Source organism: Parasteatoda tepidariorum, chromosome X2 (genome assembly GCF_043381705.1).
Source record: "Parasteatoda tepidariorum isolate YZ-2023 chromosome X2, CAS_Ptep_4.0, whole genome shotgun sequence".
Taxonomy (NCBI): Eukaryota; Metazoa; Arthropoda; class Arachnida; order Araneae; family Theridiidae; genus Parasteatoda; species Parasteatoda tepidariorum.
In genome coordinates this window covers 40887562-41031740 of record NC_092215.1, presented here as the reverse complement: position 1 = coordinate 41031740, position 144179 = coordinate 40887562, and the positions used below count along the sequence as shown (strand labels likewise).

The 144179-nt window shown below is 27.7% G+C and overlaps 3 protein-coding genes across 3 annotated transcripts in view; 2 read left to right on the top strand and 1 right to left on the bottom strand.

The window, feature by feature from the left end:
* Positions 1 to 41256: 41256 nt before the first annotated feature.
* On the bottom strand, positions 41257 to 136946 carry LOC107440704 (focal adhesion kinase 1). Its single transcript, XM_043047568.2, has 29 exons — positions 136792 to 136946; positions 129487 to 129693; positions 84913 to 85090; positions 82147 to 82319; positions 79635 to 79722; positions 73958 to 74034; positions 71351 to 71468; positions 68157 to 68297; positions 65516 to 65593; positions 64401 to 64514; positions 63232 to 63343; positions 62922 to 62943; positions 61501 to 61565; positions 59077 to 59127; positions 56768 to 56865; positions 55508 to 55592; positions 55325 to 55425; positions 54680 to 54795; positions 53956 to 54146; positions 53584 to 53788; positions 53080 to 53159; positions 52478 to 52509; positions 51275 to 51460; positions 49870 to 50004; positions 47648 to 47717; positions 46725 to 46786; positions 46491 to 46622; positions 45430 to 45510; positions 41257 to 42563 (listed from the first exon to the last, which is right to left on the bottom strand). The coding sequence occupies exons 2-29, from the start codon at positions 129642 to 129644 to the stop codon at positions 42105 to 42107; spliced, it is 3408 nt and encodes a 1135-aa protein (XP_042903502.1). The 5' UTR covers positions 129645 to 129693; positions 136792 to 136946; the 3' UTR covers positions 41257 to 42104.
* LOC107440631 (uncharacterized) lies at positions 130765 to 131508 on the top strand. The gene has a single exon (XM_016053604.2). It carries the CDS (start codon positions 130765 to 130767, stop codon positions 131506 to 131508), a length of 744 nt encoding a protein of 247 aa, XP_015909090.2.
* Positions 136947 to 143057: 6111 nt separating the features above from the next.
* The window catches only part of LOC107440694 (probable nuclear transport factor 2), a 10775-nt gene continuing 9653 nt past the window's right edge, over positions 143058 to 144179 (top strand). Inside the window, exon 1 of the mRNA XM_016053680.4 lies at positions 143058 to 143306. Within this exon, the coding sequence (XP_015909166.1) occupies positions 143199 to 143306 (108 nt within the window). The 5' untranslated portion in view covers positions 143058 to 143198. The remainder of the gene's footprint in view (positions 143307 to 144179) is intronic.

The window sequence follows — 144179 nt, the reverse complement described above, 5'->3', positions numbered from 1 at the left end:
GTCGGCTACTATTGTCTGCACTCTTTTTTATTTTTACTGGAAGGATCTATTACGAAGTATCCAAAGAATATTTAGAGTACCTGACAATAAAAAGAATTAGATATACATTTGAATGCCATTGTTAAAGATGGCTAGATAATAATAATTTACCTTCGAGGAATGGAATCAGACATATATTTAAAGACCACGCCTTATGTGATTCATAACAATCGACTCACTGCAAATTTAAAAGGGTGTTAATGTAATCACTATTTTTAAATCTAAGATGCTACATTGAATAATTTAAACTCAATTGAATTGAAACCAAATTGAAAGATGTAAAGTTATTTAAATTAAGTAGTAAAACTAAATTTATATAGCCTATACAGAAAATACGTTTGCTANTATAAAATTCCCCTTCAAGTATTGGGAGAAATTTGCCTTCGTGGAGGACTTTTTGATGGAACTAACCCGCATCTACGTTACATGGAAAGGAAAACCTCCCACGGTTTACCTGACGGCAAGGAGTTCAAGGGGACCATGATCCGTCTACCACTGAGAATATTTTACGTCAGTACTAGAGTCGGTGCGAGGCGAGTGCGGAATTCGTATTGACCAGCCATTGCTGAGAATCGAACACCAGATTAAATTAGAGTTAGCTTGTTTTTTTCGGTCAGAGAAGAAATATCGTTTTCACTATAAAACTCGGCAATGCTATTGCTTAAGCAAAGAATAGCTGATAAATCCAATACCGCCCTTTAATAATAAATGAAGCTAAGACCAAAAAACACACCAGATCAAGTCTAGAGCACAGATATAATGAAATTTTGACATTATGTTCACTCAAATAATTTAAATGTTAAAACACTGGAAGAAATAAAATAAATGATCAACAAATTCACTTTGAAATAAATTGCGTGATTTATTATCAACAAAAAAATGATAAAAAAGCCAATTTTTTTTTATTAAAATTACACGAAGAAAAATTCTGGTAAAATTGCCGTAATAATATTTCTTCGAAAAAAAAATTTATGGCTTAACATAAATTCTAGTTTTTCAAAATTATAGTTCCTATTATCACACATTTAGTAGATAGGTAGGTAGTTACTTTATTTACGTCGCACTAGAGCTGCACAATGGGCTATTGGTAACATCCCTGAGGATGATCCGAAGACATGCCATCGCAATTTTGATCCTCACCAGAGGGGGTGGCTCCCCTGCTTTAGTAGCCCGACTACTTGCGCATGAAGTCGAGCTCTTTACGTTAGAGCAGTTAAGGGAAGACCGATACCGCACACCCTTGGTCCCTACGCAGGCTGATCAAATTGGTCACCCTCCCGCTTACTGACCGCAGCAAGTGAAATGCGCACAAAAGTCGAACGAATCACTAGCGAGGAAGGTGGAATTGAAAATATCAAAACGTGTTTGATTTACGGAAAAAACCGAAAGGAGCTAAAATGCAAATATTAGCAACGTCTTAAAGTTTACCAGGCAACCAACTTGATTTTAATGTTTTTCAGTTCAACTCCTCACCTGTGATTCAATAGCTTATAAACCTTTTTTTTTCTTCGCTTAAATACTAGTTTGAGACGCTTAATATTTTATGGAATCTAAAAATATAAATCAAAGCACTGTACATAAAGAAAAAAAATTCTGGTAAAATTGCCGTACAATATAATAATGACATTTTTGTTTTTGTTTAAAAAAAATTTAATACAAAAAAAACATCTTTTTGATTAATAAAACTAAAAATGTACGGTATTTAAACCATTTATTTGGTAATTTCCCTAATCAATATGGTAACGGTTTACAGGAAATTCTGGTTTTCAATATTATAGTTCTTAATACCACACATTTGGAGTCAGAAACAGGGTAAATTTACCATATTTACCTATGATCATACATTTTTCTGAGAATGAAATTTAAAAATGTATCGTGAATATAACTGACAAATTTCGAATACAACGTTTGGCTAATAACCGTTTGTATTAGGTAAAAAATTAAAAAAGAGAATTTCAAGGTTTATCCACTGCTCAGATCATGTTTTAGTAACGCCCTTAGAAGCGAAATTGGCACAATTCCACTGTCCAGGAAAATCTGATTTCAATAGTTGAGTTAGGAGATTGTTTGTTCTGATTTATGAACTGAGGCAATATGATATCCACATTTCCAAATTGTTCGATACTGCGTTTTTGTTTTGTATCTTGTGGAAATTCCAGAGATATATTAAGCAACTACCTGGAAAGAATACTAAAGAAAAGTTTGATGTAAAAATTTCCCCTTTGAGAAAAAATTTGATTATTCACTGCTACTCCAACCTTTTTGAAAATAAAAGATTTATTACATAATAGAATTAAAAATATTTAATCATAAAATTTTTTACATCCTGTAAACTTCGTCAAATTCAAAATTTGAGTGAAATCTGCTGAGTAATTTCCGATATATAAAATGACTAATTTGAAATTTCATTTTTCGAGAACTTATTGTAATTCAATTTTCTTTATTTTTTTTAAAATAATATAAAAGATTAAAAAAAAGTTATTTAACATAATGCTAACTTTCAAAAAGCAAACGGAAAAATCTATATTCTATTAGAATGACTCAAATGGGATTGCATACTTACCAATAAACTGCAAAAAAATTTTAAAAAAACTGGAAATAACATCGAACTATTGAACTTATTTGAAAATCAAACACTTCACTTTTAAATTCACAAATACTTGAAATAAAGCTGTCATGTGCTCCTTATAGTTTAAAGAAAGACAAAATCTGTTTGAATTTAATAGCATTCGATATGGTTTAAAACTCATTAGATTTCTTAGAAAGATATAGCAAAAGAGAGAGCATATCACTCATAAAAAAGCGAAGAATTTATGTCAGACATCAAGAATCTTCCTAGCACGATTTTCACTTGGTTAAAATAGAGAGGCAGGGAAATTCTTCATTGTCAATTTTGCTCATAAAATTCACAAATTTTGCGACAATTATGTATAAAAAAAAGATGATAAACTCAATTAAATTAAAATGGCGATTAAAAGAAAATAATTTTAATTGCAAGATGACTATTCTGAGAAATTTAACTCTAATTTTCTTATACCAATTGTTCTCTTGTCGATGTCTTTTTTTTTATAAAACTGTAATTCAGTATCAGTTCAGCAACAGCAAAAAACAGTAGTTTACTAGCAAGAAAAAACTCAGAAAAATCGGTTTAGGGTTAAACCATAACATTGAAACCTTAACCCATGATACGGTTAAAAATTCGCTGCATCTCTGATAAGGGGTAAATTGAACCAAATGTCCGCTCTCAAGTTGAACCACAGTATCATGGAATTAAGTTTAAGAAGCAATATGGTTCAGCTTTGCGCCATATTAAAGTTTCAACAAATTTGAACTATATTATGGTTCAACCTTACACCATATCAAGGTTGCAACAAGTTTGAGCGATATTATGGTTCCTCCTTGCACAATATTAAAATTCCAACAAGTTTGAACTATATTATGGTTCCACCTTGCACCATATCAAGGTTTTAACATTTTGATCGATACTATGGTTATACCTTGCACCATATTAAGGTTACAACAAGTTTGAGAGATATTATGGTTCCTCCTTGGACAATATTAAAATTCCAACAAGTTTGAACTATATTATGGTTCCACCTTGCACCATATTAAGGTTTTAAAATTTTGATCGATACTATGGTTATACCTTGATCATATTAAGGTTGCATCAAGTTTTAACGATATCAACGCTCTCCAAAAATTCTGCAGAGCATTTTCATCGTAGTAATGAGAAATTCGCTTCGTTTACTTATAGGGTAAAATCAACAGAAGAGTCCTCCTATCACGTGGTTTTAGCAAGTTTCATCTTTGGTCTATCTGCGGAGAACAGATGCTCACTCTAACACTATTTCTACTCCAAGTCGGATATGACTCGTTCTTCATTACTGCAGCACGTACATTTCCCATTTATATCAGACTGCTAAAAACTCTTTTACTAAAAGCCTTCTTCGATGTGTAGATTTTTCGTGGGCTGTAACATTGATAAATGAGTATATATAATTTCAGATTTCAAACGGCTGTCAGGAAATGATTGAAACTCAGCGTGATGCCTATAACAATACTCGAAAGTACCTAATTGAATTCCCATATAGTAGCTTCTGCTTGTTTAGTTTGAATAATTTAGGGATTAATTTTTAGAAATAAGAAAAACTGAATTTTTATCTTTATCAAAAGCTTAACTTTATTAGCGCATCACTTGTTGATGAAACGTAGAGTTTAATGGGGGGATACTACAGGCTGATTATTTGAAAATTGGCTTGTTGGTCTACGTTTGTTATTTTGTATTGATCGCAATCGTAAATAGAGTACGATGTGCAGACAGTAATGACATTCAAATCACTCAATAATTGGTTAATTAATAATTAAATGATTTTCATTAGATCAAAAGCTTATTTTTTAATCATTTAGTCTATAGGGCCGAACTTTTAACTAACAGGAGTCGATGTCGAGAAAATTCTTTTCTTTTTCTCAAACTCCTTCAAAATGTTCTCCAACTCCAACTTTTTTTATATATATAACCGTATCAGCCGATCCAATTTTTTGGGTTTATGACTACTAATGTTCAACTCCGTAGCCTTGTAATTTTGAACCTAATCCAGAAGAAAAGGGAACTCCTGGATCAAGTATTGGGAGAAATTTGCCTTCGTGGAGGACTTTCTGATGGAACTAACCCGCATTTGCGTTACATGGAGAGGAAGACCACGAGGACCTCCTACGCTTAGCCAGACGGCAAGTGGACTCTAACCCATGATCCGTCTACCACTGAGGATATTTCACGTCAGCACTGTGGTCGGTGCAAGCTGGATGAGGAATTCGTGTCGACCAGCCATTGCCGGAATCGAACCCCGGTTCACCTCATTGGAAGGCGAACGCTCTATTGGACTTCGCAGCTCTTATTCAAAGTTCGTGGTTGGGCTGAGACACCAAAAGCTAATTTGAGCTCATCTTCACAAAGCGATATTACGCTGATAAAAAAAAGTATGGTCAAAACTACCAGAATATGGTGAAATTCGCCGTGTTTCTGCAATATCATCTAGAAAGGAGAAGACCTCAGCACTGGTTACCATAAACAAAAAATCTGATCCTTTAGTAGTCCAAACGTACTGACATCTTTCGTATTAACCACCACTGCGCAACTTAGTGGCTCGAACGCAGTGACAACTTTCTTAATTTCATCCACCGCACAGTTTGTGTTCGTTACGTCGGACTACTAAATTGATACTTGCTGAGGCTTTCTTTCTTCTAGGAGGTGTTAGTTTCTGGCTCTATGAGAACACCAAAAAGCTCAGTAATTTTTAACGAAGAGCTTTGTTAATGATTTCGGTAAAACTAAGCATAAAATAAGGTTTATTTTATAATTCGTAATAAAATTTGGTAAATGTGGTGAAATTGGGTAATTTTATGATCTTAAAGCATGGGATAAAAACCGTTTATTTGGTTAAACTTAAGTTTTCAATTTGTACTAAATATATGGTAATAAGAACTATTTTGAAAACCAAAATTTCCAATAAACCGTTGCCATATGAATGGAAAAATTACCAAATGTTTAATTTAAATACCGTATATTTGGCTTATTAACCGGAATTATGTTTCTTTTAAACTAAAAATATCAATACCATACCATGCGGTACTTTTACCAGAATTTTTAAAAGTAAAGTCGAATTTAAAAAATAAAGTGACCATTATTTTATAAAAGAAACCGTAATGAATAATTTTATAGTGATTTGTTTACAAAAAAGAGGAGGTTTCTTGTCTTTTTTTCATCGCAATTTATTCAACTTCCTGTCGTTTCGGTACAGTAGAATATTTGATTAGATAACTTAACCGTTGAATATTAACCACCCACACACAGATAGTTAGTCACAAAAGAAAATACATTATTTTTCATTTTTTTCTTTCCATCGGAAGATTAAGCTTTGTGTGTGTGCATTTCTTTTTTTATTTTTTAATATCTTATCTCGCCAAGGAAGCCTAACAAAGTAATGATACACAAGTTGGCGAATAAATATCAAAAAACGCAATCTTACATAAAAAGATTGATTACATTTCGTAGGCGATTCAAATAGTCTTAAGTGCTATTTTCTTTAGAATCCTAAAGACTAATGGAGCCGATGAAACAGAAAATATCATTTGTAATTTCAGCAGTAAATCAGTTTCTATTGTTCCTCTTTCATATTTCATTTAGTTGAATACTTTCAAAGAAGTGTGCATAATTAAATTAGCTATTAACATTTATGAACCTTAACTTTCAGTTGTTTCATTTTAATTAAATTGGATTCGATTTGAATGATAATCAAAATTTCTTTAAGCAAAATAATTTCAAATTTATATACTTGTACCTTGATTAATTTGAATTCGTGAATTAAATTATACGAAAAGCAAATTCAATGACTAAGTAATTAAAAATTTAATTGCATAAAGAAATATATTTGATGAAGAGCTGAAATAAAGACTATTTTGGCACACTTTAGGGAGGAGTTGAATTAGATTCGCTAATGATAAACATTTAAGAAGAGCAACACCCTGAGTGTCTTTTGATTTAATGATTAGATGGTTTTCACGAAATCAGTCACAATTTTTCTTTGTTTTAGAAGACCATCCTAAAATTTAATAGTTAATTAGAGCCAATTATTGATTAAATTTAGTATTTACGGGTCCATAAACGGGTCCGATGTATGGTGTGGCAGAAGTCGAATTCTTGGTCACAGATGGCGCCACTGAAAAACAAGAAACGCACACTCTGGCTTAAATTTGTTCGGTTTCACCAAGCAGGCTTGACAGTGTGGCAAGTTGCATTAGAAACAACAACAGTATTTATACACAATAGAGTTTCCACTTTAACAACTTTCAGCGGATTTGCACTAAGGAAAAAAAAGAATGGTCAAAACTACCTGAATATGATAAAATTTACCATGTTTCTGACTCTAAGGGAACACCAAAAGGCTCAGCAATTTTTCCAGAAGCGCTTTGGTAATGACTTTAATAAAATTTACAATAAAATATGGTCTTATAACAAATGATAAAATTTGGTAACTTTATCATTATATTTTAGATCATGGCACGAAAAACATTTATTCGGTTCAATTTACTTTTCGGTTTTGTATTTTATACTAAATATGTAGTAATTCAAACTATAATTTTAGAAAACGAAATTTTCGCAAACCATTCCCATATGAACGAAAAAATTACCAAATGAATTATTTAAGCACCGTATAATTTTGTCTTAATAAACGAAATTATGGAGGATTTTTTACCAGAAATGTCATTATTATAGAGTACAATAATTTTACCAGATTATTTTATCCCTTTAATAAATAATTAGTACTAATTAATTATAAAATTAAGTAATTGTAGACAAAAATGTCTTCTCGAGAAAAAAATTAACATTAATCGATGGATAAGTATCCATCAATTAGAACTTCAAAGTTTAAACTTTAATTAAAACTTCAATAATTCGTATAAGGCTGTGATAATTATTATAATTATAGGCTGCGATAATTTATTAGTGCTAGTTAATAATAAAATTTAAGAGTTTCATAGAAAAGTATTTTCTAGTGAACAAATGTAACTTTTTTCAACAATTTTGGAATCAAAAACTGGAACTACAAAGTTAGAAATAAATATATCGAATATAAACAGTAATATTTAGTAAGTGCTAAGAAGTTATTAAATTTAGTAACTATGCACAAAAGCACTTTCTTTCACACCTTTTTTGGCAACGTATTTGGATTCCGAAAATAGAACAGCAAATATTGAGACAAACACGTCAAATATAGATCGCGACAGTTGATTAGAGCTAATTTATGAAATTTTGTAATTCAATGCAAAAATATCTTCTCATCTAGAAATGCAACTGTTTTAAATACGGTAATTTTACCAGATTATTTTCCATCCACACACAGATAGTCAGATACAGATTGTATCAATATTTAAAATAAAAGAAGAAACCAACTAAATCTTTTAGAAGCGCAAATGCTATAAAGGTTGCCGAATGATGAAAAATTTCGAATATAACGATACAGTGTTTCGAGACCGATAATATATGCGGAAGACAAAAAATAATTGAATTAATAACCTCTAAAAACATATAAAAAAGTAAAATTAGAATTATAAACATTTCTTCTTCAATTATTTTGGGTGTCATCTTTCAGAAAGATTTGAAGAGATTACGCTTGCAACGATTCAATTTAAATTATATGATAAATAACAAAACTCAAAATTCTTTTTTAAGAAAAATATTTTTACGTTATAAAAAAGAAATATCCTAATTTTACTAATGAATCTTGATTTCTCCAAAGAAAAATTGAATTTAGAATTTGCTTTCGTTCTCAGCCACATAAAATCATATTAATACTGAAATTCTAAAGCAAAAATAAAACTAAAATCGGAAAAAATTATTAAATTACAACGAGGAAAAATTTCACATGAAAAACTGCTTCCATTAGGAATGATTTTAAACGGAAATTAACATTTAATGCCCAAATGTGATTCCAATCTAAGTTGAATGCTTAAAACTCACCCGAAAGATAAAAGTTTGTACACTCCAAAGTTGGAAAAAAAAACTGTTCGGGGAAAACAAAACAATTATATATTATAATACCAAACAAACGAGAGAAAAAAAAACTTTTCGATCTAAGTAAGGGATTTTCCTCCTTTAAGCTAATGCTCGTTTTATGGTGGTCTCATTCATTTGCAAACGCGGTAGTAGAGATAAAACAAAAAAGGGGTTGGTTTTTCTCATAAATATCAAAGGCGTCAAGAGGCCAAAAGTTAAATAAGGCAAATTTGATTAATGATGTTTATCCGCAAAAAAATCTTCCGTATTATCGCTAAATTTTCTGTAATTCGTATACGGATTCTAGAAATATATTGCAGTTTTTATGCAAGACGAAACAAACAGCAGAATATTTTAATACAAAATCCAAAACATGAATAAATATATTGATTTTGAGCATCATTAGTCGAGTTTACCAATTCAAGACCTTCACTTTAGAGATTAAGTAGCTTTGGTATACATTGAACTCTATGTTTACACGCATGAAAGTTTTCAAAAACGTGCATGTTAAGACATCATGCCTTTAGTTACCCCTCAATATGGGGTAACAAAAGTCAAAAGGGAGTACTCGATATCCGATTATGGAAAACAGTTAACATTTCTCTGATTCTCTCCTTATGAAAATATTTTATTTTATTTTATATAACCAGACGTTGAACGGCCAGCTCAATTTTGAGTTCACAACTATCAATGTTTAACTTCATAGCCTTTTTAATCTCGAAACCATCCCGGAAGACAAGGGAACTCCTGGATCAAGCATTGAGGCAAATTCATCGTGGAGAACATTGTGATGGAACTAACCCGAAGTTGCATTTCATGAAGAGAAAAACCACGAAAACCTCCCATGGCTAGCCCGACCACCCATGATCCGTTTACCAATGATGATATTTCACGCTTACACTGTGGTCGGTGTGAGCCGGAAGCAGAATTCTTATCATCCTGCCACTGCTGGGATTTGCACCTGATTTACCTCATTGGGAGGCGAACTTTGTAGCCCCTAAGCCACCACGGCTCTTATAAAAGTATTAACAATGCGCAAAAAACATCATCTACCTGTCCTGTAATATTCAAGAAATCGAAGATTAAACACCATTGTAATTTAATCATTTATGGAAAATGAAGGGAAAAAAATATTTAGAATAAATAGTTCGTAAATTTCAAAATGTCGAATTCCTAATATTCCAATTTGATGTTGTCGGTAAGTTGAGCTTATTTGTCCTGTAGATATTTATCTATAAATGAATTAGAGAACTATAAAAAAAATCCGCAATTAGCGAACGTTCCATTTAACATTATACTAAAAAATTGCAAATGTAATCTTGAAGTTAAAGGCTTAATAATTAAAAATAAAGGAAGTTCTTAATTAATGATGAAAAGCGGTCTAGACTCTTCAAATTTCGACCTTCTATTCCAACAAAGATCCAAGGCTTGTTCTAAATACCGCCTAACTTTTTCGTTAAGGTTGTTAAAACCTCATTAAAACATTAAAAGCATACTTATAATCTTAAGCCGCTGTTAATGATTTGCTAGTTTTTATCATTTGTTACTTTATATCTGATGTTATTTATACAAAATACCTATTTTACACGTTGTTAGAAATTTCTCGGGAAAAAAAAACGGTAACAATTTATTTAATTGTTATTTTACCATATTCAACCAATATAGTCAAATAAATATAATAAAAATGATATTCAAACTGATGGCAGCGAGAAAAATTGTTCATGTACTGTTTTCACCAGATATGGTAAAACAACCAGAATTTTACCCACGCTAACTAGGTCCCCTTTATGAAGTCACCTAGTTTATTGCTGCTGGGTACATACTATAGCGGAATGGGCTAATCTGTCAATCTCATGACTGGCTGAAGTCGGGGTTCGAATCCCAGTGTTAACCTCACAATGCTACAGGTCGCAGTTCATTTGACAAAACACAACTCAACCACAACCTAACTCCAATATCCATTCCTAATATATTCTAACTCCAATGTCCAATTAAATATTAACTTCCCGGCTTTGAATTGATACTAGTTGTATATGATTTAAAAACCGTATAATTTTGTATTCACGGTTTTTTTAACATACCAGTTGTAAACGGTTTTTAGACTGTGAAGGTAAAAAATTGTTCCTAATCGTAAACTTTACTGTTTATTTAATCTGAAGAGCAGGCAACTGCTGGGTTTTTTTTAACGTAATTTTAGAGTGGAAATTCTAACAGTGTAACAGTAAACTGTATTGCTTAGCTCTTAATTCAGACATCATAACATATCTCATTCTACTTGGATTAAACTTATCAGATAATTTAATTGAATTTAGCACGAACATTTAATTAATTTTACAGCATTTAGAATCCACATCGCAACAGTAATTTAAAACAACTGCCAGAAAATTTAGTTTATACAAAATTTGTCAGTGTATCATTCAAAATTAAGATAAGAGTTGTGACAAAAATACTGACTTGTTAAAAAAATTCTTGATAAACTATTTTGGCAAATTTATTAAATTGTCTGCACTAGTTTCCCTTTCCTCTAGGAAAATTAAAAAGAAAGAAGAAAAGGAATTTATAAGCTATTTTGTATATCCAAAAATGATAGGGTATACTTTGCGCTATGTAGATTAAAGGTAAAAAAAATAATTAAAAAAAAATAAAAAATAAAAAAAACATGAATAAAGCACAAATGAATGAAAGTACAGAAATGGACATAATACTGTGTTTCGATTCTATAAACAAGAACCATCCTTAGTATCTAAACATCAAAAACTTTTGGTGTTATTGTTTAGTGCTTAGTGTTAATTTTTGGTCTTCTGATTATCTGTGTTTTTGCTTATAGAACTGATGTTGTAGTATGTCCATTTCTGTACTTTCATTTGTGGTTTATTCAAGATGTTTTTTGATTTTGTTTATATTTATTATATATTTTAAAGCTATAAATTTTCAATCCTACAACACAATTCATTTTCACAGTTCATTCACACATTTTTAAAATATTTAAGATTTTTTTGAGTATCTTCAATATTTTTTCAACCATTTTATAGACAAAAAAAATTTTATTTGTCATTGGAGGCTAGTAAGCATGATTTTTATTTAAGAAAATAATTAAGTACTCATCATTTTGAGCATATATAATAATATTTTATCACTGTAATTAAACTTTCAAAGTTCATACTCATAGTTGAATAAACATCAAATTTTTCTTTGATTTCTTTTTTGCGCATTTTTTTTTATAAAACAAAACATTTTTGTTCACCCTAGCCCCATGACTTGAAGTCACAGTGAACAAGTCACAAAAATAATTATTTAATCTATTTTTACTTATAAAAAAGCAAGTAAATTCAAAATGGAACCATTTTTATTCTAAAAATACAGTATTAAATAAACAATCTTAACAATGATTATTTAGTTAATGTTATAACCTAATAAATATTTATTTATGGTTAGCAATTGAAATAGGCAAAATCACTGGTTCAAAAAAAAAAGTTGCAACATTAGAAATGTATTTTTAAATGAGTTTAGCAAAGAAAATATATTAATTTATTAATTAAGTTGAGTTGATTTTTTTATTTTCGTAAAAAGTTTACACAAATCAGTATTAAATGTCAACTAAGAGTCAAAATCGTTTTAAGTTAACGGAAGCTCACATTGTGTATCAGATATTAAAAAAAAATTACTGAAATTCCTTAGGTAATAAACATTTTGAGTTGAAAGCTTAGGTTATAAACATTTTGAGTTGAAAACTTAGGTTATGAACCTTTTGAGTTGAAAGCTTACGTTATAAACATTTTGAGTTGAAAGCTTAGGTTATAAACATTTTGGGAAAAAAAAAACTTGAAATGTAACAAAAGATTAGTTTTCCTTTATTTTCCACTTTTACCAGAACTAATCGAAGTTAATTAGAAATAAACTAAATGCTTTGTTAAATTAATCTCATTTAGTAAATAATTATCCTATAAAGTTTTAAACTAACCTCCATTATATTCACCGAAGCCCTAATATTGATATTTCAGCACTAGCAGCAGAACTAATCAAATTAGAATAGTGTCCATACTAACCTCTTGAAGACACTAGTCCATTTAAGTTCATTATTGATTCATTAAAAAAAGGCAAATCAAAAAAGACTATTTAATGATATAATAAGCATATCTAGTATTATTATATATCATTATATTTAATGATATAATATGAAAAATATGTCCACTTCCATGTCCCCAACACTAAGAAATTCCGGATCAAATTACAGTATGAAGTACCGGAACTTTGGGCGCTTCTTCCGTAAAATATATTTTACCTTAAAATTCATTTTTACAGTATAATATTATACCGTAAATAATTTTTACAGTATTTTAAGTATTGATTTAATTAGAGTGATTCAGTGGTTTTGCGATAGTTATTGCTCTAAAATTACGTTATATCAGATTTTTTTATTCCATAACATGTTCCGGTAAGAATAGATTTCGTTGTAAAAGGTACCGGCATCCTTAGTGCCGGTACTTTTTAACGTAATTTGATCCTGAACTTTTTACAATGTACCTAAGAGATTTGTATTTGTTACTTTAAAAAACTGAGGAAGGCGAAATACTCCTTAAATATGGTAATCTATATAGGAACAATCGGTGATAAAAATAAAACACATTAAATAAAAATAATTTCATTGTTAATTATATGAGGAAACAGTTAAGGGGCATATTTTACGGTTTAAACCCATAAGCACATTATTTCATAACCAGCATTTTAAAAGATCAATTTTAATTATCATATTAATGCATTATAAACAGGCTGAACCTTTCTGACCTGAAAGGTCAAGGCTGCTTCTTGAAATAAATATTTTGGGTTTTTCTGTTGAACAGGGAAAATGTAATTCCACGAAAATTATTATTTAAAATGGGTGTTTTTGAAATAAATATATTTACATGTTAAAATCGTGACACTATTATTAAGAATTTATAAATCAAAAATATTATATAGCATTTTTGTTATTTTAATACTTGAGATGTGGTAATTTCTATTGTTCAAATAATGCAAGAAGTAATTTATTTTTTTAACTGAAATTCCATTAGCAAAGAACCGGAAGAGAAACAAGAAGATGAAGATTATTTGGTAATATGTGGAATTTTATACGCATACAGCATAGTTAGTATTTGTGAAATTTTGTACACATATAGCATATTTAGTATTATGTGAAATTTTATATCCATATAGAATAATTTGTAATATATGGAATTTGTAATAAGTATGGAGGGAAAACGATGTTCATAGCTGCATATATAATAACACTTTGCGATCGAATGAATTGCGCCTATGTGTAAGCTTGCAACCGCACTATATAGTCGAACTCGTTTATAACGAGCCCGGATTTAACAAGAACTCGGATTTAACGAAGAAATCGGAAATATTAAATTGATGCGTACAATGTAAAGTTTATTGGTACATAGCGCACTTTCAACGAGACCACCCCGATTTTAGCAAGCAATATTTTTGGTTATTCATAAAATTTCTACTTGATTGCATCTATTCTGTTTGCTCATCCCTTCTAGGAAAAATTCCATTTTGATGTTTTTCGAGACAACGAATTCAAACGATGTTTTTTCGAGAAATGGGTTTTATCCAAAGAAAAATAAAGTAAAAAGAATGAAAAGACTATAAAACAGCTCCGCGCAAATTAAATTTTAAAAATTTACTGTACAAATAAGTATTATATTTATAATTTAATAAGTACGTATGAAATTTTGTGATTTTGTGAATTTTATGTGAAATTTTATGATATATGGTATTAAAACCATTCATTTGGTAATTTTACCGCTCATATGGCAACGGATTACCGATATTCCGGTTTTCAAAATTATAGTTCTTATTACCACATATTTATAAAAAAAATAAAAAACTGAAATTTAAAGTTTCTATATAAATGGTTTTTATACCATGCTCTAAGGTAATATAATAAAATTACCAAATTTTACCACATTTACCAAATAAATTTTATCATATATTATGAAACCATATTTCATAGTTAATTTTACCAAAGCACTTCGGTAAAAATTAACAAGCTTTTTGGTGTTCCATAGAGCCAGAAACACGGTAAAGTTAACCATATTCTGGTAATTTTACTCTTTTTCTCAGTGCAAGCTGCTTGAAAACTCGATCAACTGACAAGTTTAAAGGAATAGAAATCAAAATGAGTGCTATCTATTGAGCAACATTAAATGGTCTAAGGTACAACATATAGTAGCACCAGGAATTGGACCAATTTTTCTTACTTTATTAAAAAAAAATTTAGAAATATGAATTACATGGCAGAATTCGTTCACAAAAAATTATATTAATAGACAAACATAAAAGTATTTTCCACAAAATTTCTAAGTTTTTCAAATTTATGCTTGAAAAATTATAAGTTAAAACTGGTCCAAGGAACAGAACAACTTATTCATAGACTTCTTATGTTTAGGGCCTTGTAATTTTGGTGGAAATATTTTAAAAATTATGCAACAAGGATGCTGCATTTTTTTTTAATTATGTGAATGAGCTAGCTGAAAAACAAATAAAATTATAAACAGAAAAAAAAACATGATCTGTAAAAAAAAGAAAAAAAAAAAATTCTTCTTTGTTTTAATTAAAATTTTTACAGTAAAATTTTAACCAAGTGAACTCAGATAGTCCAGGCTAAGCTGCTAAGAAGATTATTAGAATTGAAAAAGAAAGTGGAGCTGTATGTGTAAAAAAATCGTTAGATAAGTTGATCTAGTAAATAAAGACATCTTGCGGGAAATAAAAGTCAAATTTTCAGGGATTATGCTTATGCGATTAGGCTATTGTAAATTAAGTAATTTTCCGCATCTTTGCATAATTTGTAAGGACCTAATTGCTAAATTTGTAAGGCCTATTTATATGGCCTTATGACATTTTAATTCGTATCTTTAACAAGAAACGTTCATAAAAACATACTTATGTAAAAAGAGTCAAATATACGGATTCGTGGTTTTGATGTATTGCCAACGATTTTCTTTTGCCTTCTTAATTTTATTCACATATTTTTGGGCTGTGAAATTATACATTCACGTTATTTAATATTTTTATTATTTACTAACAATAATTACCGCTAGTAATAGTAATTATTGCTTGCTTATAATTTTGTAGCTTTCAAATTTTAATAGCTTTTAAAAATATAAGTTTTGATGATGAATGCTTTATTAGCATACGGAAGTAATTTAGTAACATTGACCGCTCCTTTTTATTTAAATGAGAATTAAAGATATAATTACCGTGTTTAATTTGAATATTTAATTATCAGAACGTACAAACAATCATTTCCTTAACTGAGGAATGAAATTAAATCAAAGATTCGGAATTTGAAAAACAGAAATTTGTTCGACAATTGCAACCAAATTTGGTATTGATTTGATACTTAGAATTATCCATTTGTGGAACGCTACTAAATATGGTATCAAAGAAAAATTTATGTTTGGCATTTGATTTTAAAAAAAACTATTTTAAACTCTTGTTTTTCTTTTTTTACTGGAAATTTAGATGGATTAATTATAAATTTTAAGGATCTCTTCCGAAGAATTTGAAATACAAGAGAAGTAAATGTTACTTAAAAAATATTTTACAGTTTCTTATTAGGTAGTAACGTTTTGAAGTTATAATACAGTTTTTATTATTATTTATAAATATTTTATGATTATTGATTTGTATTCTTTAATTTAATTTGTTTAAGATTAGTAAGCTACGAAAAAAATCCAGAATTTGTGTACAAAGTCACTTATTTTCAATGAGCTGAAAAAATAAAGAATCCAGCAATCATATGTAAAAATCAAAACATTTAAAACATTTGAATTAAATGCTTTACCGTAGTTCCACTATTTGAATTCTATATTTATCAATGTCTCCTCGCCTTATATTTTATTTCTCGTACCGTCCATTTTTCTATTATTGTAATTATGTCAACCTAATGAGGAGATACTTGTTCTTTCCCATAAGCTCAAATTTAAGCTTTAATTTATGCTTTGTGTGCTGCATTTTATGAACTTATATTGAATATTAAATGTTTTTAGGGCTTATTTGTAAGCAGCGCCATCTATTAACGAACTTGAAAGTTAGTTGGTTGAAATTTGAAGAAAGAGTCTTAAGACTTAGAAAGAATTATTTAGTTTCCTGGGCAAAATGCAGCAAGGCGCGTATTTCTATCTCTTTTTGCGTAACTATAACCGTTTTTTTTTTTTTTTTTTTTTTTTTTTTTNTTTTTTTTTTTTTTTTTTTCAAATGCCTATATTTTGGGCCACTGGACAGAGATTAATCACGGAATTACATTGACAAAAAGCAACTTCAGTACTCTAATTTTATGACTGTGCGTGAATTTCATAGGGTTTATAATAAATATCCTTATCGAAGATGAAAAATTCTATATGAAAAAAAAATTAGTAACATTTAGAAGTGAAGTAAACTGCAATTCTTACGTTGTTTGCTTACCAGAGGGAGCAATTGCACCTTTTGGGGGCAAATATTAATTCCAAAGTAAATGAATTTACAAAGCAAAAACAATTCTATATATTATAAAAAGTTATATGTAAATGTGGAATAGAATTATAAAAATTCCGAATATAATAATAAAATTTGCTAAAGTATGTGTTTATTAAGTTAATTAAGGATTGAATTTTATATTTATTCATTTATCTCAATTTTATTACTTTCCTATCTACGTCTTATAACAACATAATCACTTTTATATGTAATTAAGAAAATAATTTGCGGTCTCACTTAAAAGATAATTTCAACTAAAATAATATTGAGTTGTTATGCATATATATGCAGGCATACTGGTGAAAAAAATAATAATAATAAAAATAAATTTTTAAAAAGCATAAATTTTTAGAAAAAAAAAGGTTGCAGATAATAAAATGTTTAGGAGATCGCCGCGAAATAAAACTTTGCATCTGATATTCAAAATAAAAAATATTTTTGACTTGTGATGGTGCTGCCATCTAGTAATCATAGTTCTAACAGAATTATTCATTTCTTTTTCAAAATACTTATGTTCATTGATTCAGTTACAACTAAATATTTTATTATGCATGCAATGCAATATGTATTAAATTTATGGTGTAGTGCGTACAGAGAGGAAAGAAAAAAATAATGCATAAAAATAAGGTCAATGTGAAAAAAGAAAAAAATTTAAAATTATTTTTCGACTTCGATCAAAATATCTAATTTCTTTAGCTATAAGTTTAATTAGGAAAATATTTATATGCTATTATCTTCAATAAGATGCAAAAAAATTTCTTAATATTTGGCATTTGTATATGAAATTGTCGTTATTCAGACTATAACTGAATTTATGTGACATCATTGTTACTCTTTCTATTTCATTTCTAATATTGACTTCTATTAAATACTGCATAGTTTTTATTTTCCTTGAAAAATGAGAAATTTTAAATATTAAGTCATTATTCTTACTTACTTGTTCTCTTTTATTATTGGAGAAAAAAAAATTTACATTTTTACCTTAAAAATGTCTTATATAGTTGCTTTTGAATTAATAATATATTTAAAAATTTAAATATTTTCTTCATTTAACAAGCAAAAATGAATGTGGTTAAAATTGATGCATCTTTTTATAAAGCAAAAAAGATTTATAGATTTATATAGTTGCTTTCGAATTAATAATATTTGAAAATTTAAATATTTGCTTCATTTAGGAAAATAAAAAACGAACTATCTTGTTAAAGGGGCAATCGGATTTATATAGTTGCTTTTAAATTAATGATATTTGAAAATTTAAATAGTATTTCCTTCAATTAATGAAATAAAAAATTATGAATCATCTTGTTAAGAGAGCAAAACGAGTTTATATAGTTGATTTTAAGCTATAAGAATAATTACTTAATATTTAATCTATAAGAATAATTATTTCATTGCTTTCGAATTGATAAGATTTTAAAATTTGAATATTTGCTTTTAGTAAAAAAAATAACAGACAAATAATCTTGTTTAGGGTGCAGAACGGATTTATATAGTCTATTTTAATCTATAAGAATAATTATTTAATATTTAATCTATAAGAATAATTATTTAATATTTAATCCATAAGAATAATTATCCAATATTTAATCTATAAGAATAATTATTTAATATTTAATCTATAAGAATAATTATTTAATATTTAATCTATAAGAATAATTACTTTATTGCTTTCGAAATAATAATATTTTAAAATTTAAGTTTCTGTTAAATTTAACAAAATAAAAATACAAATTATTTTGTTAAAAGTGCAAAAGGTAGTAGTTTTATATTAATATAAAATATAGTATATAAAATATAGTAGTTTTTGAATTAATAACTTTTCAAAATTTCAATATTTGCTTCATTTAGTAAAAAAAAAGTAACAAGCAATTTAAGGGTGCAAAAAGATTTATATAGTTATTTTTAATTAATAATATTTTAAAATTTAAAAATTTGCTTCATTTAACGAAATAAAAACCGAATTATTTTATTACGAGTGCTAAAGAAATATATAGTTGCTTTTGAATTAATAATATTTGAAGGTTAAAAATAATTGTTTCCTTTAACACTTTCATTGCGCACCTTTGCCCCACCCTCCGCACTTAGAGTTCCCTAGCAACACTAAAATTGAATCAAAACGCAAATCCTATAAGACTTGCTCATTTTTCTATAAGAAACAATAATTAATTGCAATAATTGTAACCAATTGAAATCAATAACCATATTTACTAATGTAACAATAGAGCAAATCGAATATTCCTTAATGACGAGTTATCTCGTCTGGCGTGATGAAAGAGTTAAAGAGTGGAAGCTAGTGCTCTAATTTCGATTCATTCATCGATCAGCATTCGATTCAGCATTCGATTCATTCATCAACTCTTTTGATATATAATAAGCTATTAAATCTCTACTACAGTGGATAATAAATATAAATTAATCAGCCGCCAAAGAAAACGAAACACTAATGATGAAAGAACTATGAAAATGGTACATTCTGTTAGCTAAACACTACGGAAAAAAGCTTTTGATTTTATCAAATCATTTCATTTAATTGGGTATTGATTTGATCTTCTGTTGATTGACGGAGTATCAAACAAATGAGATGAATTAATATAATAAAGTTTTTTGTTAATCCTTCAATATGTTTAGTTTTTAAAATATGATTGCAAAAAAGAGTATAAATGCATCTCAAAAGTATTTATGTGTATAAAAAAAGGAATTAAAGTAAATTGACGAAATAACTTTTCATTCACATGAAGGCTTGTTGGTAAATTATGAAAAAAATATTCGATGTTTGTAACCTAATACAAGCAAATTATTTTATAAATAATTTTAAAAAAATTTCTTTCTGTTATTGCTAAGAAAAAATAAGACTGAATTGAGCTTAAAATTCAAAAAGAAAAACAATGGCTACATCATAATTTATTTTAATGAACAAGTAAAATTAATTAATAAATAAAATAACTCCTGATAGCATACGTTTTTTTTTTTTTTTTTTTTTTTTAAAGTATCCTTAACCTTTTATATCTCAACATCTCTGATTTTAATAAAAATTACTCATACATTAGAATACATCATTCTAAGCATGTAAAAAATAATAAAAAAATTTACAACATAAAATAAAAAAAAATTATTGGAAAAAAATTGATTGTTGCATTTCTGCAACCTTATGCAAAATGACTGAAAAAGTGCTTGTTGCATTCCTGCAACATTGTGAAAAATGGTACTAAGATTGAAAGATTCAAAAATTTTAATTCATATGAAAATTTTTAAAACAGTTGTTACTTTTGTTGTAACGAAGTCCTACACCACATTTCTCACAAATATGTAGTTTGTGCAAATCCTTTGGATTTTGGATATTTGCATCTGATTCTTTTGTTAGCCCAATTAAGCCTGTGCCCAATTTCATCTTGGCGCACTGGTTTTGGCCGACAATCGCCGAAATCGTCCTTCAAAATTTGTTGGGGAAAAGACATAGGCTTTTTGTTTATGTTGCAGATATGCAACAAGGTGATATAAAGGGTTAAAACAAAGATATTAGGCTTTAATGCATTAACTGTGTCATGATATTGTCGTGAAATTAAACTCATTGAATTTGGCATTTTTATGCTCTTCCATCTTCATATGCTATTAAATGGATATTCTCATTAAAAGAATTTAATTATATCTTTTTTAGTTTCGAATTTATAGACTGCTGAGCAGGACGAACTTATGAATCAAAAGTTTTGTGATATATATTACGAAATTCTATGCAAATAATGTAGATTTTGATTAAATTCTTTGCAAATTATACATGCGGAGGAAATAAGTTTTAGAGAAAAAAGTATGTGTATCTCCAAAATATGAATTGCAATTTTACGACAATACTTCTGCATATTTGACATAATAAGTACCACACCTTTGTAAAATTATAAATTGGTCCTAACTTTCCGTATTACAATATTTTTAAAATATGAATTTCATAATTATATTTTTTGCTAGTCTTCTCATGAAGTTTAATTACACAAAAAAAAAATTTCGTGTTAAAGCTTACTAACTGGAACCAATATTAGCAGGACGTGTGTGGCTAGTTGGCATTCAACTAATAATTTTCACTACAGTTTAACATTACAGGCTAGTACTGCTGCTGTTACACCATCTGAAAGATTTTCACAATCAACTTTACTAAGCCGCAGTGGCTCAGAGGATAGAGCACTTGCCTCCCAGTGAGGTGCCCCGGGGTCGAAACCGGGCTGTTAGATACGAATTCCTCACCCGGTTCGCATCAACAACAGTGCTGACGTAAAATATCCTCAGTGATAGACTGATCATGAATTAGAGTCCCTTTGGCATCAGGCTAACCATGGGAGGTTTTCGTGGTTTTTCTCCAACGCAACGGTTTTTCTGTAACGCAAGTGCGGGTTAGTTCCATCAAAAAAGTTCTCCGCGAAGGCAAAATTTCTCATAATAGTTGATTTAGGAGTTCCCTTGTCTTCTGGTTTGAGTTTAAAATTACAAGACATCGGAGTTCAAAATTTGTAGTCGTAAACTCAAAGTCTGCTCAGCGACTGTTATAAAATAAAATAAAATAAACTCTATTTTCAGTGAAATGGCAAAAAGTTTTCTGACTCTCATAAATTTTTTTTTTTTTTGATTACTTGAAAGTTTTTATTCTATAAAACCTTAAAACACAAAGTGTGCTTGAACAACGTGTTTCGTTTACAATGCAAACATTTGTCTCAATCTTCGTCTACGTAGCCAGGAAAAAAGTTTAACCGGTTTTATCACGTGACGAGCTCTGTTTGTTTCTGTGTAATCGCCATCTTTTATGCACAGAGGTTTGGAAATTGATGTTGAGCAAGATTAAAGCAAATATAAACGTTTTGGCTAAAGGTCGAATAACAGCTATTGTTTTGACGTTTTTCATAACAGATGGCGCCACAAGACCTAACTAATCATGAAAGATTTCGAAACTCACTTTGTTGTGCTAAGTAGTTATTGTTTCATTTTCCCACATTGTATTTGTTTCTTTAATTCTTATGATTTTCTACTTAATTTTTATGATTTTTCTATTATTTCATTTTTATGATTTATTAAAAGTTCCAGCTACCTTTGCTACTGCACAAAAGGAAACTCGCCCGTTGTCTAATTTAATACTGCCAGTGTGAGATGGTGTGTTCCTGAGGAATAGAGCAAATGTGTAAAATGAAGCTTAGTTTTAAATTAGGCAAAGCGGTGATAATGAATTTCATAATTATTTACAAAAAAATTTCAATTCGCTTAAAAAGTTCTCCAATCAACAAAAACAAGTCAACATGGTAGATCTTTCTTCTTTTCTAATAAAATGTAATTCAAAGTTTGCCCGCTAGACGCCGGGGGCAGTTGCCCCTAGGCCCTGACCGTCAAGGAAGCCCCCAAATAAGGGAAACGTATTTTTTGTAAATTAGGATAAATTAAAATCTATTCTTTCTTATCTTTTTTTAAAGAAAAAAAGTTTAAAAGAAAGTGTGTAAATAGAATTGCTGAAAAGAAATTTTTGAATTTGTAGTCATAAATTTAGATCCCTCATCCCTTGAAATAGAACGAAAAGAGAAGAAATAATCAGAATTCGTTCTTCCCTCAGAAGAGCAATAACACTGATCAGAGAAAGGGTATGCCGATCTGCCTGTGAAGGAGGCAGGGAGCTGTCCTTGCATCAGAAAGGTCCTGGGTTCGAATTCCGGGCAAGGCATAGATATTTCTTTCTCTCTCTGTGTGTGTTCTATGTCCTTTCTCCCTTGTGTGTGAATGTGACCCGCCCTATAAACGGGTTGTGGTTGTGTGAATGGCGCGGCAGAAATCGAACTCCTGGCCATAGATGGCGCCACTGAAAAACAGGAACAATCGCACTCCACTGCCTAAACAGGCATACGACAAAAAAAAGAGAAAGGGTATAAGGGTTCAAAGACATTCAGTTTATTGTATATATATTGTTTCGGCCTATTGTACTTGACAGTTGTTTCATCAATAATCTATGAGTCTGACCACCAAAAATGAATACTATGTATTATTTACATTTGCAAATGTTGTGTACAAGATTCATGGTAAATCATTCAATGTCCCATTGCCCATTATTTATGCTATGCCATTTCTGGTTTCTCAAAAAAATAAATATTTCCATTTTGGGGGAAATTCTGGATTGGATTGAGTTTTAAATTCTTCTGGATTGGGCTCAAAATTACAAGGATACGGAGTGAACATTGGTAATCGTAAACTGAAAATTGTGTCGGCTATCAGCGACGGTTATAAGATAAAATTTTTTTAAAAAATGGTTACGTTTAAATTATTTTAGTTTTTTGATTTTAAGAATTTAAGATGTAATTTTTTACATTTTAAAATTGTAAAACTAGTTATGCGCAATGGCTTTATGGTTAAAGCACTGAGCTGTCGTTGTGAAGTACGGGTATCATTCGAGTTCGATGTACGGCTATTATTCTGAATTGTTTTCTCAAGTATCTATAACTCTATGTTTAAATTTACAAAATTGAAACAAAGCTAAATACTTTGAGAAAAAGAATATAAATAGCAATGAGCTCCAGGGTAATGCTTAAAGAATAATTTCCAATTAATGTTTTGCTTTCGATAAAATTAAAAATAAAGTGTTTTGAATTCTTTAATCTTATTAGGTTCTCAAATAATGATAGATAGATTTGAGTGATAACAATTAAATTTCATACAAAAATCAATTGTTTTTTAAATTCTCTAAAATAGCTAGATTCCGTTGAAACTATAAAGCTTGAATACCTTTTCAAACGATTTAAAAGAAAATCTCAAATACAACATTATTTGTTCGCGTTATGAGCTCCAAATATGTTTTGTTTTACAAAAAGCGCATGTAAAGCAATTGAGGTTACAAAATCTGCCGAAATTTATCAAAAGACATGCAATCCTTAGAGTTATAAAAAAAATCTTAATATCTTTCAACACTATTAAAAAATGTTCTAATGATGAAATGTCCGAAAAATAAACGTCGAGTACACACTTCGAAAAATTTTACCCTTGTAATAATTATTGCATGATATTTTTATAATAAAGAATATAATATGTGAAATTTAATAAAATATTTTTTAATTAATTATTATTTTTGTTGTTTTTAAAACAATGGCTAATTGATACTTAAACTAAAGGAGCCCATCCAAAATTGTGCGTCCCAGGGCCCAAGTGGCGAAGTTACGGCAGTGGAGGTACACTATCTTACCCCACTCTCCCTTAGCTCTTTTCCATTAAGTCTGTACTAAGAGTGGGCGTATCTGTCGCGAGGAGGCGTTATTAAAAATTTTCAGCAAAAGGACCAGTGGCGTTTTTAATTCATTGATACCTGACTTTTGTATTCACCAATGATGTTAAAAATGCAATTGTATATGAAATAAAAGGTTTCATATTAATGTATAAATTAAATGGCTATTATTTTTCATTAGCTGTAAGTTACAGAAATAAATTGTGATTCCCACATTAAATTTTTTATGTTATTATTATCGGAACCGTTTAGTGCACAAATCAATTAACTGCATAAAGCAAAAAAAAAAAAAAAAAAAAAAAAAAAAAAAAAAAAAAAAAAAAAAANAAAAAAAAAAAAAAGAACAAATGCCATGAAATAAAGTAAAGTGCGAAAAATAAAAAACTAAACATCCGGAATGACTTTTGATCTAAGATCATATTTTCTCATACTAGGACTCTAAATACTTAAGAGCCTAACCGTAACACTTGGGGCAAGATTTTTTTTTTATAAAACACCAGAATTGTCAAAATTATTTTAGTCTTTTCGAATTCTTTTATTAATTTATTTATTTATTTTTTTTGCCAACAGCACTTCAAACTTTTAAATTGCACATGAACCGCCCGAACCAGACATAATGAACTAAAAATACATAATACTTTTATCATTTTCTAAAATCACTCAATTTACAGCAATATCCTACTACATGTCAAGGAGGACCGTTTATACTTCATTCGATTTACACCCCCCCGACAGCCATCGAGCGAAAAGGAGAACCTTATCTGATTGGTAAGTTTTTTGCGTAAAAATATGCTGCACCAGTTAGGTTCGTAGTCTCCCCGACGATGATCAGAGTTGCGTGAATCGCATGGAGTGAGAATGGCCCTAAATATAACAAATTCTCTTGTACAAGAAATAAACGCAATGTGCTTGTAGTCGAATCCATTTTATTATGTATTATATATTAAAAGCATGTATTTTACTGGCACACATTCATACAGAGGTTTATGTGCTTACAGAGTCTTTGTCAAGTGGAAGAGCAGATAGAGCAATGCACAGAAAAACAACAGGAAGATACATCCAGATTTACGGCAGAATTCGAACAGTCATGAACAGAAGTCTTTGTCAGTGGTGTGGAGGTAGCATATTGATAGCACACAATATTGATAGCAATAAATGCTTTTCTCTTAGTCGAAGTGGCTCAGAGGATAGAGTGCTCACCTCCCATTGAGTTGAACCAGGTTCGAATCCCAGAAATTGCTGGTCGATGCGAATTCTGCGCCCGTCTCACGTCGACCACAGTGCTGACGCAAAATATCCTCAGGGGTAGCCGGATCATGAGTTAGAGTCCCCTAGTCGTCAAACTAACTCATCAGTAAAATTGAGCTTATGTTATTTTCAATTTGTGTTGACTCGCAATTCTAATGAACAATTCTTAAGTAAAAACACGAAAACAACAATGATAATAATAATAATTGAAATATTTTAAGAGGACCCTAGAAAGGTGGAAGCCCTGGACCCGAGCCTTATGATAAATCAGGTACTGAGTACCAATACTCAATACATCTTAAGTTTGAGTTCATTTAATTTTTATTTTTCACAACATATAATTTTTATTTTCTGATAAGTACTTGTGACAAGTACTTTTGAAAAAAATTTGAATCTCAACTGCATTTATCTTAGCGTCTTGAGATAAAAACATAATTTTTTTCCTGTATTTATTCCTGATAGGGGGTCTCCCTGGCTGAACGGTATCGCCGGCCAAACGCTGTGTGTAGCGGGCTCAAATCCCATTATTTCCCTGGATGCATTGTAGTGCTGTCTTTCTCTGAAATGTGCTATCTGTCCTTCTACTTGACAGAAGTTTATAAGCCTTAATTTAGCAAATATAGGTTGTATCAATAAACCATTTTTTCCTCATAAGGTAGGTACTTTATTTACGTCGCACTGGAGCAGCACAATGGGCTATTGGCGACAGTCAGGGAAACATCCCTGAGGATGATCCGAAGATATGCCAGCACAATTTTGATCCTCTGCAAAAGGGGTCTGGCATCTCATTTATGAGGCCACTTTGTAAATTTAGACACAGATCTGAAGGAGAAGGAAATTTTCTCCAGATCGGTCCCATGGTCGAGTCCGAGCGACCATAGAACTTTCGATACCACCAATTTTGCGAGCAAGTATATCGCATGTACTCGATGCGTGTTATAGAAGTCATAGATCGAACTTTGACCCCTTCGGACTGGAGTCCGATTCTCTAATTACTAGGCAACCACAGCCCATTTCTTGATAAGAAATTGTACAAAATCGCACAGATTTGACCACAAACACATTGAATTCATTGTTTCTATATTACCCAAGCGGATTTATTAACTTTAATATGTTGATGTTTGATTTTTCTACAAATTGGGTGTTTTCACAAGTTTATAGAGGTAATATGTATTTACTTAGTTTATTAAATCATATTTCAGCCAGTCGATGGCGATTTAAAATTTTTAATAGCCATCCGCAGAAAACCGTACTTTTTTAATATTAATGTGTTCCGGTCGTTGAAAACGCGCCTAGAGGCATAAACTTTGAAATTTAAAATTTGACTTTTTCTGGTTCCATTTTTCAGAAGTTTATATTATTATGTTTATGACCTGCCGTTTTGTCACTACACTGCTCATGCTCAACTACTGTATTTTCATTCATTCTATCTATTTAAATCTGCTTATATAATATAGTTTCGGCTGCATGGAAAGTAGCTGGTTGTTGTGCTAAGAAAAAAACTTTCAAATTTTTTAAGTTAGATTATTTTATGCCACCAATAAGTCTTGAGCATTTTGTTCATATTTATTTTGTATTCTAATTTTAGTATTAGCTCTGATTTTCATCAACTGCTCTTACACGCGTGATTATTATAGAATTCTTCATATATGGTTAAAGAATTGGTTATTCCTGGAACTATGGTTATTCCTGGAAAATGGTTGTGGTTATTTCTAGAACTGTATTTTTCCGTAACAACCTTTGTTATCAGCACCTGTCCAGGCAATTCTTACTCGTGTACTGCCGTGCAATTGAAAATACAACGTAAATGCTTCACGATTGGTTCTGAGAAAAGTGGCTTGACAACTAGTTTCTTTCGATTGCTAATGCTATGAAGGCTAAAATTGAATGTCAAAAAACTGATAAAACAAATTTTATTTTTGAAAAAAGAATTTTTGCAATATATGGCTTACCATACGAAGATACTAAAAATATAAAAATCTCAAATTTGAATTTTTTGTCGATTACGTTGATTTTTCAATTACACGGCAGTGTATTGGACTATAAAGTCCACTAAGAATAGTGTAAATTGAGATCGTTTTGTGAGTCGTGGTGTTTTCAGTTTCCGTTATCTTATGTTAGCAATATTTGAATTTCATAGCACAAGGAAATACCCGATTACATAATTTTTTTTCTTCCTTCATGAAATGTTCTTGAACAATGACAAATGTTATATTTTATTTACTAGAAGCTTAGATACTGACAAAAATATTTTTAAAAAAATTGGCAACGTGAGGTAAGGAAACGAGAATATAATTTAAGTAAAATAAACGAAATTGCACCGAATTTATGTTATTGGTTTCTTATGCTATTGGTCTAGGCCAGGGGTGGCGAACCTTTATACACCAACGTGCCATTTTCTCTAAAAAATTGTTTAATGAGGTCATAGACGTGCCATCAAATAATTTTGACTTCGTGATTATTGGGAAAATAATAATACTAAATACTATCGACTCTAAACTCTTTAATTACATTGAGAAAAAAAATATTTTGCAATGTCTCAGTTATACGCNACAGCTCTATTGTTTTTTAGCGACTGAAACCGGTTTACACTTGTTTACGTTCGTGTATCAATTGGTTAGCATTGTAATGCAATACGTTAAAAATAAATACAAATGGAAAGTATATAAAAAATCTTCTAAATAAAAACCCATTACATGTATGTTGAAATACACTATCTACCAATAAGTATTTGAACACCTATGGCATAGGTGGAGAACCTTTATACACCAACGTGCCATTTTCTCTAAAAAATTGCTTAATGAGGTCATAGACGAGCCATCAAATAATTTTGACTTCGTGATTATTGGGAATATAATAATACTAAATACTATCAACTCAAAACTCTTTATTTACTATGAAAAATAATACATTTTGCAATGTCTCAGTTATACACGTAGTAACATCAGTAAGTAAGTCGTAGTATCAACTTAAAGTAACATCAGTGTGACTTCTGTTGTTGCAGATTAGATGACCAATATCTTATATTAGGTTTTAAGATGTTAGTTTAAGCAGGATTGTTGATTTTTTTTGCTAGTTATTTATTGTTAGCTTATTTTTTACGGTTATTATTTGTTTTTTTAGTATTAATTTTTAATTTTTTTATTAATAATTGTTTATTATTTTGATTGTTTTTTGTGAATTTTAATTTAATTGTTACATATGCTTCATAGCGTAATAACAATTGTGTAATAACAATTCATAGTGTAACAACAATTGTGATCGGTGGAGTGCCCAAAATATTGTGTCGAGTGCCATAAATGGCACGCGTGCCATTGGTTCGCCATCCCTGGTCTAGGCAAATCTTCTTAAATAAAGTTTAATTATTCAACTTTTGTAAAAAAAAATTTAACAAAAGGGAAAAATAATATTTATGAAGTAATAAGGATACACTATCTGGCCAAAAGCGTCCTGAAGCACTCATTAATATGTTGATCCCACTTTTGCATCAATGACAGGCTATACACGTCTGGGAAGCCTTTCCACCAGTTTTTGATAGGTAAACATGGGAATTTACTTCCAGGCTACCATCACAGCTGAAGTGAGTGGTTGCAGTGAGGATGGTCGATTAGGCTGGCTACGTAATCTGCTCTCTAATTCGTCCCAAAGGTGTTCTATGGGATTTAGATCGAGGCTCTGAGAAGGCCAGTCCAGTTTTTGAACACACACATCGTCCAACAAGTCTGTGCAAGCCTCGATGTGTGAATGGTTATCCAGCTGTAAGATAGAATTGGGAGTGCAGCAGTATCTGGAATGTCCACATGCATCTCAGAGTTCATAATGCCATCCACAGGAACAATGGACCCAGGTCAAAGCATGAGAAACACCCCACACCATTATGACTCCACCAACGTAACATCCGGGTGTCCGGATACTATTGGACATGTAATGTACTAAGGCAGTACACATTGCTAAATATTTTTTACCCTAAATAGATGTCTATAATTACAAGTAGTTTTTATTAAAATTAAACACTATCTTGGGTTTCAAATAAATAAAAAAATCTTAAATCCTGGTTTTTATTTTAATGTCTTAATTTGTAAAAAAAATTAGCCATACAAAATTTATTTACATTGAAGTTGTTTTAATATGAAATAAATGTGAGTCTTTAATTGCGATGTGCACAAAAAAAAATCTCCCTGAATAATTTTTGAGCTACTGATCGGATCAGTTTGAATCCTTTAATTATTTTATTTAAAAATGATTGAAAAATATTTTAATTGTAAGTGTTATTTTACATGACGAAATACAAATTATTTTTTTGTAAAATCAGCTGAATAGCACTGAGAAATCAAATTTTAAACTTGCGACTTCTTTTAAAATTTGATTTCTCACGAACTATTCCACCGATATCGCACAAATACTGTATTTTGCCATGTACAATTGCGTTCGTTAATTTGATGTAAGAAATTGTATACTTTACAATTAAAAAAAAAATTCGACCATTATTAAATAAAATAATGAAAAATAATAAATATTTGCTTAAAATTATTTTTTTGCATGGAATTATCTTTGGATAAACGAATTTTATATTTGTGAACTAGAATTTTTCGATCCACTTAAAAAGTTCTCGATATATGGCGAAATACGCAAAAAGTAAAACTAACATTAGGGGTCCCAAACTTTGGATCGCTCTCCAGAACAAACTATGGAAACCTTATTTTCCCCTATTGCGCATACCCCATATATTTTGAGTCAGAAATACCAATCAGTTGAAAAATGGGTACGCTTATTCAGAGAAAGTACATTTTTGTGCTTAATTTGGTAACTTGAATTTAATAATTAGTTAGCATATTTGTGGAGAACCCCTTTTACGTTAAGATTGAGTCCTAGAACGTGAAGATTCGATCATTAGATCATAAGTTACTCAGGGTGGTCCATTTTAATTTGCGCACTGTACATAAAAAAAAGGGAAAACGCAAGAAGGAAGTCTAATCATATGATACGTAAAAAGTAAAATATTAAAATAAAAGTAGCTACCACTATATATTTAAAACGTTTTATTTTGACATTATATGTAAATACCAAAATGTCACTTTAGTATAAATCACAGCGAAATCTCATTTACCAAACGCGAACGACTTCTGAAAAGAGTGTTGTTCTGCGTGAAATTAAAATGCATAGAATTGAATTTTGAATGAACTGCCATCTACAAAAAAATATGATTGTACTGGTTATCGCACCTCATAATACTATATTAGCAGTTCACTAGCCCCTCCCACAGCGCATAAAGATGCGGGGTTTTTTTGTATAAATTCATACATATATATAATATAGTACGCTCCAAGAATGCTTTTGTTTTCTTCAAAATTTAACGTTTGTTAATGGGAGTAAAATTCTAGGGAAGAGAACCTTTAGTAACTCCTCTCATCTCAGAGGAACTCTATTCTTGAAGTCGTTGGTTTGGACAAGATTTCTCAATCTCAGACTAGAACACAGATTTTCTTGAAATTTTGCCTGCTTCTTTTAAATAGAATTGACTAGTGATTAAACAAAGGATTGTTTTTCTTTGTTCACAAATAATTTTACAAAGCTGGCATCTGGTCAAGATTTAAACGAAAATCGAACTTTCTTGCACATAAAAAAATAATAAGGTGCCTGCCAAAAGTTTAAATTTCATTTTCTCTCCTTTTTTTTTATTTGAACTAGTCACATCTAACAAAAAATATGTTTAGAATTTCACATAAAACTATCGTGAGCTGTACGGACCACAGCAGGAATAAAGAAGTGGTATAGAGAACTAAAAGTTAAAACTTACCAGAATTTCAGTTAATTTTACAGGCATTAAAAAGTTCACCGCGGTGTAACTAAGACAAAGAGGCATTTTACATGAACCATGTTTACTAAATTTCGAATTAATCTAAATATTATAAAGTTGATTAACAGTTAACCTTGCTGACTTAAAGATCAAAGCAGCCTTCAGCTGGCTCTCTCATTATGCTTTGATACAAAGATTGAGGCAAATGTTTGCATTGGAATCGAATCAGTTGAGTGGTTTCCCCATCATGTATTGCCTATTCGAATTTGGAATAATTCGAATAATCAATGTTACTTAGTGAATTAACTGCTCTGTTCCCATATTTTGTGGTATTTGTTTAATGCTTCCTTTCACCCTTTTTTAACTAATGCATACTTGGTTGTGTCTAGCATTGCTATCTAGACAAATGAGGTCTTAGGTACATTTAACACTAAATAAAATTGAACCAAATTTAAATTATTGGTTTAGAAAGTTTAAAAGTTTTGTGTATAAAAAGTATAATAAATGATAGACTTATATTTACATATAAGACTTTCACAAATTCTTAATCATCAGTCTTATCGACTTGGAATCCGTCTCACACTATTCAACTTCAAAAAATATAGAGAATACAATATCTCACCTGTCAAGATAGCAGCATTTAATTTTGTATCTTCCTTTCTATCAGAAAGTTTCCCATTAAATTTCGCTAGCAAGTCTTTTTAGCTAGCTAGGACCCTAGCTAGTACTTTCTGAATCATCCACTCAGTAACAAAATCAGATGTTTTTTGCTTTATTTTTTTAATTTACTTTAAACAACCACTGCTTCAGGAGACAAACTAACAAATTACCCTTTTTTCAGAATTAAAAATACTCTTACTTTCATGATCATTTGCAATATAATCTTACTTTTTTACAAAACATCTCTGGTAACAACACCTGCATATTTTCAAAAAAAAGATTCATTATTTCTTTAAGAATTCTCAAAAAATACAATGCTTGATTTTAAAGCAAAAATTTTAACTTTTTAAAATGTTCTCCCTAGAGATACATTAAGTAATACACATTTTTAAACATTTTATGTCTACATTTTAAATCTGTATTCCGGATTTTATTTACTTCAGTTTCCTGAGTTAGTAATGCTTTTCACGATACCATTAGTTTTTAAAATTACAGACAGAGCTGGGAGGAATTCAAAATTTTCTCATCAATAGAGAATATACAACAAAGACAAAATAAAACTTCCCCCACTCCTGGCACATAGCTAGAATTTCAACACACAATATTAAGGTTACTTTATAGTCTTAATTGCAAGTGTCATCTGATAAGATAGGCATAGAACTTCCAAATACAACCCACATGACAGATCACATACATATATACACTGCACAAATTAGTCACTTTTCAAGTATTTTAAATTGGTATTAAACCACTTTTTTTATAAATCAAACTAAGTTTGCTAAGATAACAAACTTATAAGTAACTAGATCAACTAAATAGTTTCCCACTTAAATGTAAGAAGTTTCAAAAAGTGGGAGTTATTCTGTGTAATGACTGGTTCATATCTTATAAGTTACTTGAATAACTTGCTTTCAAAGATGTTAATATTTTTTTTCTAACTTTTGGTTCCCTTTCTTAGTATAGTTACAAGAAATATTTCCTAATTTAAATCCAGAAGTGTTTAAGAAATGATATTTAAGAAAGTATTTCTTGGTGAAAAAAAAGTTTCAGATAGCAAAATTTTGTTGAAAAAATGAAGCTCTAGGACCTTAGAATTGTATTAGCAATACAATTCTAGAAAAAAAAATTTATGCCAAGTGCACAAGGAATATTGAAGTTAAACTGTATCTTAATTAAAAGAACAACTAAAAAACAAATGTTGCAGTATTACCTTCTAATAAGAGATCAGATTATATGCTTTATTCTTTAATTAGAGGTGTCCCTAATTCAGAGAGTACATAAAAATTTGAAAATCAGAATCACACATTTCATTTAACATTTTTTATCCATCTTCTACTTGTTTCATGCATTTTTATTTTTACTTTAGAAATAGTCTTCAAAGCACCTAATTTGATTTATCTGTTTAAGTTTATCTACACTTTCTAAAACTTCTTTTAACATTTCTTGTAATAATACAAGATATTGAGCCATACAGATATATTTTTTACTCTTATAGAACAAGACAGATGGAACACTTCAGTATCAATTTCAAATGCTTTTTTTTTTTTTGCTGTTTTAAAAATGTTTACATGAATCAGTAATTTTTTAGTTTCTTTTATTTCTTGTCTTTCCTTTAGGAAGTTAATTACTTGATTCCCACTGATTACAAATCTTTATCTTAAATCTTTCAAATTGATCTTATCAATTTCTGCTATATTAATTGGGTCAAATTTTTTTAATGTTAATTTCTTTTTCTTTGGACAATGAAAAATAACTAGTTAAAATAACACATGTGCATGAAGCAACAAGTCATACAAATTCACAGTTCCACCAAAAGAACAACTTCCACTCTATCCACATTGATATGCTCCTTTAAATAGCAATCCATATTATCACTGGATGGTTTAGTCACCTGACCTTTTCTACTAATTGTTCACTCTTCCAAGACAGCTGGTACCCTGGAAAAGATAAAAAATCTAGTAATAAAACTATTTTATAGGTATCTTGTTTTAGGTGAGAGTAAAAACCCTTATCTAATAAGATTTATTAACAGTTAATACATATATATGACTGCTTCTTTCTAAAGAAAATAACTATTATGCCTTTATTTTATTTTTTACCTTATGCATTATTTTTTGAATTTACCTTAAACAACCACTGTTTTAGGAGACAAATTTAGAAATTACCCTTTTTTCAGAATTAAAAATACTCTTACTTTCATGATCATTTACAATATACCCTTACTTTTTTACAAAACATCTCTGGTAACAACACCTGCATATTTTCAGAAAAAAGATTCATTATTTCTCTAAGAATTTTCAAACCATACAATGCTTGATTTTAAAGCAAAAATTTTACCTTTTTAAGATGTTCTCCCTAGAGGTACATTAAGTAATACACATTTTTAAACATTTTATGTCTACATTTTAAATCTGTATTCCAGATTTTATTTACTTCAGTTTCCTGAGTTAGTAATGCTTTACATGATACCATTAGTTTTTAAAATTACAGACAGAGCTGGGAGGAATTCTAAATTTTTTCATCAATGGAGAATATACAGCAAGACAAAATAAAACTTAATTTCCCTCACTCCTGGCACATAGCTACACTTTCAACACTCAATATTAAGGTTACTTTATAGTCTTATTTGCAAATGGCATCTGATAAGATAGGCATAGAACTTCCAAACACAACCACATGACAGACCACATACATATATACACTGCACAAATTAGTCACTTTTCAAGTATTTTAAATTAGTATTAAACCACTTTTTTAATAAATCAAACTAAGTTTGCTAAGATAACAAACTTATAAGTAACTAGATCAACTAAATAGTTTCCCACTTAAATGTAAGAAGTTTCAAAAAGTGGGAGTTATTCTGTGTAATGACTGGTTCATATCTTATAAGTTACTTGAATAATTTGCTTGGTATTGCAAATAATTTGCTTAATATTGCAAAGATGTTAATATTTTTTTTTCTAACTTTTGGTTTCCTTTCTTAGTATAGTTACAAGAAATGTTTCCTAATTTAAATCCAGAAGTGTTTAAGAAATGATATTCAAGAAAGTATTTCTTGGTGAAAAAAAGTCTCAGATAGCGAAATTTTGTTGAAAAAATGAAGGTCAAGGACCTTAGAATTGTATTAGCAATACAATTCTAGAAGAAAAAAAATTTATACCAAGTGCACAAGAAATATTGAAATTAAACTGTATCTTAGTTAAAAGAACAACTTAAAAAACAAATATTGCAGTATTATCTTCTAATAAGAGACCAGATTAGATGCATTATTCTTTAATTAGAGGTGTCCCTAATTCAGCAAGTACATAAAAATTAGAAAATCAGAATCATACATTTCATTTAACATTTTTTTATCCATCTTCTACTTGTTTCATGCATTTTGATTTCTACTTTAGAAATAGTCTTCAAAGTACCTAATTTGATTTATCTGTTTAAGTTTATCTTACCAACCATTTGATGTTAATAGTTCTGTAGCTCTACACTTTCTAAAACTTCTTTTAACATTTCTTGTAATAATACAAGATATTGAGCCATACAGATATATTTTTTACTCTTATAGAACAAAACAAATGGAACACTTCTGTATCAATTTCAAATGCTTTATTTTAATTTTACTGTTTTATAAAGTTTGTATGAATTAGTAATTAATTAGTTTCTTTTATTTCTTGTCTATCCTTTAGGAAGTTAATTACTTGATTCCTACTGATTACAAATCTCTGTCTTAAACCTTTCAAAATGATCTCATCAATTTCTGTTATATTAATTGGATCAACTTTCTTTTAATGTTAATCTCTTTTTTAGAGCAATGAAAAATAACTACTTAAAATTACACATGTGCATGAAACAAAAATTCATACAAATTCACAATTCTCCCAAAAAGAACAACTTTCACTTTATCCACATTGATATGCTCTTTTAAATAGCAATCCATATTATCACAGGGTGGTTCAGTCACCTGACCTTTTCTACTCATTGATCACTCTTCCAAGACTGCTGGTACCCTGGAAAAGATAGAAAATCTGATAATAAAACTATTTCATATGTATCTTGTTTTAGGTAAGAGTAAAAAACCTTATCTAATAAGATTTATCAACAGTTAATACATATATATGACTGTTCCTTTCTAGAGAAAATAACTATTATACCTTAGTATTCAAAGATATTCTTTTTGAAAACGATCTGGAAATGATTGGTTTTACTACCAGTCTTTTTCTACAAATAGCCCATCTGTTCCTCAAATATCACTGAGGTAGTTCTTGGTTTGAACATCTTCCTACTTCCACCACCTCCAAAAAAATTCGTTGAATGCGAAATTTCTCTAGATTGCACCATAGGATGCAGTTTTCTCTAAAGTATTGTTCTTTTCAACCTTGGAACAAAAATCCTCAATAGAGTGGGATAAGCACATCAAACAAGAGTATTTTAAACTTTATTTTATATTTCCCCAACTCTTCTTTCTTTAAAGTGTCTTTTAAATAAAGTCCTTTAAAAACTCAACAAATTAAGGCTATATAAAGGGATCAGGGCCAGCAATAAAATAAAAGGTGTCCCTTATTTGGAGATGTCCTTTAAAGGGAATATTGCTAATTTTTTTTTTTAAAACTCGTATATTTTTTAATAAACACTATGTTGAAGAAGGCTATTAATAAGAACAAAAACAACTCTTTTTATCTCTATATTTCTCAAATTGCAAAAAAGTTAACATTATATGTAATGATTTTTAATTAACCCTAGGATATTCTTTTATAACTTGTTAACTTGATTGAAATTTTTCTTCAGTTAATTTCTTTACAAAAATTTGGAAACTACTAACCAAATATTTATACCCCTCTTTAATCTGATGTTTGCAAGTTCATCTCAATAAGCATTTGTATGATGCAAGAGATCTTTGCAAATCAAAGATATCTGATAATTGGTAATTTGATTGAAAGCAAAATTTGTTCCAAAATATTATTTTCAATTGACAATCTAGTGCTTAGATTTTCTTTTATTAAGTTTCAAAGTTACCTGGAAAAAAAACAAAGAACACAAGGAAACACTAGGATATTCCAACAATTTAAATAATAAATATTTATTAAATTTTAGAGCTATTGCAAATACATTAATGTCCATTTCAAATGGTAAAAGGCTTTTTTGTAATAAATTGTTACAAAAATTTTAATTAAAAAAAAACACTAAGAAACATTGTACAAACCATTGCATTCTTGTCAAATATATATATACTACTAGCATTTGCCAAAGGAAACACGATCAGACTAGAATTTGATAACATTTTGAATGGATACAACAAATACTCAGCAGGCATTAAGAAGGAAAATTTACCCACACAACAATTATCACAGCAAAGATATCTCCCATTGTAACTGAAAACTGAAATTTATGATGTAAAAATACATTGAGTTTAAAAATTACACAACTTGCGTTTTAATTTACAAAATACAATAAAACACTAAGTATGGCAAAAACAAGTTCAAAAACTACTTTGAGAAAATTTAATTATTAAGCTTTTAAAAGAAAACTAAACATGTTTTATTAAATTATTTGAACAAAAACAATTCACATTTAATATGAATACTTAGCAAGGAAAAATTATACTGATTCACAGATGTGAATTTCTAGAGAATCACTTTAATTAAAGTAAACTAAAACAATCATTATTTTATAACAATAATTAAGAAAAGAATATTGAAGGCTGATTTGAAGCTAGAAAAAAATATGTTATGTTTTCAATCTAACTTCATCTCAATGTAGCATGAATAAAATACTACTATAAATATAAAGTATAAATTGTAATTTTTAAAGGCTAAAATATTTAAGAAAAAGCTAAACTATTTTAGATAATCTTTAAAAAAAAGGTACAAATTTTACTCTTTATATCTATAAAATGAGGCATTTAACAACAAACCATCATATCTTTCATGTAATGTTTAGGAAAAGTAAAAAAATAATTGCTATTACAAGGTTTGCAAAAAGGTCCAAAAAAAAATTTTCTTTTCAATACACCACTAAAGTTTTCAAAAAAAAAACTATCTATTGAGCTCTTATAAAGTCTATTACCACATTACAAAATAACTGCTTTCAAATTTGTTTGGCATAAAAGTACCATGAGAATAAAATATTTTATATACATTTTAATTTCTAATAATATACAGAATAAATAACATTCATATTCTTAATCTATAATAAAAAACTATGTAATTTAATAAAATTCCATTACAAATTATTTTCAGTTTTTAGATAAAAATAGTAAAATATTTTTTTTCCTTTAAAATATTAAAAACACTTTATCTTCATAATACTTCATTAACATGAACACACTTTTAATCTTTGGCATTTAAAAGATCATGTAATTATTGAAGCTCTTTAGAAAGAAAGCAACTTTACACATTAATATTTCTTTGAAAAGAATATATTTATAAAATTCTAGCTCAAATTACATCCCCAATCATTCTATAACATCTTATGATCAGGTATTAAAATGATTTTGAAAGTCTTATAATATTTACAATAATGTAAAATTCAAATTTGCCAGTTGAAGTTTTTGAGTTATGGCTCCTCAATTTTAAATATATCTGTCAATAATTCAAGTTTTCTAAGTTTAACACGCGTTTTTTAATATTTACATAATTAAAAAAGTAAAACAATTTCAAAATTTCCAATCAATGTAAAAATAATTATCTTTAATATTCCTTAATCTATGTGCTTATTGTACAAAAGACAAAGCATTTTATACATCAAGGCTGTCAAACATTTCCACTAAGATAGAGATAATAAAATCCTAAGATAGAGATAAGATCCAATAGAGATGAGACAAAGGCTTGAATTTGAACTTATTCGTATCAACCTACTTTCAAACAAAAGAAATAAACTTAGAAAAATTCAGTTCCATTGCTAAAGAAGAATATATATATTAATGGCCCAATGGCTACTTTAAACCAATGCCTTGTTAAAAATGGCTCACAAGGACTTAAATAAATATTAAAATTCTTCTCTTGATGAAATTTAGAATTATACATAATTTAATGACTATTTAAGAAAATTTTAAAGGATTTTTTCACAGGTACCAAAGGTCATGTAGCAACTTTTGGCTTTGCCTTCACCTGACATTCATTTGAAAAAAGAATCAGTCTTTGAACTTACCAATATTGGCCATATTCATAACAAAAATGTAATATGTATAGCACATTAAACTATGCATTTAAATAATTCAAATTTTTATGGAGTTACGTATCACAAAAACACATTAATATGAAATTTTATGTTTTGAGAAAGATTATCTTAAATCATTTGAGTTGAGCTTTTAAGTTTTGGCCTTTGTTTTTAGAAAACAAAACATTTTAAAAATTATAAGTTTGTGCTTTTTATTTCCAAAAAATGAAAAACTGCACTTAAAACTATTGTTAATTACTTTATTTAAAGTTTTGATTCAAGATGAATAGCATACAAATGCTACATTAAAAAATATTTATATATAGTTTTCAACAAAATAGAGCCTTCTAGGCATGAAAAAATGATTCAACAAAAGATGCTCTCATTTTGTATTTAAAAACAACTTTAATAGTACATCAATTACCTTTTCTGTAATGAAATTGTTAAACAGGGACTAAGTCGGATATTTCTTCCTACATGAAAATAAAGTAAATAAGCCGAATTATGCTCAAAAATTTTTAGTTAAATAGAAATCGAAAGTGCTAGAACCAGTCTTGGCTATATTATAATTGATTAGTGCAAACTAATATTTAAGCAAATTAATTATAAAATTTTATGTTAGGCTTATTTTTGGTTAGACTTTCTATGCAAACTAAACCTTAATAATATAAACACCACAGATTATATTTTAAATATAATACGTACATTTTTATATTTCTATTGAGTTATTAATAACAAAAATATATTACAATCAGGCACTAAAAAACTGCTGCACCATGAATGGAAAATTTAAGTTAATTTTAATAGACATACCAAAGAACTTACCCAGTAAGAGTAGGGGAATTTTTTAATAGTTACTATAATTTTGTTTCTTCTAAATATATTCAACAGTAAATATGAGGAGATATTTGTTCAGTACATTGCACAAAAGTTTTAAGAAATATAAAAATTGATCTTTACAATACGTAAAGACCAATTTATTTATATCACAAATTATAAGTACCTAAGCGTCCAAAATGTTTAAAATCAGAATACAAAATTATGCATCAAAAGTTTGTAAAGTATCAAAGATTTTTACAAAAGTTGATTCGACGATACTCTCCTATTCTTTACAATGTTCCTAATGGGTTTTTTTGCTTTAAGATGTTTACAATTTCCCTGATAAACAAGATAATCATGATTTTTTTTTAATTTTATTTTCATCGAGAAAATTTCCAATTTTTGACAATGAAGAGTTACATACCTAAAAATCATTCCCCATAGTGATTTGTCATTTTAAGGAATTGTATAGGTTTTTGGAATCCTTGTCTAAGAAGTATTTTTTATATTTGAAGCAAAGTATTTCACCTTCAGTTAAAAGAATATAATTATTTTTATAAATACTGTTAGTTTATTTATTTGGAAGAAAGTACCTTATTAAGAAAGATTCTTAAGGAAAATATTTTTTCTCAGTTTCTTTTTATTCTTAATTAGAGATAATTGTTCCAAAATAAATTATTCATATTACTTAATGTTTATTTTACATATATTCTATGTCTGTGTGGCCAGTAGTGTAAGCAACCCACTAGGATATTAAGCTATGTAAAACAATTCAGCATAAATTAAAAGTACTAAAGTAAAAGCTAATACTTTCTAAAAAAATTGCAACATATTCGATTAATTTTCACAAAGTAAAAAATGAATCATTGTTACATTAAACTTATTGTGCATTAATAGTTATTACTATTATTAACATACTTTGACAAATATACAGCCACACTCACAAACTAATTGAGAAAAAAAATTTGCAATCATCTTTTTCTGCTGAATTCTTAATGACTTAATATAATTGTCATTGTTTGAGCAAAGGTTATTGAATACAATCTTTATAAGCAATAATTACTTTTTTAATCTGTTTATTATAAGTCAATAAGATATTTAGGGAAGACATTCATTAAAAACAGATGTATATATTTAATAAAATTCAAGAGATCTAAATACAGAACCATAACTTACAAAAAAAGGGTTCATAAAAATTTATGTAAACTTTTCAAAAAATTAATCTTCAAGGAATAAAACTAAAAAGTGTAACAGAAATAATGATTTATTTTGACAAAAAAAAATCTATTTAGAAAGATACTTTCAATTTGTTAAAACAAAGTCTAGGTAAAAAAAAAACATTAAACATTTCTCATTTAACTGTTATGTTATGTACATATGACAAAATAAGTTTTCTAAGTTATATAATTCCAATGCATATGATGTATTTTGTACATATGACCAAGTTAAAAATGTAATGGAAAGGTATACATTAAAATTAGGTAGTTAATATTCAATGAAAGTTTAATTTCATTATAACCTGGAATTTTTTTTAAAAAACAAGAACGCTTTTAAATGTTGAATTGAGCCTGTCAAAAGTTCAATAAAAATATCACTTGAGTCATCAATGAATAATATTAATAGTGATCTAAAACTAAACTTTAATTATCAAACTATAAAATCCATCTATACAGTCTGAATTAAGATCAGGAATCATTACATTTGTAATATCCTACTCAGTTAGTGAAAAATTCAAGTTTTAAATCAGAAATTAAATAAATCTAATGCATGAACAACAATATGTATTTATTAGATTAAAAAAAACTTAAGGAATAAAATAGTGAATCATAATAATGCATCAACAAAACTTTTAAGTTTAAGATAATGTCATTCATTCTGCACGAAGAAAAAAAAATGTGTTAATTAGGTTAAAGAGAAAAAGTTTAATCGCAACAACAAAAAAAATGAAATGACTAAATGAATTTATATAGAGAACAAGAACTTAAAATAGTTTTTAAAAAAATGAATATCAACAGCTATTTGGTTAATGAAACTGTACAATGGGTTAATACTAAACTAAAAATCAGTCCAATTTAAATCTATAAATTGCATTTGTTTCATGTTACATCATAACCACTGTCATTTCTTTCATCATTGTATACTCTAGATGAGAGCGATAAACCAGAATCATCTGTGGATTGAAGAGAAACAATACGAGATTGCCTTAATCTGCTTCCTTCACCAGAAGAATGAGAGGCAGTTGACCCACTTGAACTTGGAAATGCTAGACAACTCAAAGGTCTTGAGTTACGAGATGACTGAGAGTTTTTATCATTCTGAGCTGGTGTGAAGTGATGATCCCCAAACAAATCAGATTTGGAATACTTTAGACGTATTCTTACTGAATCAACAGCATCCAGCAAGTGTTTTGCATCCATAGCAAGAATATGTGCAGCAGAAAGCATGCCCTTACGGTAATCATTATCTAGAGTGGTCATTGAATATTTTTGAGCTTGTTGCATAGCTTCAATTAAAGATGCCATATCCTTACTTAATACTTTGTGAGCCATTTGTATCTGTAAAGGTGAAAATTTAATTTAAATACATATTTTATATCATTTAGAATATTAAAAAAATGAATAAGCAAATGACAACAGTGTTTCCACACCATTTTAGAAATTGTTTTGAGTTTTTTTTGGAAATTCTTAACCAGATTCAATTTTAAAATACATGCAGGGGTAGCAGCAAAGTTTTTTTAAATTTTAGGGTAATTTTAGGAACTTTTTTCAAAAAATTTTAGGGGTAATATATGATTTTGCTAGGATAAAAACAGATCACACGGTAGTTTATTACATAACAGAAGATTATTACAATTCATCCACACATATCATAAATAATTGCAAGCCATAAAATAAAGCTCTGAAATTTATTAAGTCAAGAATGAAATCTCTAAAGTGTAAAAATGAAATTTCAACTTTACATATTACCTATCAGAAATTAAGTGCATAATTCAGGAACAGGCAAAAGTGAGAATAAATCAAGAGAAAAAATAAATTAACACCAACTTGGATTTTTATTTAATTTTTACCTTCTTAATCAAAACTTTATTATTACCCTTTACCTTACTTTATTAAGAAAAACTATTGTGTGATATTATTAGATTTCAAATCAGCAATTTATATTAGAAGTTAGAGAAAAACAAATTAATCATGATCATTTTTCTAATATATTCTTGATATGATTTGTGAGATTCTTTTACTGCCCTCAATAGTGTTGTGGTGATCTTCAACACTCCTCCATAATTTCGAATGGTATCTTTGATTAGTCTAAGAGACATAATAGTATTCTCATGGTGACTCACATTAAGCATTGCTTTATTTATCGAAAAACCTCTCTCAGGATCAGAATTCCCATGTGGCAAAATTAAAACAGTTTTAATTAATGTAGTTAAATTCTTATATTTTAGATTATTGCTTTTTTATTTATATTTAGCCTATAACTCTAATTTTTTAGGAACACCAACAAAATTTTATCAGATTTTTAGGAATTTTAGGGTTTGCACATAGTTTTAGGAATTTTATGAATTTTAGGGGGAATGCGACCCCTGTACATGGCAATATTTCATCAAAAATATAACATTTTCTTATTCAAAAAGCAATGAATCTTACCTTTTGATAAAAAATTTGCTACATATTAAATTTTGTAAAATAAAATAAAATAAATAATTAACACAACATGAAGGTTTAACATATAGACATAATAAAATCTAAGTATTGATAAAAACAATATTTTACACTAAAATTTAAAATAATATAGTTTATAACAGGCCCATCAGCCACATAGTCAGCCATCATATATCTTACTTTTGATTAAGAACGAAAATTAACTTAAACAGAAGGCATAATTTTTTTAAAAATATATCTGATTTTAATTCAAGTGTAAAGCAGAGAATTTTTCACAGAAAATTTTAAAAAAAAATTAGGAATTCATATTATTTTTTACAAAAAATAATTAAAATAGATGTTAGATTTATTTACTTTGAACCTCATTGGCTACTTATTGAAACCATCAATTTTTTTTTTAAAAAAAAGGTTGCTTTTAGGTTTTGGCTAAATATTGCATTATTCCCTGTCTTTTTTTATCTACAAAATCAAATTCCCTGACAATTCCAGGGTTTTAACAACCCCCAAAAACTCCTATGTTTATGTTGCCATAGTGTTGATTGAATGCCGAAAACTCCTATGTTTATGTTGCCATAGTGTTGATTGAATGAACAAATATAATTGCAATTTAACAAATATGTTGCATTGGGGAGACTCAATTCTAAAATGATAAATCACACAGGAGGACCATCCCAAAATTATAAACAAGTAATTAGGGTGTTTCATCTATTCTAATTTCCTATCACAAATTTTTAGGACTCTTTATTATTATTGGGTTGAAAAAACTTGATTAATTATTGTGTTACACCACTATTTATCACACCCTCACTTACTTGCTATTTGTAGAAGTGGTAATCAAATCTTATTTCTTAAGTACACTTATCTTTTTACAGTTTATTTTACAAGTAAATAATCAGAATTTTAAAATGGGGAATTGAGGTGATTCGCAAATTAGTTTTTTAGATAGTTTTAGCAGCAATTCAAACTAGCAAAACACACCTGAAATTAAAAGCATTAAATTCTGATTAAGAAGTACTACACCTAATTATAATTTTTTACGGAATATTAAAACTTCAGCAAGAATGGATTAATACTAATAGCAAGAGTATTACTATTAGCTATTACTATGACTATTAGCAAGTGTGGAACCCAGTTAAGTGTTTAATAAGGTATACTAACAACAATGAACCAAAGAACTATAAAACTTAAGAGTAAAATTAGTAAAGATATGCATAAATTTTTTTTTATTTAATTCATAGTTTATTTAATTGTTGATTTTTTATTATTGTAGCTTAATTTATAATAATTTAAAACATTTCTAAAATTTTGCGTCTTTATGCAGATTTAACTTTTTGTTTAAAACTGCTCTGACAAGTTTAGTATTAGAAACTACACATTCAGTTACAATTTCTTAAAAGAGTTAAAACTTCCAATCAAAAAATTAGGTCACTAAAAAACCTCCAACTTTCAGAAAATGCAAATGATATAAACCATTTATGTTAAGGGAAACACTTGTGTTTCCTATTCCTACTATAAGAAATAGATTTTAGCTGTTGATAGAATTTTAAGAGGTGGTGTAATATGAAAAGTTTGAAGGAGAAAATATTTAATTTGAGACATAGGGCACACTTTAAAACTTTATAGCTAAATGCTAAACCTTCTTCAAGCGTCGAATTAAATAATGAGTATTTAAATAAATCAGATAACTGGTCTGAGCAAACAAAGTAGTATAATAATTACACTTCGCTTTTAAAAGAATTTTTAAAAATTATCAAATTACTTCTTTATGAGACCAAGAAGGAAAGCTTGCAATTATGTCATCGACACTGGCTAACAAGCTACGTAAATGAACTCCCACTTGCTGAAAGGTAAAAATAATCATTAATATTTAAATTCAAACCACAAAAACTTAATAGACAAAAAAAGTTTTTTAGTAAACTTAAAATACAAAAAGGAAAGTGTAAATTGAAGGAAATCATTAAAAAAAATTTTAAAAAATTAAATTCAGCCTGAATTTTGAAAAAAGAAAACAATAGTCTTATAGCTAAAAACTATGAGAAGAAAGAGACCAATTAGAATAAAGAGTATTTTTAAGGCATCGAAATATGAATCATTTATGTATCATAATTAGTAGCAATTTGGCTTTTGACTGTTTTGTCACTGACTGTTATAAAGAAAATTATAACAAAACATCTTTTTCAACTAAGGACTACAATTGTCACTACTGAAATCGGTTCCAAAACCTTTTTAGCAAAATTTGTAACCTCTTAATAATTTTAAAGAATGATCATATAGCAACAAGGTTCAGTAAAAATTGTAATTTATAGCTAAGAGGAAAACATTTCCAATAACTGAAGTGGTAAAATAGATAAAGGATGTATGTAAGGAAAAAGAAATTTTCAAATGATTGGCATTAAGGTCAACGTTTTCATACACAGTATTTTTAAACTAGTCACACACTGAGGGAGCTAACAAGAAATGAGAGGCATATAGAGGCAAATTCCCACACATTTGCTTCAGGATGCAGAGAGGTAATGTGTGCACCTTAATGTAAATTTATGGGAATTCACTATCTATAAGTTTTTTGCTTCCTGTTCACTCTCTCAGTATGCATCTTGCCCTTCAATAGTAATCAACAATGACACTGACTTTTTCAGAGTCTAAAAATGGAAATCTATATCTTCTTTTTATAAGACAAAAACTTAATTCTGAAAAAAAATCATGTAGTTGTATAACAAATAAACTATTCAGGTTATAACATATTCAATTTCCTTTCTAAATTGTTAAGCTTTTTTCATCCTGAAACGTCAAACGTTTGTTAAAAAAATCTTGAATTCTTACTTTAACTAATTTAAGATATTCTTCCATTCTTCCCTGCTGTACACCTTGTGATAATCCCATAACAGCTCGAACTACATGGGTTGTATTCTCGTAAACAGAATCATTAGTACGATCTAACTCAGCAGTAGGAGCCTGAAAATGTTTTAATGGAATGAACCTCTTTTCAAATTGAAGAATCGTAATAGTGGAACATATGTATAATGAAATATATATATTGTGACATAATTTTCTTACATTTGAAGAAGCTTTACTTGCTGACATAAAACCATTTTGATCATTTGAAAGACTAGTTGAGTCTGAAATATAAGCGCCATCAACTACTTTTAGTATATTAATATGATAGAAATAGGTATTGAAATAAAGAAAGATAAATATATTCCTTGTTTTAAAATCCCTCTTGTAATAAGAAAACCAAAAAGTGAGGTTAAATAGACAAAAAAATTTACACAGACTAAAAACTTTGTCATTAATATTTTTAAGCAGTATGCTAGAAAGAAATGTATCAAAACTATTGAGGCAGATAATTTTTAGCCATAGAAGCCTTTATGAATCCATTCAACTTAACTGAATTAGCATCATAGATATTCAAAAAGACTGAGATGAATTGAAAATTATTTCCATGCTTTCACTTGCATGCAATGAAATACTATTACACATGATTTTAACTTAAACAAATGAAAGGTTTGCACAACTAACTTTGTATGCTAACAGTTTTACAATACTTACTTACATAAATTTTATTATTTAGTTCTTCAGGGAGGATTATACTTGTTAAAATTAAAACAAATAAACAAGATGATTAAGCTAAAAGAGAAGACTTATGTTTTTAAAATAAATTTAATGATACATTAAAATACTAATATGTGTAATGCTGCACATATTAATACACTTTAAAAAGCTTCATATTTATAATATAGAGCATAAAAATATAATAAAATTTTAAATATTTTATGAAAAAAAAAATTTTTTTTCTATGAAAATCTAAAAATGAAAAATGCAATCCAATTTATAAATGACTTAAATTTGATTTTTTTCATACATTGTTTCATCAAATTATTCACATTCCAGTTAAATTAACAATAGCTCCTAGTATATTTGCAAAATAATATAATGTAAATAAATCATTTAATAATGTCAATAAAGAATTTATACAATACCCAATTCAGTTGGGAACACAAATTGTTGGGAGTTACAATGCTGGCCAGAAGAAGGTTGACTTTTTGTTTGCTAAAACAAAATCAAAGTGAATATCGAGGAAATCTTGCATATCAGTTATTGTCTGTGAGCTTTTTGTTCTGAACATAGTTAAAATGAGTGTTTAAGGAAATGGACACTGCTAAAAACTGCATTTAAAAAAATTGGCATAGCTATTTAAACATGGATAGGGCATTTATTTTTTTTTTTAAAGAGTACTAATAGATTCAGTTTAATTCTTACCATTTGCTTAAATTAATCAGTAAATTTTTTTAAAGTGATCTTTTTCAAAAAGACTATAAAAGAAAACTGCTGTTTTATAAGGTTGACCTGAGTCTTAAAAATTTATAATAGTGGTATTAAATTTTGATTTATAAAGACCACTATTATTTAGTAATCAGAATACAAAGAGATCACTTGAAAAGTCACATCTGTAATATAATACGCTGCTAATCTTACCCCATTTGCCTTGTAATGATTATGATTTAAAACGAAAGGACTAAATTCTTTGGTTAAGAGTTAAATTTGAGTGGAACATTGAAAGGGCTCATCTATTGAATCTATTTTCTTAAATATGCAAGGCTGTGTCCATTTTCTTAAGCACACATTTTGAGCTGTGTCCAGAATAAAAAGTCCAGTGACAAGATAACACTCTAAATTCATAAATGTAAAATTTGATAGTAACTTTATTTACATATTTTAACTGATAAAAAATTGATATTGATAGGGGGAAAGAAACTACAATAAATTACTCCTGAATAAAATTTTTTAATTAAATGTTTTTAAGAATATGTATGAAATACATATTACTGTTTTTCCAAGATTTTCTTCAAAAGTGGAAATAAAGCAACTGGAAATAAAATAAGCTTACAGCGTATGGTTAAACAAATAACAAAACATATAACATAAAACATTAACAAAAACATATAACACAGTTAGGCAGTTCAGAAAACATTCAGTAAAAATGCTTAAAAATAAAATATTAAATAAATAAAAAAAAATCAGAAGGAAAAACATCTGATTATCAAATGCTGATTAACAAGTTATAACTAGAAATTTGTTTCACTTTATTTTATTTTACATTTAGTGAATTTTAAAAGGGTTTAGTTCTATAGGAAAAATTGTAAATGCAAGTAAACATGAAAAAACAAATTTTATTCTCCTTAATCAAGATTTGTATTCAAGATTAAAGTAAAATAAAGTTTATGAGCAATTTCAATAGTTAAACAAGGTAAGTAACAAAAAGTTACACTCAATTTGAAGGTTTATGCTCTAAGTGGGATGTAAAACTATTAGAATTATTTTTAAAAAAGTAGGCATTGTTAAAAAAAATAAATTTGTAATTTAAATATGCTTAATGTGTCAGAACAGTCATTGACAGTGTTTGGAAATTAACTTGAAACATTACTTATAGTTTCCTTACAAATTTTTAGAATATACGTTAGAAAATATTTCAGTTTTTTTTTCTTCCTCTGACACTATGAATTACTACCTAGGATTAAATAATTTACCTTAAAGGCACTTACTAATTACTATTCTGAATATAAATATAAGCTGTATTGTATTATAAAAATGTGGGTAAAAAGAAAAATTTCATCCACTTTGAAATGACTCATAAGGAAAGATCTTTTCATAAGGAAGCTAATATGTCAAACCTTCAATATCTCGTACTATTAAGAGTGAAAATAATTAAAATCCTTTAACTACCTTTTTAGTTATTTTGTATCGTTTTGTTCTAAAAACTTCAAAATAAAACAAGGAAATTTCTTAAACAATGGATTTGGAACTAACTAAAATAGCAAAATATAAATTAAATATGAAATTTTAACAATGTAGTCTGTAAACATTTCTAGGGAAATATATGTTTGCTTGAAATATCTATATATATAGTATTAAAATGCATAATCTTTTTTAGAACATTTACCTCAGTCACAATTACTTAAAAACTTAACTCAGAAACATTTATTGATTAAATGCAAATTTATTCTTAAAAAGCAACAATTGCAAGTACCAAATTTTCATTTAGAAATAGGATTGTGGAACCTGCATTTCATTAAAGGCTTTTAGTTTTTTTCATTAAGCTGAAGAAGGCAGCCTAATGAAAACAATTTCAAATACAGACACATTTATAAGGACAAAACAGTTTTCATTTGCAAAACAATGTGTGACCTTAAAAATAACTTACAGGTAAAGGAGTGAATTGCGATTCATTAGCTGCAAGCCATCGGGAGTCCTCTTCAGATTCTCTTTGCTGTTCCTGAAGTTTGACTTCCATGAATTTTTTCTCTAATTTTTCACCAGTTTCATTTATACGGTGATCCTGTCAATACATTACTAAAAACTTGAATAAAATATAATTTACTTAATGTTATTAAGTATATTTAATTAAACCATTAAAAAGTAATTCATTAAGACTTTTTCAAAAATTAATATTTTCAATAAACAATTAAAATATCCATTTCCATACTATAAATACAATAACATGATAAAAAAAAAAGAATAGCTGAAGAATTTGCATGTGTTTGTGTTTCTTTACAACTCCTCATAACTTGCAAATAATACCTAATGTTGTATTAGTCATACATGTAAAAGAATGAGTGTTCCTTCGCTTGTCTGTATAGATAAAACATCATTCTACAGCACTATTTAATATTATTTAGCAGTATACAATTTATATCATTAGTATCAATTTACTTAATAGATTGAACTTTTGCTTGTTTGTTTGTTTTTTCCCCTTCCTTTCAGTTGAATCAATACAAATTTATACGCAAAAGAGCAGAAATATTCACCGAAATAAATTTGTTTCAATTAAAAAAAAATAAAAATAATGTAGTGATAAAAAGGGCTAAGAATGTCAAACGTATAGGAGAAAATAATGAAGTAAAAGAATGTCTCAATAGTAATGATTTAATAATAAATAACAATTAAAATACTTTTTGCCATTTATTTTATCACAGTGAAGCTTAAGTACAATAATATGCTTATAAATAATGCAGCTTTGAATAAAATAGTACACATACATGTACATTGATAATATTTTTAACTTAATTTTGATCTTTTTTCTTCTGTTAGATATTCTTTTATACAAACAATGCGTTTGAAGAATATAAAATCTAAATAAAAACATATTGCATAGAGTAAAATTTTGATTAAGCAGATGCTTACGAAATAAGTGTGTTATCTTGTAAAACTATTGCTAAACATATTGCATAGAGTAAAATTTTGATTAAGCAGATGCTTACGAAATAAGTATGTTATCTTGTAAAACTATTGCTAAGTAACTAAAGTGCTATATTCAGACAACATTCTTTAGAAAATGAACTAGGCTTATCATATGATACATTTTTTCTTCCTTAAACAGAATATTAATCATGTTTTATTTTAATGCTAAATTCACATAGATATTTAAATAGATGCAATCTGTACAAAAATATTTAAAAATCTTTACGGTAGCATATATAAGCATGGTAAAAGAAAACTGTTAAAATAAACTTTCTTTGTAATTTAATTAATTAAAAATGCAAGTCTGTCTTAAACTTTGATTACCAAAAATAGCATTTTTAAAATAGAAATTCATAAAATTTATTTACTGGTTTATGCCCAGCTGGAAGGGCTGCGGGCTTCCATGATTTATAATTTGGATTTAATGTTTCAGTGGACTCCATGTACAGAGTGTCTGAAGCTTGAGGCATATAAAACGAGAAATGTCCTAAATGGCTTCCCATAAAAGGTGGAGAACTAGAAGTACTAATTCTCTCAACAGGAAACCGAGCTGGCTAGAAAGAGGCAATAGCAAATTAAAAAAAGTAAACGTTACTACTAATCAAGATATAAAAGAAAGAATAGATTGAATTTTTAAACAGAAAAGAGCATAAATACAAAATAAGAACTCTTATTAACCCACAGTCAGTTCAGAAAATGTGAAAATTAAGGTTACTTTACAATACAGTTTCCTTATCTAATAACCACAAAAAACTGGTTTACCAAGCAGATATGAATGCAGGTCAACATGCAATATTATTGTCAAAGGGTTAATACAATATTCAGATAAGTAATTAACGAATGATTGTTTGGTAAAATGATTGTTGGAACAAGAAACCAAGCCACATAATTAAAAGAAGTACATAAAAACTTATCATTATTTACTGGCATGCCTTTTTCAAGATTTAAGGCTTTTCATAAACTAATAATTTCCAGATAAAAGATACTTTTGACATTATGCTTCAATAAAAGTAATTTGAATGCAATCACTTCTACAAAATAAATATAGTATCCAATATCAGATATATTTACCCAGTAGAAATACAAAAGGTTTTGCGTTTGAAATTTTAAAATAGACTAACAAACATTATCAAACATCTCATTGACTACTACATGGATTACTAAATTACTCTTATAAAATAATAAAAGAATTTTATCAATCATTTGAGTGTTATTTGACATATAGCTAAGTTGGTGAAATAAAAACTGCTATTTGAAAAAAGTACACAATTTTTATCGTGTAACTTTGGTAGGACAAAATGTACGACATTCAATGAATAAATATGAGAAAGACAAAATTAATACAATCATCTTCACTGTACTTTTACATGATGAAAATAAACTTTATATCAGTGCTCTATTATTCCAAAACTATAAATCAAAAACTAATTAAGGATTATTAAAAAAAAAGCATGCATATATATAAAGAAAATAAGTCTGCATAAAGAGTTATTTTTTTAGAAGTACTATAATACATTCGAACATTGTTAACCGTTTTAATTAGAGAAAACAAAACATAATATTATAAATACCTTTGGAGGAGGTTCGTCTGAACAAGAAGATCCTATATAAAAGAAAAACAATATAGAACTGATTATAAATTGATAAATACTCTGTTCATATAAAACATATAGTGAATTCTTTAACACTTTGGCAGTTATTTGTTTGAATATGTAACTATGATTTTCAAAAAGTATTAAATATTTTAACAAGTAAGAAAAAATTTAAGAGTTTGTGGCTAGTAAAACCCTAAATCTTTCAATTACAGGTGTGGAATCCAGTGCAGTTAATCCAAATCCTGATTTGAATCAGTTGCAAGTTGGCGATTTGAAACACAGGAATTCTGCCTGTTGATTACAAAGTAATTTTTCCCTCTCAAATTAATTTAATTTAGTACTTGCCTATTTAAGAGAATTTTTAAAGGTATTTTGCAATAAGTAATTATTGCTCAATCTCAAGTTGGAAGAGTAAGTAACACCTCATTCTACAAAAAAATTTTAATAACTTGGTTAGATTTCTAGCCATATTTCCCTCAACATCTATTTGAAGTCTATAAAACGAGTTATTAAGTTTATTTGGAAAGACATGCTATCTTTTTAACTACAATAACTATGTTCAAGTTGAAATATTTTACCCCATGACATGGCTTGAATTCTTCGGTTTTCTCTCCGCATAACTTCTTCCAGTTGAGTTCTTTCTTCTTCTAGTATATCACTGCAACATAATTATAAAATTAAATAACTCAAAATACTCTCTTGTATACATAATATAAAATTTCAATTTTCTACAAACTTAAAGAAAAAAAAATTATACAAAAGAAAAAAGTTTTGAATCAGTCATATATGCATAAGGGATTCATGTTATATATTTCGTTCTGCTATTGTTCCTAATAACAGAATTTTGAAAATCATATTTCTGAAAGCTTAGATCATATTTTAAAATGTACAGGTACAAGACAAAAGTTTAATAGATTTCTACAGCAAGATGAAATAGTAATTCTGGGATAAAAAGAGCTGAGAAGAGAAATATTAAGTCCCTAATGCTGGAAGAGAAATATTAAGTCCCTAAAATAATAAAATAGATCTGAGTTCTAAACAAAACTATCAATATTTTCAAAATTCCAAGAACAAATATTTACCCTAAGACTCGCTTTATTTCTTTAAAACTAGGTCTTTTAGATGGCTCATATGACCAGCAAAGAGACATCAGATTATATAAATGAGGTGGGCATTTAGGTGGCAATGGTAATCGTTCACCATTTTCAATTTTTCCAATGACGTCATTATTTTTGACACCTTGAAATGGTTTTATACCATACATAAGAATCTCCCAGATGCAAACACCTGAACAAAAATTGAAATTATTTATTATTTAAAAATATGTGAAATAAAAATGAATCACACATAGAAAAGGTTATACTTAAATAAGTTTATAAATAATTTACATTAAATAGAAAAATACATTGAGAAACAAAGACCAATAAAGAGCCAATTATTTTCAGTTAGCTTACCAAACATCCATACATCACTTGCAGTGGTAAAACGGCGAAAATTTATAGATTCAGGAGCCATCCACTTTATAGGTAATTTTCCCTTAGATGCTTTATAATAGTGCTGTTCTTCAACCCAACGAGACAAGCCAAAATCTCCTAGCTTAACACAATCATGTGAAGAAACTAAAACATTTCTAGCAGCAATGTCCCTAAAAAAATATATAAATTACTTCAATTATATTCATAATGTTAATGAATCATGAAAAAAACAAATACAACCAAAATATAGTGCTCAGTATTTAGAGGTGAAATACGAATAATTCTATATATATGAAAAATTTTGTGTACTCTATCATTCTTGTATTGGACTAATTTAAAAGTATAACAAAATCTCTTTTATGAATATGCTTTCATGTTACAAGCTATAAGACATAAGAAATTCTTACTCATTTATGCTCAGGTTAAATACTGCTGAAATTCAATTTTAGCTTATTTTGATACTTTAAGATATTTTAAGGTATATCCTAGACAAACAAAAATAAGTTTAGACTAAAGTTGTACTCTGTCTGCAAATAAAAAAAGTATAAGTCAAACTGCGACCAGATCAAAAAATATTAATTCATTTATTTTTATCTTTAAACTAGAAAATGCTTTTAAAACAGGAACTTAATATCATTTATTTTGGATTCCAATCATAAAATTGCTAGTAATATTCTCCTTTGCTATTTCTATTATTCATTACCTATGCACAAATTTTCGACTTTCCAGATATGACAAAGCAGTGCTCAGTTGAAAAGCATACAATATAAGAGTAGCTAAATCGAGTTGATTTTTGCTGTTCTGTAGGTAAGCTCGCATCTGCAATGAAAACATATAGAATTATAAGTCTCCTAAAGTAGTAATTATTAAAAATAAAACTTATTCTAAATCATATACTTTTAAGAGCCAATCATAAGTAATAAATTACATTCTTAACAACTAACAGAGCTTAAAGCTCAGCCTTTAAACTTATTAGCAAATTATTGGATCTGGATGTCTTTCCTTTTTTTTTTTTAAATTAGAGCAGACACACAACTTATACAAACAAGAAATTGTTTTATACGTGAGTCATATAGATAATATGTATATGACTCATTATAAATGAATTATAAAATGTAAATAAATATAATTCATTTTTTACATACAATATGCTAGAAGTTGCCCAACAATGGTATTTTTGTCGACAGCAACAATCTTAATTTCATACAATAATTTAAAATTGTTTAATATTCATATGTTTGCAAATTTATATANATTTAAATATATATTATATATATATGTATATATATATAACAGAAAAATAGAGTGATTTTGCTCATGAAACATTACATAAAATTTAAATAATTACCTCCCCATGCTTAGCTAATTCCATGACAATCCAAATAGGAGAATCAGAACAAATCCCAACAAGCTTAATAATATGCGGATGATCAAATTGTTGCATTATATCTAAAATATTGGAGTGTATTGTGAATTAACAGGACTAAAACATTAAATATTTCCAAGAATAGCTAATGAAATCATATCATACATGCTTCTTCTAAGAACTTTTCTCCCATAGATTCCTCACTTTCAATTTTACAAGTCTTCACTGCCACTAATAAGGTTAGACTATCCTTAAAAACAATAGAAAATATACATGTAATAGAAACATATAATAATAAAACATAATTCTATAACATGTAATAGAAAATATACATGTGCATGCAAAAATTGCTTTCAAAACTGTTACTATCTAGCTCTTAATAGAAACAAGCTAATGGACTAGGTTACTTAAGGTAATCTATTAACTTTAAATCTACTAATTTGCTAAAACCAATATATTTAAATTAATAGAATATTTAAAAATCTAAAAACAACAAGTGAATGTTGAGAAATCAACTACATCTTTAATTAATGTATTTAACAAAAAGAAATTAAAATATTGCATACAGATAGCTAATAATATTGATTAGATTCCTGTATTTTGCCCTTATTAAAAGTACCGAAATTGTTTCATTTGAAAACAATTACGGTACTTTTAATAAGGGAATTGAATAATAAAGTACAAATCCAAATTAAATGTATCATTTTGAAATATTAAAAATAAATATAGACTTCCTAAATAAATTTAATTATATTCCCAATAAGCTATATATTACTTCCCAGTTTAAATTTATTTCATTGGAAATATGTGATAAACTAAGCTAGTTATTGAAATGAGAAAGGACATAAGTTTATAAAAAGGAACATGTTTACAGAAAAGACGGGGTAATAAGTAAAATACATAAGCTATGAGTAAATATTTAGTTACAAAATCAAAGATAATTTTAATCTAGTAAGAAAAACATAATAAGTACATATATGATAAATAGTAACAAAAAAAAACTTTTGAGGAAAATGTAATCTTTTCTTTATTACATATCTCCTTAAATGCAGAAATATAATACAAAATTGCTATACTATTTGAGTAATATTCTTTTTCTAGAATTTTCATTGGTTAAATAAAAAATCCTTATTTTGCTTTATAAGAAATATTTTACATAGGTAAAATTTAAGACTAATCAGCCAAATGTTACTTTACAAATTTGCACAAATAATGATAATGTAGTTAATTGTGATTAAACATTTTAGGTTATCTCTCATTAAATTTAAAATATTAAATTCAATTCAAAAATAAAACTAAATGTAGATGATCTTTTAAATAAAATGAGATGGTGAGGCTTTGTAAAAATAAGTAACCTAATTATTAATTAGACTATAAAATATTAACCTCACTTATAAACTTAAGTATTATAAATCTATTACTTACTTTAGATACAAAAGTACCTTTGTGCACATCACCAAACTGCCCTTCTCCAATTATTTCTCCAAGTAATACATCAGTCCTTAGCAATTCATAGTTTTTTACTGCAATATGGATTATAATTAGAAATGTTCATTAAGATATCAAAACAAAAGGAAATGTTTGCTACATTCCAGAGTCTTTCTCAAAAATGGGATCAAAATAGTACATCCTTACTAAATTATTTCAAGTTACAATCAAAATTTTTAAATTCTTAGTATTATTTAGATTTCTATTGATACTTACAGCATATATCATCTTTAATTTGAGGGTCTTTTCAAAGCAATATGTTTATCAATGCTACCAAATAATTTAATGAAGCTATTTCATTATAAATTAGATTTTGAGAAATACATTTAGTTTTTATTTTTAGGGACACATATTTATATAATCAGTATTATCTTTTATTTTGTATTCATTATGATTTTCAATATTCCATAGAATTAAATTACAGTAAAAATCAAAAACTGCTTTAGTTGATATTTAGATATTATAAATAGTCCTAAATGATTTTTTTCTGAATTAAATGCATAAAAGAAAAGGAGTGTTAATCAGTAGTCATTGCAACCCCCATACTTTGAAGAATTTGCAAATAATATATGAATCTATTTCTGAATTCAAACAACAGAAGTGTAAGTGAAACTGTTTAGTGTTTATTTTCTCCTGACTATTTTCATTATAATATACATTTTAAAAATGAAATAAGTATACTATTGTTTCCCACTTCAAACAAATAAAAAATGCCATTCTCCTGGCATGCGTGATAGGAAAGAAACTAATACTGTATTTATTACATACAAATATTTTTCATTAGTTTTTATCCAGTCAAATCTTTACAGTTAAACTGTAAATAATATCTTTCCATTTGCATAAAACAAATTAAATTATTTTTAAAAAATATCTTCTTGCAATAACAGATTTAAGATCAATAAAATTTTAGCTTGATTTCTTATATAATATTTCTGCAAGCTTAATATTTCCGGTGCTTGTCTTAGGACTTAGTACAATTTTATAAGAATCCCCTCATTGTAACAGTTAGACAGAGGTTGTTTAAATGACTCACATCTTATAAAGAATTAAGTGAAACAAAAGTATTAAAATGTTCAATGCAATTGAAATTCATTACATCTTTTGATTTCAAGACGAATAAAAATAATTTAAAACTTTTTTTCTTGCAAACTAAATAACATGCATCTGAGGACTATTTATAACAGAAAAAGCAAATAATGAAAATTCTTTAGAACATAAGAGATAAGCATGAACTTTGATGAGACAAATATTTCTCAAAGCTACAAAAGAATCACAATTTTCAACATTTACTACATACTATTTTAAATTTGAAATATTCTTTGATAAATTCTGAATTAGGCTCAATTTGCATATGTTGAAAGTGATACCTGTCATATGAAAGGAAAATTTTATAATAAGTATACTATACTCCGAAATAGTCTATAATAAATATACACTCTACTTAAATATTCTTTCAATTAAGTTAAATAATAAGTGAAATGTATAAATTAACTAAAAGACCTTATTTCTTAATTATTCTCACATAGAAATATTAGATTTATCATTAACTAATGTTGTACAGCAATAAATATTTATGTATTTAATATATATTTTCAAAAGCACACAGTTAGATAATAAAGAGAAAAACCATAAAAAGCCCTCTCTATAGCGATTTCAAAGAAAACTTAAAACAGCCCCTTTGACAATAATTGCTATTTTATGGAAAAGACATTTGTTGATGTGTTATAAATAAACAGAATCACAGATAAATTACGGGTATATAGGGACAATTATAAAATACAAAATTATTAAACTATGATAATAATTAACTTTTTATTACTTAAATTGTTTTCAAAGAATCAGTAATGATTAATTTTTGCTACAGTTCATTGAAAATTTATCATTTCCTGTTTTTCCATAAATAGTATAATATTTTTCATTAGTATAATTACTTACTAGCATTATTTTTATCATATAGAGTGAATGGAAAAATTGAGAAAAAAAAACATAAAAACTGGAATATTAAAAATAGACTTTATGAATTTTAGATGTCAAGCATTAAAACTTTTCAATAAGGGTAAAACAAAATATTTACTGTATTACACAGACACATAGTGCAATCAAATATTAACTTCGGATTTCATTTGAACTTAAACTAAAACTTACAAAACAAAATCAACTGAAAATAATTTTTAAAAAAAAACAATAAACAAGGGCAAATGTAAACTACAAACAAAAAATACAAACAATTTCTAAGATTCACCAACCTATTGGTGTTGAATAGTCCCCTTCTTCTTCAACTATTTCAGCATAATCATCTAATGAAATATAACATTTAAAAAAAATAAAAATTAGAATCATAGATAAGCAGTGCAATAAAATAAAATAGTATAAAATTCACATAAATGATTTCCAAAAAAATTAACAGAAAATATAAGGGTTATTAACATTTTATATCACTTTGTACACATTCAGCACTTAAAAATATATTCTCTAAAGAGATATTTTTAAATTCTGAAACAACAGAATTTCATTCTAAACACAATAATTTATAAATAAATATTTTCTTAATCAAAGAAACATTTTCTTTTACAGCACTAGTTTCAAAAACTTTTGTAGGTCAAAAAAATAAATTTTTTAATATTAAAAAAAAAAATCAAAAATTTTAATTAAGTTTCAATTTATTTCACAACAAAATATGTGCAATGAAAAATTCAGCTTAAAATAAGCTATATTCATTTTCAAAATTTTAAAAAAAATAATGAAAAACATTCACAATGCAAGTAAGTAGACGCTGATGCAGATCTCAAGGGATCTAAAGAACAATGATTGAAAAATAAATAACTTAAAAAAGTAATATTTTCAAAGAAACATTTAAAATTGTTCAAGTAACACACTAATTTGAATTTAAATCATGCATAACAAATGAGAACATTTGATGATTGATTTGATTTTCATTTTAGTCACACTTTATCATTTTAGCTTTAAAAAATATTTAAATACAACATTAAAGTTTTAATAGTAAATATTAACATTGCATTCTTGTTTTGTATGAAAGATTCAAAATATTTTTAAACCTTTCGTTATCGCTAGGACAGGGATTCAAACCAATTATAAGCAATGTGCAATTTTAAAATACAGTTCACTTCATTTAGGTGTCCTATGTGCCACTTGTTACATTTCATTTTAAAAATCATCTATAAATCTATACTTTGATTTCAGCTATTCAATTATATTTTGTAATTATATTTCCTGATTAATTATTTATTTGTGTAATATGTAAATTGAATAACAGTATTTCAAAAATATTTCAATTCAATATTAGGATATGTTAAGTGTCTTAAAGCAAATGCCCTTGATTGTAGTAATGTATGTGAGAAGTTAATTTTTTATAGTATGAAACCTTAGATGCATCAATACAATTTAAATCATTATAATTTGCCTTTATTTTTGTTCACTTAAATAATGATTTTCTCTTTAAAAGATAATCCTTAATGCTCTTTTTAAAAAATGGTTACCTCTTCAAAAAGAATTTCTTAATGTTCTTTTTCCATTCTAAAATTTGTTCATTCAATATATTAAAGAAATATGCAATATCATATTAAAAGACATATGTTCACTACTCAAGCATTCCTTTGAAAGTTTAAAGTGCCTGGTTTCTGAAAGAAATGCATGCATTATGCACACTCAAATTTTTCTAATGCTTCACCAAGTTAGCATATTTAATTACCTGCATAGAATTTTTATACAATTTTATTAATTCCATTTCCAAAATGTCAATAGCCAACAATTAAAAAAATATCACCTAATATTAATTTTTCATAATTGAGGTCTTAAAACAAACTGCAGTGTTTTGTGCAAATTCTGAAATTGAGAAAAATCATGCTTGTACTATTTCATCTGAGTTTTTTAATATCTAACTTTCAAGTACTTTTTGTCTGTTTTTTAAGGTAATGTATTATCGATTCAAAATGCCTTTTAAACAAAAAATAATATTTTCACTTTTTTTTTCAATATCTTATAAGAAACTTGCATTTTAAGGATTTTAAAATCTCAAACAATCTATTTTTAATTTGCCCTTTACTTAGCAATTCCTTATTATTATTTCCTTATAATAATTATTATTTTATAAAGCTGTAAAGTCCTTAAAAATATTAAATTGCATCAATAATTTAAATCTGTAAGTTCTGAAATTTCTTTTTCTTATTCTACAATAAATGTATAATTTCACTTAAAAAATTCGTCACATCTGTGAAGACTCTGTCCACAATGAATTTTCTATGGATGTTATTGCACATTAGAAGTTTGCTTCACTGAGGTTCTATACAAAAAGAGAACTAGTGATTATTTATAGCTCATGCTTATATGAAACTCAAAATTTTAGTAATGTCTATGAAACATTTTATAATGATTTACTACCAGCTTTTGCAGTAATTTCATTTATATGTGTTGGGTACAACCAAAGTATTAGTCATATGCAACCTAGTAGCTTGTGTGCCATAGGTTTGCCACCACTGCCCTAGGACTAATAAAATTAGCAAGGTTTAAAAAACTATTTTAAACAAAGTAAATTACTCAGAGCTACAGCATAAACTGTTTTAAAATACCTCATGAGTATTGTTCAGTTAAAAGAGGATTTTATAATTCGAATATTATGGTATTAATTTCAAAATTAGAAAACATATAGTTACCTCCAAACTTGAAGGACTTTTTGTTACGAGGACTAATAGGAGTTGGACTACTTTTAGCACTTCCTCTAAGAGAAAATATAAAGATTATGTTCGAGAAATAAGATACATGATTATGCTATCTTAAAACCCTTTTTTATAGAAATATATGCAAGTTTTGTTTCTTAACCCTTATTTACTTAAATATGTACATATTACTTATAATGCTCTTTAAATAATTTTTGTTTTATTACTCCCAAAGAGATTAGAGAGCAGCACAGTTGAATTTCAATAATAGATATATGTTTTACACCATCTTTCAAAGGAAATGAATGAATAAACAGTTATAAAAAATACAATAAGGAATTATGTAGAACTACACCACCTTTTTCAAAAATACTTACACAAATTCAACTCCTGTATATATTAATTTTCAACATATCATTTGTTATACTCTGTATAATATTTAAGAATATGAAAAAGTATGACCTGCACATAGCATATTGCAATAAAAAAAACTTTTTTAAAAAAAGTTTTATTTATTTAAAAACTAAGTGAAAAAGATTTTAAAGCATTAAACTTTAAAAAGGTATATAAAAAAACTAAAAAATGCATTAGATTTTGCTGGCATTATAATTTTTAAGGAATAACTTTATCTGCAAATATAAATAGAATATAAATAAACAATGAGCACTTATGCATATTCTACATCAAATGATTGGTACAATGTACGGTTGATTCCATTCTGTAGAGTGTGTAATATGTAATACACTAAATCATAAAGGAATCTTTCTAAAATGTCCTTCAAGTAAAATTATGAAATAGGAACATTAAAATATTATTTCTACATCTTTTTTTAAACAATAATAAAAAGAAAGCTCTGCCAGAAAGAGAACTGATTTTTATGATCAAATTAAAAATATAAACTTCTTCATGCAAATAAATAGTTTAATAACTGCCACATTTTTAATATTTAAGGTCAGGGAATTCATTATTTAAAGAACGTTATAAAAACAAATTTTGATAATATCACCTGCTTTAAATGTAAAAAATTAAAAAAAAAAAATTAAAAAAAAAGAGACAAGCTAAAAATAAGTTAAAAACATATATTTTATATTCCCTTCATTTATTTCAAACAAATGAAGAAAAAATCTATATATACATATAAATAGAGTGTTGTTTAAGATAAGTATTTCATTTTTGTTAAAATATAGAAAAGGGATAAAAAAATTGTACAAAGTTTAGGAATCACAGGAGTATAAAATGTTACAATATCTTAACTTAGCAAAACTGCCCAGAGTAATGGCCTCTTAGGCAAATGTTTAGTGTTTAAACGATATTAAATAGGTTTAAAATCTAGAATAACATTTATATACTTGATTGTATGGAATAACTTAAGTTTTGCTTAGCCTTTACTTATACAAATTACCTCCTTTTTTACATACCTCATTTTTGAAATCTTGTGACCTGAAAGAAATAATAAAACATATTAATAAACAAATTAATAAAGATATGAAGAATATCATAGTATAGATATAAATTTTCACTACATGCTCATAATTTTTAGGTATTTATTAATTATTTACAAAAAAGAATGAGTCAATTTTCAAGCTATAATATACATTTTAAATTAATTCTAAAACACTATTCAAAGTAGTATTCAACATACTTAAAAACGTATAAAGAATATTGAAGTAATTCAGTGCATGTTTAGCAATAAAGACACAGGCTACTCTTAAAAAAACTATTATATACCTCTATGACTCCAAAATGAAACTTTGGTTCCATGTACTAGTTGACAATGGCCATCGATTAAACTAGCAATATTTTCAAGAACTGATGCAGATGAGCATGATATGCTTAGCATCTGTGAAAAGAAAAGTCAATTTTCAAAAAACTATATTTAATTTACATGGTTAAAGTAAAACAATATTTTTTTTATAAATCATGTCACTTTCAGTCATATTATATTATTAAAAAAGCATTATTGCAAAACCATTTTTTAAAAAAATCATATCATTGAAGATAAGTTATAAATCAACAATTGTATGAGAATTAAAGGTGCAATAGGTAAAATTGAGTTTTAAACACAAATGCACTATTAGTGTTTATTTTAAGATAAAAAAAACAAAGAAATTACAATGTATCAACAAATTAGAATGTAGCAAAAACATTTTTGGTGCTCCTCACACTATTATATTGATATACTTTTCCTTAGCTATATTAATACAATATTAGAAAGCACTTTCTTTTATTTAATTGTGTGAGTTGATGACAAGATTATATCTTTTCTATATTTTGTTTTCTGGATTTTTTTTTGTTTTTTTTTTAATATTTTTTAAAAAAATTTCTAATATTTTCTTTTTATATANTTTGTTTTATATATTACTCATTAAGAGATTTTTAAAATTTAGTAGTAATTTAATTTTAAAAATAGAAATTTGCAGGCAATTTATAACAGTCTATAGCTTTATAATTACTTTGATATAAACAAAAATGTTTCACAGATTACTTCACTACAAAATTTCAGCTCCAGAAGGAAGTGATGGTTTTGGTACTTTACTTGTCAGAAGAGAACTGACAAATATTCATCAACACTTATTAATTTCTAACAAAATAAAATAAAAAAATAAACACAATATAATTCCATAAAAGGAATTTTAAAAAATGGTTAACAAAAGTAAGTAATAAAAAATTTAAAGCATTAACTGAATTGCCTAAAAAAATCTTTACATGCAACCTAATAATGAACATTTTTTGAGAAATCATCACTAATTTTTGCAAATGAACTTATACAGATGACCTAAAGGTTCAATAGCATTGATAAATTAGTTTCAAAATATAAACAAATTTTTTTTTTTAATTATAGAAACATTTGAACTGAATAAATTAAGAAAGAGAAATAGAAAGAAAGAAATGCATACCTCAGAAGCTCCATCTATTTTCAAATGCAGGACATGCTTATTTCCACTATTCACATCAGATGATATTAAAGTAGAAATTTTTTGCACCTTTTGGAAACTAGCCATGTGTGTGGGCTGTAATTAATAATTATGATAAATACAAAAATATTGCTCAAATAAAAAACTGTGAATACAACTAGCACAATAAATATTTTATATGTATAATTATATAACATCAAATTTAAAAATATAGAAGTATCTAGAGCTCAAATATTTTTTATACAGTTTTTTTCCCTTTATTGCCATAAGTAAGAAACGATTTAAAAGTTTTATCAATTCTCAAAAATATTTCTCTCACTTGTATAAATTATTAAATTAACAACATTCAGTTAACAAATTTTCTTATATTTTAAAACTGTGATTTCTATTTTTATTTTTGTTTCCCTTTGATTTGTTATTCAAACGCTTCTTAAAATATTTACTGAGCATTTGAAAATTTCTTACTTATAAATTTCTTTTAATTACAATATTTTTCCTTATACTAATTTATGAGTAAGACATTTTCTATGACATTTTTATAACTTACATATTTATATAACTTTTCATAATTTATATATATATATAACTGAAATATTCCCTAATAATATTCAGAATATTTCAAATCTTATGTATGCAACTTATATACATCTATATGCATTTTCTAAATTTATATAGTTTATAATAAAGATTTCATTAGTTACATGTTTTTGTAAGAAATTGTGTGCATACATTGCTTAAGGAAAGTAAACTTTAGAAAAACTTTGATGCTTAACTAAAAGTAATTAAACTCTAACCGTTTCAACAGTCAATAGAAGCAATTAAGTGTGCACAAAAAACTAAGCAGAAAAAAAAATTTAGACAATCATAAGCACGGAATAGCTTTTACAGTTTCGCTTTTACTTCAGATTAAAACTATCTGTAAAAAAAAATTCCAACTCAGACATTTTTGACTTAAAAACAATGAATGCATAAATGTAACCTAATTTTTAAATTCAAGTTTTTAATTGCTAATAAACACACTTAGGATTATAAATTTTTATGTAACAATTTTTTACAAGAGATGTTACTTTAACACTAACAATATAAAAAAAACTTACTGACGCATTTGGATCTGTTAGAAAACTTATTCCTACTTCAGCACCAATCACTAATTCTACAGGAACACTCCAACCTGTCTATATTACAAGAATTATCAAATTAAATTTTATAATTATGTTTGATTTTTTAAGTAATTTTCAAAAATTACAAAAAAAAGAGTTTCATACATAAAAATTTTAAATCGATGACATGTAAATTATCAATCTTGAATCAGTTGGGAGTAGGGCATGATTGCCTTCCTACCCAGATAGGAAGTTCAACTTCATGTTTGATTCAATGGAAGAATTGCTTGGCAGGGAAATTTTTATAGAAATTTAGAAATAGTTAAAAGGTGATAAATGTTGTTTGTGTTTTCAAAAGAGATACAGCATTATCTTGAAATAAGGGAATAAGGAACCTATTAATAAGGATATCTAATAAGGAACCAGATGTTTGTTCTATAAATAGGTGCCCTTCATCCAAAAATATGTAAAAATGGGAAATTCAGGTTCACACATACAACTTTTTTGATCCTTGTTGCGTTTATTCTAATTTTTTCCCACAGATATTCTTAAAAGTAATGCGATTCCTCAACTTAAATTTGTCTAACAAATCATTTGATGCTTTGATGTCCAGTAGTTTCATACTTTTTTAAACTTCTCTTAGCTTTTCTTATAATAATACCAGAAATTAATTTTTCTCTTACAAGAATTTTTCTTACTGAACAAAACAAATTGAACACTTCTGTATAAATTTCACATGCTTTAGTTTTTTTTCCCTTTTTTTAACTTTATAGTTTTATAATGCTTACAGGGATTAGTATTACTAAGCTTTTGCTTATTCCAAATCTTTGTCTTAAATCTTGCAAAATAAGCTTTTCCATTTCTGCTACAAAAATTAGATCAACTTTTTCTTTTAACGATAATCTTTTTTTCCTTAAAGACATGACAAATAATGTGGAAAAATAACACACAAGTACAAACTGCTTTTCTCCACACAACTTCACAGACCTCGCAAAAGCAAAAAAAATTATTATTTCGTTCAAAAATCCAATTACTGTAACAGAATAAAAAACATAATTAATAATTTTACCTCTTCTTAACTGCGAGGCTTATTTAAATAAGTAATGAATGCTTAAGATCAGGATTTGAGAAAACATTTTTCTAGCATTCACATGCTTAATAAAAATAGTTATACAACAATATTGATTCATAGAATTATTTTCCTTGAAAGCGAAAGCTAAAATTATATATTAATAAATATGTTCAACAAGAAAAAATTAGCCACAAAAGCAACATCAGATAGAAAGCATGATGCAAACATCTCTTTAAATACATCTAAAAATAAAACAATATATTTTTCAATAAAAACAGTTAACTGAATACAATATGTAAGTTATAATTTTTACAGTTACTCCTTAAATATATATTCCTTACACAACGACAAAATGTTTATTGTCATGCCAAAACAGGAATAACATATATCATTCAATAATTAAATTTATATATAATCCTACTCTCAAAAATATCTGTTAAATCTTTTTTTCAGTTTAGTCACATTTTAGCAGAAATTAAATTCTAATTGTCTTTATTTAACTGCTAAAAATAGTAATATTGAAATTCAAAAACAGCTTAAGATTTCAATTCAAAGACAGCTTAAGATTATGCTCTATTTAATAAAATAATCATTAATTTTTTGGCCCTAATGTTTTACATATTTTTAAAGATTGCATTAAAGGAAAATTATAACCTTGACAATAATCAGTAGCTATTACTATCAAATTCACAGATTCTTTAACCATTTCTACAAAGTGTTTCATAGTTTTTACTTACCACTACACAATATTTGAGTTTATTAATATGTAAGTGCACTATGAGCTAATGCCTTTAATTTGAAACAATCGCAGCTAAAAAAATTTGCTACTTTGTTTTCATTTAATAAAATATTGATTATCAATTGAAGGAGAATTATAACCTTGACAATAATCAGCAGCTACTACTATTCAATTCACAGTAACCATTTTTACAAAGTATTTCATAGTTATTATTTGCCACTACACAATATTTGAGTTTATTAATATGTAAGTGCACTATGAGCTAAAACATTTAATTTGAAACAATCACAGCTAAAAATATTCGGTACCTTGTTTTTATTTAATAAAATATTGATTATTAATTTTACAGCTCCAACGCAATGCGCATATTTAAAGATTGTATTAAAGGAAAATTATAATCCTGACAATAATCAATAGCTATAATAAGTTAAATCATGTATTCTTTATTCCTTTTTGATTAAGTGTTTTATAGTTTCTATTTACCACTACACATAACTTGATAACAAGATGTGCACAGTGAGCTATTATCCTTTGAGTTGTACTTTAACTTCTGTCTCTATAAATTTGTATTTTAAAACTTGCTACTGATTAGAAAAGCTACCATAGTTTCTTTATTTTTTTTCAAAAAAGAATAAACATTTATCTTATTATGTCTAAAGCTTAATGATATAGCTCTTTTGTTTTAATTAGAAACATGAACTATATCTGTCTCTAATTTCCTGATCATACACTTAAAACTTCGAACTATATACCTTAGATCAAAATTTTAGCAGCATATTATAAACGTGAATATATTCAATTATAAGAATAAAATTTTAGAAATATACCCCTAAAGCACACTTGAAACTTTCTCTATCATATTTAATAACTTGATGAACCATTTCCAGGAATAAAAACATGCAGTCTACTTCTGACAAAGATGCAAATCTTTTAAATTGAGTTTGTATCAGTTTACGAAGAGCTTTGGGCTGCAAATAGAAACAAAAAAAGTTTTCAAAATCAGCGTATAAAACAACTTCTATAAAAAAATATACATAGAGCTAAAAAAGAAAAAGGACAATGTTAAAATCTACAAATAAACACATTTCAATACAGTAGAGCTCCGATTATCCGAACTCTTATTATCCGAGCGTCCAATTATCCGAATTATGTCCGAATTAACTTCTTTTTTTTTAAGTTTAGAATACTTTTTAACTTATCAACAATTTTTCTAAATTTAGAGGAATAGATAATATCCACTACATCTGAAGACCATATTTAATTTACAACCTTTTTCAGCAGTTTTCTTATAGTAGCCATACATACATGTATTGTTATACAGTTAAACCTACATACCCCTTTGGCCCTCTTCAACTGAAAATTATCATCAAAGAATGCGAGCTTCATTTTGACAATCTACAATTGTTGGAAAGCAGAATGTGTTTATGAATAGATAAGTACCAAAATTCTACAATTGGGGGATGGGTAGTTGTCATTCATGGTTAATGATTAGTGATTACAGTGCTTGGAATCTTAAATCTTGGAATAAAATTCTTATCAGAAAAACAAACGAAACTGCAGTTTGCGAATCGGTAGATCTTTCGGGTGAAAATATGCCATGTTATACAGCAGAAGAAATAGAAGACTGGTGTTGAGACACTGAAAACGACTCAGGATTTAAAATTTTAAATGATCATGAAATTGTTTCTGAAATTTTGAACGAAAATCGGAATTCCTCAGATTAAGAGGAAGAAGTAAGAGATCAAGTTCAAGATCGTGGACCTTCTCATAAGAAGCATGCAATTCATTAGATATTGCAATGAATTGCCTAGAACGTCAAAATGATGTTGATCCAATTCAGTTGATTTATTTAAAAAGAATAAGGGATATGGCTGCACAAAAAAGAGCATGTTCTTTGAAACAAAAGTCTTTGCTGGATATCTTTTGCAATGGAAAATAAAGAAAAATGTGGTAAAATCAGTAATTGACAAAAAAAATTATAAAAAAGCCGAAATATGATAAAAATGATTCAAATTGAAAAAAAAAGTTTAAAAAAATATATTTAAAAATTGAAAAAAAAAAGTCTTAAACTCGCCAGAGCTATTTTAGATAGTACTGCCAGTCCTAAGCCTAGAAAAAGTGTGAAGGGAAGTTGGTGCATAAATAATAATCATTTAAACTAGGTTTTAAACAACTTTCCAATTATTCGAACATTTCATTATCCGAACCACGTTTGGTCCTGAACAGTTCGGATAATCGGCGCTTTACTGTAATTGAAAATTGCATAAAAATTTCGATGGTACATTGGAGCATCATCTTCAAAGCAGAATACAGAAAAATGGCAATGAAAAACATTATAAAGGAGAAAGTTAAAGCAAAATTTAAAATTGAATCAACCAATAAGAAAATGGAAGTCAAAAGACATAAACTACTTCAGTAGAATAATAATGATACATTGAAGGGGTAAAACAAGAGTTAAGAATCAAAATTTTAAAAGTAATGGTGTTTAATATCTGGAATTAAAACAAGAAAAGTTTCCATGTTCATATCTTCAGGAAAATTTTATCACAGAAGGTTCATTTGCTAAAGATGTATTGTTCTTTTTAATAATAAAATAATTTTCCCAAAAATTTAAATCTACCAAAGACATTTTTGAATAACAATAGCCAAATCAAATTGGAATTTATGATTTACTGATCAAGAGTGTTGCACATTAGATATATCATGAACTCCTAAGTTTTTGATATAATTAATTAATATTTTCATTTTATCTGAATTTCACATCTGAGAATCATATTTAATTTGCCCAATATAGAGCAGACCACATTGGCAAGAAATTTTGTAAATTTCTCAAATAACTTAAGATTACAGAAATTGAGTATAATGTTCGGTAAAAAAAATACTCTAAAGTTAAAATTTTTTAGAATTTAAGCTACTTGTAGTGTGATTTTAGAAGAGGAAAAGGGATACATTAGAACACGAGGGAAGAGGCAAGAAGGAGAGAAGAAGAAAAAAACATTAATGAAGCCAAAAAGAGACAATTTTTCAACCAGAATTGAATGTGGAGTTAATTAGAGCAAGAGCTGGTATCAGCTGTTCAGTTTCTAATCTAAACAGCATTAGAGACTCAAGTAGTCTTGGAATGTGTTTAGCTAAAGAAAAATCTCTCCAACAGACAGACCTAATTTAATAAGAAATTACTCGCAGGATACTCAAAGTGTCTAAATACTTTTTAAGGCTATGTTTGATACACAAGAGAAATGTTATCATTTGTACTTTTGAAACATACAAGTTACAAAACTATTTTACATACATATTTTTGGCAAGACTAGTTTCATTAAATATATAGACTATTATTCGGAACTTGAAAGATCGTGCACTTAAAAACTTATTTAGCTTTAACAACATAAGGTTCGTTTTTATTAAGAGAAAACAATAACCCTTTACATTAAGATTTTTATTAGCAAAGGTAACTTTTTGGTTCTCATTAAAAAAGATTATTTTAAATACTGCAAATGAAAATATCTCCCAATTTCAAATAATTTAAATGTAATCTTTTAATCCTAATTGTAGAAGCTTAACAAAATTTTTAAAGAAGAATGTAAAAGCATTTAAACAATTTAATAACTAAATAAATATTTTAAAAGTTTAAAATAAAGAAAGTAATCAATAAATCTCCAAAACTACAAGCACAAATAGGTATTGCAAGGTAATAGTAAAACAGAATTATTCTACTGATTTTGATCAACAGTCCTCTTTTGAATAAACTAAAAAGGAATTAAACAAGACAGAGTATAAAATTAAAAAAAAGTATAGAACAAAAGCTAATAAAGATTAAGAAAATTTGTCACAAACTACATATTTCTTTATGGTACTTAATAACTTATAATGTTTCAAAAGTTTCACATAACATAAAATAAAATATTAGTTTCAAGCGAAGAAAATAAAATATGTGATTTACATAAAATTTAAAAAATAGTTAACAATTTTATATTTTCAAAAATACTTTTCAGCTTTACATTTAAAATTCATAACAATCTACCTTATTATTAGAAATCACAGATGAGGGTAGGAACTTGTGTAGCCCAAGGTCTTTTTCTAGGAACTCGAAATTTGATTTTTTATCTAATGCTACATGAGTCATATCTTTGAAGAACCTCCTGTTGAGCAAAAAGAAAAATACCTCTCTAAATTCAAATTAAACTATATTAATACAATCTGAATAAAATTTAAATATATAAATTGGCAAAACAGTAGGTGCCATCAAGAAAAAATACTCAAGCAATGCATATTTTTCTTCCGGATTATATTCCTATTAAATTTTTTCAAACAAATGTTTTTGCATTCAAGTCATTTTTTTTCTCTACGCTTTATATGCTACTAATATTCTACTAAAATATTTCAATCTGAAACAGTAGCTGATCACCATAAATTTTGAATTTTTCTCAGCTATTCTATTTAAATGAGCTATAAAACGGAAAAAAAATTGCATATAGAATACAGGTTTAACTAAGCTTAAGAGGAAGACATCTACTATATTTCGCTTTTTTCAAAAAAGAACTAATCTTAATGTATAGTTTTCAGAATTTAATAAATTAATTTGATGTGATTATTTGAATTTGAAAAAAATAGAGTGAAAACTTTTGCTATAAACATGCACCTCTTTCTTAGCAACATGTCCTTATTGTTAATGATGTAATGTTGGTAGATGAAAAGAGCTGCCCAGATGGTAGAAGATCGTTGAAATAATCTGAATGGTTTATCGAGAGGGTCTATTTATTAAACTAAACATTTTAATATGTTCATGTGGTTTTTCATTTGGATAATTGGTTTATATGATTACTTAGCTTTGTCACTAAGATTTTTTTCCTGCTTGTCCACGGCCTTAGAAAGTTAATTTTAATTAATTTGATAGCCCAGTTTACAAAAATTTTAATTCTAGCTAAAAATTAAAAAAAGTTTTTTATTCAAAACAAAAATGCATAGAGCAAGATATTTTTGACTTCATCAAATATAACAAATGCACCAAAACTTATTTACCACTTTTAGAGAAATTCTTACCAGAATTTCACATTTATTCTCTAAAAAATAGAAAAGTACTTCTATCAATATTAGACAACTTGTCTCAAAATATAAGTTTCACTTATATTTTGAGTTTAATTTCATTTAATTTTGACTTTAATTTCATTTAATAATTTTGTCAGAACAAACATGAGTTTTTCTTGAAAGTGGCGGAAAATTACTGAAGTGAAATTATTTTTTTAACAATTTTTCATAAAGAATTATTAAATCCATACTATTTCTTTAAAAACATAATTAGGCTTGTGGCGCCATCTATGTTTACTAATGTTAATCATTGTTAGAGTTAAAGCAGCAAATAAAAATATCTATTTATTATTTCTATACAGAAAGAGAAAAATAAATAAAACAAACATTTTTAAATTTAGTGTTTACAAATTTAAAAACTTTTAAAGGATATATATGTTTATATAATAATAATTCAGATTTCTTTGAAATTTAAAGCATAATTTTACACATAAAAAATAATAGTATATGTGTAACAGTATAATTTATTTTACAATAATTCAAGTACAAGTACAATAAAGAATAACAAAATATTTAATTTATCACATTGTTTTATATTTTTCTAAGAAAATCAAAGTGAAAAAAAAATGCAGAGAACGAAAAAGATTGTAAGATTTGACAGAACAGGGTGTGTGGTTTTTTATACAGCATAATTCCTAGTAAATTCTATATTCCCATTTTCCTAGTAAACAATCTTAATCAGATCTGTTTTTCTGTACATCCTATTATGAAAAAATGGTCTTAAAACATTGATTTACTTAGCTCACACATCACTCAACCATAGCCAAGCACCTAGCCCCATTTTAGGACTCCAACTTTTAATAATGATAGGAATGCCACGTAATTTTGAACCTGGTTAGACAACAGGGACAGCACCAGAGCTGGTGCCCCTTTCTCAAAATTTCCACGTCACAGCCAATGAGAGGAATTTCAGCCACAATAAATTTAACATCCACTGTCTATATACACCCCAGGGTTTTTTGTTGGCTGTCAGGATCGAACTCACTAACCCTAGCTCTCCAACTAGCAGTGAGAGTAACGCTTTAACAGACTGCATCACTGGAGTGCTCATTCACTTAGCTTTGCAATGTTTCTCTTCAATTCTTCATAGTTTATATAAGATACTTTAAGTATATGTTTACAAAATTCTAATCTGCATAATATGTGACTATTAATTTAATGATCAATTCGATGCCATTCCTCTGTAGCAGCTTGAAACCTGCCCAACAGAATATCATGGAGCCTTAACCTCTATAACCTCCTCACCTAAAATGAGCTGTTGCAAAAATGTTTTCTACAGCATTATATACTAATCTGAGCGTGCCATAATGGTATTGTGGTTAAGACACTGAACTATCACTGTAAATTACTGGACACTAGAGGCAGTTTAAAAAACGACTCAGCTTCAAATCTATAGGTACTAGCTTGTCTGGAAAGTAAAAGTAGTCTATATCAGTTGAAAAAGAAAGAAAGATTAGTGAAACAGTAAATAAAGATTTTCAGCCCTATTTCTTTCAAAGCTGATGTATAATTTTTTAAATTAAAATATTCATTTAAAACAAACCTTATTTCAATACAGCATAAATGTATAGCCAACTCTTGATCAATACTCCCACTCAGTTGCAAATAGTCATTTTTAATCTAAAAATTAAGAAATAGAAAAACAGCAGTTAATAATAAATTAATCAATGTGAACATTAACAGTATGTCATTCATATATCAAGAGCATACCATTCTATAAAACAAACTTATCCAAAAAGAGGAATTATATTACATTTATAATGTACCTATAGTTGCTTCCAATAAACATCTTGAACTGTTATATCTAAAAATTAGTTTATAAAATAAATTTTTATTAAGTTTTCAGAAACTTGAACCTTTAAATTATCTAGCAAGCAAAAAACCAGAAATTCTCCTTTATGAGAGGTATGCCACTTTATTGCATCAAAATATATTTTTCACTAATGATTTAATTGAATTCTTGCAATATATTGAAAACTTAATTGCACATGAAATAAAAATATCAAAAGCATACCTGCCAATCTCAGAAAGTAGGAATTAAGAAGATTGAAGTTCAAAAATTGTAAGATTTAAATCAGAAAAAAGGAAGATTTTATGCGCAACAAAAAATTTCTTACTTTAAATACCTTAAATCCTTTAACCCTTTCATTTACAATTTTCAACAAAATATGGAACAGAAATTCCTTTCATCGAATTTAAATTTTATTGAATGAAAAATTAAACTGTGAAATTAGGTTCTTCCTTTTAACTACATTTAGCAGCAGTGTTTAATTAATGTAATAAGCTTCAAAAAATAATATTTAAACACATTTCTGTTAATAAAACAAAAGCAAGAACTAAAATATAAAAAATGAAATGCAAAAGGAGGAGTTGTAACAAAAGAAATTCAAAAAGCTGCACATATTATAAAATATCTAACTTAATACTTAATTTGTTTTTAACCCATTTTAGGTCAAGGATAGAAATTTTATAAAATGTGGTATTATTTTCACTGAAGTATGCTTAAATTACATTCATTAAAACAAAAAATAGGTTTCCTGCATGAAAAATAATATTTTATTTAAGAAATAAAATGGTGCATACACGCACCATTGGCCAGATCAATGAACAATTCGTTAAGTTTAACGCTTATATTTTTAATGGAAACATTCTAAACATTTTTAATGTAAATGAAATTTGCATTTGATGCATAAATTAATCGTGAGGTTTTTGCACACTTTACATCGCCTGTTGGCTTTTTTTCCCTGCCCATTTGTTGTATGTCCGACTCTATCAGTCTGTACTGCGGATGCCAGGCAACCATTGTTTGAATGGGTAACTTGTAATGAACTTTCACCAGATTTACTGTTCTCGGATTCAGATTTTAATTAGGCAATAGCTATATAATATCTGAAGTATATAAGTGATATTTTTGAGCCAGTTGAAATTCTATGTAGCTTCCAGAAACTTACTATAACACTATCAACGAAGTTTGTAAATAATGGCCACCACCATTTCTTATCTTGAATCTTGATGCGGCATTTAGCTATGGCATTGTCATGTAGGTCTACACTTCCCATATGCTTACTCTAATCCGAAATAACGTTGAGCTGTGAAATCACAACTTCTTTTCTTGAGCAGCGATGGCTCAAGGGAAAGAGCATTAGCTTTCCAATGAGGCGAACCGTGTTCGAATCCCGATGATGGTTGGTTGATACGAATCCTCATCCAGCTGGCACTGACCACAGTGCTGACGAAATATCCTCAGTGGTAGATGGATCATGGGTTAGAGTCTTTTTGCAGTCAGGCTAGCCGTGGGAGGTTCTTGTGGTTTTCTCCATGTAACGCAAATGCAGGTTAGTTCCATCAAAAAGTCCTCCAAGGAGGAAGATTTCTCCCAATATTTGATCCAGGAAATCCCTTGTCTTCTGGGTTGGGTTCAAAATTACAAGGCTACGGAGTTGCCCAAGGAGTCCTAGACCCGCAAAATTAGGTCGGCTATTCAACAATGGTTATAAGAAAAAGCTTCCTTTTTTTCCTTGCAACTGTACCGTTTGGCACTTACAAGGGGCAAAATGATACCGTTATTAGTAACAATTGTTACCACAGCATTGTGGTTCCATTAAATTGCAAGGGTTTCTGTATCCTTGCTGAATGCAATATCATAGGAACCACGAAGTTTTCTTTTTTTTCTTCATAATTGTGTAGTCATCCAATATACAACCACCCATAAGATTTTCAAGAGCTGTGCCAGATGCAAAGAAACCCTTTCCTTTCAAAATTTCAAATAAACTATTGGAAGAGAAAAAGTTATCAAAACTTAAATTTCACTATCTCAGGTATTGAAACAACGCTAAGTAACTTCAGAACAACGCTTGTTCCTTATGGCATATTTTGTCGAACACTGTTAACCTCAGCACAATAAAACTCTGATAAAAATAAAAACTTAACAATAAAACTCTGAATATACAATAAAACCAATAAAACTCTGAATATACAATAAATCTTCAATAAAACTCTGAAACCTTGCATAAAATGTGGGTTTTCGAATTTCGTCTATTTCTCATTGATTCGGTCAATGGTGCGTTAATGCACCATTAAAGTTGAATGAAATTTTTTTAATTTTTTTGTCACATTTGTTTTATTTTAATTTTTTTTCAGAACTTACTACTTTAACCAATTATAAAAACATATAATAAATCTGAGGTGGAATAATTAAACAGTTTTAAAAAAAATGGGCTTTTTCTGTAACCGTTTGAAGTTCAAAAATTTGTGTGCTTTGAAAATTTCTCAATGGAAATTATTTACTCCTATTGAATTACTAATATTTTATAGATGTCTATAAAACCATTTAAAACAACACAGAAAAATAAAATTATTGAAAAATATTCGCCATGATGTTAATAAAAAATTATTTATTAAAATGGTGCGTTTACGCACCATTGGCCAAAAATGGATTAATAGCAATAGAAAAAAATAAATAAAAATAAAATGAACGTGTGTAGGATTAATGCTATATGACAAAGATTAAATAAAAAATATTTTAACCACTGTTCTGAAAAGAAAAGTTAATAATACTTGGTAGATTTTTAAAAAAAAAACATGGAATTCAAAATGCAAATATTAAATTTTAAAAAAAAAACAGTTAAAGAATACAGACGTCTTTCAAATTCTGGAATATGCAACAAGAATTGGGCCTAGCTTTTTTTTTAGTTCAGATTATAAGAAATAAAAAATCCTATCTTCTTTAGTAACAATTTTTTTAAGAGTTGCTTTAACAAATGTTTTACTACTTTGACTTTTTTTTAACTTCCTTAACAGGACAGCTCATACAATTACTTAATTTAGCTTTTTTTATATTTCTTGAAGCTCATTTTTAGGTTTGGTGCATCATCAGCACAAATGCCAAACAGTTGCTTCATAGAATTTTTAATGCGTCAAAAGCATCTATAACTGTTGGTGCAATATTTTTTCCTATGGATTTATTTGCAATTGGGCTTATGGATATTAAGCAATTTTCTGATATTCTCATCAAAATATTCCATAATGATTGGGTGAAGCTTTGTTTCCGAATCATTACTGCCATCTACACCCATTGAAAAAGGCACTTGCTGCAGTTAATTCCCTATTTCGTTCACTTTTTCTAAAGTTAAAAGGCTAATTATAGCTGTTGTCTTAGTTTTCCCACAACCATATTTTCTGTCTACTTCGGGACTAGGAAACATTTTCGGAAATAATTTTCCAGCATGATAAGCAGCAGTAATCGGAATATTGTGTTCGATCAGAAAATTGGTAAATAATAGTTCAGCATTCATTACTGATTGTTGCTTCTCATCCAACGAACTCGAGAAATAATTTGATAACTTAACAGAGTCCTTTGAATCTGAGAATTTCGCTTGTCTTTGGTTTGGTGCATCATCAGCACAAATGCCAAACAGTTGCTTCATAGAATTTTTAATGCGTCAAAAGCATCTATAACTGTTGGTGCAATATTTTTTCCTATGGATTTATTTGCAATTGGGCTTATGGATATTAAGCAATTTTCTGATATTCTCATCAAAATATTCCATAATGATTGGGTGAAGCTTTGTTTCCGAATCATTACTGCCATCTACACCCATTGAAAAGGGCACTTGCTGCAGTTAATTCCCTATTTCGTTCACTTTTTCTAAAGTTAAAAGGCTAATTATAGCTGTTGTCTTTGTTTTCCCACAACCATATTTTCTGTCGACTTCGGGACTAGGAAACATTTTCGGAAATAATTTTCAAGCGTGATAAGCAGCAGTAGTCGGAATATTGTGTTCGATCAGAAAATTGGTAAATAATAGTTCAGCATTCATTACTGATTGTTGCTTCTCATCCAACGAACTCGAGAAATAATTTGATAACTTAACAAAGTCCTTTGAATCTGAGAATTTCCCTTGTCTTTGGTATTAATCTGAGCTCATATGCTTTTTATTGTCATTTTTTCCACCGTGAGATATTAGAAAATCCACTCCACAAACAATGCAATATGAATGATTTGATCCAAAAGTTGATCTTTTTACGTACGGAAAATCCATAATATGATTATCCCAAAATGATTAAGACTATAATTTCTTTAATCCACCACCCATTTTAAATTCAAAACAATAATATTTCAATGCAAGATGAAACAGGATTGAAACGCAAATCACTTTACGACTCGTTTCAAGCTTCCTCACCTGGCTATAATTCCACCAAATTCTTAAAATAAAGCGTAAGCAGAACGGTAGATCCGCACAAAACTTTGAAGTTACCAATTGTATTCGTTCAACATCTTACACAACTTTTTTATGAATTCCGTTCTGGCTTCGTGAACACTACAAATTTCTTTCTGCTACCTCTGTTTCCATGGTTACAAAGTGGAATAATCCAGTTAGAGTAAAAAAGAAGCGACGTTCTTTGTTCATATGACCTTTCTTTATTCTCCACAAGAGGTGGAGAAAGTAAAGAAACGCAAGAGGCCCCCTTTGTGCATTTCCCCACTTTCAACCCATAATTTCTTTTTCATATTATTAAGTCAGATTTTGCCCTTTTTTTATATCTTCCTTCGGTAGAAATTTTTATGCAATATTTTTCCTATACCTTAAACAATACAAATTGTATAAAAAGAAACAAATGATATTTTTAAAAAAGCAGAAGATTTTTGTTCCTGATTGGAAGATCGTAAAACGGATTTGAAATTTATGAGCTTTCGGACAAAATCAGAAGAGTTGGCAGGTATGCAAAAGGAAGGAAACAATTTAGAAAAGTATGCACAAGTTTTCAGTTTTTCAGAATATGAAAGGGAAAAATAAATTACAAACCTAACGCAAAGTGAAACATTAAAAAAATTAAGGTGATATGCTAATTTAATTAGCATAGTTGTTAAAAAAATCAATTAAATAATTAATATTTAAATTTTAATCTAAATATTATAATTAAAACATTTTCAATCAGCAATATGATAGAAGATAACAAACAAACATTATTAAGAGATATAGTGCTTTATAAACTAGAAACTAAAATTTTGCTTAATCCTAATTTAGTTCAGAATTTAAGTTCAAATCAGGTAATTAAATTTAAAAGAAAACAGACATGGATATTCCTATATTATTTAAACTCAAGCAATTTAAAAAAAGTAAATTAAATAAAAATTAATTTTTTTAAATATGATTATGAAGTTAAATAACATAGATATCAATTTATTTCAAATTTTGAATAGATTATTTACCACTTACTTGGTCATATAAATAAAGAAATGTAACTTTATCTTTTTCAAATAAATTTCTTAAATCTTTAGGAACAAATCTAATACGTAGTTCAAGCCTAAATAAAATAAAAAATAATTAATAAATTTATTATACATTGCATGCATGAAAACTTTCAAAGAACTTAATCCTAGGAAATATAATTTTAAAGAATTATGCAGTTTTTGAGAATAGAATTTACCCAGGAACACTAATCTAAGTCATTTTGATTCCTTTTTATAATGCTATTCCTTTTTATTATGTATTGAAACAATTAAGATTAGTGTTCTCATGTTAAAATATTTTAATGGTTGAGGGATACAAACTGATCATGCAGAAGTGCCCATACAGGATATGATGAGCGTAACCAGGATATCATTTTTAAAGAGGAAATATAAAACTTATAGTTTCAAAAACAACTGCAAAACTCGTTTCAAACTCAATTAATTTTTAGACAGATTTTTCAACTTAAAATAACTTTCTATACATTTTCATAGAGAGCTCAAATTGTGGAGGAGTCACAACAGAATGTTTTTCTTTAATCTCTCTAAAAACTTTAGAGTTAAAAAAATACCATAAACTATATGCTTGAATTGTTTTGTGGGGCCAGGCATGGTGCGTAGTCGCCAAAGGAATCAGCTGGATGATGTACACAGGATCGGCAACCTTGTATCTTCTTCAGTATTTAAGAAGCTTTGAATATTGCTCTGTGCACACTCACACACAACTTTTACTTTTCTGTTTTTATCTTATTGTTATGTTTCAGTTGATAATAAATGTTTGTTTGATTTTGTCATGAATTGTCCTCAACTTAATATGAAAAGGTTCGTCCCCCTCAGTTTATTTCATAAAGAGTACATGGCCCATTTTAAAAATGTTAAACCAGACATATTAAAAATCTAAAAAAAGTTGCTAACATTAATACTTAATTTTTATAATCATGTTGCTTTTTTCATTCCATACAAATTGTAATTCCTATGCCTTTATTTTTTGCTTCAGACATCTCCTCTTTCGATAGTATAAATATAGATGAAGTGAGAATAAATTAGAAGAAGTGAGATTAAACAGAAGTTTGAAATCAATGTTTTGATGAACAATAAATTAAAACATATTTTAAATTATAATACACATAAAAAAAATTTTCAAAAATTGCCCGACCTATTGACATACCTTAAAAAGTGGTAGTGTAGAGTGGATTTATGCCAATATTGAATTCAAAACATCATTAATAATAAAAACCAAACTGTTACCAATAGCATATTAGTGTTGCTCTAGTGAAGCATTAACAACCAAAATAAATTAATTCTGTGCTTTTTAAAAGTTCAATTGCCTAAGTCAAATTGGTATCATAGATTTTCTAGAACTTGTCTAATCAGAATTTTCAATAACTCCTTTTTATGTTTCTCTTTTTCAAAAGGATATATTCAAATTTCTGAAAATCTTGAACTTTCGTAGCTAAATATGGAGAAAATTGTTTAACATAAAAATTAGTTTATCTAGAGTCAATACGTACACATCCTGAACAGTTTTAAAAATCTTTGCACAACAACATGACATTAAAAAGATTCAACTTTAGCCCTCATAACACTAATATTCATCAAAAGTCCATGAGAAATTATTTTAATCTGCTTTTTTTTCTGTCTAACATATTTAAATAATATGTATTTTAAAACAAATCAAAAGGATAAAAATTGTTTAATTAAAATGCTTTAATAATTTGATTGAAATTGTTTACACCTGCCGAATTAAATGTTAACTTTACTCAAACCTAAACAAAATGAAATTTGCATATATAATATTAATAAAATTAATTTGATTAAGCTGTTTAATTTTTCTTTGGAAATATAAGATGTTACTGTTGATTAAAAGTCAATATATAGTTTTGAAAATAGTACTCAATTTACATTTTACAATTAACATTTATCAAACTTCACAATTTGCTTTCATTAACTTAAATTCATTGTCATCTGTGACTTACAGCTTTATGCCTGAGAGCGCAATGCATGTCGTTCTTTCTCTTGAATGTGTTACGCAATGTGTAAATCAAATTTTAATCTTCTATGCGTTAAAGACTGTTTCAATGTAAAGTATTTCTTCATGCTAATTTTTAACCAATGTGCCTTTGTTATTTATTAATCCACTTTGTTTTGCTATTATAGTGATTATTTTAATTTAAAGTTCTATTTTAGTTTTAACAAAGTTTCTTGAGTTTAAAATTTTAAAACTTTAAGAGAATCATTCTTCCTTAATTAACACTTCATTAGTTAAAAATTATTCATCAATTTTACTAAATTAAAATTAATGTTTAGTAACTTTATTAAGAGTGTTTATTCATAAGAATTACACATTAAAATAACACTAGTTTCATAAAAATCGAAAAAAACACTGTAAGTCCTCCTTAAAAAAAGAATGGGTTGGGCTTTTTCTTGAAAATGTCAAGTTTTTAACAGAATTCAAATATTATTATGTTAATGAAAGAGAAATAAGACTTAATTAATCTTACCGCCAGTCATCAGAAGCCAAATTTGAATACTTTTCTAGAATTTGAAACATTCCCACTTCAGTGTGTAACCAGTGAACTTCATTGGAATTGGTATCTAAAATCCGTATTCCAAACAAAGAAACGTATTGGCGAGGAGTATCAGAGAGTTTATTTGTTACAACATTTATTATATCCTAAAAAATTAAAAATCAAATATACAATCTTTTAGTTCAATAGAATCAATCATGTAGCAGTTATAATACATTTTTTTAAACTTCAGCTATTAAAGCAGATTTTGTTAGAAAAATGAAAGATAGTTTCAAAATGCAACATTACTTCAATATATGAAATAAGTAAAAGAAATCGCCAATATAAATATAAGGTAAGAAAAATTACTTTATTCTAGGAGTTTATGCTTTAAGAATTATATTCCCTTCGAAGTTTATAAGTCAGCTGTTTGAAAAAAGTGCATTATCTAATACAATCCTGATCATATTATATATACATATATGTATAGATATATATAGAAAATACCTAAATTACGCTTTTTTCTCAGTTTGTTGCAAAAGTGCTAAGATCCTCTCTCCCATTTTAATTTTTAAGTCATTTTTAGGCCTGTCAACAAAATTAAATTTAAGTCTCTTAAAGATCCTATCAGTTTTAATAATTGCTGGGGAATTTACCATATTCCTTGTCATTGCAACCTTAGCTACATTGGACAAACCTGACATGCCTTAAAATTTAGACTTAAGGAACATGATAGTAGATATGTCCATTATCAAGAACATGAAAAATCATCCATTTCTGTACATTGTTGGAATCTTGAGCATAAATTTAATTTTGACAATGCCAAAACTATTTCCACTTTAATCACATCAGCTCATCTTGATGTCCTGAAATCTTGTTATATTCATATGAATGCTCATTCCCTAGTTAAACATATTAGTTCTTCACTACCTCTACATAACATGTGAAAATGCATTTTACCCTGATTTGCCCCTCTTAGTCACAGTGATTTATCTTATTCTGCTTTTTATCTTTATTTTTTTTCTCTTGGCTACTCAGGTTTTTTCAGTTTTGTTTCTCATCTTTATTTTCCCATTTTCATTGGAAACTTTAAATTTTATATTTCAAATCAATTTGTTTCTTCTCATTCACATCTGGCAAGTCTAGAAAATGGGCACCCATGTTTGAGTGCTTGAAACATGTGAACTGTTATATCCAATCTTTATATTTTTTAAGCGAATAAAGTTTTATAATCAAGTAATATCTTACTGCTTCAGTTTCTAGGGATTATGTATTTAATTAAAAACTTATTTCATTTTAAACTTTGATCTGGAAAGTTTCAGAGAACTACATCAATCCCTAATCAACCACTTTAAATTTTGAAAAATATAAAGGTAAGGCAGATTGATCTTTGCCATGCACACAGCAATTCGATACAATATGCATGACTACAATTCTTGCTGCTTTTTGCCTAAAATTTCAGTTTTAATTTTTCTTTATAGCTAAAAGTATATTTATTCAGGGTGCTTTTTTCCTCTATAGCATTATAACATTGGAATTTTGAAAAACTGTGAGATTAATGTTGAATCTTTACAAGTGAAACTTCCTCTGGTCAAAAATAGCTATGGCCACTTGAATGAAATTTAAAGTTTTTCACGGGTCTCATAACAAAACAATGAAAGATTATATTTATATTCAAATGATTTTTAAGTAACTCATGACTTATTGCAGATATAAATCTTTAGTTTGCTTTTGAATTTGTTACAAGAATTTTTCTTTAAATGAAATTCACTAAATATTTATGAGTTAGTAATTTAAATTTAGTACATCATGTTTCAAACAACTTAATAGACATAACCTTTAGAAATCTCTACTTTTTAAGATAATGACTCAAAAGTTGGTCTCCATATTTTATGCAGGAATGACACAAAATTTGCAGGCAAACATTGTTATATATATAAAATCATTAATTTCTGAACATTTGTTAAGTGCGACATTTGATCAAGTAAATGTGAATCACATATTAAATTTTTTAACGTAAATATATCACAGAACAATCGAAGATATTGCAAAATAATTTGTGTTTGGAGCAAAATGATTTGTGTCGGCTCTCCAGCAAAACAATTTAACAATCTGTCACAAAGAAAAAGAAACTGCATAACTGTTTATTTCATTTTATTTCATAATTTAAGCATTTATACGTAATTTTATATTTAATTAAGGTTCTTCTTTTCTGGCTAGTTTGTTAACCTTTTTTTTCCTTTTTTGCAAAATTAGTTTGATAAATAAAATTATTTCATGACTAAAATATTAATAAGTGAATTTTTTTGGTCAGTACCTGCAGAATGTTTGTAATTATCAAAAGACTTATCGCAAAATAATTCTGCTCCTAGGGGTGACTATATTATTTGATCTTGCTGCCTGATTCTATTTGTCAGTTAAGTTGCAACTTACCTTAAAATTCTCCCTGTGTTTCGATTCCCTTTTTACTCTAAGCTTTGAGACTGAAAAAAGAGCTTCCTTATAGTAAAAAAAATGAAAATTTTTCATTAGTATTTTTTGAATACTGCTTCAACTTTATTTATACCCAATATGGAATTGACTATTTTTAATTTTCAAAGAACTCACTGCAGAGCAAACGGAAATTTCTAAAACACTTTAAGAGATAAGATATGAAGCCTAAAACTAAAATCCAATTTACTATAGGATTTCAAGAAATTTAGTGAACAATTAACAGTGCATATGATAATTTCATTGAATTAAAATAAAAGTAGTACTTACATTAACGTCAGTGGTTTCACCAAATTTTACTATATTGAAATTTCCATTACTAAGGTAGACTTTAAGAGTTGCTTTTTCTAGTTTATCATTGTTGTTACTAAAGGAATCTAATTTTTGATTTTTCGAGTCCCTATCTTTTGATTGACTTTCTTCTAGAGTAATGGAATCCTCTATCATCCTTAAAAGACAAAAATAACAAGAAATAAGAAAAAGAAAGACAAACATAATAGTGTGCAGTTAAAATTTGAAGAAAAGCTACTTTTTCAACAATAAAGTAAAAAAATTCAAAATAAAACAATACTTATCTCTTTCATTTACTTTTTTATTAATATTCAAACAAATTCTTTCAACTAAAAAATAAATCTATATTTTTAAAAAATCTTTATTTCTTATTGCTGTTTCTAACTAACATACACTCATGTCCATAAATTAAGGATAATGAAGTTCAGGCACAAAAAGAGACAGAAGCCAAACAAATTTGACTTATTTGTAAAGTCTATGTATTAAACAAAAGGTAAAGAGCAAAAAAGATGCTATATGTTTGACATAATTAATAAAAATTGCGATTTTTACTCCCTGGAGCAAATTTCAAAAAAGAACCTATTTACAAAAAACAGTATAACATGGTTAGTATGATGGTTAATACGGAGTACATCTCCCAGACGATGCAATACAGGCTGTACAACGCCTAGGCATGCTGAGTATCAAATTATCAATCTGATCTTGGGGAATATTACACCACTCATCAAGCAATGCCCTCTGAAAGTCCAGTAGACAGGTGGGAGGGGGCTGACGGGCTGCAATTCGTCGGCCAAGCATATCCCACACATGCTCTATTGGATTCAAGTTCGGTGAGTATGCTGGCCAATCCATACGGGTGATATCCTCCGATTGAAGGCATTCGTTTACAATGTTTGCACGGTGGGGACGGGCGTTGTCGTCCATAAACAGAAATTCAGCACCCATGGCACCTCGAAACAAACGTACATGTTGTTCCAGAATGAGATTCCTATAGATGTGGCCTGTCATCGTTACACTCTGAACATGCGGGTCAGTTCTGGAACCAAGAATAATTCCTCCCCAAACGAGTCATCCTGCACCACCGCAACGGTGTAGTTCAATGGTGTTGTCTTGGTGGTAACGGGTACTTGGCGCTCTCCATATGAAAGTCCGGCGAGAATCAGACTGCAAACTAAACCTGAACTCGTCGGAAAACATCACACAAGACCACTGTTGCGGTGTCCACAATGCATGCTCTCTACTCCAGGCTAATCGCAGGCAATAGTGAGTTGCGGTATGAGGAACACATCTAACAGGCCTACGAGCATATAGACCAATGTGCCCTAAGCGTCTGTACACGGTCTGCCTTGTAACTGTTGTACTGGTAGCTGAAGAGAGCTGTCGAGACAGGTCTGATGCTGTGCCGTCTGTTTCTTTTGGCAGTAACTGCCAAATACCGGTCTTTATTCGGCGTTGTAACTCGGGGGAGACCTGCTCTGTAATGTCTACTCACATTACAATCACCTTGGAATCGTTGCCAAAGCCTGGAGATGACACTCTGGGGGATTCCAAGTTCCTCGGATACTTTCAGCTGGGTACGTTCACATTCCAGTCGTCCGATGATTCTGCCACGTAAAAAATCATCCAAATGCTTCCTTTGTGCCATAACTATGCGGTTATTGCACTGAAAGGCTTTTAAAGTGCTTGTGAAAAATTTTACTTCTTTGCCACCATTCCTTATATACCCCTCTCTTACACTCTAGTCATTGTGACGTACTACCAGCGTCATCTAGTGGTTTCCTGTAATTTGCATATTCTTCTTCAGGATGTGTGTGATAATTCTACAGGTGAACTTTTAATTTTAGAGTTTGATTTCCGTGTGATTCTGAATTATCCGTAATTTATGGACATGAGTGTATGTTTGCTCAATGTTGCAACATTTGTTACTGTTACATTTAAAAAAAGCAAAATTGTAGAAAAATATACGCAAAATTCAATAAAATTATGTTCAAATGTACAAAAATAACAAGAAATAAGAAAAAGAAAGACAAACATAATAGTGTGCATTTAAAATTTGAAGAAAAGCTACTTTTTCAACAAAAAAGTAAAAAAATTAAAAATAAAACAATACTTATCTTTTTCATTTACTTTTTTATTAATATTCAAACAAATTCTTTCAACCAAAAAATAAATCTATATTTTTTAAAAATCTTTATTTCTCATTGCTGTTTCTAACTAACATATGTTTGCTCAATGTTGCAACATTTGTTACTGTTACATTTAAAAAAAGCAAAATTGTAGAAAAATATACGCAAAATTCAATAAAATTATGTGCAAATGTACCGTTTATGCAAAACATAAAAATTTTTACATCTATAATAGGTTTAAATAAAATAAAATCCCAAATAAATGTTAAGTTTCAATTAAAAGTGCGTTGATTCAATAACCCACTTAAACTGACACACTTGTTTTTTAGATAGGAATTTTATATTTAATTGAAGAAAGAAAAGAAAAAATCCTAAAAAAACGATGCACAATTTAATACGGAAAAAAAATTAACAGCTGAATGCAATCAATTCAAAAAATATTTTAAGAATTATTTTGAACACACAGGTATAAGAAATAAGTATTTTGAAATTTCACACATAAATTCCTTCCATATAATATAAATTAATACTTTTATTGCGGCAATGACGTGTTTTTGTGCCATGAATTAATCAACAGCACGCCAATATGGTAGGTCTTTCTTCTTGACTATTAAATTTTAATTCAGAGTTTGCGAAATAGAAAACAGAACCAATTTAGCCAAAATCAAGGTACACTATTTTACCCTACTCTCTCCTATGCTGTATCTTGGAACATGTTCCAAGGTATATCATAGTTCATTGTTTCAAGGTACAATCACAAGACTGTTCAAATAAAATAAAAATGGTAGTGAATCTAAATAAACTATAATATTTTCTAATAACTAAAACATTTAAAAATGTTTTGCTCTATAACTAATTCAGTTAACTAGTTTTACAAATAAGGAGATCAAGGTTCTTTATGTACTGTAGAGCCGAGGAGGTTTTACAAAAACATATAAAATGAAAAAAAATTGAACTGGGCAATAACACAGATGATGTCACATTTAAAGGGAAGAAAGGGAATAACAAAAAGTGTGAGATAGCAGATTTTGATTAAAATTAAAACATTTAAAATCAGTACATCAATTATTTTTATACATGCATACATATTTTTCATTTTATATTTATTTTAAAACAATATAAATTCTGTTCACTTCAAATGATTTTGCTTCGTACTGTCATAGATTTAATTTTGTATAGAAAAAGATCAATTCTAATAAAGGTTTTAAATTAAGTCTTAGTTAAAAGTTTAAATTTAAAAGCATATTTTCTGAGGGGTTTATAGTTTTGTACATAAATTAATGTGTCAAATGAAATAAGATAGCAATTTAATTAAGTAAAATTATAGTTACAATGTTTTGATTTTCTTTTTTTTAACTTCAATCTGTTTCAAAGTGCATGCGTTGATAAAATAAAGGTGAGATTAAAGCAAAATCTGATTCCAAAATGCTACAATTTACAATTGCTATTTATATTATTATTATTATTATTATTATATATTAATAAAATTTTCTGCTGGAACCATTAATTCTATTTCAGATAAAATAAATACACATACAATCATCATTACTGTTCATTATTTTCCTTAAAATACGTAATTTAAGTTTAAAAATAAAAAACTAGTTTGTACTTTGTTACCGAACTGAAAATATGTATTTATGTAATATAACATGACTTGGGTAACATTACAAGGGGATGGTAGAGGGCATGGAGAAATATGACACTTAGTGACTAAGGTAGAGAAGGAAGTCAAAATTATTGAAAAAAAAGTGTGACATCATTTAAAAACATTCCAATTTGAAGAAATTATTTTCTTTCACCTAGACATTATTTCAATGTTTTTGACGTTGAAGAAGTACTGTAATAATGTTACGGTAATAATTAGAAATAAAAATAATGTTAATGTAATCATTAGATTATGCTAAGAAACAATAATAACCCCCATCAAGAGATCCATACTGACTTAAATTTAATTATTTTTTAAAAATTTTTGCAAAAATGACTCAATTCATCCTAAAATATGCTAGTTTTTTGTTGTTTATAATCCTTACTTTGTTTTTATTGATGTTGACAGTAATTGGTCATTTCATTTTTCTTTTTACTTATTTAGCTAATTTGCAAACCTACATAATAGTATTTATTTGACTTTGTTTTTAACAGAAATTCTAAAAACTTACATATAATTTAGAATCAGTTGTCATTTCAGAAAGATGAATAATGATTAAAAAAATTCACTTCTGTATGAAATAAGCGGTTATTTCGGAACACCCTATATATTGATTATAAAAATGAAAAGAAAACTAAAAAAAATCCCCCTAGATAAAAGAAGTCATATACTAATTTAAGTTTATAAAAAGAGTGGTCATTTTGAAACCTGTATATTCATTAAAAAGTATGTAAAGTAAGCAAACAATTCATCTAGGTTAAAATAAGTCACATACTAATTCATTTTGAAACATCCAGTATACTGATTAAAAAGAATTTAAATTAAGAATAAAATATATTTCTGCATTAAGTAAATTATATATTAATTTAAATCTGTAAAGGGCAGTAATTTCAAAACACCAAGTTTATTGATAAAAAAAATATCCAAAGAAAGCAAAGAAATTTTTTCCTGAATTAAATAAGTTAAATACAAATTAAAATTTACAAAGAACGGCATTTGGAAACATATATATTTTTTAAAAAATATGTGAAGAAAGCAAAACATTCAGCCTGGATAAAATAAATTAAGATACTAATTCAGTTCACAACACCCTGTATATTGAATAAAAACAAATTAAAGAAAGCAACAAAAAAAATCTTTCCGGTTTAATTAAAATATATACTAATTTAAATCTATAGAGGGCGGCCATTTTGGAACACCCAGTACATTTATTAAAAAATATGTAAAGAAAACAAAAAAAATTCATCCAAATTAAGTTATGCACTTATTCATTTAAAAAAAAAAACTTAAATANAAAAAAAAAAAAAAAACTAAATATATTGATGAAAAAATATGTAAAGAATGATAAAAAAATCACTCTGGTTTAAGTAAGTTACATACAAATTCAATTTGAAACACCCTGTATTGATAAAAAAAAATGGGTAACGAAAGCAAGAAAATAATTCTTCCTGAATTAAATAACTCATATAATTTAAGTCTATAAAGGGCGGTCATCTAGAAACAGCCGGTATTTTGAACAATATCATTAAGAGGCAGGAACTGTACGAATGATATTGTTTGATATTATAGGAAAAGGAGACATTTTAAATATCGATCTTGATTTCGATTCAATACTTATTCAAAAAATTTTTAGTATTCAGTGACATACGCAAATGCACGGCTCTTGTTAAATGAAAATAAATTTAAAAAAATAAATCATTAACAATTATAAGCTCTTAAAATGTCATTTCAAAAGTGCAATCAATTCGTTTCAATTTATTACACAATGTAATTTAAATTTAGCCTCTTAAATACAGCAATATTTCTAGAGTAAATTAAAACTCTGGAAATCAATTATTTTTATAAAAAAAATTTTTATTTATTTATTTGAAAATATCATTTGATTTAAATGATTAAAATCAACAAACCGTCATCAAATCATCGTTTAACTTATAAAAACTATCGAGTTTTATAAGTTAAATGATTTAGTTTAACTTATAAAAACTCGAGAAATATTAGTTATTATTTAAAGAGCTTCTAAAATTTCAAGCATTTTTTTTAATTATTTATAATATAAACTTGTAATAAAATAATAATCTTAAATGATTTTTAAAAAAAAAAAAATTATTTTCAAAAAAATGCGATTATTTCCCTAATCAAAACGATAATCAATCACTCGGAAAAATATCAATTATTATTTGAAAAGCTTCTTAAGTTTCGTACCAAAGCTTTTAATAAAAAAAATTGACATTACAATAAACTAAATCAAATCGCACAACGGAGCCCAATAAAACGCGAATCCAACTGGCATAGAGATTTTTTCCTGCATACAAGAAGAAAAAATATTACGGCAGCGAAGCATATCCATGGGAAGTTATACTTGAGTGTGCAAACAAAAACATCGTACATAACCCATGAAAAATACCATAAGGCTTTATTTCTGTGAAAACCTTTCAAATAAAATTGATTAGTTATCCATGGCAAAGGGTTCAAATGTTGTTTATCGATTATTCTGAATAGAAATCTAAATAAAGAACACTGATCATTATTATTTTAAATGCTCTATTTCCAACTTCGCTTTTGAATTGCATTGTTTTGAAAAGGAAAATATAAACCATGACGTCCAAATAACGCTAATTTACGTATGAACAGCAAATTTATCACTTCTCGCGGGAACAGACCCTTGTAGATGATGACAGAAAATTTAAGTTTTCTCAGTCAAAGGTAATAATTGCCTAGGAAGGAAATCAGTAGGAAAAAATAATAAAATAAAAATTATAAATAAATAAAAAACGAACAAACGAGATTATGGAAGATAAGATCCAGTTAAGACAGCAAGTATGTTCAAATTAATGTAAAAACTTTTCTCCGATTTTTTCTACATATACATTTTCTCCTAAATATTATAGAGTTTTGAAAATGAAAAATTTTGAAAATTAATTAAAGGAGAAGCATAAAATTAAAGCATAAAATGATGAAGTAGTAAACTTGTGGAACAAAGAATTGGGCGGGCAAAGTAGATGTATAATTTATTCGAATTATACAACATTAAACAAGGCACTAATTAAATAATAGCAGTTTTTAATTATTTTTTTTTACTGAATTATTTACAACTTTAATTTTAAATTAAATTTTTGAATCATAGTTGTTATGGACATATTTTTATTAAAGAAAATAATCTTTAAAAAAAATTTCTAAATGTCGAAAGATTTAAATATTTGGTTATGAGGTTTTTTCACGTTAGTTCTTGATCACCCAGGAAGTATAAAAAAAAATCTAAAAATAAATAAATAAATAAACAAAAAAGACGTGATTATGAGAAATTTATTTAAAACATCAAGTTATGTCCAAATTAATGCAAAAAATTTTCTCCTGTATAGATTTTCTCCTATATAGTTTTGAAATTTAATTAAAAGAGAAAAAAAAAACTAAACAAACGATGAAATAGTTAAATTCTTGTAAACTGTTAATTTTTGGAATAACAAATATGGCAACAAAAAAAGTTTTTTCCGCAAAGGTCACAACGAATTTATTTTTTTCGATCGAACTGTTAATTAATTATTCCTTAGTGTAATAAGTTTAAAAATTTTAAATACATGTATAACATTTTCGACTTGTTCAATTTATAAAACATTAATACGGCACTAGTTATTTTTTTCACTTTTTTTACAGCAGGTTTTTATTTTATTTATTTTATTCTTTACGTCTTTAATTTTAAAATAAACCTTTGAACTAAAGTTGTTTTGAACATGTTTTGGTTAAAGATAATCTTTAAAAAAGTTAAATGTCACAAAATTTAAATGTTTAGTTATGTAGTTTTTTTTTATGTTGGTTTTTGATTGGAAGATAGAGGGATGCCCTTTGAGCTGATTTGCCTTATTGTTCAGTCAATGGCAACCTTTGGCCGACTAGGCCCTTCAATTCTAAAATTAGTCCAATTTGGACAGCAATGTATTAAAAACAGCTTTAATACATTATAAAAAAAAAAATTTCTATTTTTTTGCTTGTTAGCTACGCTTAGCACCTCTCACTAATAGTATTCATAATTTTGTTAACTTGTAACTTAAAACGAATCTAAAAAATAATAACTATTATTCATAATAATTTGAATCAAAACAAAATTTGATACATATGTAACCAAATAGTTTCGGCACACAGCTTCAATAATCATTAAATTATATCGCTGTAACGTTGAGTAATTAATATAAAACTTGTAAATTTATTTTAAATAAAATATGCATATCATATTAAACACTATATAAAATATCTACATGCAATCCATAAAAAAATTAACAAATTATATATAGCTTTAAACTGAAGGCCGAACTCAGTTTTGAAACTTAAGAGAATACAACTATTTTGCATAAAATAACTATTAAAACTTCTATAATGTGTAGCTACCAATTCTTCTATTTTTCTTTAGATTTCATTTTTACATTCAAAGTGATAATAAAATAAATACAAGATATTCAAATCGGACTTTTTTCATAAGTTACCTAATACCATTCACTACAAAATTACTAAAAATCTTTTAATATTTTCCGCGCACCCGCACTATGAAAGAACTATGCTCATGTCTGGTGTAATTTTTAGCGAATTTTTTTTTCAACCTTTAAAATAAAAAATTTTTTATAAAATTGCTCTAAAAATTCTGTTTGTTGGATATTTTTAAAGTTATAGTAAAAAAACGTAAGACAAAAAATTAGTTTTTTTTATAAAAATGTCCGCATCTACATAAATAGTTCAACTAAGTTAACGAAATCCCATGAAGTTATTGCAAAAAACGATCAATAACAATGTAATAATCGACGTAAGTTACAAGCTTATTGCATATTTTATCCCGTCTCACACGGAACACAATGCTGACGTAAAAATACCCTCAATAGTATCATGGGTGATAATCCCTTGCCGTCGGGCTAACTGTCGCTGATTTTCCTGTCCTCGTAACGCAAATACGGGTTAGTTCCATCAAAAAGTCCTCCACGCAAGATAGTTTGTCACAATGAAGGAGTTTCCTTGTCTTCTGGGTTGGATTCGAAATTACAAGTCTACGGAGTTGAGCACTGATATTCATAAATTCAGAATTGAGAGGGCTGTTCAATGCCGGTTATAAAATAAAGTATTCGATGAAATAATGAATGCCATAAATCCAAAAAGAGGGGTCAGTCCAGACATTTTGTGAAAGTTCCAGTTTTTGTAAAATTGAGAAAAAATTACTCGTAATTTGTGAATATAAAATAAACGTTAAGTCACATTCTTTCAACCGCATTAGTCCCCTCTCTNAAAAAATTAAATTTTAAAAAATAAATAGCAATTGCTGCTTTTAAATTAGAGATGCAATATACAAATATTTGGTATTTAGCCTATACCAGAGATGCCAACTGCTCCGGACACGCCAAAATAATTAAAAAAACGGTAGATAATTACAAAGCAAATTTTGCAAATATATGACTATTATTGCTTGCTCTTAAAAAGGTGCAGCATGACATTAGTACAATAAAGTGGTGAATGATATAAACCTACGAATTATTAGGTAATAGTGGTGGATAAAAATCCACTAAACAGAATTTGTTAAACCAAGAATTACAATTGATAAACTACCACTTTAATATATATATTTGCTGTCCGGAGCAAGTTGGCATCTCTGCTATACTACTGAACGCAGAATATTCATTTCGGACGAATAATGGAAGAAGCGTCTGCCGAAGACAAAACTTAATTCGTTTACATCCCTCTTTCTTGTTTCCCCCCTTGGGAAGGGTTTATTCGATTAACAAAACAATAACGAAGATAAACAAATTCGTGAAGGGTCCGATTAAAAGAAAAATCATTCTGCGAAGGGTCCATTTTTAAATTAAAATATTTTGTGAAGGTCCATTTTTATGAAAAGATATTTTCTGAAGGGTCCATTAACGGACCTAAATTTCTTCTAAACAGACCCCTGAAAAAGTTCTTAGTGAGAAAGTATTACTATACTCTAATAAACTGTTAAAATATAATACTGTAGTTATTAACACAAAATTAGTTTCACTTTGGATTACACACGATTGTGTTTTAGAATTTCATTACAGCTAAGGCATATTTCATATATATATAAAATATTAAAACTATTGAGTAGATAAGAGATAATTAAAGAAATCAGAAAATTAAGAAGTGATCGTATTCAATAGTCAAGAAATGAATTAATGCCGTAAATTCAAAAGATTCTTTGAGAGAAGGTATTGAATGAGAAAACTGTTAAAATATAATACTGTAGTTATTAATATGAAATTGGCTTCGCTCTGGATTATTATACAATTTAACTATAGATAAGGCGTACTTTATATTTAAAAAAAATTAAAGCTAGTAAGTCAATAAGAGATGATCAAAGAATTCAGAAAATTAAGAAGTATTCAATATTCGAGAAATGAGTCGCTGTGACTCAGGCTATAGAGCGTTCGCCTCCCAATAAGATAAGTTCGAATCTCAAGGGTGACAGGTTGACACGAATTATGCTCTCGGCTCGCACCAACCATAGTGCTGATGTAAAATATCTTCAGTGGTAGACGGATCATGGGTTAGAATCCCACTGCCGTCGGTGTAACCATGGAAGGCTTTCGTGGTTTTTCTGTCCATGTAACGCAAATGCGGATTAGTTCCATCAAAAAAATCTTCCGCGAAGGCTAATTAGTTCCAATGCTTTATCCAGGCGTTCCTCTATCTTCTGGGCAATTCAAAATTACAATAAGGCTACGGAATTGAACGTTAATAGTCATAAATTCAAAATTGGATCGGCTGTTCACCACCGATTATAAAATTAAAATAAATAAATAATAGTCAATGAATGAATAAACGCCGTAAATCCAAAAGATTCTTTGAGAAAAGGTATTGAAGTGCTCTAATGAGAAAACTGTTAAATTACAGCATTATTTATGTATAATTTCTCACTTTATAATACGATTAACAACGCATTTTTTAAACATTGCACTCGCAAAGGGTTTAGTAAAAATGATATTTCTTCTAAAATCAGTTTTTGTTTTAACTTCATATTTCAATAAATGCTTATATTTACTACTTTTCTTCCACGTTTCAGAATCGTTCCGCATTAATGCAAATAGGTTAAGGAAATAGCATTACTGAAAATGAAAGACGAAAGTCTTGTGTTAGAATCAAAAATAAGTAAGAGTTCAAAGCTATAAATCAGAAAAATATATAAGAATAAAAAATAAGTGATAATAATTCTTTAGTAACCACCCCTTTAAATTGCATTAACACTATTTCTATCCCGTTTTTCTTCCGCGCAGAACCCCAACAATGGTCATAAGTCACTTCTTGGTAGAAATAGTTATACTAAATAGGCAGGAAGAAAATATTACTAAATTAATATAACAACTAGTTAAACTTGGGGTTTTTTGATACTGCTTTGTATAATAAAGTTTAACTACCAATTACAGCGGTTATAATGTATTTAGCAATAATTTGTAAGCATCATCATTACTCCTTAAAAGTATTATGTAATTTTTTTTTTTTTTTTTTTGATNTTTTTTTTTTTTTTTTTTTTTTTTACACTGGGTGAGTAGCCAGATTTTTCAACAAAAATTAAGCACCTTCTAAGTATTTTTTAAACACTCAAAAAATATTTTTAATCACTTTTCAAAAAAAAAATTCATAATTAGGATCTGTAGAGTAATAAAAATTATTTTTTTCTATCGTTAAAATTTCTTAATTTATAAACATAAAATCAATAAAATTCCAAAACATTTTCAAAAACATTACTTAATCATAGTAAAATAACTAGTTCCTGATAAATATAGCAAAGAAAATTGAGAAAATCATGCATTTTTTGTAATACTAAATAGGCAGGAAGAAAATATTACTAAATTAATATAACAACTAGTTAAATTTGGGTTTTTTTGATACTACACTGCTTTGTATAATAAAGTTTAACTACCAACTGCAGCGGATATAATGTTTTCAGCAATAATTTGTAAACATCATCATTACTCCTTAAAAGTATTATGTTAATAATTTATTTATTTTTTTTACAAAGGGTGCGTAGCCAGATTTTTCAACAAAAATCAAGCACCTTTTAAGTACTTTTTAAACACTCAAAAAATATTTTTAATCACTTTCCAAAAAAAAAATCATAATAAGGATCTGTACAGTAATAAAAAAAAAAATTCTATCGTTAAAATTTCTTAATTTATAGACACAAAATCTATAAAATTTCAAAACATTTTCAAAAACATTACTTAATCATAATAAAATAATTAGATCCCGATAAATATTGCAGAGAAAATTGAGAAAATCATGCATTTTTTATAATTTAGAACGACAATCGACACGGCAAAGAAAAAAATCTCTTTTTAAAAGATAGAAAATTAAGCACTTTTTACAAACCTCAAATTAAAAAAAGCACCTTTAAGGGCTATTAAAAAACGTATATCAAAAATAAGCACCTTTAAGCACTTTTTAAAAACGCTGTTATAACAGTGAGGAATATAGGTAATATTCTTTTAAAAAATAAATAACTCAAAACAAAGCTAAGTGCTCATATTTTCTAAACTTTTCCATTTTGACTTGAACAGGGTGAATAAATACGGATTTATCAGAGTATACTGGACCGGTGGAATAATTTACAAGGGGAGGGCACGACTAGGCACATTTACTTGGGGACAAAACTTGGTCTATTAGTAAGGGTTCACTACAGAAAAAGCGGACTCAAAGTCTACTGAAGAAAATTTTGGGGCTCGAGTGCCCACTTAGACACTTGATAAAATTCTTAGAAACTTCTTTACTACTTTTAAAGAAACATTTGTAGGGGTCTGTCCAGACATTTTGTGAAAGGTCCTGTTTTTGTAAAATTGTGAAAAACTATTCATAATTTGTGAATATAAAATAAGCGTTAAGTCACATTCTTCTTGACCAGGGTCCTGCTTTTGTGAATTTGTGCAAATAGGGTCCTGTTATTGCAACAATTGCTAAAAACTTTTTCAAGAAGTTTTTAAATTGTAAATAGATACAAGATTCTGCTCAACAATTGCTGCTACTAAATCAGAGATGCAACACATAAATATTTGGTATTTAGCCTATACTGCTCAACACAAAATATTCATTTCGGACAAATAATGGAAACAAAATCACTCACATTTTTAATAATTTTAATCGACATATTTTAAATAACACAACTTAGTAATGTATCACTTTTAACGTGTTACGCACTATGTTAACTTAAACAATTCTTAAATTCATAATATTTTATTAAAAAAATTGCCAGAAACTAATTTTTATTTACGTAATATTTTGTTAGTTAAGTTTATGAATAAATACAAATTGATCAATTATTTATTTACAAAAAAATATGACTTAATATTAATAAGAATGCGCACACGATGTTTGTAAAAGTAGAAATATTTTCTTAGAATACTGCATTTGGAATTTAAACTTAGGGAAACTTAGTTTGTCTCGAACCGTCTCTTTCTCCCCCTCCCCCCCGGTAAGAGTTAATTCGATTAACAAAACAATAATGAAGATAAGCGAATTTGCGAAGGGTCCGATTAAGAGATAAATTATTTTGTGAAGGGTCCGCAAATTTCTTCTAAACAGACCCCTGAATTGGTTCAATTATTAAGTATGAAAAATATAAAGTATATAAGGTATAAAAAATTACAGCGATTTGCTATTTCTGTTCGATGCTTTTGCTTCGTAAGGCTAGCGCTAATTGTCAAACGACTTTTATTTATTTTCTTTTTTAATTTTTGTTTTAGTTATCTAGGAGTTTCAGTTGTTTCAGTTTAACTGTAAGCTTTTACTTTCATGGGTTAGTGATAAAAATGTTTTAATTAGGGATAAAAAAAAAGGTTTTAAAAGATTTTAATTTATCCTTTTAATTTATCTGATATCCTTGTTTAGACATCAAAGGCCGAATGGCGAGACCCCAAAATTTGACCTTTTTCTGACGCATATCTTGGGCTCGGACCTCCAAAAGCGAGCCCGCACTCATCTCTAGTGTTTTCACCGCTTAAATTAATAAAGTAAATAGAGCCAGTAAATTTGAGAAAAAACGTTTTTTCTAAATTTAAACACACTTAATATACGTACAAGTTAAATCTTCACTTCGTTAATGGCACAATGGTCTATTGACAGGGTACCTGCCTAGAAAAGAGATGCTTGCGGCTTGTTCATCCAATAATTTTTTTTCTGTTTATAAATAATATTAATTTAAATGCTATTTTGTTTTATTTATTGTTTTCTTAATAATTTAATATTACTTGAAATTGAAATAGCAGTAATAATTATAATTTTTCCATAAAATATTGATAGTTAAAATAGTAATATTTATAAATAGTGCTTATAATAGCTTCAAATAAATGCATTTAAATTCTTATTAATTAAATTTATTGTAGATATTGTTTTATGAAAAATGATCTAGACTATAATTATCATAAATTGCAAATCAAAAATTATTTGACATCTTACGCAGTTAATAAAAGATTATTGTTAACAAAAACAACCTTTTTGAAGCTGATCTGCAGAAAAACATACTTCATTAATATTTAAAAAGATTTCTCTATCTTTCTAAAGTTAACAAACATATCTTATAATTTTATTCAAAATTGGAGATGAAAATAGACAATGAACTGTTGTTTAGGTTTCAATATACAGTATTCACGAGAATTTATTTCTCGATTTTGTTCTATTAAATTTGTAGAATTCTGTAAACGTTTTACAAGAAAGATATCTTATATGTCAAAAAAAAAGAAACGCTGCAAGGAGTTAAGAGACCAGGAACATTTTAAAAATCCATTTTTTTACTCTTCATGATCGCTATTTATTAACATTATAATTTTAACCATTATCACTTTTTGAAAGATTAAATTACAACTACAATCTAAATAAGTAATATTAATTAATTTAAAATACAAATAAAATATTATCTTCAAATTAATACTATTTGTAAACAGAAAAATCTTTCATTTAAAAAAAAGTAGGACAAAAAGAAATAAAACGATTTATTGAGCAAATCGAACCCGCAGGGATTGGTAGTAAGGCCTTACAACTAGATGACTACTCCGTTAACGAAGCTAAAATTTAACGTAGCTTAAGCTTATTAATTAGTTTTTCTCGGAATCGGCTGGGAAGTGCGCTTTATTATTTTAAAAGAATGAACATCCTTTAAGTCCCATACATACCGAGTTTCATCCCAAAATAATTTTCCTAAATTGCACCATCCTCTTTTCAGAAAATATGAGTAATAATTCTAACAAAAGAGTAAATAAATAAAAGACGTTTTGGTAAGAGCAGTTTTAAATTTCAAATGGGAAATTATGATTCATTTTTTCCCCCTTTAAATTTGTCCCGTAACGATTTTCATTGAAAGAAAGAGTTAAAAATCTAAAAAGTTTTATAAAATGCACTAATATATAATATTTTAATTAAATAATCTAAAACAGGTGTGTTTTGGTAACAAGGAAGCAGTTTGAAAATTTTAAATGGAAAAGTAATTTTTATGATGAATCGTTCCGTAGTTTACATTTAGGAAAATATTTTTTTTAAAAAAGAATTAGTTCTGTGAAGATTTACATTGAAGTTATAATTAATAATAATTTTAAAACTAAAACTGTGTAGGATGCACTAATAGAAAGCAAACTGCCCAAAGATCAACATGTTTCGAGACTTAAAAAGTTAATTTTTCGCTAATATCCTTTGAATGGAAGTGAATTTCTATTAAATTAGAATTAATAACTCGATGAGATCGAAGTTTTGGTGAATTGAAAGATCTGAAAAAAAGAGCCAAAAGGTATGCTCAGATTGAAAAACTGTTAAGAGATAACAAGATTAAAAAAAAAAAAATACTTAACTTAATTTTGGTGTCATTCGACTTAGCTTAAAAAATACATAGGGGAAAAATAACTAATTTTATTGGGGCTATTTCTTTCAAGTTGTAGCAATTACTCAATATTTCAATGTGATTTTAATTTAAAAACATCAACAAAAAATGGTTATTCTGAAAACACTTTTGAGTTTAATTTCATAACTTATAGTTAGCATATTTAATTAGCTTAAGTAGACCTTTCGCGTCATAAATTAGAAAAGTAAAATCAACTATATTCATAAAATATTCAAGGTATTTCTATGTTTATTTTGTTGACTGTAATAATGCAAAAAAAAACTGCACAACCTGCAGTGCGTTTGATTATAAAGAAAAATTCCTATATAATTAAACAAAAATTATATTCCGAAACATTTTTTTTTCCGGGGGGTTCAAGTTCTGACTACAATATTTTTTTTTTTTTTCATAATTCATTTCAAAATTAATAAACCATACAACTGTTAATTTTAAAACTATAATGTAAGATTATTTATGGATGCGCTGTATAACAAATAATCGGGGGAAATAAATAATTTTAAATAAATCTTACTAAATATCACAACATTGAAAATAAATATTTAAAAATTAAAAATATTTTTTAAAGATTTATTTAAAACATTTTAAAATCATTTACCAAGACATTAAAAAAAAAGCCATGTTTTATGAAAGTTTATTGAGATTTCACAAGTGATTCTGTTGGGTATTAGGTTCTGAACAGTTTTTTTATGTCTCTTTATAGGTTTTTTTTTTCTTTTTTTTTTTCTTCATTAAGGGGGTATTATTTAAGGCATTTTCATATATTGCAGCAATTCAACGTAGCTTAAATATACATGTTCGATAACAATAATTACAATTACATAATGCAAAGTTAATATTTTTTTTAAATTATAAAGAATAATTAGCTAATTTGTAACAATTTTAATCATAAAACTAGTACCAAATTGTGAAACTAGCGCTGAAACAAAACTACCAAGAGCTGCTAAATTTGTTTAAGAGCACAAATAAAACTGATAAATTTTTATGATAATATTAAATAAAGTATATTTAATAAGTGCAAAAAAACAAAATTGTTTTACTTTAAATTACGAAATATATTGAGAAATTTCAAACAACAACGCACCTGAAAATAATTATACTTTTATCGAGAAAGTTTATGAATCTTTTATTATAAACCATAGTGTTAACATTAGGTTACATAACGAATATAATTTTAAATTGCATAGTGTTTTTTCAAGGGAAAAAAAGTTCGACAAAATCCTGACAGAGGGGAGGATGAACTGCAGGCAGCAGCCAAATGCGCCCCTGTAACGGTCAAAATGCAGACCATAGCTAATTTAAACGAAATTCGGCCCAAAAAACGTATATACAAACATTTTAAAAATTGAAAATAACATAAACCTACATACAGTTAAAAAATTATAAAACTAATTTTTCCATGCAGAAAAATTAAAAACTGCTATAATATAACTTTTTAAAGAGGGCAAAGTGTGCAAAACTTCTGTTTAATATTATACATATTTTTTTGAAAATAAATATAATAAGCTTTATCTTATCATTTTTTAGACATACTGATAATATTCATATTGTAATTATAAATAATTAATTCCTTAACAATTATTGATATACTTATTGCATTCATTGCAGCTAGCAGAAGATTTAAGAAGAAGAAAAAGATTTAAGAAGAAGAAAAAATCTCTTGCTCCGTTCTGAAAAAGATTACGCACCCCTATTCGAAGTATTCTATTTCTCACCAAACTTTCATAAGTTCATTTTCAAACACAGCATTTTTATAGGTTGGTTAAGCGGATGGCATCAAGTTCAGCTATAATAATAACTTTAAGATAATCCTTTAAGAAAAGATGTGGACTAATCCTTTAAACTGGTTATTTATTGACAATATTTTTAATTGAAAATTTAATTACATCTACTCGCCTGAAAATATTACGTATCATAATATATATTTGTTAATATAAATCATACTGCCAACAAGAAAAAGAAATGAAAAATAGATTTTACAAAAATAGATGATTATATTACGCGTAATATTGCGCAATACAAAAAAAAAATATTTCACGTATAGATACTTTTAGATATTTCTATAACCAGGGCTCGTGAAATACGGACACCTGGTCGCCACTGACGACCAATGAATTTTGAGTGGCGTCTAAACTTTTAGCTTTTAAATTAAGATCTGACATTTTTTTATAGTTCAACATTTATGTAAAAAAATCGGTCGGAGAATTAAACTCAAGAGATATTTTTTTCTCCTTCTCGCCCGTGTTTTCAACAATAATCGGAATTCCATTTTTCCTCACCTTCATACTAACGCGTATTCCTCAAATTTCTGAATCTGCGATTTTGTAAAAATATCGTGTTAAAGTAATAGAAATTTTAAAAAATCGTGTAGAAATCTATGAAAATAACTGCGGAATTAAGATCGAAACCACACGGATTTACAATGAAATCAATGCAAAATCGATGTGGTCGAAAATCGAAAGGTGATTACTCACTTGACGTTTCGTGACGTTTTATTATCATATTAAAAAAAAATGGAAAAACGCGTTCGATTCAATTTCATTTTGGCAACATAATAAGAAACACGTTTTTTTTTCACAGGAATTGCGTAATTTCGTGCAAGGTTCGTAATTTTTGAATTTTTTTTTTTTTTTAAATTCTTCGGGTTTTGCGAACTTTGAAGTTTATAAATTTGAGTGGAAAAAAAATCCCGCTATAATGGACCTTATTACGCGCAATCGCAAATTCTCAGATAATATACATATTTATAAATAAAAATATATTACTTTGAAATTACACATACTTTATCATTTTGAAATCACTTTCAAAAAATATATAGTATTTAATTATGTAAAAATAAGTATTTCATTCACTTGTAATAAGCATTCCAAATCATAGTATTTGATTTTTATGCATAGTAGTATTCAACAAACTTCAAATTTGGCAGGGGAAAAAACAGTAAAAGGGGAGTGGAGTTAATATTCTTACCAACTACCCAGAAATTGTTGCTGGCTACCAAAATTTTTCAAATTTTTGGAACCCTGTTCAATTGTTGTAATAACCAATATAGGAAAGTAAAATACAAAACGCATGTAAACACTAATAATGTTTTCAATTGATATTAAATGAATTTGAATATAAAAACTTTTATTGGGTTCATTATAATCTCAAATTCACAATTTCGAACAATAAAAAAGAACCAAATAAACTGCACATAACATATTCTCGAATAACATATTTAAGCAATTTTTTTTTAAAAAAATAATTTCCCAAACAAAAATTAAAATTTTTTAACTATTTTCAAAATTGATAAAAATCGAAAATTTTTAATTTAAAAAAAATATTAACAAATTGATAACTTTAAATTAAATAATTTTTCTTCGTTTCTTTTTTTTTTTTTTTTTTTTTTTTTTTTTTTTTTTTTTGTTAAATTCTTTTTATATTTGAAGTCTCACTTCATTATTTATCAATATTACTCGTTTAATATTAACAATATCAATATTACTAGAAACAATAATAATATTACATGTTCGTAATAAGTAGATGATTTTCAATTAAACAATAACCCTAGCTTATTGTTAACTAATTAAACAATAAGATAGGCATTTTTTTCCTTATGAAAATTTTTGATGGGGAATTTTTTTCAGGAACTTTGGCAATAATTAAGAAACCTGATCAGAAATAATTATTTTTGAAAGAAAGTTTTCCAACAAAATTGAAGATGAATTAGTAAATGAGCACAAAAATATCTAACAGCTGATATATTTATGTCATGACAATTAACACGATAATACATTGTATTACCATGAGAAGAAAAAAATTCAGGAGATTTTACAAAATAATATTAATTTTATATTTTCAAGTGTATTTTTTTATAGTGTTATACAAAAAATACTTCACATAGAGAGAATTTTAGAAACGATTTTCATAATACAATGATGAGAAATATAATGCAAACAACTTTAAAATGACTTTTCTGTTTACATTGAATGTTTAAATTATTATGTTTATTATTATCATAATTTTGAATAGTTAAAAATATTAAATTCTTTTTTGATAGTGTTAAATAATTATTTAATAACTTAAGAGTCAAAGAAAAAACTTAAGAGCAGAAGTTAAAAAATTATTACTAAATACATATTTTTAAATAAACATAAAAATAGAAAATTCTCAAAAATTAAAATTTATGAAACACAAAGAAAAGTTTCAAATTTATTTCCATTAATGAAATTCACTTCTTTACATAACTATTTAATTTAAATAATCACATAAGCAATAATTAAAAAAAAACTACTTTGCTTTTGACTTTTTTTTTAGAATCATTTCCAATTTTTAAGGAGTCATCTCAAATATACAAAGATTAAGAGAATTTTCTTAAATACACTTCCAATTTTTTAAGAAGTTTTCTAAAATATATAAAAATCAAGAGATTTTTTTAGAAATATTTCCAATTTTTTAAGGAGTTTTTCTTACATAGATAAAAAATTTAATAAATATAAAATTCACAAAAATTAAAAATAATGAAACACAAAGAAAAAATTTCAAATGTATTGCCATTAAATGAAATTCACTTCTTTATTTAATTGTTTAATTTAACGAATCACACAAGCAATAAGTTGAGTAAAAAAAAAACTATTTTGATTTTTTTTTTTTTAGAAGCATTTCCAAAGAAGTAATCTATCAAAAATCAAGAGAAACATTTCCAATTCTTTAAGAAGTTTTCTCAAATATACAAAAATCAAGAGACTTTTTTAGAAACATTTCTAATTTGTAAAAGAGTTTTCTATCTAAAATATATAAAAATCAGGAAACCAGGTAAAACTGGCAAAATCTAAAAGGTGACAGCTATGCAGATCATTGTTAATATTAAAGAAATAATATTTTCGAAACTTTGCTTTTTTTCCCCATAGAATGTCAAACTTAACAACAAAAAATCAAATTATTTCATAACAAATAAATAATTTAAGCTATATACCTTGTACTCCTAAATTGTAAATAATGAAAACTAGATGTACTTGTCATAAACTCATGAGTTCCGTAGATATTTTGCGAACCCATAAGAGAGAGCCGGGCCAGAGTGCGACATGGCCGAGGGCATATCCAACACCAATCCATCGGCAATCATTTCAGCCTTGAATGCCGATTAACTCTTTCTACAACATTCAAGCGCGCGAAAAGACACCATAAAGGCTGCCAGATTTGGCGGACTCTTGGCTTACGCACGGTATTCTAATTTATACGCCTTTTAAAACAACTGTATGGCTACACCTCCGCAAAACAACTAATTTGAAATATGAATAAATATTTAAAATTCAACGAACAACTATTTTTTATAGTGATTTCGTAACATTATTTTTAATCGCCGATTTTATTTTTGAATAGAATAGGTGAATTCGAAATAGGTGAAAGTGAAAACAAAACACGGTGAAATGAGAGAAAATATACAGTTGAGTCTCGAATGACCGAATTTGACCCCCCCCCATAATTTATTTCTTCACAGAACAAAAAAATCTTTTTTTTATTACTTGTTATTTACGTTTTATTAATTCGTGTAAAATTTTTATTTTTAATTATTTATTGTATTGCACTACAAGAAATTGAAAAATCTAAATACAATATTAAAGCATATATTGCTTCGCTGTCTTTTCAACAGTTAATAAACTACTGCAAAAAAAAATTTCTAGATAAAATATTTAAAATTTACGAACAACTATTTTTTATAGTGATTTCGTAACATTATTTTTAATCGGCGATTTTTATTTTTGTTTTCTGAAGTCGAAATAGGTGAATGTGAAAACAAAACACGGTGAAATGAGAAAAAATATACAGTTGAGTCTCGAATGACCGAATTCGACCCCCCCCCCTTAATTTATAACTTCACAGAACAAAAAAAAATATTTTTTTATTATTTGTTATTTACGTTTTATTAAGTCATTTAGAATTTTTATATTGTATTGCACTACAAGTAATTGAAAAATCTAATTATAACATTAAAGTTCATGTTGCTACGCTGCCTTCAATATTAATGAACAGTTAATATACTACTGCATAATAAAATTTTCGAATTTTTTTTTCTTTTTTTTTAAATTTTACGACATATTTTTAATCGGGATGAAGCATTTTCCGACCATTCTGGCTAATCAAGAGTCAGCTGTAAATTTTTCTATTATTCTAATTTTTCTATTTTTCTATTATTTTGAATTAGAGACTAAAGTTTACTTTAAGTTAAAGTTTAAAGTTTTCTATTTAAAATGTCCGTAAGAGAAATATATGAGATATCATTCGTATATATTCATATCTATTCGGATATAATAGTTAAAAAGAGGTTAAAAAATAAATTTATAAATTACTTATTAAAGGAAAAATGTTAGGAAGGAACAATAAATCAACTGCAGGATCCTAAGAATAAAAATAGTCGTGCAGTTCAAATAATTGTTAAGAAACTTAAGAATTTTAATCTCAAAGCATATTTTCAAGAAAACTGGATATGAACTTTGCAGTGCTTTCAAAATGGCAAAACAAATAAATTTGCAACATAATAGACACGCGTACCATAACAACTACTTTCAATTCTATAACCATATAATTTTGAAATAAAATAAAATATATTAAATCTTTTGAATTAAGCATCGGAGAAAACAGGCTTATTTTTTTTCTCTTTACTCTTTTTTGTTTATATATCACTGACATCGAACAGTCGATTCATATCATTTTTTTATATATATAACCAGCGTTCAACAAGAGACCCAATTCTGAGTTTACGACAATTAAGGATCAATTCCGTGACCTTGTAATTCTGAATCCACCCCAGAAGGCAAGGGAACTCCTGGGTCAAGATTTGGGACAAACTAGCGATCGTGGAGGACTTTTTGATGGAAACCCGTGTTTGCGTTACATGGAAAGGAAAACCTCCCACGGTTAGCCCGACGGTAAGGGGATTCTAATCCATGATTCGTCTAACAGTGATGATATTTTACGTCAGTGTCAAGGTCGGTGAAAGCAGGGAGCAGAATTCGTATCCACCAGCCAAGCTGAGATTTAAACCACGATCACTTCATTGGGGGGCGAGAGCTCTATCCCTGAGTCACAGCGGCTCCTTATATTAGATTTGGTGCTGTCCATGCTCAACTATGACAATTTCGAACCTTACCCGTAAGACAAGGGAACTCATGGATCAAGCAATGGGTTGAAGGAACTAACCTACATTTGTGTGACATGCAGAACAGATGGAAAAACTAGAAAACGTCCAGCAGTTAGCCTGACGGCTAGATATATCCCATGATCTATCAACCACTGCCGTGAAAAATAAAGTAAATAATTTTAAACAATAAACACTTCAATACACTTATTATATCATCAATTAAAGACACGTGATTTATCAACATGCACTGTAATGTCGTAGTCCATGATTATCGCGATTACTACCATATCCAATGTTTATATTAGTCGGAAATTTTCATAATCAATAATTAACGTATATGCGACATTTATTGTAAGACATGAAATTTACAATATATCGCGAGCATACATTTTAAAATATCATTGCGATATTTGAAAAACATCGATATTTCACGCTATGTTGCCCATCTTTAGTGATCATTCTCATGGTTATCAAGGTGGCAAGAAATACTTATCTCTGATTTTTTTGTCACTGCCATGAAAAATAATCTGAATAATTTTATAATATAATGGATACAAATGCACAGCCAATAAACTTATTATATCGCCATTTAAAGAAACACTATTTATCAACCTTACTATAATATCGTTGTCGATAATTATTGTAATATCACATTCAAAGCTTATCTTTGTCAGAAATTAATATATTTCAAAATATCATTATTGCAATCTTTGAAAAATATCGATATTTCACGATTTATCGCTTAGCTATCATTAATACAAGCAAAACATTTAGTTTGTCTTCCTATCTTTTATTGTTTTTGAGTCTTACATTATTGTAAAGATAGAAGACTTTGTACTTCAAGTTTTACTAACATTTAAAAATTTTTAGAAGGTCAAATATTACAATAAGATGGTGTTAAGCGGTTATAAAGACGACAATGCGGCAATTTCGATAATGCGTTCGAAAAAGAAAGAATAAGAACTATTTTTTCTTACCTCAGAACTAACGGCAAAAATACTGGTGCGTAGGCTTCAACGTTATTAAATGTAATTCCTTTTTTTCCACTTTGCACATTTTAAAGATGTTTAATAGATAATGCAATTGTAATAAAAAAAAATGTTAGTAAAAGTGTCCTTAATATGACTTTATAACGCAGTTTTAAATTTGACAAATTAGTTAATGCTTAAAATCTTACAAAAGTTTTTATTTTATTTTTTCGCTAATAGCTGCCAAGATGAATAGGAAGAAATCCAGTAGATTTTGCGATTGCATAATATACTAAATATGTTACATAAAGGGAATTTCAGGGATTTCCTTGCCATTAAAAATTAAAATATAAACAATGTGTTACACTAACTATAAATGGTCTGCAATATTTTTCATTTATGATTGACATAAAATAAACTTAAATTTGAAATGTTTTTTTAATTATTATTATTTATGTTGATTCATGATTTTAAATAGTAATAGACTGGTAATTCATTATTGATAGTTAAAAGATTTTTTAATTAATTTAAAAAGGAGAGTTTGAAATGAAAATAAAACTGAAAATTTGGGAGCAAAAAAAAAAAAGAAAAGCTTTAAACTGATTACCTTAAATGAATCCTGCTTCATTATGTATTAGCAATACTTATTTAAAAATTCAAACAAGCAATAAATTGTAAGGAACTTCTATTTCAATAGAGATTTTTTTAAGACAACTCATTCAATTTTAAGAGAATTTTCTAAAATGTACAAAAACCAGTAGTCTATTGATAAATTCAGAAAAGTTAGTTGTTAATAAAAAAAGTGAGTTGTCAAAAGTTAAAACTAAAATAAAAATAACTTTAATTTCGTTACCACTAAAAATTATTATTTTTAAAAAGCGGAGAAAGTATGCACCTCTGTATTAAGTACTGTCATAAGCTTAAATGATGCCAGAAACTATGACTGAGGAGGAAAAAAAATTCGAAAGGTCATAAGGGAAGGTATCCAATTGCTCCGTATTGGTCAAAAACTTTTATGAAGTAGCAGAAATTTAGACAAGAAACTTTGCAGAATTTTAGTTAATTCTAAAAAATAATTAAAAGCCTCACAGCAAATTAAGTATAACTCTAATCATAATTTTTTATAAATGTTTTAATTGTTTACGTGTAATGGTGGGCAAAATCACTCGTGATGAAATTTACTAAACCAAGAATAAAATACTAAAACATAAAATATTTTTCACCACAAAGCGGAAACGGAGTAAGTTGACATATTTGTAAGGGTCACTTCGGGGTTATTGAACCTGTTTGGCTTTTTTTTTTTTTTTTCAAAAAATTAACCAATAAACTTGAGTTAAATGCAATACTTCATTAATAACTTCAATTTCACAAATGAAAGGAGTTCCGCAATGACCGCACTTCATATAAATTTTTAGGTTTTCTTTCTTCTTTTTTTTTAAAAAAAAAATAGAATCAAAAAATTACAGACATTAGGAGATGCAAACTAGTATTTCAGTAACGGGGGAAAAAAGCAATCGCAATCTAAGGGATTCCTGTTTAGGAAATCGAAACCTGGTTGATTGTCGAAGGAAACAAGAGATAAAAGATGATTATTCGAAGCACTTTCAAGTTTCATTAGGCAATCAAACTGGTTTTGATGCTTTTCACGCAGTCTTCCTTAAAATGGGATTCTACAAACTTTGACAATTAATTAGGGATCTCAAATCTGTATTTCAGCGATAGAAGACAAAAAAAAACTAAATCTTAATCGAACGGATCCCTGTCAAGGAAATCTGAACTAAAATCATCGAAACCAGGTTAATAGTCGGAGGAAATTAGAGTTGTAAGACGATTATCAGAAACACTTCCAAGTTTCATTAGAAAATTATACTGGTTTTGATGTTTTTCATGCAGTCTTCCTTACTAGGGGATTTAAAAAACTTCGAAAGCGATTTTGTTTTAAGCTCATTTGAATATTAATTTGTGCCCTATAATTTGATTCATCGTTTACTACATTCAAATACAAGGGTTACAATACAAGGGTCAAATGCATCGTACAAGGGCTCAAAAAATACATATTAAAGGCGGCTATTCGGGAACACCGCATAGATATTTATGAGCGTACAAGAATTGGTTTTGTTAAAGAACGTCAAGGAAGTTGTAATTCCAGACTTTACGTAGCCTAATTTATATTCATTAAAAAAAAATAACTACCGCTTACACAAATTTAATAGAAAATAAGAATAAATATTCTATTTCGATAAGAATTTTTTTTTTTAAAAAAAGAGAGAGAGAGAAAGAGAAATTTAATACGAATAACAATAAACTTGAAAATTAAATTTATAAATAATGACGCAAACAAAGGTTAAAGCGTTCCGCTAAAAGAATAAGTTCATTTTTTTAATTTCGACATTTCCAAAGTTAAAAAATTAATAATAAATATTTATTTTAACAACCATGAACACTAATATACCTTTAACTGCAATATTATTTATGTCTAGAACATAAAAAGCTACTTTTAAAAAATATAATAAATATATGAACAAACAAAATTGTGATGAATTTTTAAAAAAAATAAAATAATACAGTTTAGAGAGAAGTTATAAAACTCAAGCATAGTGTTTCATATTTTTATCTATTAAGTGTTCTATTAAAACAAAAAATTTTATTAGCTTTAATCCCTTGGTCGCCTGATAAGGATATCCTTTTTTGCTATGGCCTACTCTTTTTACTTTACGGCAAACAAAGAGATCCTGACTGTCCCCCCTTTCGCAACAAAAAATTTTATTAATTATTGATAATTTTAAAAATTAAAAAAGATCAAGAATATTTTAAAAAAAACATTAAAATTAATTAATATTTTTACCCCGAAATTACATCCGAGAGTATAAAAATATTTTGGGACTGTAAAGACAAATACGAACAGGACTTGAATCAAAAATTTTGGTTAAGTATAAAAATGAACCAACTTTATCATCTAAATATTTATTTACTGAAGATAAATACTGGACTTCTTTTTCCTTTGTATACCAACGGTACGCTGTTATGTAGATTTAATTTTTATAATTATTATTTTTTTTTTGAAGTTTTAATCGCTGTTTTTCCCATTTTATTACAGCAAAATTTACCATTTAATCGAAAGAAGATTTGTAAAATTGTCAATAAAACATCTACCACGAGATGCCTAAGGCAGTCGTTTTTATTTGCACCGTCAAGTATAGTTCAAAGCAGGGGTTTCCAACTTACATGAGGCCGGGGGTCACAATTAAAAACACAAATCAAATGGCGGGCGGCAACTTTATCAAAATTTTATGTAAGACTCTTATGTTTGAAGGAACATTAAATATTACTATCAGATTTTTACCAAATTGTACAAAACAAAAGTATTGAATTGCAAATTAAAATAAGAAGTAGATTTTTAAAAATATAAATTGCATATTAAAAAATTCAGGCTACAATAACTTCAATGTGCACCTATGTATTAAACAATTAAAAATATAAAACTTTAAAAAAGTTGGTATTAAAATTTACATAGTAACACACAAAATGTTCAATGAGAAAATTGAGGTTTGTCTGCTGCAACCACCAGAGAATAGATATTTACATTTTAAATATAAAATTTACTAATGTGTGTGTAAATATTTTCATCCAAAATGAGTGGTTTCAAAAAGTTAAATCGGAGAATTTCTTCGAGAAAATTTCTGATACACACATGCTAAATTATATTCACAAAATACAAAAAAATGAAATAAAAAAGAGCAACATACACGATTATTTTTGTGTTTGAATAGTTCAAAGTTATGAAAATATATCAGAACGACAATTAAATTTCAAGATGCTGGTAACTAAATATTGTATTTTAAATAATTTAATTTGGTCTTTAATCAACCATGATTTACTGAAAATTTTCCAAATTCTTACTTTCAATTAACAATAAGATAGCTGAATCGGTGAAACTTATAAGTGGAAAATGTTGATTGAAGATAGGATAAATCGTAACATTTATTTTAAATATTAATCTATTATTTGTTTTATCTGAAAAGAATATTGTGTTTCAGTTTCTCGTTTATTTTAAATTTAAATTCAAAGTTCTAAAAAATATACAAAAACGGCAATAAAATTTCAAGAGGCTTGTAACTAAATATTGTATTTAAAACAATTTATTTTAAAAAATTTTTTCATACATAAATTCTAACAAATTTTTCAAATTCCAATTTTTTCAAAATGGTTAGGGTAACGCTTTAAACGCATTGCATTATTCACAGAGCATGATTAAGGCAGGGTTATACGGGGCAGTTTCCACTGGCCCCACATCAGAGGGGGCCACAAATTGAATAGAAAGTTTATTTTACGTTTAATGAATTTTTTTTTAAACAGCGCAATTTAAAATCCGTTTTATAATAGCTTCTTCATTAATCTATCGTACGAACAAAAATATTCTATATTTCCATGGCTTTCTAGGGCAGAATTTAGCTAAATTTTCACACTTACGATGGACAAATATGGTCAAACAAAAGCCTTTATTTTCGCATATCGCAAAATGCAATATGTTTACAAAAGTACGGGCTTCAGATTGACTTAAGTGAGCCATCGTATGTGCGAAAATTTAGCTGAATTCCGTCCTAATGCTAGCAAGGATGAATCTTTCGCAGCAAGATGACAAGNTATATATATATATATATATATATATATATAATAATCGAAAAGCATTAAAAAATTAATTTTTAAAAATGTAGTCAAATAATTTTTTAGGAGTTTTAGGGAATATTAGTATAAAAGTTATTTTGTTATTACAAAACAATTAGCTCTCTAATAATTAACTATTAGAGCAAAGCTCAAATTTAATTTATGTCAAGATCATCTCTATGTATAAATCATAAGCGTTAATTTAAACACGTCTTTTCACTGTGATGCAAGTCGAAGAAACAATTTATCATATTTTAAAAAATAAATAAATTAAAAATACTTAATTAAATGACTGAAAAAATTAAAAAGTTTTTCAATGTTTAATCGAAAAAATTTTTGAGGACTAATAGAGAGTATTAGGGTAATTTCACAATTTACAAATGTCGTATTTGCCAATTTTAAAAGCATATAACTCAGTTAAAAAAAAATTCTAGCAGTTCTAATATTTATTGTGAAATCAAGTCTAGTTGTCACTATCATTTACTCAAAATTATAAAAACTTTTAGAAATATAATTTTATTTAATTTTTTTTAAATTAAAAACTAGCTATTACGGACGTACTTTGTGTTTCGTCCGTAACATCTAGTCTTCACAACTTTTTTAACTTATGAAAATTATTTAAAATTTGAGCAAGTGTACAAGTACACCATGGCTTATTTTCACAGAGATTATTAGAACTGCTCGAACTTTTTTAACTGAATGATTTAATAGTCTGCTAATGGTGAAATTGACGATTAATAATTATTTTGTTATCAAAAGGCAATTAATTCCCGAATTTAGATTCAGAAAGAGAATTTAGAAGGAGATTATTCAAAATTATTATATTTTAATGTGACAATAAAAACAATTCATCTTACATATGTATTTAGAGACGCCTTAATCAAAAAAGAAAACCAAGGCAATTTAATTCTTTTACACACCCTATAAGTAGGAGTAAAAAAAACTAGTTTTCTTTTGTTACATCTTCATTGAATATGTGACAAATGTGAACTTTTAAAACTGTTGAAAAATTAAGGTTTAGCATCCGTTAAGTAGACAAAGCTTTCCTTCATCTAAATAAACAAGTTGATTTATTTATAATAAATTTTCTTTTTCTAAACAAAAAATTACATTAAATGGTACATTAAAAAAAATCATTTTATGAAACATATCTTTAAATAAATATCGGTACAGTTATAAAAATAATTGAACTGTAGTGTTTCATATTTTTTAATAACACTGGGTACTTTAGTTATATTTTTCAAATAAGTCTTGAAAAAAAAAATCATTAAACTTTTAGTGTATGCTTAATAATTGTCTGTCAGTAAAGATATGTTTTGTATAATATAATCGACCTTAAGTACTTTTACTTATGTACTAATTGAATAAATCAGTGCACAGTGCGCAAAATAAATAAGCCGACGACCCCAAATAACTTATGATCTAAAGATCGGATCCTCACGTTCGAGAAGTCATACTTAATGGTACATGGGGTGATCTCAAAAATGCTAATTAACTAGTGCTGATGATATTTTTAAGTTAAGGAATCAGCCACAAAAACGTACTTTCTCTACATAAACATACCTTTTTTTCGACAGATTCAGATTTCTGATCACAAATATATAGGAGGGGACCAAAGTTTGGACTCCTTACTGTTAATTTTACTTTTTGCGTATTTCGCTACATCTAGAGAATTTAAGCCAATTAAAATATTTTTCCACACACCATACAGTTTTAAAATTCGTTTATCTAAAGATAATTCGATGCAAAATACAACTTTCAGTAAATATTTATAATTTTTTATTATTTTAGTTATTAATAATCGAAAACATTTTTAATAGTGAGGTATGCAATTTTTACATCATTTTGAAGAATGTAATTTTGAATGGCAAAATACAAAATTTGAGGTCAGCATATTTGAGGTCACCCTCTCGAACCATTAAGATTGAGCCCTAGAACGTAAAGATCCGATTATTACATTAAAGGTTAATCAGGGTGGTCCATTTATTTATTTATTTTTTTTTTTGCTCACAGTTTAACAATAACAGTCTAAATCTACCAAAGCGAAGGATATCATATAAAAGCTCTAACTTCCTTACGAACCACTAGTCGCATGTTGTACGCTTTTAACCCTTTACTTCTAAAAAAATTTCTCTAGTATAATCTTAAATTAAAGAAATTCAGATACTTTTATGCAGCATGTTTTGTCAGACAATCATCAAAAAAGACAACAACAAAAAATCATATTTGAGGAATGAATGCTGTTGTTGTTGTTCATTTAGGTCACACTAGAGCTGAACAGTGGGCTATTGGCAACGGTCTGGGAAACATCTCTGAGGATGATCCGAAGACATGCCATCACAATTTTGATCTTCAGCAGTGGGGATGGCACCCCCGCTTCGGTAGCCCGACGACCTGCAAGCGAAGTCGAGCACTTTACGGTAGAACACTTTAACGAGGACCAATACCGCACACCCTCGGTCCCTACGCAGACTAATCCAAGTGGCCACCCACCCGCACACTGACCGCAGCCAGTGATGCTTGACTTCGGTGATCTGCTGCTTAAAAATCAAAAAAATAAGAAGAAGATATTTTAACTGAAATAAGCTATTAAGAGAGTATCACATGACCAATTTCATAAAATATATCAACTTCACCTCATTTAAGATGTTTAATTATTTAGACAACAAAATTTAAGGGCTTTATTATTATTATTATAAATATTGATCCTTTTAATTTTGCTTTGTGGTTACATATCAGAGAAATAACAGTAAAAAAAGAACAATAATAAATAGTTAAACATATATATATACACATACATATATATACATATATACACATATACACACACCACACATATANATATATATACAGTTTGTAGAACAGCTCAAAATATTTACTTTATTAACAGGGAAGTAACTCGCGAGTTCCACTTTCAAAATATATATAAATAATAAAAGATAAATAATAAAAGATAAATAAAAACTCAATAAACAATATTAAAGCAAAATCATGATAAAATATTTAGGCGGCTTTAATCAATAAAAGCTAAACTTTTTTCAATAATTATAAGCAAGTCTCGAAATTAATGGTGGTCCACGGACGCAATCCGACTTGAATTAACCTAAAATAATTACCAATCAGTGATCGGTACTGTAACAAGTTTAAAATATTACACGTTTACTGTAATTTTTCATCTAATCACTTTATCTTGATTTAAAATCTAAACACTGCAATAGTCATTTAAATTTATTTTGCTTAAAACGGTCCGTTTTAACACCCAAACAAGGCCAGCAGAATGGAAAAATGAAAGTGTATACGGGCTAGTGATATCTATAAATTGCTGGTTCCTTGGAACTCTAGATTCTACTTCAGTAATTCTGGATAATTAGTAAAATAAGAGCAAGAAGGATATAAAACACGAAAAAGATGTCAGAAAAAAAACAGTAAAATGCATTTTTTTCTCAGTAGTTTCTCCCCTTTGGTTTGCATGTATAAATAAAAATACGGTGATAAGTGTTTCACACAAACGGTGAAACGAGGTTCGCTTATTTATTTTTTATTTAAATCATTACAGTTGAAGTTAAAAATACACAAGAACATATTTGTGTTTGGAATGGTAGGAAATGTTGAACAGAAAAAAAAGGTCATTTTAAACAAAACAAAATAAAATAGTTTCCATGAATCTCAGTATAAGGAGTTATAACAGTTAGAGTTAGTACAGTAGACTCTCAATTAACTGGGACCTGATTATCTAAGTTGTGAATTCTCCTAAAAAAAATGTTGAGAAAGTTACGTAGCAAAATTGTTCGAGAAGTAAATGAAAAACAAAAAATCTTCTATCAATTCATTCTTCACAAAGCAGTGAAGTAAACTACATCTCTGTTATCTTTTTACAATAAGAATTGTCAAATCTAAATAAAAAGACGTTGTCTCGTTAATTATTTTTCTCTCGAATTAATTTAATAATGTTATATTGTACAATAATTTTATATTTTCTATCATTTTTTTCATCAAAATTTGCGTAAATTGGGACTAGATGAAATTTAAAGACTAGATGAAATAGAGAATTTAAAGAATACTTCAAGGGTCTGTCTGGGTTTTTCTGAGAGGTACCTATTTTGTGAAAATTATATTATAGAATCAACACAAATATAGTAAAAATATAGATTTATCGTTTCTTACGAGACACAAAAATAAAATTTTAAGAAAAAGTATTTTGTGTGATTATTCTATCATTTTTCCTAAAGTTGAATTCGCAAAGGTACCGTTAAACGGTAGTAAATTTAGCTTGGACAGACCCCTGTACATTAACTATTAAAACAAAGTTTCAGTTAGCAAACCATAACTTTAATTTAAAATTGTGATTCCATTTTTTTTCTCTTGATTTTTAAAATGACAAGATAAATGTAGCAGACTGTGTTCATAAATGTAGTCATTCATCAAAAAATAAATATTTAATCTATATATTTTTATATTAAAATATTCATTTTTAATTCTATATCAAAATAGATAAGTTAAGCTAAAAAAAAATTAGAAATTCTATGTATTCATTGGAATTTTTTTTCGCAAAATTTCTTTATAGAAAATCAGATAATGTCAAAGATACTGTAAACATATTATGACAAAAAAATACCAGTTAATAACCCTACTGCATCAAATAGACTTCGAAAGAGTTTGAAAGGGAAGAATGACCCTATATTAGGAAAAAAAAAATCTGAATTCATCAGCCCCTTTTTTTTCTTTTTCTGTTTTTGGCGTATTAGGGTAATTTCTTTTTAATATAACCTCAAGCTTCAGAAATATACATTTTCCACCAATAAAATATGATGTAGATTTTAATTCACGCTTTTTCATTCAAAAGGTAGAATTTTAATTAACATTATTGTATTATTTTTTGAAAAAAATTCATGTTTATTAATTACTTTCTACAGCTATGCAAGTCTATATTAAGACAGCATTAAATGTTTACTTTAATCTGTACTTTCAATCTCAAGAATCAAAAGATTTTTAAAAATGTAATTTCAAATGTGTTGGAATTTAACACACACCAAGAAAGTAATTTCGTTAACTAAAATTAATTAATGCAGCAATTTATTTAAATTAAATTTTAATACTAAGAAAAGAAAATAATAAAAGTATCAAAAATTTAAAACACTGTTTTTTAACTTTTAAAATCAATATATATAGATAAAAAAAAATTTGTTGATTTAAATCAATGATTTTTTTAAAAAAAATCATTTGATTTAAATCATGATTTAAATCGTGATTTAAATCAAGCTGATTTAAATCAACGAACCCTAAAAAAGTGAATTAATTATATTTTAATAAAATTAATAAAAATTCAACTATTCAGTTAAATTTAAAATTAAGATATGCCACAATTTTGAACAAAAACAATTTTGAACGAAAAAAATTGTTTCTTTATGAAGTGATTCTGCATCAAATCATCCAATGATCAGAATATCAGATCTTAGTATTTAATTTATTTTTGGTTCATGGGTAGAACAAACAGAAAGGGTGAAAAATACTAACTTTTAGATTTTTTGAACAATTTGGTTCTGAGAGTTATTTTTAAAAGTTTGAAAATTCAGATTTTTTGCAATTTTTATACAGCTATACTGGCCTGCAATTGGAAAAACAACTTAAATGCTATAAAACAAAAATTATTTAAGAAAAAAACTTATTTGACATAAGACATTTTTAATTTTAACTTCCTTGATCATACAAAAATGCCAAATATATAAAATTCTCAATTTTGATTTTTTTGTCACTTACATTGTTTTTTCTATTGCAAGGCAGTATCTTAAGAAGTTTGCAGTTTGCTACATTTTAGATTTTCAAATTCATGACTTTCCATGATTAATTCCAAGAATTTTTCATGACTTAACGAAGTTACTATTTTCTCCGACAAAAACACAATAAATTTAAAAAAGCATTAACATTCATTGAAATGATAGGTGTAACCAAAAAACTGGTTTACTTTACATCTTCCTATTTAAAGATTTTAAATTTAAAAAACAGAGTAAAGAAAGAGTTGAAGCAATAAAATAGCTGAAAAAAATACAAAAGCAAATTTTTTTTTTCTTTTTTTCTGCAGAATTACATTCTAAAGATACTTTTCCTGTTCATCGGAAAGGAAAGAAATACTCCTGATTTTTCTGTTCTCATTTCGGAATTAAAAAAAAATCGCCAATGACTAGCTTGCTTCAACTAAAATTTTAAATTGATAAAATAAAAAAAATAAGTAAAAATTTTGAAATCACATTGCTTTGAAGTTTAAAAGATAATTCGCTCTTGAAATGTTTTTTTCTTTCATTTCGTGAAAGAACGCCATAATGTTTAAAGAGCACGATAAAAACATTTTATATTTTAATCAAATATGACTGTGAGTGGGGATTTTCTCACAAATTCAGATATTCGAAACACCATGAAATTGGTGGGAGGGGTACATTCCATTTTGAAAATAAGATTTTTCGGCGACCTAAATCCATGACTTTTCATGTTTGTTTTTTTTAAATAGTTAAAATCAGGACATTTCTTCTTCAATAGTTAAAATCAAGACAAATTTTGTTCAGTGCTGAAATTCATGACTTTCCATGATTTTTCATGACTTTCCAGGCGCGCGGAAACCCTGTATAAAAAATAATTTTTAAAAAAGTTAATTCTTTAATTTTTAAATTTTAAAATTTAAATTTAAAAAAATTAAAATTTAAAAAATTTAAAATTTAAAAAATTTATTTTTAAAATTTTAAATAGAAATTTCAAATTTTTCAGGAAAAAAAATATTTTGCCATCGTTTTAGCAATGTGAGAGCGAAATTTCAATATGCTAATCTTATGAGATCAGAAAGAAAGAAATATTTTCTCGCTTAACAGTGACAAATCATGGAGCAAAAACATATGTGCTATTTTAAAAACAATTTTGAGGGAAAAAATGGCATATTAATATTACAAAAGAATTATTTGTTATAATCTCATAGGAATATCATCTTAAATTTAGCACAGGTACCAGCTACAAAAAAAAGGAGTTAAGTAAAAAAAAAAATTTAAAATTAAAAACAGAATTTTTTTAACAAAAAATTTAAAATTTTAATTTTTTCAAAAACTTTAAATTCTATTTTTTTAATTACTATTTAAAATAATTGAGCCATGTCACATATTTTTTAAAATGTTATTAAAGGCTGAACAAAATTACACAAAATTTTACCCTCTAGGACAATTACTTCTCAAGTTATAACTCTTTAAAATTTAAACATAGCAAGAAAAGTTTTAACTTTTAAGATTTTGCAACTAGGAAACAAATGGTTCTCAAAAATATTTCAAATTTGGTATTTTTTAAGTCAGAAGGAGGTTAAATAAATATGCTAAAAATAATTGAAAACTGAGTAATTGACCTAATAAAAAAAAAACTTTTTTTTGGTTGATTTGATATAAACTAGCTTTTACGGAGGACTTTCTGATGGAACTAGTGTGTTACACGGAAAGGAAAACCACGAAAACCTCCCACGGTTAGCCAGACAGCAAGGGGATTCTAACCCATGATCCGTCTACCACTGAGGACATTTTACATCAACAATAGTGGTTGGTGTTAGCCAGGAGCAGAATTAATATCAACCACACACTGCTGAGATTTGAACCTGGCTCACCTCATTAGAAAGCAAAAGCTCTATCCTCTGAGCTACAGCCACTTCAACAGCATGATTGTCGTAATAGCACAAGCAGCCTTTACTTCCCAGTCAAGCTGGTTTCCACTGAACTGAAGCTGGATTTGAGCACTTTGGTTTGAACCCCAATCCTTCATGATAACAACTCAATGCCTAAACCATTGAGACATAGCCTCTCCTATTTTGTACGTTGTCCACTAAAATATATTAGAATTGGCAGAGGGTATTAAAAAACATGGTTAGTGGAGGATTGACCCCATTATCAGCATGTTTGGTAGCAAATGATCATTCTTCAGGTGGTCCGTCTTATAATCATAGATGCTACAGATAAAATCATATATTTGGATTCTTTGTAGCTTTTTGGTCATATTTCCTGACGGGACAACTAATGTGTTTCATGATAGTCCAATACAAGCTAAAATTCTTTGTGAAAATTGGAGAGAATAGATTTTTTTCTGAAAAATATTAGTTGATAATTGTGATTTTGTAATAACACTTGTAGGACATGATGTAATGATAAAGAAAGATGAAAGCTAAAAGGGGTGACCAAAACTTAGGTGGATTGACTGCCTGGAAAAAGATGTGAAAACTATTAAGGTGACAAATAGGAAAACAATCAGCCAAGAATAGAACAACATGGAATGGAAATCTGAGAAAAAACCAGTGCCCATTCTGAACTTTCGTTCCAGCAAAAAAGATTTTTGCTGTCACATGTTGTTTTGTATGTCACTACTCTATGTAATTTATTTTCACAGCTGTAATTACCAATATCAAGGAATCAAATGGTTTGAAAAAAATTCTAAGATTTGTTCTTTATATTTTTAGAGAAACTATTGTTAAATAATACAATGTTCACACATATTTCTAACATATTTGCATACAGAAAATTGACTCCACATCCAAAAACAATTAAATATATTCTTTAAATATTTTTAATATGATTTTAAAAATATTTGAAGAACTTTCACACCTGTCATCTAAACTAGTGTAATAGGTGTGCACAGTGTGAGATTGTTTTATCGTAAGTGTACAAAAATATCAAAACTAGTAAATACTGGACTAATTTTATAAAACCAAGATGAATTAGGAAACAGAAAGAATAATGTATAAGTGTAATGTATTTTTAAGTCTACCGCAAGCAATGTCTGCAAGCAATGTCTAAACAAAAACAAAATAAAGTAGGATGTAAATAAGCATGTTTTAACTTGAAAATATATTTTTAAAAAAATTCATATTTCACAAAAAGAGAAGAAAAAAAATTTAAACAAGAAAAGTATGGTTGAGAAATTTATTTGTTAACTTTGAAAAGAAATTTAAAGATTGAGAGTGCACTTCAAAAAAAAAACTAATGAATGCATATAGAGCAACAAGCTGATTTTTGTATGGCAATACAATATCTCCTTTCAGTTATCAATATTAATTCATATTTCCCATATTTTATTGACCATTTAGGATAAAAAATCTAGAAATCTAGACAAGCTAATCTATTCTACAGTTCCAGACGTTTCATGTATGTTATTATCAAAAGAACTATGTTGTTAATTAGGCTATTTTTAGGTAGGGTCTGTTGTCATATTAAATAACACTTTTTAGCGATTAATATACAATTTCTTACTTATAACAGTTATTTATGACTGACCATGTGAATCATAAAAATGGACCAAAATGTCAATATAAAGGAAAGACACAGCTTTGTGTAAATAAAAGCATTTTGGGACTAATGTTTTACTATTCAAAAAATTACTCAAATCATGCATTATCTGAGCTCATAAAAATTTGCAAAAATTGATAATTGTTATATGATTTAAATTATTTTAATTTATATGAAAAAAAACTTGCCAAATAGGTCAATTTTGAAAAAAAGTTGATTTTTTTTTAATATTTAATATTATTTGTCCATTTTGAAGCCCAGGTAATTCTTTACATCAAGATTGTATATATAGTTCAAACTAGAGCTTTATTTCGAGTTTAAGGCTATTAAACTATGGAAGTTTTTTTCTTGGTAAAAGAGCCTCGAAAAATATTCTTAAAACAATTATTCTTTCTACGAAATTGTTCTTAGTTATTAGAAACATTTTATTTTGAAAGAGCCAAAAAAAAAAATTAACACTGGTTTTTTAAATGACTTTTCTGAGATTAACATAGAGTGTAGTATAAGGAAGTTTAGTCTAACAGTTCTGTAGGTAAAATATTGAAACAGATTGAAACCCATTATGATAAATACAACTGTAATAAAAACTGTAAATAGAGATTAAAATGTAAAAAGTGTTTAGAAAAATGCTCATTTTAAAACATTAAAGTAAATTATCCAAATTTGCAAATAACTTGATTTTCTACATTAAGCATTAATTCCATGGGAATAGAAAACTGTTCGTTTATTTTATGTGTATATGCACAGGGTTGGGAAAAAAACTTCTTTTTTTTTTCAAAAAAAACTGAAAAATCAGGTTTGTTTATTTTTTTATTAATTTCTTTTTCGGTTTACCTAAAAGCCCCAAATTAAAAGTAATTAAGTCATCAAAATTTATTTCAAATCAATCTTTTCATACATAGATCAATATTTTGATACAAAATACAAAAGAATTCACTTTTGCTCATAAATAAGTGAACGTGATAAAAAAAAAAATTTAAAAAAAATAAATAAATAAACATAATAGCTAAAGATCTTGAATATTTATAGCAACGCCACTCAACCAGCAAATAAACATTTAATGTCAAAACATCTAATGTCTTGTTGGGCTTTTTTTTATTTGTAGTTTTTATTTGTAGTTTTTATTTTAGTGCATGTATGTATAAGTTAATTTACCTCCTTGATTGTTAATACGTAAAGAAATGTCAGAATTATTTACATTAATATTCTTATTTAACACTGTATATTTTGCAGTATTAATATCAATTAATTGTTCTAAAATTTACTTTTGTTTTTTATTTATTAAATCAATATCAATTTTGATATAAATGAACATGAGATATTCAAGGCAATATATATATATATATATANTCATTTTGGAAATAATCATTAGTGTATTACTTCATTGTTTTTTCTTCTTTTTAAGATTATTTCCAAAAAAATTAATTTTTTTAGTTGGGTTTAACAATGAAAAAAACAGCTTTTTGTAGCGATTCAGAAAACCGGAAAAATCAGTTATCCGGAATAGCGATGGTCCCGATCGTTCCGGATAATCGGTTCCCTACTGTAGTAGATATATGTTACTAACTAGTACTAACAGATTGAAAAATAAAGAATAAATTACGATTTCATTGTTTATTTTAACATGATGGAACTTTAAATTTAACAATATTTTTATTGACAAATTGCAGCATAAAATAATTTTAAAAAAATACTTTAAAAATATTTTTATTGAATTTAATATTTTTTCGTCAACAGTTGATTTAGATATGATATGAAAAAGTTAACTTGAAAATTACACAATAATGACTATAAACATACTGCAAATATGCAATAGGGTGACCTGGGATAATTCCTGATCAAAAAACGCAAACATCTATTTTGTGAAAAAACTATTCAAAATAGAATTTTAATATTTATTGGAAGTTTGAGGCTATATGAGATGAGTNTTCTAAAATAAAACTAAAAAAAAAACTAAATTTACACTATTTAACTAATTTTTAAAAACTACAGAACATGGGATATCTATTTTTAAGAGATATCTATTTTTAAGCATTTTTAAGAGACATTGATTTAATCTCAAATTTGCTCACATTATTTCACATCAAGGATGACAATTTTTTTCTACAGTGGAAAAAACCAACCTGTAAGAAATAGGTTTTCTTCAAGCAAACTTTTTTTAAAAAGAAATAAACTATTTAAACAGTTTATAATTGCGATATGTAATAATTTTTGAGCTATTTTTTGGATCATTTTTACATAAGTAGAAACTAAAAAGCAGAAAAAATTATGGGGGAAAAAATTATAAATTTCATAAAAAAAATTAATTAAAAATAATAACTAGTTTTTCAATATTTTATGTTAAAAAGTATAGTAGAACTAAATTTTATAATTATATAAAGAACTATTAAAATAACAATCAAATTTTAGTAGTACCACTGAATTAATAAATCAAACTTAACTAAGATACTACTAAAAACACAAATTGAATTCTCAATTACAAATAGCATGCTTATTTTTATAATTAAATAACGAACACTTAAACTGATTCTTAAATAATATGATAGATAAATTTTTAATTCACTATAAAACTAATATATAATTAAAGTTTTTTTCTTTTAAAAAATTAAATGTGATAAACTTTAAACTTTCCGTTGCAATATTAAATTTAATTCATAGAAATCTGAGTTATTCTTATAATATGTACTTATTATTAAACAATTGTATTGCTCATTTTAAGTTTCTTCCATTTTGCTCAGTTTTTTCCTTTGTCCTGGAAGAAATAGTAGGTTTCTTCTGATCGAAATGCCAGCACTGCTTAACGTGGATATTTTTTTTTAAATCTACGTAATATATTTCTATTTAAATATTTAAAAATTGCAGATTTATGTTTATTTAAAATACTGATTCCCATTAGCAGTTAAAATCAAAATTGTAAAAAAATGTAGGGAAATTACTTCTTTTTTCACATTGTTACAATTAAACTGGAAGAATTTATATAAATTATAGAAAATTAAATTATATAAAATATTTTTATTAAAAATAAAAAAAACCAAGCTTGGTTTTTTAAAAAGAAAATTTTTGGTTTAAACCATGACCACATTGGTTTGAACTAGCCAATCCTGTAGATGTATATTTATTTTTTATATGTAAGTATACTTATGTATACATGCATGTATAAGTTTCAAAATAAACGATCAGTTTTCGAAAAACAAAAAGTATGCCTCCCTTTATGTTACACCTATGATTACTTTTATTTATTTAAAAAAAATGCTCAAATTAAGTAACTGATACAGATCCACACCCATGGGGTGGTTTCGGCAGCTCTAGGAGAAACAAAACATATTAGCAACACTTTTCAATTTGTTATGAAATGCAATGCAATTATGAAACAAAATGTTTAATTGTATTTAAAATTAAAAAAGTAAAATGTTACTAATTTATAAAGATGTATCATTAAAAAACATAATTTCTACTATGATTACACAGTAAGAGTATAAAAATTCAAAAATTATAAAACATTAAAAATTGTTCCCTTTTTAAAATGTTAACATTTAAAAACCATTTTAGCAGCCATAAATTTTAGCAGATTGCACAATGACCTTACTCACACACACTAAAAATTAGTTAAATAGTCACACTTAAATAGTAAAAAAAGATTATTTTTAAAGCAGAAGAAAGCTAATTAGTCTTATTCAGTAAATAAATAAAACTTATAGAACTCCATTTTATCTTTTAATATTTCAAGGCAATATCAAATTCCTGGCTAAAAAAATTCATTTCCCGAACATCAAGCATTATATATATATTTTTTTTTTAATGGCAGGCACTGAACTTTCGTTCTTGACAAGTTGCCGGAAGTATTACTCATTTAACGTTACCCAGTGGGCACTGGTGAACCTAAGTCACAGAAGCAAGCAACATTACCCACGCCACACTGCCACAGATACCCGTTTTATAGGGTGGGCCGTGGGCTACATTCACACATCACACAATAGAGAACAACACACAGAGAGAAACATCCATGCCCATAGCGGGATTCGAATCCGCAGCCATAGACTTCGCAGTTAGGCACGCTAACCACTCGGCCACCTGGCCGGCACATCAAGTATTATCAACTAATCGTTCTTTTCTTTTAATAATAACAAATATATCAATGTTAAAAACTTTTGCAACACACACCAAGAGCATTTCCTTTCCACAGACTCAGGCCCATAACCAGTATGAGGCATCCACTACACATGAGGCATCCACTAAGAACGGGCTTGACCAGAGTCATTATATACTTTTTAATTGATAAACGTTTGGTCTAGATTTTTTATTCATTACATAACTTCTATATTTGTTTATTAAATATTAGTATAAGTGAACATATTGATCAGTATAAATATTATATTAACTAGCATAAATATTAACTTCATTTGATAAATATAATTGTGAAAATCTTCCAATAAGGGCAAATGGCTCCATAAAACGGAACTCATCACCATTTGCCCCTTCCGTTGGTTTGTTTTTAAAACATAGAATTTTGCATAGGTTCACTTCTCAAGTTTTAACAGATATACAGCAAAAATTGATAAAAACAGAACTTCATCTTAATTGACTCATTTTAAGATACATTACTTTACATTTTGTTTCATTTAGTAAGAATACAGAAAATATAGAAAAGTTGCTCATTTTAAATTAAACTATTCAATTATTTTTTTGTGATTCTTTTAATACTTTCAGTAAATTATTATTAGGTAATACAAAAATAAATATCTTAAACTAAAGACAGCAAGTATTTTAAGCTTGCATATAAATACAATGTATTATAAGCTTGGATACGGATCACAGGAAATTAAATTATATAATCAAATGATGTGGGGAAAATATAAAAATCCAACAGTAAAACAATTTAGAATATAAATATTACGTAACGTTTTGCAGATCAAGAAAGATTATTGCAAAATTTATTTCTGTTGATGTCAAATAAAATAAAAATTGTGCAGAGCAACACATCTGATTTACACATAAATTTGAAACTGATAAAAATTTTACAAGTGACATCAGAAATTTTTGTAAAAATAAGTTTTATCTAAACAACAAATAAGCGATTTAACTAAAAACAAAAGTGAACTGAAATTTAAGTTAGACGTTACAAGCATTACTTTTACTGAAAGTTTAAAAATAATCATTAAAACATCTCAAAAATAAAATTAATGTTTCTTAACTCATTTGCCATTTAAATCATAAGATTGCTGTTTTATAAATACCATTCTTAAATTTAGCAAACAATCTCTCAAGAAGTAAATAAACAGAGAAAATCAATAATAAATTGATAAAAACTTTACGTTGTTTAAGAGGCCTAAATTATTTATAGGCTCATAATTAAATGTCAAACTAATAATTTGGGCAAAATACACATGAAAGCATGTAAACACATACTTTTGATTAAAAACAAAAACTACATTATATTATTTTATGTGTCATTTTCTTCGTAACCTTCTATTAATATTGTCAGTGACTTATTATGAATGCAAAATTAAAGCACTAAATTAAATGAAGAAAATTTTCAAAACATTGCTATCAAATATAGTGTACTACAAACTAAAATAAAGATCGCCAAAAATTCAATAAAGATAATCAAATGACATGCACAAAAAAAATCCAAATTAAATAATGTAAATTTTCATAACATGCCTATCAAATACAGTGCACTACAATCTAAAATAAAGAAAAGTTCAATAAAGATAATCGAATGACATGCAAAAAATTAATATCATAAATGAACATAATATTTAACAAAAATAAACTTGAAAGGCAAATTTAGAATAAGTATGTAGAAAATTAATTATTTTACTTTGACGCATAAAAATGCCAATCCTGACAATTAATAAAATAAAATTAATATTGATAATAACTTTACAAGGAATGACATCTTTCATAAAAACAAATTTTATTTAATTAACAAGTTATTTAGCTGAACACCGAAACTAAACTGAATCTCAAACTTTGACGTTTGAGCAATTTTTTTACTGATGGTTGGGTAAAAACAAGAGCAAATCAATAAAAACTGAAAATTATTTTATAATCCTAAAAATTTCATAGGCTTATCAACATAATAGTTTTACACATGACAGCAAAAATTTTAAGCAATGATATCCTTTTTACTAAAAAAAAGAATTCTATTTGACTACTTTTATCTATCAAATACCATTTGATTATTTTCTTTGTGATATTATTCTCTTAAAATTTGCAATGACTTAGTATGAATATAAAAGTAAATATCAATATATAAGACAAATGCTTCAAACATGCCCAACAAATACAATGTATTGCAATCAAAGATAAAGATCACAGGAAGTTCAATAGAGATAATCAAGTAACATACAAGAAACTAAAAGCATGCAAGAAGGAAATGCTAAAAAATCAACTTCAAAACATACACGAGCAAAATTAAAGTAGGCATATATAACTAGTATTTTTACAGAACAAGGAAAAATTTTAACAATATTACAAGATTAATTACTTTACTTCTTTTAATAGGGGAAAAAGATGCCGATCATGACATATGTGAAAAATTCATTTCATAATGACAAAGATTTCACAGGAAGTAATACTAGAAAACTTCGGCAAAAACAAGTTTTATCAAAATATAGTTACAATATTGCAGGATAAATGAAAACAAAAAAAAATTTAATAAAAGAAACTTAAGTTAATACTTTTTTAAATTGTGATTAATAATATCATATCAAAGATTTTATGAAAACTTAAAATTTCTGAAGATCGAGGACAGTTCTGGAATGGGAACACCGGTTAGAAACTGTTTTTATTTATGTTTACCATATTTTGAAAAAGTTTCGTATTTATTAACTTGAAGGAAAAAAATATATAAATAAGACTCACCTGTAGCATTCCTTCGAACTTTCTCTCTCTGTAGAATTATAGTAATAACTGTTACTGTTATCAATAAAAGAATCCGCACTCAAATTATTGGTTAGATACTCCCAATACAATTCACTTGTTACGGCAAAGAGAGGAATGATGTCGTAAGGAGGGCCCATTAATCTCGCAGCCAGTTTGTTTTGAGAAAGTTGCTCCAATCCAAATCAGCTGATGAAGAAAGTTTGAGAATGTAAACAAAAGGATCATAAGAATTTATCAAAGTTCGTAACGTGCTTAAATTCACCATAGAAACATTTTTGGTCCTGACAAATTCAACTGAAAAAGCACTGTTTCACAAACTAATTTTCTTCCTGAACTAACAGAAAGCTGGAAATGATTTTATTTCACTTGGAGTATTCAAAATAAGAATAAAATGAGTTTGCGACGATTTCGGAAGTGAGCTAAACTTTTAAGAGCCAGAAAACCGCGAATTTTGTGGCATATTTTCAGTTTCTGTCTTATAACAGCTATAGTGGGCATCATACATAAAATTTCATTCAAAACAAATTTAAAAAGGATTAAATTCCGCATCGAATGAAATCTTTATGCATTAAATTTGGTTCCATTCTTCTTGTTTGATCAGAATTACTAGTAAAAAATGAACCAAGTTTTTAGCTTCGGTAGATAGAAAAGGTTTACACGTTCTTTCAAACGTCTGTGACCCAAAAATGAGTCTCCGAATAATATAAATTTTCAAAAGTATTAAGCTTCTAAATCCCCTTTCAGGGAGCACCTTATTTCAAAATCAGCATAGATAACACAAAAAGAAAGAAAGAAAAAAAGACGGAGAGCATATTTACCTGGGTGAATCCTTCATTCTATAAATAAAATTCCTAACCCTTCTTATAGACCCCTCTCATACACTCTGTCTTTTTACTTCGAGGTATAGTTTGTCTAAAGTAAGAACTCCTCTAGCCATTCGTCTGAACCCATGGTGGTCACTATGGTAACGAGGTATAACTATTTCGAGTAGGGGTGTGAGCCATTGTTTAGGACAAGTTTTGGCTCGAATTGGCGAGAGAAAGGGAATCTCTTTCTTCGGTCTACTGTGTTAGCCCTAGAGTGAAGAGAAGCAACCCTCCTTGAAATGCGCTATTGTTGTTTCCATTGTAGCCAATGGCCTAAGACTTGGGGGCGGGAGGAGCTCTTACCGTAGACAAACTATAGATGCTTTTTTTATATATATATATATAGTCTCCCCACTTTTACTTACCAACAAACTTACGCTCGAGTCCTTTCATGCGAGTTTCAAGTATTGCTAGTAACGATGAAGACGGAGCCGAAGCCGAAGTGCATTGTGATCTTTTTTCGTGCTATTCACCAATTGGTGCCCATTCTACCCATTACGATGATGAAATCGAGGCTATTTATGTCGCTTTAAAGCAGCTGGCAATCAGCTGTTCATCATTCTGTAGAGCGGCTATTTTGTCAGACTCTACGTCTGCGCTTCAATCTCTCTCAAATGGACAGTATACAGATAATACCTGTATTCTGGAGTGCAAAGAGCTGGTAATGTCGATCTCTGTTTCCTTCCAGTGGATCCCAGCCCAGTGTGGGATTTCTGGAAACGAGGCTGTCGACTTTTTAGCCCAAAAGTGGGCAGGGGTCCTCCAGAGAACTTTGAAAACCCTCTCTTTTCATTCAGCCAAACTCCTGATAAAAGGAAGATATAACACCAGGATAAAGCAGAAAGCATTATGTGACTCTATCGGTAAGTCATGGGCCCCACTGCTTGAGGATAAACGGTTGATTCCATATTTTCCTAGAAGAGCAGCTGTGGCACTTTTCCGCCTTACTACAGGCCATCATGACTGTTTGCCAACGTATTTGTATCGATTTGGACTTTGTGATTCTCCTTTTTGTCCTTTGTGTGGACAACATCAAATTTTTGATGCTACTCATCTTGACTCGTGTTCTGCACTTGCGTTTTTAAATTGTAGAGTACAGAGATATTGGAAGGCCAGAGAACTAATTTCGTCATAGCCAATCTTCTGGGCATTTGCAAGTAATAAATAAATAAATATTTCTATAAGCCGGTTGTTTAGGGTGACGTTTAGGACCAGTCGCGAATAATACGAAGTTTCCAGCTCCCTTTGAACTAGAATCTGCACTCTTTTCTACAGAGGTTAGAGCTTAGTGAATACGAATCCAAAAGTTTCAAATTCTATCCCAGACTGATATACCTCAATTACCCTGTTCAATAAAGAGGGAATGTGTAGATTATGCCTTATGAAATTACTCATAGTCTGTATATGGAAAGAACACGCCTCGCCATTCACCTGAAGCAATTGCGGTGACTATGGTTACAACAAATTATGGCCAATTTTTAAGACAAATTATGGCCTTGTCGGCGAGAGAAAGAGAATCAAGAGAGAAAGAAGCTCCCCTCTTTGAAATGCGCTTTTTCTTGGTTCCAGGGCAGTGGGGGATGCGAGGAGTGTTCTTTCTATAGACAAACTATTGCTAGTTTAAATTGGATGTATACTTTAGCCGTGATGATTAAGTCATTGTATTTATCTAATCAAGTAATTAATATGAAGTTCATCTTTCGTCACTGTCTCTACACATACCATATTTTTTCTCAAAAGTCAAGAAAATATTGTATTGATAGGATAGAATTTATTCGGAGAGTTATCTTGTCAGTCGATCAGAATCAAAACTAACAGACGTTCTGGTTGATAATAGCTAAAGTGAGATGGTTTAGTGCACCGACTTACATTTGAGATGGTCATGTCAGGAGCTGGGTTAAGAAATGTGCAAGTATAACACTCATGCACATGATAGGATACACATTAAATTGCTCGCGAAATGCATGTAAATATTTCCCGATTTTCATGCTATTTGTTTTTCTAAGTAGGCACTAACTATGAACATTTGCCACAGTGTTGTCCCGTATAACTTTTTTAATATTTTTTATTTTGAAAATCCTTGTCAAAAGTCATCTCAAAATGCCTACACAATAGGTGTTACGAATAAATTTTTTAACAAGGCGAAAATTAATTCACCATCGAAATCGAACGAATCCCAACTGAGAAGATTAAAAAAAGCCGGATATTTAAAATTTGATTTCTCAGGAACTATTCGACCGATTTCGTTCATATTTTATATTTTGCCATGCAAAATTATGTTCTTCAAAATGATGCAAAATAGTGTGTACCTTACAATTCAAAATTTTTTCAATCATTATTTTAAAAAAAAATGTATATTTACTAAAAGTTATTTTTTGCATGGTATTATCTTTGGATAAACGAATTTCATAATTGTGTGCAAATTTTTTTTAAAATTCGCATAGGAAGTTCTCAAGATATAGAGAAACACGCAAAAAGTAAAATTAACATTACGGGATCAAAACTTTGGATCTCTCTCCTGTCCATACTATTGAGACCATATTTCCCGGATTGCAGCTAACCCATATATTTTTGGGGTTCGAAATCCAAATCTGTCGAAAAAAGAGCCATGTTTATTCAGAGAAAGTACGTTTTTGCGTCGATTTCGTAACTTAAAATATCGTCTACACTTATGAATTAGCATATTTGAAGTTATTCCCTCGAGCCATTAAAATTGAGTCCTAGAACGTGTAGATCAGATCATTAGATCAAAAGTTATTCAGGGTGGTCTGTTTTTTACTTTGCGCACTGTACATTCGTATGTGAAAGTGTGACGAAAATGACTAATTATTTAGTTTCGTAATAACTAATTTAAATATTAGTTTTATATGATTCTAAATACGTAACTCCTGCTAACGCTTAGCTACAGGCACAGGGTCATCCCTTGACTGACCCACGAAGATTTGTACCCATCAAATTCGAAAAATTAAGTCGTGTTTCTTTATTAAAACGTTCAAAGTAGTTGGTAGGAATAGCTACAAACTACTGTTTTTTATATCGCACCACTCACTGCATTACTTTTTTAAAAAAGTAGCACACTTATACCACGAACTACGAAAAAGGGTAGCGACTACAGTAGTCTCACTACTTGTAGTGAACTACCTCCGACTACTTTAGAGATAAATGGCTCATCTAAGACATTTTTGCCACCAAAAAAATGTTAAAAATAAAATAATTCGGTTATCAGTTTTTTTCTTTTTAAGAAAATGAGATAATGAGATTTTTCTCTCTGAGAAAATGATATTACGTTTCTAAAGTGTCACCGGCTAGGTTAAGTAAGTTTTAAAGCTACAGCTGCCGAATGATTGGATTGCTGATTATTAAAAATGTTTTTAGAGTTTTTGTACAGTTAGAGTTATTAAAATATTAATAATTAAAATGTTAAGAAATAATTCAGCAATGAATTAATAAATGTTTCATTAAAAAAAATTTCAGTTGCTTAAAGATCTTCTTCAAAAGCTTTATTTGAAATAATAATAATATGCTTTTTTATTAATACTATATATATTATGTTTTTCTTTAAAAAATAATAATATGCTTTTTTTACCATCGTTGTAAATTCACATCAGTTTTTCTATGACTGTTAGATTAACTCTTTGGCTCAGATGGTCTCTATTTTGGTGTCTCTATATTTGTCTATATTTTGGTATTTCGAGTTGTATAAAACCGTCTAATAAATACTAAAAAAATCTGTTCGGAATTATATTTGCACCAAAATATAAAATCCGAAAAAGTAGCTTGAAATTTTTTTTCATTCATATTCAAAAATTTATCAATAATTGATTTTGCAAATTAAAGAAATTTCAATGATGAATCTAGTAACTACAAATAAGTGCAAATTTGAAAATTTGTTTTAAAGTGGGCCATGTTTGGAAAATTTTAACCTTTAACGTAGAAAAAAAACACCGGTGTTTCATGCTGTATTTCATAACCATAAATAATTAAAATAATAAATATAATATTTTTCACTTATTTTGACCTGAATTAATGCATAATAAGGAAAAAAAATATGAAAAATATGCTTAATAAACATTCTGCGTCAAATTGTTAAGTTTTGCACATTCCTAGCCAACGCCTTTTATGCTACATATGAATGTGCCAATGCGAAGAAAGGCTGTTTTATTGCTAATGGAAAGCTTTTGTGATTTAATTTCTTCCAATATTTGAAAAATTTCTTCAACACTGGATTCACATGTTACTGGATCACATTTGGACTCTTAAATATATGCAAAAAACTAAAAATTATTCATTGATTTCAATGATTTTTTNTTTTTTTTTTTTTTTTTTTTGCCAAGTGGAAAATCTCATAAAATTATCGACTTTTTAAAAAATCGAAGATGAGGTATTTATAGTATCTTTTAAGTAGCAAAGACCACATAGGTATTGTATTTATTTACGGAGATCCAAATAACAAAAATTTTAAGAATTGAAGAAATTCTTTGCAAAAAAAGATTTATGTATGTGATTCCATGAGGTACTTTTGTATTTTTAACAACTAAAAATCCCAGTTAAGTTATATAGTTTAGTTAAAACTTAAAATTCGCCGGTTTCATTTTTGAAAAATCTTGTTTAATATTACAAAATAAAATTTGTGAAAAATCTAATCACCTAGAAAAATGTTAAATTTTCAGCATATTCAAAACAGGCAAAATTAATAATAAATAAATAAATTATTAGTTACTAAATACAATTTACTGTAAAATTATGAAAATGTTTTTTTTTCTTCTTCTTTTTTTAATTTTTAATGCGCATGTGCGGTAAAAAAAGAGCTGCTTTAAATGCTCATAGCTTTCGCAATTTTTTAGCGAATTTCTTTTTCGAATTTTAAAATGATAATTTTGTTGTAAATTAAAATTTTTTTCAAAAAGTTAGTTTAATCTTGTTAAATGATTTTAAAGTTATAGCAAAAACAAAAATAAAATAAATAAATAAAAATATTAATATTTCCATAAATTTTCAAGTTAAATTTATTAAATGTCATGCAATCATTGCAAGCAATAATCAAACTAATCTATACAATTACAAACTTATTGCTATATTTTATGGCACAGGGCGTTGAAAAATACTTGTTTTCGTTCGTAATTTATAACCAGTCCCTTAAAGTTTTAAAATTGATTGATAAGTATGAAAATTGCATGATCTTAACACCTCTAAAGTTATAAAAAAATCCCCTAAGTATTTCTTGAGGAATTTAAGAAAATGTCAAAAACCGAAAGTGTCTCTCCCATTATTGCAGGGTAGTGTATATACATATATGGAACAAGGCAGAACAAGAAATATTCTCCGTTTTTTGGAGATAAATTCATTTAATAATCAAATAATTAAACCAAAATAAAGAACGAAAGCTACAAGTCAGATTAGAGTAATTCAAAACTTTGGATCTCTCTCCTGTCCATACTATTGAGACCATATTTCCCGGATCGCAGCTAACCCATATATTTTTGGGGTTCAAAATCCAAATCTGATGTCGTAAGGAGGGCCCATTAATCTNAATCTCGTGATGAAAAAAATGAAAATTGCTATAATATGTATTTATATATAAAGAATACTAAATATTCTGCGTTTTTTGGAGATACATTCAGGTAATTATAAAGGGTTTAAACAAAAAACTACAAATCGCAATTAAGTTAGACAAATTTTTTTTGAAAACTTAGTGGCAAACTTCTTTAGTGGCAAATTTTTTTCATTTTCACTATCTATTATATTTCGACTCTCATGATTAGAATTAGAATGAAAAAAAACGCGTATTGTGAAAACAATTCCTACAAGGTTCAAATAAGGCAGTACAGAAAAATATTCTATGTTATTTTACTATGCTCATACAGTAATAAAGTGTTTAAACAAAAGCGAAAAATGGGGGGGGAAAATCTTTAATCTTTTTATTTCAAACTTCATGATTAGAATATTGCATAAAAAATAAAAATAAAATATTTCTTATAAGATTTAAATTAGGAAATGTACTAAATTATTTTGTGTTACTTGGAGACATTCATATAATAATAAAAAATTATAAACTGCAAATCACTGTTAAATAATATTATTTTTTTCTTAAGTTTTAAGATATTTAAGTTCGTTTTCTTAATCTGTTACACTTTAAATCTAACAATCAAAATAATAATAAATGCATCCGTTAAAAAATACTTCTTGTAAAATATAAGCAAAGCATTATAGAAAATTATTTTATATTGATTTGGTATATCGATATATTTCTAACTCGCTAAAATAAAATACAAACAGTAGAAGAAAAAAAACTTTTTAACACCTTTAAACTTTCGAAAAGATCCATAAATAACCACACGAAGATCACTCACTTAAATAAAAATGTAAGTTAAGTGACATCTTCGTAAAACAAAGTTTTCGGATTACATAAAATTCTCACCTTTTGTATAATTATATACGTAGAAGTTCATCCAGTTGATAAAATATTGTAAATAAACGTTTAGTGTAGAAATCACTTTTGCGCTCAAGGGTTTCTTTGAATATGATGTCTTTTTACACTCTTGTCCTAAAAAACTCTTGGCAAACTCCCGGCTCAGTAACAAAAATAGATATCAAGATTTTTTTTCAATTGAGAATTTTTTTAATGTTTTTATAACTATTATTATCTTAATAGTTAAGGTATTCATTCAAGTAAACAAACAAACTCTATATTATAAACAAGTTTCATAACTGGATTATAAATTTAATAATTTATGATGTATTAATGGAATAAATTAAAGGTATTCCTTCACAATTTTTAAAAAAAAAAAAGCTTTAAAGAAATATATGTCTTATACATGTATAATGTGTGTTTTAAATAAATATATGTAAGAAAATTTTAATTATTACCACTTTTTTCGGTATTTTATTTTTAAAACAGTAAAGATAAAGATATTATTTTCAGGTGTAACACTATATTTAAGTTTTCTGGGAATAATGAGAAGCTTCGGCTGTGTTCAGTAAAAACTCTCTAATTTTTCATTAAAAATTAATTTAATTAAAATAATTAATATAAATAATATAATAATAAACAAAAATAAAAATGAAGATTTGTATTTCCTTACCTTAACAACTTTAAATGTGACATTAATGTATCAAATATATGGTGTATTATAGAGAAAAGGAAATGCTATATATGAAATAGAAAATTATTATATGTTATAAGAAATGGAATACTTCCTAGGATGATTTTAATAAATTTTAAATCTGGTAAATCCTTGAATCCAATAATGTCACTAGGAGTTTTACGAAAATCAGAAGTTATAATTTATATATATATATATATATATATATATACACTACTCAACAATAATGAAGAAGGCACTTTCAGTTTTTGACATTATTTTAAATTTGTCAAGAAATATTTAAAGTATTATTTCATAATTTTAGAGATGTTTAGTTCATGCGATTTTTTATACTTAGCAATAAGATTTAAAGCAGTTTGGAAGACCGACAAAAAATTACGAAGGAAAACAAATATTTTTGAACACCCTATGCCAGAAAATCAAACAATAAGCTTGTAACTTGTATCGATTACTTTTATTACTTTGTTACTATATTTTTAAAAACTGCATAAGATTTCGTAAACCTAGAGTAAATAATTGTGGATATATGGACACTTAAAAAAAATTTTTTTTGCTGTAACTTTATAAATATTCAGTGGAAATAAACAAAGTTTTTGAAGAAATTTAAAATTAATTATAAAATTATTAATTTAAAATTTTAAAACAATTCGTTAAAATCTGCGCAAAATATATTTAAAATAGTAGAGAGCAGAAAAAAAAATTTAAAAAAGTTTTTACATAATTTTGTTGTGAATCGTGGTTGGCAAGTAATAAAAAAAAGTTTGATTTGAATATCTTACAAATTTCAAAAGTTTCAAGCAATTTTGTAAGTAATTTTTGTATTTTTTAAAAGAAAGCTAAAAATGATCAGGGGTTTTCCACAAATTTTGTTTTGTATCACGAGGAAAAATTTAATAACTGACAATAATACCTTGCGATAATCGTTCAGAAACCAAAATGTGATGGTATAAAGAAAGAAAACATGCGAAAGAAAACTTACTTTTATAGGAGATGATCCCCCACAATGCTTGTCTCATTTTTAATAATTCTTGTTTAATAGTACAAAATGAAGATTGTGGAAAACTCCTTATCGTTTTGAGCTTTCCTTTAAAAAGTACAAAAAACTATTTAAATTGCTTGAAACTTCTTGAATTTTTTAGATATTCAAATCAAACTTTTTTTAATAGTTACCAAATACGATTCACTACAAAATTAAGAAGGAAAAAAAATGTTTTTCTGAGCATGCGCAGTATAAACTTAATAACATAAGTATCTTTGGTATGGGTACAAAGATATTTCAAGTAAGGATATATTTTTACAAAATGCTTTTTACTTCCAAATGATTATTTAATTTGCAATGTGTCACGGAAGGGAAAAGCAGAAGAATTTGCCTTTTTTGAAAACAACATTAAAAATGGAATAGTTTTAAACAATAATAATAATAAAAAACTTATTATTTTAAAGACTGTATATTTTTCAATGCAGCAGTTTACAAAAAGGTAATTTCCAGAAAATATTACTTAGTGTGATTAAAAACTTAATAGGTTGTAGAAAATAAAGTAAGAATTTCTTCTACTTCTTGAATTTATCCAAATGCTGATCTCGTAATCCTGAATTTTGGGCAGATTTTTAAGTCAATAAACAAATTGGATAACTGCAAATATTTTTCTTTACCCCATTTATTTTCATAATATTTTATCATTTTTATATGGCATTCATTTTTTCGTAAATATTCTTCGTTCTAGAACTTAAAATTAAAAAAAAAAATTATCTTACAGTTTCCTAGAAATAACTCTTTAGTACATGAAAGGTGCACGACTGCCATTATATTTTCTGAATTTTTGAGAAAAATGAATTAAAAAACGTGTACTCATAAGGGTTCTAAAAAAAATACCCGTAACAGCCCATTGTGGGCCAGGGGGATCATTGAGGACAAGGCTCCATATTTTCGTGATCAACGAGCGACAATGACAGTGTAGCCATCGATCTGAAGCTGGGTGGGCTTCAAGCCGGCACTTGGGATCGAACCCCAGCTCTTCACAATGACAGCCCAGTGTTTTAAGCACTGAGCCATCGCGGCTCTAAATCAATATTTAAGGATTGCCGTTGTTGCAGTTCATTTACGTCGCACAAGAGCTGCACAATGGGCTATTGGCGACGGTGTGCGAAACATCCCTGAGGATGATCCGAAGACATACCATCACAATTTTGATCCTCTGCAGAGAGGATGGCACCCCCACTTCGGTAGCTCGAAGACCTGTGCGCGAAGTCGGGTCCTTTAAGGTAGAACAGTTTAACGAGGATCAATACCGCACACACTTGGTCCCTACGTAGACTGATCCAAGTGGTCACCCACCAGTACACTGACCGCAGCCAGTGTTACTTGACTTCCGTGATCTGCTGGGAACCGTGTCTTAACGATCAGTCCACTGCTGGACCAATTTTTAAGGAAGGAAAAAACTCGAAGCAAAAATCAATCCCTAAAGTCGACTTGAACAACGATATTTGATTTGATTGAAATACAAAACGCTTTTCGTATTTTTAATTTGCACCGAAGACATTTTAAGATTAGAGTGAATTGTTTTTTCGTAAATAATTAAATTTGAATTTTTTTGCATTTATAGTGAATACCAAATACTAAAATAGGTATACATCTATAAATTATATACCGTTTCAGTTTCACAAGGGTAGTTACGCAACAGTTCCTACCAAACACATTTTCGATATTTATCTTAATGTATTAGGCATTTGTAAAAGTAAAAGCTAGTCTTAGTTCAAATCCGGTAGTTTTGATTGTTCCGACTTCAACCCTGAAGATCAACCCCTAAGAAATATTAAGAATTAGAGTGGGAGGTATTGTCTCACCCACCATACTCAACCAATATTGTGCCACCGGATTTTCATTTATTTTGATCCCTGCTACGTTTTCTGAGAGGAAAAAAATTAGAAAATTTGTCTAAAATGCCATCTCCAGACATTTTTGGGTATAAAACAGATTGATTATTATCGTTTTGTCCAAAATGCAATCTCCAGATATTTGGGTATAAAAACAGATTGATTATTATCACGCAGGCATTAAAATATCGTACCCTAGAGGGAAAAAGGTTCTTGATAATGAGGTTGATTACGTCAATGATGAAGAATAGAAACTTTTAAAAAAAAATTATGTTTGAATTTCATTAAAAAAAAAATTACTATATCCGGTTTTTCTAATACTAAATAAGAGTAAATGCCGTTGTCAACACCTTTTCAGAAATTAATCGTTGAATGCGAATCTCACTCGCATAATAAGAAAACATCATATAAAAGGAATATAAATACTTGTATATTTGTAGGGAAATGTTTAAGGAACATTTGTGTAGAAAAATATTATTGATACGGACATTTGTTTCGGAATTTTTTTACATCATAGTGTAAAAGTTTTAATAGAATTAAAAACTGACTTGTATTGATTTGTTCTTGAGTAAAAAAAATTAATTAAAAATAAGTTAGGAAAAGCTAAGTTGAAATCAGCGAGTGAAACAAACTAAGGTGGTACGGGGATCTAAGAAGAATCGAGCAGGCAAATCAACGCAATAGCAAGTTGGGTAGCAAGCCTCATTGATATAATTAAATTAAAGTATAAAAACTGGAATAATTTTGAAACAGACTAAGAAGAAATGAGGGAGCGAAGCGATCAGAAAGGAACTGGAAGAATTATGTGATAAGTTCTGGGGATTGATGAGCGACAGCGAGCAGAAGCTGGAACCTTCTAGTGTTAGAAAAAAAAATATTATTTTATATAATGGCCTAATTCTGTGTTTGACAGTTATTTTTTGTCGGAAAGTGGTCTAAATTTTGATTGGCTATAAAGTATATTTAGTGATAAAATTATAATAAATTTTGCTGTTAGCAACAAGAAATGATAACGTTTCTTAATTGAGTTCCTATTTAATTTAAGCTTTTAAATAGATGGAAATTTTCAGGCTATTATTTATAAGTTTCCATTCAGTTCCATTGGAATAACTGCATAGGTAAGAAGTATTTTTTACGCCAACAAATAATAAATGAATTTTCACAAAAAAAGAGAAAAAAAAATTCTAAAGAACAAAGTAATCTAGAGCATCGGTAAATCTTTTTAAAACAGGAACCAAACAATTTTCAATTCTTTTTTTTTTTCATTAATGCTTTTTTTATCAACGAACTTACAGCACCATTTCGGTGAACTTTTGATTTCGTGATCGCATACTATAACGGATATTTATAACAGTAAAATAAATTTTTTAATGTTCAATTCATTGTAAATTAAAATGAAGATATTTAAGCCACTTGCGTACTTCATTTCAATGAATGAAGGCTTAAGAATGTGCAGAACTGTAACGTAACAGTTCTTGAACAGTCTTCTTCTTTATTGAATAGAATATATTTCTGAATATATAATATTCGGAAAACAAAAGCAAAGGATCATCAGATTTACTTGAAATAATGCATTTGTGTTGATTCTAATATTTTCTTGGTAAGTATTTTTTAATTTTGAATGATCAATTTTAATTAGAATTCAGCTATTCCGTTTTTAAGTTACATATTGAAATTCATATTACAATTGTAAAATTTTGTAGTAAGGTATGTCATCTCAAAGTTATGAAGTGATAATCTATGTATATATTAATTGAGAATTAAAATTTTAAATCTAAGAACATTTTATTTCGGGATTCTCCGGGCTTTATGAAGCAGGTAAGTGTTATGACTTTATAATAAAAAATTTCCTTGTAAATCATTTTTTTTCTAATTTGATGATAGTTCTATACAGAATGGTTTTCTACGTCTGATTAAGAGCTTTAAGATTAAAAAAAAAAACAATCTCAATATGAAAATTTTCATTTCAATATGAGGAATTTTTAGGGTTAATTTTTTTTATTAAGCATTTTTAGGGTTAGTTTTTTTTAATTAAGCATTCTTTATCTTACCTTTTTAGTTTATAAGTAGTGATTTTTTTTATTGAAAAGTTAAACTTTTCAATAAATTTTGTCAAAAAACTTGTTTTTCAAAATTAAATTACATAAGATTATATGTTTCTGTAAACTTTATATACTCTATTGTTATGCTTGAAGCAATTTGATCCAAAAAATTATGGGATATAAAGTTTCAATAGACTATTCATATTAGGTCATTAAATTTAGTTGACCAATTTCTCAAAAATTAGGATTTCTCTCTAATAGGAATATAGATGCATATTATTTTCATTTATTCAGTTACAAATATTTTTCCTATGTGTTTTAAATAATCCTTCTTCAAAACAAAGAGATTCTATTTCGAGATATGTATTTTATATTGTCATTTGCATAAGAAGGAATATCATTTTTTTAAAAATTTAATAAGCCACATTAAAAAAGAAACGTAACCATGCCCACTGAAGAAATCTCCAAAGAACGTGTTGTTCTCCTAGCAGCCATTCGTCTCAAATAACAACGCCCCCTAAAGGTCGTTGTGTTCGTGAATGAGCGTTCTCGCTTACATCTCCTAATTCGCATACGCGATTTTCTAGCATGCAGTACTCACAACCGCGAAATTTTTACAAGCAGTAAGAACGGTTCCGAAAATATTAAAAAAAATTAATATTTTTATGGCATCGCAAGGACTTTGTTTTCTTTGCATTTCTGTTGTTGTTCCAAAGTTTCGGAATTCCGATCTGAAGTAATTAAGATATACAAGAAGTTTTGAAGGGAGGTGTTTCAAAAGTGTTGAATCACTCCACAGCTTCAAAATGTCTTGGAATCCGCAATATGATCATATAGGTCGAACATTTGTTCAGCAATATTATACGTGTTTTGATGATCCTTTACAAAGATCGACATTGGCCGATTTCTACGATGTAAGAAATTCGAATGGTATACTCAAGGAAATATTTTCTACAGTTCGTGTGTCGTTGCTCAGAGAAAAAAATATTGCTGATAAAAGCGCAATTACATAATCAGTTTCACAAAATTATGTTTATTTTATATATAAATGATAAAGATTTCATATAAAATGAGGGGATGTGACCGAAACGAAGTTTACTGTTCCAGTCTTATGGCTCTAGTCTTATAGACAATTTTTAGTCTTATCGCTTTCTCTTAATAAAATAAATTAGATTTCATATGAATTCAATTGCCATATCTTTAAAAGGAACCTAAGGAACTTCTCCCAAATGAAAATTGAAGTTTTGCTTTGAAAGGGGCTGTGATGGAGTTTGATAGTCCTTTATAATTTTCCTAAAATTATTTAATTTTCATAATGTACACACACAGATGTAGGTCCCGTAAATACTCAGGGAGAAAGGTAAAATAAATATAGCTGTCCGTGTCCCTGAAACGAGAAAAAGCTGGCATTAATACTATTTCATACCTACTTTGTTTTCGAGAAAAATTAAGAACCTTATTTATAGTGGGGCTCTCAGGAGAACTCCTCCAGACGTCAGTCTCGTGTCGTGGCGGATACCATGGTTATGAGAAAAAATCAATTTGAATAGGGGTGTAGAGTGAATAGTTTTGTCTTGATCTTTGCATTGGTCAGCGTGAGTAAACCAATTGACACCTTCGTTCCTCAATTGCACCTCCTTTAGAAATCTCTCACTTGTTATCATAGCAGCAGACAGCCCCAGACTTTTAGTCTGGAGGAGTTCTTCTCAAAACCGCACAATACCGTGATTTATTAATAGATTTAATCCTTATTCAAGAGTTTTACTAAGTAATAAATATTTTTTAAT

What these genes read in the sequence shown, in the direction of transcription:
- LOC107440631 (XM_016053604.2), top strand. Translation starts at nt 130,765, where the DNA reads ATGCGAGTTTCAAGTATTGCTAGTAACGATGAAGACGGAGCCGAAGCC.
- LOC107440704 (XM_043047568.2), bottom strand. Translation starts at nt 129,644, where the DNA reads ATGGGCCCTCCTTACGACATCATTCCTCTCTTTGCCGTAACAAGTGAA. An exon ending in GTGAAACCACTGACGTTAAT is followed by an intron (nt 82,320 to 84,912) that starts GTAAGTACTACT and finishes TTAATTTTTTAG; the next exon opens with GATATAATAAATGTTGTAAC. An exon ending in TAACAGATCCAAATGCGTCA is followed by an intron (nt 64,515 to 65,515) that starts GTAAGTTTTTTT and finishes TATTAATTACAG; the next exon opens with CCCACACACATGGCTAGTTT.